Source organism: Lotus japonicus, chromosome 1 (genome assembly GCF_012489685.1).
Source record: "Lotus japonicus ecotype B-129 chromosome 1, LjGifu_v1.2".
NCBI lineage: Eukaryota > Viridiplantae > Streptophyta > Magnoliopsida > Fabales > Fabaceae > Lotus > Lotus japonicus.
The window spans coordinates 21,300,203-21,432,699 of NC_080041.1; the positions used below are offsets into that span (position 1 = coordinate 21,300,203).

Consider the following 132,497-nt stretch of genomic DNA (forward strand, 5'->3'; position numbering starts at 1 on the left):
CGTTAGGTAGGTCGTCAGGAAGGTACACTTGCTTTTGTACTTGGATAGCGACTTGACCTTTTAACCTAGGAGACTTCTGATCAGGGGAATACTTCATATTGGAACTTGTGAAGCCGGTTGATCAGAGTCAGAGGGAAAGCACAGATCCTCTGACCATTGTATCTTCTGATTCTGAACTCAGAGGGAAGAACATGGCCTTCAGAGTTTCTTGCTTCTGGACTTCAGAGTTTCCACTATTCAGCTTCTGGATCTTCAGAGTCTTCTGCACCATCAGAACATCTGAACCTTCAGTGTTTCTTGGTTATCAGAACTTCTGGATCTTCAGAGCTTCTAGCGACTGAGTCCACATCAGAGTTTGTATAGCTTCAGAACTTCTGAAGCTTTTCCACTGTTCATACTGAACATGGTGAATGCGAAAGCGTTGCTTGGGTTACCCTTTATACACAGTGCTTCTGATTTGTGTGAGATTGAGTTGAGGTCAGAGCCTGTAAATAGCACACTCAGAAAAACACGTTAGAGTACCACAATTGTTCATATCAAAAGGTTAACTTGTAATCATCAAAACATAGAGTTGTACTACTAGATCAAAACTTGATCTTACATTATTGCTTTCCTTATTTAAAAATCACAAAAACAAGCTTTCTTCAATTATCTATCCGCTTGAGTCGATATTTAACTAGTGGAACTAATGTTCACACAATCCCTGAGGACGATAAACCCGTATCTACTTTACTACGATTGAATCATAAGGGTTTGGTTCCAAAGCAGTACAAACAATTAGGAAAAAACATTTATCAGCCAGCGTTCCCTAATCCACATAAATGTGGGTTGATGCTAAACGAGTTGGCCCGTCATTTTTTTTATGTTTGAGTTTACTACTTTTTACATTATAATAGTTAATTTATTTTATTTTTTATTTTAAACTATTTAAATGGGTCAACTCGCTCTTTCACCTATCATTCGTTTTCTTGAGAATAATTATTCATAATTCGTATTTTTTATATTCTTTTTTAGCAGGTTACCTATCAGGTCACTTAAATACATTATCCAACTAAGGGATGACATTAGTGGTGAATGTGTATTTTCTTAAGGGATTTTGCCTAGGCTTCTGGGCTGGGTTCGATCCCCACTGAGGTAAAAAATAATACCTATGTGCGCAGGGACATCACTACCGTATCTCGAGCCAGATTAATCACGTGAGACACTTTTCCCATGGAGACTGATGGTCAAAGAAACAAAAAAAAAATACATTATCCAACTTATTTCTCAAATGCGGGACAAGATGGGTGGCATGTTCTAACGGGTTGGCAACATGGCGGCCGGTTGGCCGGCCAACCCTAAAGAAAAGGATTGGCAAAGCTACATCATGCAGATTTTGTGCAAACACGTGGGTATTGGGATTTATTGGGGGTGTTTAAACTAATTAATGTGGGGTGGCTGAGTTTTAAAACATTCATGATTGTGTTGGTGTTGAAGAGAAAGCAAAACAAGGACTAGTAGTTTCAAAGAGAAAGCAAAACAAAGAGAGGCTGCCAAATTAACCGATTAATATTTCCACTGCCTTCCCCACAAAGTACTATCTAGTGGCCGCGGGTTTGAAATATCCATTACAAAAGACATTTGACTATTTCCATTTTTGTTGTGGTTTTGACTACCTCAATTGGTATATTGTATCGGATTGCCACTTTTCGAAGCATAAACACACGAGTCATGATTCATTTCACATTGAAAATGATCGACTAATTAACAATTAGTGGTAGAGAAAGAAAAAGTGAGGAAAAACAAATGCAAGAAGCTTATGAACACCAATCAATGTCATACAAAGATAGTGAGATCAAACAATTCATATCATAAAGCAAAACAATATCATACATAGCGTTCACATTTCACTATAAGTGAAAAAGAAATGGAAGGGAAAAAAAAGATAAGAAAAAATGAGAGAAATAATAAAAGATGTAATTATTGATATGATTGAAAGAAAATGAAGAGATAGATAGAAAATGAAGTGAGAAATAAGTAGAGATGTGAATGAATTATAACTCTATTAAAGCATTATGACTAATTTGTTCTCGTGAGCCAAATGATTATAAAGCGTATGTTTTTTATATCACCACACGGGACTCATAGTCAAGTGAAGTCTGCGTTACGTTGATTCGTTAGGACTTAGGATGATGAAATAGATACTCTCTGTCGTCCAACAATTAACCGAACAAAAGCAGATCTAACGCAATCAATGACTTGAAGACTGACCAAATGTAGCTATTATACCCAAAATAATTCACGTCACTGTTCAATTATTGCAGTTCATATACAACTTTATAAATAGTGTGGTCATTTAATTGCATAAGTATAACAGTTCATTTTTTTTCTTCTTAATATCTTAGTTCTCTCTTTCTTTAATTTTAAACTAACTTGAGTATCATAGTGTTTTTTAGCATTAATGTTATTTTGTTGGGCTCCGTCGTGGACATTGACCAGCTCACCCTTGTGAGCATTAGCCTGAGACTACCTGATGGTGATCAAAGGAATCTAAGCTTGATTTCTGGTACAACATTAATATCTAGGGCAGCTATCATTCGTTTTAGTGAGTGGGGCTTGCGAAGGCAACATCAACATGGAAATTTTCTATGAGCAATTAATTCACTTCAAAGTACCAGATACACGTGTGAATATTGATATGATAGTGGAGACTCTACAGTCAAACCAATAATGCTTATATGTTCAAAAACGCTAACAAGAACAATGACATTTCAGATAGAAGGTACAAACCCTAGTCAAAACCACAGCATCGAATTGGCTTTTGGGTCTTGTCCTGTTCGTCCCATATGAGCATTTATCATGTCCTAGCAATTTGTGATACGTAAGCACGAGCATCAGCATGCTCCTCAAGTTCCAGTGGTATTTCAACAAATTCACAATTCAAGTTTGAATGGTAAGACTCATCACTCATCAAGGAGCAAAGATATGTTATAAGGTTATCTTGATAAGATTTCAAGAGAAGAAAAATAGCTGACATAGAAAATGAAAATGTTTGGTGTATACAATTGGACGACATATTACCGACACATATATTAGGAGTAATTTTTATAGGTCGCCCAAAACTAAGAGCTTCGTCATAGAAAAATATTTGCACGAATGATTTTTTTGCCTTTCTAACAGTTGGTTCAACTAGTTGGGAGAGATTTTTTTGCCTTTCTAATAGTTGGTTCAACTAGTTGTGATCTCCCGTGAGATTATCTTATGTTTATGTTTTGAGAATTGGAAAATTCTCGTGGGAATACTCGTTAAAAGTGTTTGGTAGAGAAGCTTATTTCAGTAGTTTAAAGCTTTTTTAATAAGCTACGTGAGGTAGTCTATAGCTTAAAATTTATTAAATTTATTCAATTTTTTATCCTTTTCATTTTTTTGTGTAAGACAGGTGTCCTCATTTGGAGACAATCATGTTCGAGCCGAGAATATCTACAACATGGTGGAGCTAACTCTCCCAGCAAAAAAGTTTTTTCATATCCTTATCATTTTAATAAAATTCAGTCATTGCCCTTTATATATTTTTAAAAACACTAAGCTCTAATTATTTTTATTCTGAAATAATTATTATTCAATTGTTAATATAAAATTTCAAAAAAAATATTTTGTTAATTTAGATAAATATAAACTTACTTTATCAATTTGTTTTATTCGATTTAAATTAATAAAAAATGAAAAATAAATATAATATTTTTTAGATGATAAATAATTTGAACTAAATTAAATTATTTAAAGTAGTAATTATTTTAATACCATATATGTATTGATGTATAAATAAAGTAATGTTAAATGTTAAATTAATTATACAAGTGTTTCCTTTTATGTCATTTTACAATTATATTTCAGCTTGTTTAACAGGTAGTTTTACTAAACACTTATTTTCAATGAGGTAGTTTTTCAGCTATCCGCTTTCAATTTTCAGCTAACTTATCAGTTTTCAGCTTTTAACTAGTTTATAAACTTTCAACTAGCTTATCAGCTAGTCATGTCAAACAAACCCTGTGAATATGCTCGGCTCAAGATTGACTCCCGTGAAACATGAAAGGAAAGAAAAAAATTAAAAAGTGTAATGCATTCTGACTTGGATTTTGGGCTGAGTTATGTGGTGCATGAGCATATCTATTTTGTTCATGGTAATGAGTAATACGGAAGCAATATTGCTTTGGTCAGAGATTAACACCGTGTCCTTCGCCCTCCTGGGGGCGTGTCAACTATTCCAACATGAGCCTTACAAGCCAAGATACACATTATGGAGCAAGACAATATGTTAGACTATCGGGACTAATTGATTAAAAAAAAGCTGAGGCATGTTATCCTTTTTATGAGATATATAAACTTCTTTACGGTTAAAATTCCGCTTTAATTATAATAAATCAACATGTAGGTATATTAGTGTCGGTCAAACCGACACAAGAACTAGAAAAAGCGTGCTTTAGTTTAGCATCAACACAACAAATGCTACCTTGTGTCGCTAACACTTTTTTTCGCTTTTTTTAACCTGTACATATTTTTTTAACCTGTACATATTTTTTTAAAAATGAACATTTACTAGAATAAAAGAGATCTTGAAAACACACTCTCTCAAGTGAGTTTTAGCATCAAAGGAAAATACATAGCAAAGCAGCAAGAAAATAGAATAGACATTGAATAACTAACAATTCTAACTAGTACTGAAACTAACTAGTAAAGACAAGTGCAAAAAATAGTCAACATATCAGTAGAGGCGTGCAAGCCAGCATGAGGTTAACAATAGAGAAATAGACCAGCAAAGATGGAAGAAAACAATCTGCTACAAGTTAACTATTCTAATGGCTTGATAAAGAATGTGTTAATCAACACAATACACACACACATCACAGCAATCGTTCAGCAAAAACAACACCAATTCAGCAAATTAATGCTCCAAGCATGAAAGCCACCAGCACCATAATCATAAATCAGGAGAGCACCAGAGACGAGCAATTTTGAATCCTGCAAAAGTAAGTCCATAAATACAGAGATCAGCAAACTACAATATAATGTATTTGAGAAATATTTGCTAATTTAGACAGTTTAGACACAATCTTTAAATACATACCAGATAAATTCTAAGGTTTAAGCAAGTCAAGAAAACAAGTTGCCCAAATGTTTCGCAAATCATACAACTCTTGTTCTGTTAATGGCGTTGGATCATTGAATACCTACCATTTGCACAAAGGTTAAAATACATGTTTTGAGACATTTTGATGAAGATCTCAAATAGTGAGACAAATAGGAAGACAAACATTTAACTTATAAAATTAAAATACCTCCATCCAAGACTTGGTAATATTAGCAGAGACAATGTCAAGCATATTCTTAACCACATAATATCCACAATCATTCCCATTAGGTTGCAACCTTGCCTACAAATGAATAAATTTTTATATATACACAGAATATATATCAAAACAGTACATATTTTAGCCAGTGACAAGAAGCATAAACAACGACAACAAGACACAATCATAATCTACACTACACTTACATTGGGACGAAGCCATGTAGGAATTTTTCTATTACCGTTGGCCACTTGATAAACCTGCATAGCTCTATATCAAAAAAATTAAAAACAATCATCAAAGTAAGTTAGACATTTTAGTGTAATAGGACATAATAATATATAGCAAAAGCGACATAAAATTTACACTTTGTAACAATATCCTTCATTGCTAAATATGGAGCATTGCCTAATGAACAAAGGAGAACTAAAGTATTGTCTTTAGGACAAATGATTATTAATTGTCAATGCCCTCTGTACGCGTGGAATAACAATTAGTGTGTTAAGTAAGATACATTTAGATTCAAAATAAATAAGAGAAAACACGAATTTACATATACTTACTCAGCAAGATATGGTGCTAAGTAACACACTTTGTCCAGATCACGTAACTTTTCTTGTATGTATACTTGAACTTTCTTTTTAGACTTTGGGGAACTTGGATTAAAACCCATGATTACTGGGTCCAAAATTCCAAACACACCTGATTTGTTACTTTCGATACATATACGATGGATATACCTGAATAAATTTGTAATTAATATTGAATATTACAATCATAAAAGATAATAGTAAAAATGAAAGTGTACTTTCGTGCACCAAACTTGTAGAATATAATAGTCAAGTCAAGCCTCGCCCACCAACAACTCTTTAATACACTTTGGTGAAATCCAATAGTTTTCTACACCAAGATCATGTTGTAATTGTAAACGAACATGTTGTTGCTCTTTCAAAAACATGAGTAACACTCTCTGAACATTGTCACCCCATTTAGCTTTCACATCGCTTATTGTATCAATCGATGTAAAAAATGTTTACTAATTATTTTTCACATCAGACATATTCCCAACTGATGTGAAAACTCTCATAAAAGTTTACTATAATTTCAATATTGCCACCGCGTTATCTTTCACATCGGGTATTTCATCCACCGTTGTGAAAACCCTGATGTAGAAAATACTTTTTCTAGTAGTGTAAGTAGCCCTTAGCACCGGTTTAGGTAGACACTAACATTATTAACCAATGTAGCGTTCGCTCAGAAGACAAAAAGTGGCGGTTATTGACTAACATTACATTTATCTGCAAACTGAGCATTAGCTTTAACTGACGTTGATTCCACGTAGATGTTGAAAGATTTTTTACCACTCTACGTTTGAATCTCTCAAGACTCAATTGTAGTATAATAAAGGGTTTTGTCGTATCCACAAGGAGGTGTAATACTTATGCCGTTCAATAGCTAACAAACTCAAATGATGGTTAACAGAGATATTAGGGGTTTGTTTAAGAACATGAAAATATAAAGAAAGCAGATAAAGTAATTGGATTCACCAAGGTAGATAGTTTTGCTGGGATTAGAGTTTCGTTGTTTGATCTCTATGTATTCTATTGATTCACATACAAATATCGTTCTATGCAATTGATTCCTCCCACAATTTCTTATCTTACTACCCAGTCCCCCGGTGTAGAAGATTATCAACTCCCTATATTAACCTTTAATCTCTTGATTGATTAACAATAGTGAGTAGCATTAAGCATGGATGTTTGAATAGACTAATGATTTAACCCTATTCCTAGACCTTAGAATCATTAGATGATTTTACCTAATTCAGATTTAAATAGTTAGTTCCCACCATCCTATTAAATCTAAATTCATGTTCTAAGTGATCAATCCAAAACAAGCATGAAGCACAAGGTAAAAATCATTGAATCATGGAAAAGAAACATATGATTAACTCTAGTTCAGACTCAATATCGTGCGAGTTCCCTACACAAGTTTGAATGAATCAAAATACCCAAGGGGATCAACCTAAGATATAGCTTGAAGCATAAGAGAAAGCCATTGATTCTTTAACATAGAAACATGAAATTTGCATGATAGGAAATCAAATAGATTACATGAGCATCAAAACAACTAGTTCTAATCCGAACAAATGAGAAATTAGCTATCCATTTCCATGGATAGCTTTACAATGATAAAAGAGAAGAAGAGCGATGAAAAACCGACTCGTGACGGTTCCCCGACGATGAAATCAGCTCCAAAGCTTTCTCTCTAGTCTCCTAAGTCTCCCTTGATGATCTCCTTTGAGTTCTCCCTTTCTCCAAGTGATAGGTTTGTGTATTTATCTCTGATTTTCGTGAACCCCTTGTTCTATGACTGAATTTCAGTTTTATAGAGTTTTCAGATCTGGACAGGGTGCTTAGCACCCCATTTTAGGTGCTTAGTGCCCTGTTTCTTCATGCTCAAGGAGTCTCCACCGCCAGAGGATCTTAGCACCCTATTTTGGACGCTTAGCACCTTGTTTCTTCATGCTGAAGGAGTCTCCACTGCCAGAGGATGCTTAGCACCCTAGAACACATGCTAAGCATGATTGGAACAACAAGGTAGATTTCTTGATATTTCAAAGTTCTTAAGTGGGATTCTTCAAGGCTAAGTGGATTTCTTCATTTACAAGCTTTCTTTCATCCAAATCATGCATTTTCTCTAATACTCTTCAACCTACAACTCAAATTGAGATTGAAATCATTTTCTACATAATCTACATAAAAGAGAGTTAACTTATAAGAAATTTCTCATAATAACAATAGATAAGTGCCTAAAATATGATGGAAAACATGGTGAATTTGACATTTACCAGTAGATGCAACTCTTTCATGGACTAAAACTTTAGCATCGGCATGGCTAACGTTAAAAACTATCAATTTCTCCGCACATGCTTCATTATAAACCTCACTTCCCAAAAACGTAACTTTCACTCTTTCACCTTCACTCGCCCTTCTCCCTGCTCTCTCGCCGCCCCTTTCCCTGCTCTGCCGCATCTCCCCTCACACTCCTATGTCGCCCATTGCCCTGTCGCCCATTGCCCTTCGGCGCCCCTCACCCTCTCACATTCTTCCGCTGCCCTTTACTCGTTAACCGTTCGCTAGCCACTCTTCGTCCATTATCCCTGATTCGCCGCCCCGCCCCCTCACCTTCCTCAAGCGCCCCTCACCCTCCTTTTCTGCCCTGCCTCTCCCTCTCACCGTCCTCCAACACTAAGGTCCTTAGCCTCTCTTTGGCAAAGCTACTTGTATCACCCTCATCCTTCTCCTCTTCCACCTTCTCCCTCGAACACCAGATTAACCACTGGCACCCTCTTCCTTGGCCTTTTCCTCTCCCACTGTCTCATTGTTGCGTCGTCGTCGTCATCATCGTCGCCCCACTCCCAGTGTCGGGCAACGCCCAATTGCAGCAAGCTGCCTCATTTTCGCGTTGTTACTGAATTCTCTACCTTCCGCTGAATCTGGTGGTATGCTAATCTGATTTTTTAATAAGTATCTTAAATGGTTAACCTTAATTAATAAAATTTGTGTTTTTTATTTGCTAATGATGATAAATATTTGCTGATGAGGACAAACCATGTGTGTTTTATTTTGCTTTTTTGACTTGTATGATTTTATTTTTCTAGGTTGTGTTTGTATGTGATTGATGTATTAAATAAAATATATTATGAATTTACTTACCAAAGTATAATTCAGGATCAAGGGCGATGACAAGGGCTACTTGGCACAAGTGCATAAGGTATTTTGAACTAATTTGAGGGTTTTAGTTTGCTAAACATGTTTTGAATGCTGATTTGTGAGTTATATTTTGCTAGGTTGTGTCTATTTGTTATGAATTAGTTTGCCAAAGTGGAATGGAAGACATAATCTATCCTTGGACAACAAGACAACGAACACAAAGAGAAATGTACATGCACTCAATGGAAAGCTAGGGACGTTCGAGATCTACATGAAAATGGTCACCATCCAATATAGGGTAAAGGACAAATCTCAAAGCTCAAAGACACATAAAGACTAATAAAACTGGTAAGCAATGCTTTTTTTTTATGAGCAAAGAAATATATTGATATGAAGTACAAGGGGCCGGGTACTTCAACCCAATACAAAGAGAGAAAATGAAAAGTAGCAAGCAAAGCTAAATACATTACAAAGCTACAACTCAAGCAAAACTCTAAGAGAAACCCCTTTGAAGGGAGACTAAAGAAAGAAATGCCTCATTAAAACCTTAATGGTAAGCAATGTGCTCATATACTGTTTTGGTCAGGATGCATCATTTGTTTGTAAAATTGGAAGCAATATATAGGAATTATAGGAATAATTTAATATTTTGATCGATTGTATGAAAAGTGGGAAACAATATGCAGGAATTATATATAGAGATGTTTTAGTTTGATGTTGAATGCCTATTGTAAGCATGTGATATGATTAAAAGAATTACCAAATAATATGACAATAATAATTTGAAAAATTTTACGAATTGATCTTGTGGTATAGAATAAGGGAAAAGACTTCTCAAAATGGTAAATGCATTTGCAAGGAAAACAAAACTTGACACCCGCATGAGGGCTTTTAAGGTTTGTGTTCCCCAGCACATGCATTTGAGACTTCCTGAGAGTCTTCTTCCTATTTCCATATTTGTAGATCCTTTTGTTAGGTTTTCAATTTATGAGTTTTATATTATGTTGAGTGGTTATTTTATTCTTTTATCTATTTTTTCCTAATTAGCTTCGGCTAGGGCCGATGTTACATCATAAAGTTTAGAGTCGGTCTGTTCCGGTCTAGAACTCCGGTCAGGACTAAGCAATTAGAGAACAGAAGTAAAATATGACAAAGTAGCAAATGAGTAAAAAAGTGTTGGATCCCCCACCGCTTGGGCGATGTCCTCTTTATATATTATGAGGTTTTGACCCGTTCGAGTCATGGGTCGCCTGGCCCAATAGTACAAAATTGGTAAGCCCACTAACTTACAAAGACCGTAAGCCCAATAACAGTACACAAGCCCACAAGACACCTAATCTTAAAAGCCTCTTTAAGATGTAGCGTGTCTTTTAAATGAGCTCACAATACAATACTCAACGCCCTATAAGATACAAGAATAGCAACGCCTAATCTAAACAATCTTATTAGCCTTATCATAGTGATTTGGTAACTGTTACATGATTCTTATGGCAAGCAAAAAAAAAAGAAATAACTCATAGGAAGCCAAGGAAGCTTTGCCCGTGGCCTCATTGTTACGCCCTTGTCAATCGCTGAGGTTACTTTGCTTGCTTTCTTTTCCCAGATTTTGACCAGAATCCTTATCTGTCGCTTCACTATCATGTCCCTGTCATAATCATAAACAAGATATGCAAATATTTTGAAACTTGAAACTATCAACTTCATCACGTGATGAAGCAAAGCCTGACCATTCCCAAAGCTCACTTCCACTCAGCATTTAAAGTTCACTGACACCACTTTATCAAACGGTACAAAAATTAATAATTACCTAACTTAAGCTCTAAATACACACACCCACTCGCTTCCAAGAAACGTTTCAATGGTTAAAATTAATGGTTCCCCAAGAGACACGTCTTCAAACTTATCATCTCCGCCAAAAGGTGAACCGACGCGTCTATTCTCAACTGATGGTATAAAAACGCTATCAGAATCCTCTTTCTTACCATCCTTAACTTCTTCAACTCTCCAGTAATTTCTCTAAAACTCTAAAGGTCATTCGTTTCTTATTTCCGAGTGCTTGAAGAACTTCTGGGATATTTACAAGGAGCACTCTTCATTTCCTTCAAGGCTCTGCCATCTCCATTCCTGGTAATCTCCATCTCTTTCCCCTCAAATATTTGCTTATTACTTCTATTTTTCGCACTCCATCTACCCACACTTCCTCTCGTCATCTTAAGATCACCCCAGTACTTTTCTGAAGATAAAAATATACCCAGAATTTACTCAGTTGCCTAACACACCACACTATGCATGCCACAAACAAATTATTCATAGAAATCTCCGACCTCATAACTTGATGACCCGGGTTTATATGATGTTTTTAGGGTTTTTCCTTGTAGGTTTTGAGTCTTTTTCTTGTGTCTCATGTAGTGTTTCATGCATTCTCATGCATTTTTACTTTTATTTGTGCATTTGCATTAGTTTAGTAATTTTGTAGTTTTATAAGGGCTTTAGTTGCATTTGATTAGAGTTTAAGAGTCATAGGCAATTTCCACTTGTTTTGGAGCCTTTGTGCAAAACTAACCTCTGAATTTCTAGATATTTTCCTAGCTTTGTCATCAAGTTTTCAGGTTGTAACAGCTGAAGATGGAGTGTCTAGAGGTTTGGAGAATTGAATGGAGGCTTAAAGAGGAGTAAAGAGGAGTTAAAATGAAGATCAAAAGCCTTTTCAGCGCTTTGAGCGCCTAGGCGCTGGGAATTGGCGCCTAGGCGCTAGTTGTTTTTTTGCCAAGCTTTCTGAATTGGCGCCTAGGCGCTCTGAATTGGCGCCTAGGCGCCAATTACCTTCCAGGGGCCATATTTTCAGCATGAATTGGCGCTCAGGCGCTCTGAATTGGCGCCTGAGCGCCCGGAACAGCCCAAACTCGTGATTTTTGCCTATAAATAGGATTTTAGTCATTTTCTTTTGTAATCTTGGATATCTTTTCATACTTTGTAAAATTCAGAGGTAGAGGATCATCTAGGATAGTGAGAGAAGGCTTCCAAGCTTGTGTTCAAGGTTCTTAGCCAAGCATGGCAAGAGCCATGCTTGGCTAATCTCTCTTCTTTTACTTTGGTTTTCTTGTAAGACTTTTCCTTTTAAGTTATAATCTTAAGTTCTTTCCCACATGTTCTTCTTATTTCCTTGAATCCCATATCCATGCTTTATGTTTCAAGTTAGAACATGTGCTAGCTTTATGCTTTTCTATAATAAAACGGAAGTTTGTTATAGATTAGGGACTTGTTATGGGATTACCTCTTCTATACTTGCTACTAGGAATAGAGGAAGGGTTGGGGTTTGCTGGCCTGAACTTATATAATCTTTATGCTTCAAACAAATGTTTAAGTACGCAAGGAATTGGGCTTATCTTTTGGTTTGAAAGAATTATCTATGCGAGGCATCGATAGGTAGTTGCTTAGGCTATAACATCAAAGAGAGATTCGTGAGAACATGTGCTTAGAATGATGTGCTTGAATTGATTAGTTGAGCAAGAACCCAAAGTAAATCACTCTTTCTTTTCATTCTCTGTTTCATTTCTGAATTTATATTTTCTTTTTCCTTATTACTACTTCGACATATGTTTGCCTCAATAAAATAAACCTTCAAACTCAAAGCTTGAACCGAATCTATTCACTCACAATCCCTGTGGTTCAATATTTAAAACCGGGTGGATTCCGTACATTTGCGGATTTACCAACATAACTCCTATCTCTTTTTAATTTCAAGGAGGTTTGGTCTCGAAATGGTTGCAAAAAACCCTCATAAAGCACCTAAGAACCGTAAGTATTCCCCGGCTGCCGACTCCTTATGGATATCGCCAAAAATCGCCACCAGATACAGCGATTTCCGTACTACCCCTAAAGTGATGGATTTGCTAACTAAATATACCTTTAGGGCTGATGGCAATGACGCACATCTAGACATAATTGCATGTGCCCCTGACGAGCCCTGTTGCTTTGGAAAGCTCGATTCTAGTGGTAGAAATCACACCTACTTCTTCAAAACCATGTTCCATGACCTTGAATACAAACTCCCCCTTTCTGACTTTACTTGCTCTAGTTTAGCTCTGATGAACATCGCCCCTACCCATCTCTCTGCCAATGGTTGGGCTTACCTTAGAGCATTTGAGTTATTATGCATTTGCTTAGACATAATTCCCACCTGCAAAAAGTTTTTCTCCTTTTTTGAAACTATTGGGATGAAAGTGAAGGGCGAGTATATTTCTCTGTCTTCCGCTAGGGGAAGTAGTTTATTCACCCTCTTTAGGAGCAACTATAAACATTGGAAAGCAAAATTTTTCAAACCAAGAGAATCTGAAAAAAGTAAAGACATTTTCTACTTTGATGATGGTACCCCCCGATTTCCTTTTTACTGGACTGATAAGCCTGAACTCATATACAAAATTCCTGAATCCTCTCTAACAATTGATGAGAAATTTGAAGTTGATTTTCTGTCAACAATTCATCTAAACCTCTATGATTTCTTTGAAGCGTTCCGTGAAAGAAACTTAGCCAAATTTGTTGGTAAGAAATGCCTCTTTAAACTTCTTTTGATCATTTCCTTGCACAAAATTCTAACTTTTTGCCCCTTTCTTTATGCATGTTTCAGCCAAGATGTCTCGCCTTTCTGAAGATGACATTCTCCGTTTTCGCCGCGAACAGCGGGCGTTGAAGAACAAGCAATCACCTGCCAAGACTTTGATTGAACCTGAGGGGAGCCACTCTGAAACCGACAAGAACCCCACCCAGAAAAGAAGAAGAAAGAAACAAGACCCCGAAAAGCCCACAGAGAAGACTGTTGTTCAGTCCTCGATGGAAAAGTTTATGGCAAAGGGCGCAAATCAATATGGTTCCTCCAGTGCTCCGCCTCCTTCCTGGAAATACGAACTGAAAGAATTTGAGGACATGACTTCAGAAGAAGTCACCTCTTTGTGGGACTCCAGAATCAACTTCAACAACTTGGTGGACACAAACCTTGTTTTTGAAGCCGACAGAGAAAAAATAAGGAAAATTGGGCTTCAAGAAGCATGTCAAGCTGTTATGACCAAGAGCTTAGAAATTGCAGTAATTTCCAAAATGATAGAACTTGAGTCCAATGGCTTTGACGGGCTTTCTACTGCTAAGAAGCTTGAAGATAAAGAGAAGGAGAATGCCAAACTGAAATTCACTATGAAATTGCTGGAGAAATCCAACAAGGCTAACGAGAAAAAAGCCGCGGACCTGGCTTTGGAACTCGAGAAGTCAAAGAAGACACTGGAAGAGCATGAAGCCTTGGTGAAGGCAAAAGAAGAGGGAAACCAAAAAGTGAAAGAAGAGGCGAACCTTTTGGCCTCGGAGAACGAAAATCTGAAGAAGACTGTCGCTGACCTTTCCGCTGATACCACCTCCTTGAAGACCTCCATTCTGTCCCAACTTGAAGCTGGTTTTTACAAAGCCAAAGAACAAATCTTATTCCTCAATCCTGATGTGCCTATCAAGACTGAAGGCATTGATACTTACTCTAGGATCATTGAAGGAAAATTGATCACGCCCAACTTTGAGGAAGAAGAAGAAGAAAAAGAAGAGGAAGAAGTAGAGGAAGAAGAAGGAGAAAGAAATGATGACAAAGGTGCCGATGGCAACAACAAGGAGGGCGATGGAGAAAACCATTTATCCCTTCGCCAGAAAAGTAAAAGATGACATTTTGTTTCCCCTTGGTCTTATACCAAGTTGTTGATTTGGTTTCTTGCTTTCCTGCTTTCTGAACGTCCCGCTTTACTTAAACTGTACCACCCCCTTTTAATATTAATGCAAGCGTGATTATGTTGAAAATATCATTGCTATTGCTAAGTCATGAATCAACATCATTCTTCCTCACCTAGATTCTTCACTTTCCTTTTGTGATAATGATAACATAAAAATCCAACTTAAAAGCTATTTTGCTTTCTTAAACTTCAAGTAATATATCAACAATACGAGAAAATGAAAATAATTCACTGCAAAGGTACCTTTAATCTGGATTCTTTTAATCACAAAGCGCTAGACTTATCAAGCTTTTCACGCAAAGAAAACTTTGATGAACTCCTTTAATCACGAAGCACTGGGCTTATCAAACTTTTCACGAAAAGGAAAACTTTGATGTTTCTTTAACAACTATTCTTTGAATTCATAAGGCCTTTGCATTTTTGAATTGAATCAAAAAGAAAAAGATCAGAAGTGCAATTTATTCTGATACAGAAGTTTGCCCGCTTGGAGACTTTGTGCTTAATTTGGACAAGCTTAATCCAAATTAAGGATGTGCTTATGAATTCGTGGTCAAATGCTCTAGTTTTAAGAGACTTACTCTTTCTCAATTGCCTAGCGTCGCCCAATTGATAGACCTAAGTTGAAAATTAACTTAAATGCTAAGAAAGCACTCAAGAAACTTTTTTAAAGGTTATGCCTCATTAAAAACTCTCCCGCCTAGGGTAGAGAAAAGAGTTCATACCTGTTTATTCATTAAAATATAATGTCATGCCTCGTTAAAAACTCTCCCTACTGGGTAGAGAAAAGAGTGCATGCTACTAAGTCTTAACAGACAAACCACATAGTCTTGACACTTGAAGCAAATACAGAAATCACAAAGCAAACAAACACAACGTAGTCTTTGAACAGAACAAACTAACTGAAATGAAACAAGCAGAACACAACTTCAAAATAGAGCAAGTGTTGCGCGTTCCATGCTCTGGGAATCCTACGCCCAGAGAGCTTCTCCAAGTGGTAAGCCCCATGTCCCATGTAACGCCCTGAATTTCGGGTGTCACTTTAGTAACCTATCAAAGTAAATATGCAATATTTTCCAAACGAATGTATAAACACGAGTATTATTTTTTTCCTTTTCGAAGTGTATTTCCAAAACATGTCATGCATACTCCTAACTACAAAGCCTAACCAATAGAAACAACTCAACAAAACTATTATGCAATGACACCATGAATCCGACATACTCCCTACGATCTCCACATCGGGGAACCGCAGGAAAGCAATGCATCGGAACTTACCCGAAACCTCAAATATTAATTCGTAAAATCTTTATGCAAGCTTAAACCAATAACGGTAAGCTCTCTAACCCAAGGCTCTAGCCTTAAACCAGACTCTACTCGTCGAGTACTCCACTATCCTTCAAGTCCTCATCTCTACTTGCACAAAGGTTAAGCTCCTTCGAAGATTCTCCATCGCCTAATAGCGTTAAGCGCCCAAACAACAAATAACAAACAGAAAGGGTTAACTCCATGCAATTACCACGTAGAAAAGAGAAAAACATGTTATTCAAATTTAAGTGCATATCATGGCACATAAACTAGCAACTTATTTCAAGATAAATGACAACATATATCCAACAACATGAAATCAAATCATATATCAGCAAAATCAACGATATGAATTTAACTCAGATATCAACAACTTAGCAACATAGATACCACAAACAGATAAGCTAACAATATAATCAAAGATAGATATCAATAGAAGCAGCAACATAGAATTAAACCAGATATAAACAACCTCAACAACATAGAATAAACTCATATGACAATAACCTCAAATCAGATATCAACAACCTTAAAAATATACATAAAATCAGATATCAACAATCCTCAACAATATAACATCAAATCAGCTATCAACCAAAACATCAGAAGCAAATATTATTGCCCTATAATGCAACTATATGCTGCAACCAAAATGGATCGATCAATAATGTCTCGCAAGACGGGATAGAGCGAGGAACGGACTCCCCTGAACTATCACCAAATATCGCCCATGAAAGACGGGACAGACGGAGAACGAACTCCCCTGAATGCCACTTAATAACGCCCATGAAAGACGGGACAGTCATGTGAAAATATCCACTCCACTGCCACTTAATAACGCTCATGAAAGACGGGACAGACGGAGAACGGACTCCCCTGAATGTCACTTTATAACGCCTCGAAAGACGGGACAATCCCGTGGGACAAACCCACCTCATCGCCACTTCAAGCAAACCAAAACATCTCATCCAACTCAGTAGTCACTCAAACAACAATCCCAAATTCCATAATCAAATCAAGATAATCACATGTTATTCATATTATCGACAAACATAAATCAATTCAATGCATACCAGATCAGTTCAATGATAGAAACCAGTAAACGGCCGAAGCCTCTCAGAAAACGGAGACCAACGTCTCAATAAGTTCACTCGGCCGAAGCCTTCAGAAAACATTTGGCACAAGCCTCAGAAACAGTCAACATAAGCAAGCATACAACATTGCAAGCATACCAACATTTTAATCAATTGTCAATCAAGTTTAAACAGCTTCATCTCAAACGCAAGCAGTGCGATAAAAGCAGGCAAGACTCAAAGACACTCTAAAACTGAGTTACCCTTACCTTAGCCAATTTCTCCATCCAAGCTCAACATCCCAGTCCAATCCAAAATAAAGCTCCCGAACCCAGCAAGTTCCCCAGGCGTCCTCCTCAGTTGTGAAACCTCACCAATTGCTCCAAAATCTCTTTCCTCAGCTCAACTCGTTCCAAACCTCTGTGCCTACGCGTAGCTTCTGAAATCAGGACGATCGGGCAAGAATCGGAAAAAGCTCTGCACCCCTCTCTTTCTCTCTCTAACTCTCGGCCACTTTGGGAAGAAATGGGATATTTTCTCATTTTTTCTCTTTTTATAGGAGAGGGGAAAATCCGAAAAATCGATATTTTGCGGTTCCGGTCGTTTTGGTACTTTCGTCTGCTGATAAAAATTTAGTATTCGGAGACAGAATGTCGAAACTCAAATCAAGGTTCATTTAATTGAGGAAAACGTCTCAAAGACGGTGTGAGTCGATTTATGCCGAAAAACTACTTTTTACAGTCGACGTCGGATGAGGAAACTTCCTTCAGGAAAAAGATCACAAACGTCGATAGAAATGAGGCAACGCGGATGGAAACTTCGTTAGAAGCTCCGAATAGAAAAACTCTTCATTCAGGGTCTTAGTTAAAGTCCCCGAGAAGTTAAAGTCTGGCTTCGGCGGACTTCCGGGAAGCGAAACCTAACAAGCGTAAAGTCCGGGGTTTCGTATCGGAAAGCTGGTCATGGGAAAAATACTCAGAGGTTCTTATTCTCTCTTTAATTCTAAAATTCTCTTAAAAAATGCTCTAGGAGCGGATATAGCCTTTGTCGGACACTCTCGACCTTAGTCGGGTGCGAATATGACTCGTGCTATCAATCAAAATGACTAAAGTGTCATCCTTAAACAACTGCGAATTTTCGTCTTCATAACGCTAATCCAAACATTAAACACGAGTCAAGTTCCTCTCACGCTGACACAAAATCCTATGCGTGAGTTGGGAATTAATTATTTATTTAATTCTAAAATCCTGGGTCTTACATCCCAAGTCACGCAAAATTATGTATGGCCCCTCCCAATTTGGTGTTAGCTTTGAATCAGTTGGACCCTTCGCCTTTCTGCGTAATACCAAATCGCCCACTTGCATATTTCTAGGCACCACTCGAGTATTGTAACGCCTTTCTGACCTTTGCTTAACTGCAGCTTCCCTTAAACGAACCTCTGTCTTCATTTCCTCTGCCAAATTCAAATCCACCAAAACATTTTCTCGATTCTGTTTCTCTTCATACGTTGCCACTCGAAAAGTCATGTCTTGAATTTCCACTGGAATCATTGCATCCACTCCATAAGCAAGCTTGAAAGGTGTTTCTCCCGTAGTGGATTGAGGTGTTGTGTTGTAAGCCCAAACCACTGTTATCAAATCATCAGCCCATAAACCTTTTGCTTCGCCCAGCCTCTTCTTTACACCATTTAAGATTATCTTATTTGCTGCTTCAACCTGCCCATTAGACTACAGGTGCTCCACCGAGGCAAACCTCATTTCAATCCTCATCTCTTCACAAAAATCTCTGACCTTCTTACTTGTGAACTGTGTTCCATTGTCAGAAACAATTGTTGCTGGCACTCCGAACCTGCAAATTATTTTCCTCCAATAAAACTTCTTAACCTTCTCCGCCGTAATCTTCGCCATGGACTCTGCTTCAATCCACTTTGTAAAATAATCCACTGCCACCAAAACGAACCTGACTTGAGCCCCAGCTGGAGTGAATGGTCCCAAAATTTCAACGCCCCACATCGCAAATGGCCATGAAGAACTCATTGAACTTAGGACTTCAAGATATGCCCTATGTAGATCAGCAAAAACTTGACACTTCTCACATCTTTTCACATACTCCATACAATCGCCCTTTAAAGTTGGCCAATAAAAGCCTGCTCTCAACACTTTTGATGCCAAAGACCTTCCTCCCACGTGACTTGCACACACTCCCTCATGTACTTCAAACATAATTCTTTCTGCATCTTCTTTATCGACGCATCTCAATAAAGGAACGCCAACGCCCCTTCTGTAGAGTTGTCCTCCCATAATTGTGTAGTGACTCGCTTCCCGAATCTGATCTTTTGAAAACAAAGCTAAATCTTTCCCGTTCGCCTCCAAACACGTTTGAATTCGTTCCATCCAATCCAAAGCTGCTCCGCCTGTCACCATCACAGTACCATCTTCATTCACACTTGGACCCTTCAAAGTTTCTTGAATCGCTGACTTGTTGTTACCTGGCTTTTTTGTGCTCGCAAGTTTAGATAAGATGTCAACCCTGGTGTTTTCCTCCCTTGGCACATGATTAACCTGAACCTTGTCCATCTGTTTCAACAATTCTTGAACCTTTACCAAATACTTAGCCAACTTGACATCCTTCGCCTGATATTCTCCCTTTATCTGATTTGCCACAAGCTGAGAATCAGTTTTGATTAGAAGATAACGTACATTCATCTCAATGGAAAGCCGCACTCCTGCTATGATTACTTCATATTCTTCTTGGTTATTACTTGTCTTAAAATCAAACTTGAGGGATTTCTCAATAGTTACTCCACCTGGACCTTCCAAAACTATGCCAGCTCCACTTCCTTTTAAATTTGATGAACCGTCAACAGACAAAACCCATTCCACTTCTTCTGATACTCTCTCCTCTGGAGACATTTCATTCACAAAATCTATTAAGCCATGCGCCTTTATCTGTCCCTTCTTCTCAAACACTATACCAAATTTTGACAATTCGACAACCCAAGAAACCATACGCCCTGCTAAATCAGGCTTTTGCAGTACTTGGCGTAGAGGGAAGTCAGTTTTGACTTTGATTTGAAAACCTTGAAAATAAGGTCTCAACTTTCGGGCGGTGACAATCAAAGCTAGCGCAGCTTTTTTCTATTTTTTGATACCTTGACTCAGCCCCTTGTAAAGCATGGCTCACAAAGTATAGAATTCTCAACTCATCCTTACATTCTTGCAATAAGACAGAACTCACAGCATTATCTGATATGGAAATGAAAATTGATAACGGAATACCTGGAATTGGTTTTGACAGTATGGGAGGCTTAGCCAGATGCTCCTTTAGTTTTTGGAAAGCCTGCTCACATTCATCTGTCCATTGGAAAGCTTTGTTCTTCCTCAAACACTAAAAGAATGGAGCTGCCTTACTCCTTGAGCATGGTAAAAATCGTGACAAAGCTGCAATTCTTCCTGTTAGCTTCTGCACCTCTTTCACTGATGTTGGGCTTTGCATTTCCAGAATTGCCTTGCATTTATCTGGGTTGACTTCAATTCCTCTTCTAATAATCATAAAGCCCAAAAATTTTCCACTTTGAATTCCAAAAGAGCATTTTTCTGGATTTAAGCGCATGTTATGCTTTCTGATTACCCCAAAAGCTTCAGCTAAGTCTAAACAGTGACCGCCCATTTCCTCTGATTTGACCACCATATCATCCACGTAAATTTTCATGTTGCGCCCTACCTGCTTTTCAAAAACCCGATCCATCAACCTTTGATAAGTAGCCCCTGCATTCTTAAGCCCAAATGGCATAGTTTGATAGCAATAATTTGCTTGATTTGTCATGAATGCAGTTTTCTCCTCATCAGGCGCATACATTCGAATTTGGTGATACCCAGAGTACGCGTCCATCAAACTCAGCATTCCAAATCCTTAAGCCCTGTCGGAATAGCATTTCCTGGCAACCACTTGATCAGCTTTCAAAGTTCCAACTCAACCCTTATCTAACGGATACTTAACTGTTAAGTGTCTTGTCAAAATGATCGCCCCAAGTTTGTTCAGTGATGGTCTTCCAATAAGCACATTATACGGTGATGTACACTTTACACAAGAAACTTAATGGCAAAGGCTTTCTCATTTTTTCCTTCTCCAAACACGGTATTCAGCTCCACATACCCCCTAACAAATACTTTCTCCCCTGAAAAACCAACTAACGCCCCCTCGTATGGCAATAAATCAGCTTCTGTAAGCCCTAGTTTTTCAAATGCATCGCCATATATCAAATCTGCTGAACTCCCTTGATCCAATAGTACCCTCTCAATCTCATAATCAGCAATTTTTAACATCACCACAATGGGATCATCCTCATGAGGTTGAACTCCCTCAAAATCTCGGATAGTAAATGTAATATCGGGCTGGTTGATTCCCCAGCTTCCCCAATCATTAGCATATACAGCATTTATGGAATGAACATACCTCTTTCTGGAAGAATTAGTCATGCCTCCTCCACGAAATCCTTCGAATATGGAGTGAATACGCCCTTTAGTTTCACCTCCCGCTTGTTTCTTTGGTTCTGTCTCTTCAATCTCCTTTCCTGTTTCATCACGCTTCGTTGAAGTTCCAGCTCCATCTGATTCCTTTCGCCCTTCCAGTTGACGCATGTAACCTGCCTTTATCAAAGCCTCGATCTCTTTCTTTAAAGTGAAACAGTCATCAGTATTATGTCCCGCAATTCTATGGTACTCGCACCACTTATTTCTGTCCACGTTGCTCGGTGGGCGTTTCGGTTGCTTTGGGAAACGAATCGTGTTAGCCTCTAAGCACATGTGCAAAGCTTTCGTTAAATTAATTGTAAGTGGGGTCGACCTGTCTTGTTGGTTTCTGGTCCACGTCATCGATTGCCCATAACCACGATTTCCGTAAGGCTGAGCACGATTTCGAAAATTGGAGCGGTTATCAAAACGACTTGAATTGTTGTAACTTCTCTCTCCTTTTGTAACCGCTCCGCCCGAGCGCTGATCATTAACCGTCGCCTTTTTTGAATCCAATTAATGTTGTTGGCCGGTAACCGCTGCATTCTTGCGGTTTCTCTTTATGCGATCACTTTGCTCTTCCCGAATAAAACCTTGCACCCTGCTTCGCAATTCCGCCATTGTTTGTACGGGCTTACGGCTTAAACTGCTGTTCAAACTTCCTGACTGAAGACCCAATTCAAAAGCCACTATACAAATTTCTGGCATCTTGTCTTCCAAATGCACCGATAGTTGATTGAAACGCCCCATAAAGGATTGTAGACTTTCATTGGGCCTTTGCTGCACATTGAATAAAGCCGCTGGAGTTACCTTCTGGGCGCGACTGGTTGAGAATTGCGACAAGAATTTCGCAGATAAATCCATGAATCCAGCAATTGAACGCGGTGGCAGCGTTGTAAACCAAGTCATTGCTGACTTCTTGAGAGTTGAAGGAAGCCTTTTACACTTCAAAGCATCTGAAGCACCCACGATAACCATCTTGGTGTTGAAGTACATCAAATGATCCTTTGGTTCAGAATCTCCAAAATATGAATCAAGAACCAGAGTTTTCAAATTATCTGGGACGGTGGTATTCGCAATGTCATCTGTGAATGGTTGGAAATCTACCACCATCTCTGTCATTCTACGATCGCCCTCATGCAAGCCCCGATCTTGATTGATTTCAGCAAGTTGAGTTTGCAGTTGTTGATTGTGTTGGCGGAGATCAGTTAGATCCGCCATGATCTGTTGCAAAATGTCAGGTGGAACGTGATCATGATTATCCCTTCCATTCGCCCCAGATCGATTCACCATTTTTAGTGAATTTGAAGCCTATGATTGAATTCCTCGGCCCCACGGTGGGCGCCAATGTTCCGGTCTAGAACTCCGGTCAGGGCTAAGCAATTAGAGAACAGAAGTAAAATATGACAAAGTAGCAAATTATTAAAAAAGTGTTGGATCCCCCACCGCTTGGGCGGTGTCCTCTTTATATATTATGAGGTTTTGACCCGTTCGAGTCATGGGTTGCCTGACCCAATAGTACAAAATTGGTAAGCCCACTAACTTACAAAGACCGTAAGCCCAATAACAGTACACGGTCTATACAAATGACGCTTAATAATACAGTACATTAGCGTTGGCCACCATGACACATGTGTGACGTCGGCCTAGAGTGGACTAAACCGACACTAAAAGTTTATATCGACCTCATAGCTAACGTCAAAAGTTAACTTCGACTCTTTTAACATTCACCTCAACGCTAAATTAATTGTAGCGTTCGTTTTTTTACCTCATTAGCAATGACTTTTGGTCGACACTAATCATCACTTCTTTTGTAGTGTTTTGATTGAGATCGAGCAGTGGGAACCCATTTACCATGCCAAATATGAACCTGATCTCTCGAACCATTCCTCCAAATAATACCCTATCAGTGATACACCTAGCCTTCAAGATCCTAGCTAGGCTAAAATACCAACCTTTCTTCTCCATAGACAACAAGAATATGGTGTAAAAGTACTCTCCACCATTGTTTTGCTAATAAAGCTAAATTACTAAATACACACTACATAGAATATCATTATTGATCTGTTCCAATATGTTGTATCATGTTTGGTTAATTACCCAACATTACTCAAAACAATTGAAGTATCCTACCTGAAAATAAACCCATTAAAATTTGTTGGTTTAAATAATCGAACTTTTTTGCTTAGTTATAGCTCTCTTTTCTTTCTGTATTTTTCTCGGTGTAGGTAGAATTGGGGGGGTGAATAAAAACTTATTACTGCAGTTGAAAGGTGGGAAGAATGTTGGGTCTGCTTTAGTTAATTTGCAGCCTAAATGCTTCATCTAATACAGCTCAAGTGAAAGAGTATAGTGACACAAGTTTCATAGGTGGAGAATTTTATTTTCCACATTTTTTGGCAGATTATATTAATTAACACTTGAAACTTCAATTTCAATCTGCAGGCTCTATATAAAGAAAAAAAAAAGAAAACCCACCAATCAAATAAAAATGATATTATAGAGACGGACAGCCCACCCAAACTTAACATGCCAGTTTTTGTCAAGACCCAATATCCACTAAACAAGTCAAGATAGGCCAACTAAATTGAGCTGACTTAAAATTATTGTGAGGCCCAAAAGACTTACTTAAGTTTATACGTTCATTGATCATATTGATAAAAAGAAATACGTTCATTGATCATAAAATTGACCATAAAAAACATTCATCCGATTAAACTTCAAAGTTAAACTTAGTTGTAGTCAAAAAGAGAAAAAAAAATTGTAGTAGTACACTATAAATTACTGAATGTTATCCTGCTTAAATTTCGTTTGAATAGACCTTCAAATTCATCAATGAAACATACTACGTAGGGCAAATCGATCCTCGAAAAAAGAAATACCTTCTGAAGTTCTGGAGTGTGTCAGTTACTAATAATCATGTTAGTCTCTTGATCAGTTTTGGTAAACTAATGTTTAGGGTCTTCTGAAGTGTCCAAGGGATTAACGTGACTAACAGTTGACACGGTCAAGGACCTCTGAAAGTATTTCCTTCTTCCGGTGACAATCTTACTTGACGTTATGACAATTTGATGAAAATAATGAATGATGAAAATGATGGGAGATGACAAGTAATTAAGTATTTTATTGTAGTCCATCTAAATCCATGTTGGAAATAAAAATTAATACATATGAAATAAGAAATAACATATCATTTAAAATGATCATCCAAAGTGTCCACTAATTCCTCACTATAATGTGTGGAGACAATGACAACTCTAAAAATTTGAAGTTGTGAGAACAATATGTAGATGTAATGTTTTCTAAACACACATAAATTTGTAACTATATGACCTCCAAAATGACATTTAATGTGGTTTATTTGTATTTCTAATTAAATCAAATTACAATTACAAAACTCTAGAGAATAAGAAGAAGAATAACCACACACACACAATAAAGGACAAAACTAGAGAATGGAGAAATTTTTTGGGATAAAAAAGTTATATCACCAAGGAACCATATTTTCCTCTATTAGTTGTTATCCAACAATATGTAACAATATACTTGAAAAACACAATATACAAAAATATATTGATTAAATCTGTGAGGATGAAGCACATGAGTTACATATTTTATTTGGGGTTAGTAGTCAAATTAGTCTTAAGTTTGTAAGCGAGTTTGATTTTAGTTTCTCTGAGGAAAAATGAAGTTCAGTGGAAATCATTTATACAATTACTGGCGGGTTATAAATGACCTCAACTGAACATCATTTTTCCTTAAAAAGACTAAAACTAAACTCACTTACAAACTCAAGGACTAATTAGACCCCTAACCCTTTTATTTGTTACACTTTGTTAACCTTTGCATCCCATCACAAAATGAAAAAGTAGTACTCTCTTTTGTGACATTTGATTTGGACGAGGAGTCTAGTTCTACTTTTCACTTCTTTTTTCAACTTTTTAAATTTATTTTCCTTAAATCCAATCGTATTGGCATGGAGAACGGCTCAAGTAGTAATAAAAACAAATTGATGTAAGGATTTTGTTATAGTTACATCCACATTCTTTATTATCCCATTTCCTCATCTTATTTTCTACCTTTTTTTTTTATCACATCACATATTATGCCTCTCATTTATCTCTCTATTATTCTAACATCTCTTTATTAAGTGAGTGTATTTTTTTTTTGACGGAAAATTTAACTTATATTAATTTGTCCTATGTAAAACATCCGAAGCAATAAAAGATTGAATACAAGGAGGAGTACACCCTAACAAAATTTCATCTTGAGATACAAGTGCATGCTTAGCTAAGCAATGACCAACATTATTAGCCTCCCTAAATATATGAGAAAACAAAATTTGAAGAAAATAGAGGCATCATGCACTACAACTCCTGAACAAGCAAATCAATATACGCTCCACATACTCTTTTCGCCTGCACCTTTAATTTAGAATTGCAGATTGACAATCAGGTTCTGTATGAAGAGACCAAAAACCATTGTAACGAGCCAGTTTCACTCCCAACGCCAAACCCGCCATTTCAGCCATCTCCGGAGACCATACGCGACCTTCCCGTCGACAGCAAGCTGCCACCACGTTTCCTCCCGCCGTCTCTAAACACAACCCTCAAGCTCCAAACGCTATTAGATCCAGTCGCATCGACATTGAGCTTGTAAAAACCCATCGGTGGAGGACTCCAAACTCGTGGTGAAGTAGGCGAAGTAGTAGTTCGATCACCTCCTCTCAACTGCAAAATCTAGCACTTGTACTCATTAAGCTTCTGGGTAGCTCACGACGCGACATCTAATGCATTACTACTCTTATTATGATAGCACAATCGGTTTCTGGCTCTCCAAGTTGCATACGCCACAGCACACACACACTCTCTACAACATCATGAGGTGCTCTCTCAAGTAACTTATGAAACCAACAAATAAACGACTCATATGGATTATTCTCCCACGCAATACCCAGAACTGAGCTAAACCACACCTCTCTAACCCAGGGACAATCTCGGAGAGCATGATCCAAAGTTTCCTCCACACCAATGCATCTTGGACAGAAATGCGGGCATCCAACCCCTTTACTCCACAATCCTTTCCGTGTTGACACTATGTTACGTAGAACCCTCCACATGAAATGTCTCGGTCTCGGTAACACATGTAAATGTCATAGCTTTTTCCATCCTCGGTCCATAACTGCTTCAGAAACTCCCTCTGCTTCAAGCCTCTCCCAAGAGCGAATGCAATGGTAGGCAGACCGAACCGAAAATTGGTCATTCACCATTTCAGCCCAGATCAACTTATCTTCCCCTTGTGGATTGAGCACTGGTATATGCAGCACTTGATGCACTTCAAAAGGGATAAGACAGCTTGCTACTAGATCTCTGTTCCATTCGTTCAAGGACATGTCGATCAAATCATATACATGTGTGACCACACATTCATGAGGTTTTGGAGACCAAACTTTATGACCATCCTGCAAGGGGAGCCAATCATCATCTCATATATTCACCTCACTACCACTACCCACTCTGCAGAAAGAACCTCTCTTAACAATCCATCCAGCCTGGTGAATACTCCGCAAAGTAAAACTAGGACAATGACCAAGGGAAGCATGCGTGAAGTGTTGTCGCGGGTAGTACCTTGCTTTTAAAACTCTAGCCATAAGAGAGTTTGGAAATTGACATAACCTCCACCCCTGTTTAGCAAGCAAAGCATCATTAAAAGCTTTGAAAGAACGAAAGCCCATACCACCCTCCTTTTTTGAATCGCACAAGGAGTCTCATCTCACCCAATGAATACGCTTCTCCCCATTCTTGCTTCCCCCCCCAAAATTTCGCAATCATGTTCTCTATATGTGTACACAAACCCAACGAAAGGGAGAAGCAACTCATGATGAGCGTGAAGAAATCTTTATTTATTAATATACGACTATATGGGGTACCTGTTATTTAGTGAGAGCGAAATAATACTTAATATGTTATTAATTAAGTACATTATTGGTACGCTTTATCAAAACCTTTTAGGGGCAATTGCCCCCTCTACTTGTAGATTCGTCCCTAGATGGAGAAACTAAAATCCGTCTAGTTCCGTAATTTAGGAATTTACTTCTAAAAATTATGTAGGGACTTATATCCATGATTGTCAATCTCTAGAGATTACCTAATCTCGTGGAGGGGAGGTAATCTCGTAACGTAATCTCGTAAGAGATTACCTCGTGCAAAAATAATACTTTTAAAACTATAATAATGATTAAGTCACACTGATAATACTAAATATTATCCAAATTATCCAACAATGACAATTGAAATCATGCATAAAATTACCAAATATCCAAACCTAAGGTACATAAGTCATAACAAGTTAACAAAACATCAATACAAGTTAGGATAAACTTAAAACAAGATCAAATAAGTCACTAGTCATCCAAATTTAAAATCCTACTACAACATCGAATTTAGAACAACTAGAATCATCATCTCCATCATCACCATCAAGTTCTTCCTCAAATGAGATAGACTTAGACCCTCCAACATTAGGATCAAGAACCAAATTTTCAATGTTGCCTTGAACTAATTCAATGATATCCACAATATCATCATGACCAACAATATCATTTTCTTCTACATCTACCTCTTTAGTTATCCATTCACCATCAAATTGGATTTCATCAAAAGGAGGATGAAGCCGCGTCGGAGGAGGAGGAAGTTGCGTTGGTGGTCGCGCGAAAGGATGAGTGAAGGCTGCGCACGCAAAGATGAGAGAAGAAGTGGAAAGAACGACATAGTTGAGTGGCAAGAACGACAGAGATAAGTTAAAACCCTAAAATTTGTGGGTTAAATGACTGAAATAGCCTTAGACAAAACATTTTTTTGACATTTTTAACAACAAGCTAATCTCGTAACCTCGTGGTAATCTCGCGATATTACAAGAGATTAAGAGATATCTCCCGAGATTTGAAAAAACATTTATTACCCCCCTGCTAGTCTCTTTTTTGGTACGTGATATCGTAATCTCGTAAAAGATTAAGAGATATCTCTAGAGATTGACAACAATAAGTCGCTTAAGTATAATGACAAAAAACATACGACTAACACATCTTAGAATCATTTTTCAAGAACTACGTATATCTCTTTTTTTGGTTAAGGACAATCTTAAAAGGCAGATCAGTTAGTTTCTTTTGGGTCAAATTCAACTTTGATTGAAATTATTTGCTTATAATTGATATAATTTAAAACTAAGGCCCTGTTTGAGAAAACGACTTAGGCCTCGTTTGGAAACACAACTTGATTAAGTGCTTATGGTCATAAGCACTTATTTATAAGTTATTTAAAATTTTTTATTGAAATAAATTGAAAATAAGTTATATATAAGCATAAACTCTTTTTCACAAGCTATCCTGAATAGCTTATGAAAATAAGCTCAAAACAGCTTATGGTAGGCCATAAGCTGTTTGCATAAGCTCTCTCAAACACTGGCATAAGAGCTTATGCTATCAGATAAACTCAAATAAGCTCTTCCAAATAGGGCCTTAATTAAGCGCTTGTGGTCATAAGCGACGATAAACACTTATGACATAAGCGTTTATTCAAAAACTATTTAATTTTTTTTAAAATAAGTTGAAAATAAGCTATATATAAGTATAAGCTCTTTTTCATAAACTATCATGAGTAACTTATGAAAATAAGCTCAAAACAGTTTATGGTAGGTCATAAGTTGTTTGTATAAGCTCTTCCAAACACTTGCACAAACGCTTATACTATCAGATAAGGTCAATTAAGTTGTCCCAATCGGAGCCAAATATACAAATTATTTCCTAAACACAACCCTACAAACCCAAACCCGGGGCCCTGAAAAATCAATTCTGGAATGTAAGTGCAGCCATAGGCCACGACTTTCTCAGTTCTCACAAAAATTGTGGCTAGCACATACCCTGAAATCTTATAAAGCAATATCCACCACACATGCAGGTTCCCATCTCTTTTCAACTTATCTTTTCTCATTCCATTCCTATCTCTCAGATTTTCTCCCAATGATTATTCATGTTCCTTTGCATTCACCAATAGCTCATGGATACTATGCTAATAACCACATGAACACCGCCCATATGAACTATTGATAATTTTCTGCTAGTTGATTGAATCCTAACTAACATGTAATTTTGATATTGGGTTACATTTCACGTCGATGTCAAAAATAGTCTTATATTACAATGTAACTTTTTTTCAATTTTCCGGCGTTTGATAATAACATTTTACATTTTAAATAACAACATTTTCACCGTTTTGCACAACCAAAAAGACAAAACTTATGATTTGTGAGACGAGGAGAGAACATCAAATATAATAGACCTCTGATTTTCTCATCTAATTTTTATGCACATCTACCCGTACTTTTTATGAGATAATAAAAGGATGAAATGAAAAAATAATCTCTCAGTTTTCCCTTATATATGCAAGATGGATCTGAAATTTAAAGAGATTTTTTTTTAAATGAAAATAATAGAAAAGACAGGAATCAATATCATATTAAACCAAATGAATAATCGTAAAAATTACCACGCATAATAAACAAGTTTTCACTATAAGTTAAATTGAGTCAATATTTAGGTAATGGAAATTACTACACAATTTTGTGAATAAAAGTATGATAGGGTCGGCGTCCATCAAGGAACAAGGACTAAGAATGGTTAGATGTAGGAATTAAGGAATATTCTTCAAATTGGTGGTTATGACTTATGATTGAATTATTGTATGGTATAAATGTAATATCTCTTCTACGCATGGGCATGAGGCTAGATTCAAACTCTGTCGCAGCTAAATCTCCACCGTTTTTTGAGTGAAGAAGCCGACTTTTGTACAGATAAATAGCACTTTTAAATGTTATTTACGGTTTTGGTGTAGCTATTTTTTTTCATTTACGAATTTGGGGCAAATCGCCACTTTCATTGACGATTTTACTTTCTTTTTCTTTTTAAATCGCACATTGCAATGGCAATTTCACTTTTTTCTTAATTTTTTTTTTAAATTGCACCTGCAGTGGTGATTTCAATTTTTTTTTTATTTTTCCTGTCTCATTTATCGACGGAAAAAAATCCGTCACAACATCCGTCGCAAAATGTTCAGTGCTAAGCAAATTCCCTTTTAATGTTCTGTCGCTAACTCTGGTTTAATTATTCACTAAGAATTTGTGACTGAATGAGTTTCCGTCACAAATAATATTCTGTCCCTAATTACTTTGTGATGGAAGAGTTATTTCTCCTTGTTTTGTCGCTAATTCTTTTTCTTTTATTCACTAGGACTTTATGACGGATCCCGTTTCCGTCGCTAGATTAGACAGGAAAAAATGTGAAATCGCCACTGGGAGGTGCGATTTAAAAAAAAAAGTGAAATCGCCACTGGGAAGTGCGATTTAAAAAAAAAGTGAAATCGCCAATGAAAAGTGGCGATTTACCCCAAATCCGTAAATAAAAAAAAAGTTACACCAAAACCGTAAAAAACATCTAAAAGTGCTCTATATATGTAGAAAAGTCGAAGAAGCCCTCCTTGTTGGTAGCACGCGCCTCCAACCATGTTCGTGTGTGAATATCCTTTGTTGACTTCGACCTCGACATAACCACTTTGCCTTCTCCACTGAACCCCCTAACATCATCGATTCACAAGCGGATATTGGTTCCGGTGAATGTCATCACCGCGAGATCTGAAATTGTCGTCATTGCCCGGGTCATCCACCTCCCCCCCTTGCCACTGTTGGGAGTAAGCGATGGCCTCCCCTTCTCCTTGATGATGAGCATATTCCGCCAGCGATGATCATTAGAGATGGCCTGAATGCGATCACAGTTAGATGGTGACGACGTTGGAGTTGTACTTGGAAACAATGTCATTTTCCTTGGGGATACCGAATTGGGGGAGAAATATGTTGAGTTTGTTGTTGCCTCCCACCTCAATCTTCTTAATCTGGAGTTCGGACTAGGAGTCCATCGTGACGAATTAGAAGAAAGAGATGTGGAAGTCGATATTAGAGTGTGTCGATAGCATGTGAGGCACCTAAAGATATCTTAGGAAATAAAGGTCCATTGCGGGATCTTCTAGGAGTAACCCATGCACATCTTGTTATAGAGTTCATATTTGAGATCTTGGAGGCGACCTAACTCTGCTATGATGACATGATCTAATGATGGATCTTGATTGGGTGGATTGGTATTTGTGTGTGATCTTGGAAGAGAAAATAGGAAAGGGAATCGCGATCGTCGAGGCTAGGATTCGAATGGCGGTTCGAGGCTGCGGAGATCAGGGAGGTCGTTAAGGAGGATGCCGTTGGAGGAGAAGGAAAAGGGGTGGCGGTGGTGATGCTCGGTTTGGATGGGACAAAGTAGGGTAAGGAGGAGGGAGTGAGAGCTAATTGTCCAAAATACGTTGGAGTGCAACGGTTGACTAAAACACCCTAAAACGACCCTAAAATTATTACTCAAGTAAATACAAGTCCACAAACATTTTTTTTAGACGAATATTAAAATAAGATACTATAATAATATCCTTATGAGATCTTACCCGTTGCAATCCCATAGAGTGAATGGAGTGTGGATAAAACGTGTGCTCCATCACCCAATCAGAACTCACAGAAATCACACTCTCAAATCCATCCAAACACACCTCCACACGCCACATCCCTTGCACTATTTCCACAAACAAAAGTGGCTCAAAACCAATCCAACGGACACAAAAAAGAAGGTTTTTTTAACTCCAACTAACTCCACCTAGCACCCCATCTTCTTCTCTAACTACTACCATAAGCTTGTGTCTGTGTTGATCAACAATGGCTGTTTCAACCTGTTTCTCAGGTGCAAAGTTGGAGGCTTTGCTCCTCAAATGTTGTTCCAATGCAACTACCACCACAACCCATTTGTCATTTTTTGGCAAAAACAGAAAGACCCTGAACCTCATTCATACTCAGAGAGGTTCAATTCGCTGTGAGGCTTCTTCTGATGTCTTGGTTGAACCTGTTAATAATGCAACTAATATCTCTGCTCTTGAACAGCTTAAGACTTCTGCAGCAGACAGTAAGTTCACTTCTTATCACTTTTTCACTTAATCATTTCATTGCATTATTTGGTTAAATGGGTGGCTCCCTCTTGCCCGTTCATATAATTGTACTAAAGATTGTTTTGCATTCAAAATGAGGAATTAAATACAATGATAATCACAACGGGGTTGGAACAAAATGGTACATGTTTGATTCCTAGTTAAGCAAGGTCTCAGGTAGGTCCGACATATGTGGATGTTTGCAGCTCAAACACGATTACCTGATGTGGTGAAAACATGTATAAGATTCAAAAAACACAATGATAAACATCAAGTCATCAACACTAAAGTGGTGAGGACTATGATTTTAAATTAATGTGCATGTTTGGCACAATCTATTAAAGGCAAAAAACTACATATTGTAGATTCATGAAGAAGTGATTTTGGATTCAATTAGGACTGAATCTAAACACAAAGTGTTTTGCGACTGTGATTGCGGCTGCGATATCATGATTTTATATGTCTCTGCTACCACTTCGCGACTGCAATTTATGACTACATTAAGAGTATTTCTTTGTAATTTTTCACAATTCTAAAACAGCTATGTGACTGCTACCATGACCCTAGTTTAAAACATTGCTAATGACTAGTAGCGAAATAGGAGACGCTTCAATAATATTTGTTTTGAGCCGTAGCTCTGAGAATGCTTTGAATGAAATCAACAGCATCATATCTTTGATTTAATGTAATGTAAGAACTAGGACATGTTTATTATTCCAATACCAAGATAAATTAATCAATAAGCAACATAAAAGACAGCAGGGTTGTGATCTACATACCTTTGATTGGCTTATTCTTTCTGGCTAGTTATGTGAAATTGCTACTTTTTGATTTGATTAAATAGTGTATTTAATCAACTTGCTTTTGATTCATTTGTAAAATTAACTTTGAACAGGGTATACAAAGGAAAGGAGCAGCATTGTGGTTATTGGGCTAAGTGTGCATACTACACCAGTAGAAATGCGTGAAAAGCTTGCCATACCAGAAGCTGAATGGCCAAGAGCCATTGGGGAGCTTTGCAGTCTGAATCATATTGAAGAAGCAGCTGTTCTGAGCACCTGCAACCGAATGGAGATATATGTTGTAGCTCTCTCCCAGCACCGTGGTGTCAAAGAAGTCACTGAATGGATGTCAAAAGTATGTCCTGTCTCAAGTTTATGTCCCATTCATTTTTTGAACAGTTCTTGTTTATCTACAATCATGGTTTCAAATCACGGTTGCGATCTTCGAAATCGCGGAATATTGCAGACAATTGCAGCTGATGTAACTGAGATTCCAGTAGAAATCTGGTTGCTAGGAGCCTAGGACTTGAAAAACCTTGATTATGCTGCTGCAACAGCAGTTGCTGACCTCAATTTAAAATTATCACTACAATACAACCAATCGAAAGGTTGATACATATTAAAACACTAATAAGAAGAGTATGTGGTGAATTTATTTTTATTTTAATTTTAAGCTTCTGATTGGTGTGCCTAGTTAATACTATGCTTATGCAAGAATTTTTGTTCTTTATTTTCTTGTTCCTTGATAGATATTGGATGTTCATGTTCTGTTTTTGTTTGCAGACAAGTGGGCTACCTGTGCAAGATCTTTGCCAGCATAGGTTTTTGCTTTACAACAAAGATGCAACACAGCACATTTTTGAAGTATCAGCAGGTCTTGACTCTCTTGTAATGGGAGAAGGCCAGATCCTTGCACAGGTCAAGCAAGTTGTCAAAGCTGGACAAGGAGTTAACGGCTTCGGGAGAAACATCAGTGGTCTATTCAAGCATGCAATCACTGTCGGAAAGAGGGTGAGAACCGAGACCAACATTGCTGCCGGTGCGGTTTCTGTGAGCTCAGCTGCTGTTGAATTGGCCCTGATGAAACTGCCTCAAGCCTCGCACGCCAACGTGAGGATGTTGATTATTGGAGCTGGCAAGATGGGAAAGCTTGTGATCAAGCATTTGGTGGCAAAAGGGAGTAAGAAGATGGTGGTTGTGAATAGAACTGAGGAGAAAGTTGCAGCGATCCGGGAAGAGCTGAAGGATATTGAGATAATCTACAAACCTCTTTCGGAAATGCTCACATGTGTTGGTGAAGCAGATGTGGTTTTCACCTGTACAGCATCAGACACCCCATTGTTCTTCAAAGATCATGTCAAGGACCTTCCTTCGGCAACTGAGGAAGTTGGAGGCCATCGCCTCTTCATTGATATATCTGTTCCTAGGAATGTCGGTTCATGTGTCTCGGATCTCGAGTCTGCGAGAGTTTACAATGTCGATGACCTCAAAGAAGTTGTGGCTGCTAACAAAGAGGATAGACTGCGAAAAGCAATGGAAGCTCAGGCAATCATTGATGAGGAGTCAAAACAGTTTGAAGCTTGGAGGGACTCGCTCGAAACTGTTCCTACCATTAAAAAGTTGAGGGCTTATGCTGAGAGAATCAGGGCTGCTGAGCTTGAGAAATGCCTAGGGAAGATGGGTGATGATATCTCAAAGAAAACACAGAGAGCAGTGGATGATCTTAGCAGGGGGATAGTGAACAAGATGCTGCATGGCCCAATGCAACACTTGAGGTGTGATGGGAGTGACAGCAGGACTCTGAGTGAGACCCTTGAGAACATGCATGCATTGAATAGAATGTTCAGCCTTGAGACTGAGATATCTGTTTTGGAGCAGAAGATTCGAGCAAAGGTGGAGCAAAAACCATAGTTTGATTGATTACACTCTCATTTGTTTGTTCTATTCAGAAAAGAGGATTGAGACTCATGTAATCTTAAGTTGCATGATTGAAACAGTAGTAGTCTTGCTGCAATTGATTTGTCATGTTTCATGGTCTACTTGGCTCAACTCTCATATTTGGGCTTTTTATCCCAATTGTTGGCTCTGTAGTTTGTATTATACAATATAGAGGAGTTAAGGCAAGCTTTGTATTTATCACAAATAATGTATGTCTAAAAGTTGTCCCTTGTCAATAATTTACTGTGTTACTATTCAAAACTGAGGTCGGCTTTAGTTGTCTTCCTTAATGCTAGTTCTTCATAGCTTTGGTTGATCTAATTTTAATGTTTCTCTAAATGAAGGACAACCTGGTGCACAAAGCTCCTGCATGCGCCTAGGTTTTCACAAGAGATTGCTTCTAGAACTTGAATGCGTGACCCAGTCACATGGCAACAACTTTTTATTGCTGTGCCAAGGCTCTTCTTCTTTCTCTAGATGAAGCCCAAATAACAAACACTAATGAGCACATGATAGTCCATAAGAAAAGTAAGTAAAAAACTAATTCTTCGTGGTGATCTTGTTTTGCTTCCCAGCCAAGCCATGGGTAGTATTAGTGTACTTCTCTAACATTGTTTCTTTTAAACCTGAAAGAATCTTGTTCTTGGGCAAATAATCAAGTCTCTTTTTGCTAATGTTATTAAACTTCTTGTGCATAACTCAGATAAGCAATCACATTAAGTTGCATTTACAGAACAAGATAAATTGAAGCTTCTGTCCAGTACAGATCAGAACTTTTCAATCCACATGCCCTCAAACCAAAGAACCCTTAATCAGTTTCCAATGTTCATCTTCAAAGGTACTGATCATGATCATCATCAGGTACTTAATTTGTCACAATAGTTGCATTCAATATTTTTATGCTTGGTCTTTGATGTGTTTCTACTATGGCATCCTCTTTTGCTGCTACACTGTCCTCAATATCTGTCTTTATTTCTCCCTCACTGTCAAGATCTCCAACTACGGAATGAATGTGTGAGGAGTTCTCTTGCAAAATTCCTCGTTCAAAATAGCAATTTTCACATTATACAATGTTACATTAACACCGCCAAGAGAAGAACTAATCAAATAAACTTTTTTGTTTTTCCAAGATTCAGCAGCCAAACCATAAACAGAAAACATTATCATTAAATCTAACATTCATGCTAAACAATTAGTCAAAACAATATTGAAGTTTACTTAAGTGGTCAGTCAGGAATGGAAGCAACTCAAGTTCATGCCTGCTTCATATAAAAGAATTTGTTGCTACCACATTGAAAGGAATACACGCTAATGTTTCTCCTAAAGTGCTTTAGCATGCGAATCAATAACAACTACATCAGGGGAAGACTAGAGGTTACTGTGTGGTACTGTAGACAACAGATTTTATGAGGTGTTACGCAGGTCCACCATAAGGTTGTGATCTTACGTGATAAAAATAGATTTATATCTTTGTCTGATGTACAGGTTATGTTTTGACCCTTCCAAACTTTTTCAGAGGAAGTGTGTTGCACTGGTCTGTTTTCCTCATCAGACTAGACTATTTTCTTCTTTATCTTTCCAATCGAAGTCATTTGTTTATGGAGGAAGTGAGGACGATGATGAAGGAGGTGAGGTCGGTGATACTCTATGCGATTATGAGAGTGATGTTGGAAGGAACTGCGAAGCCCATTTTGATGGAGCTTCAAGAGGAAAGGAGAAAAGGTTCCACATGGTTGTGTCTAGGTGTGTGCCTCTGTTTTTCTATACTGGCTAGCTCTCCCTACTTTTATGATTCTGATTCTCTTATTTTCTCTCTTATTGTTGGCTCTATCTCTTCCTAATGAGTGTTCTAAACTCTATATTAGTGTATAAAGGAAAGGAGAAAAGGGTCCAGAACAGAGGGAAAAAACAAAAGTCTTAAATGGGAGCTATCATTAAGATTTTGGTCTTCATTTTGTATATTTGTTTTAACTTGCCTGGGTTGTTGATGATATATTTGTCAAATTGATTCAAGAACACGTCAATAACAGCATATTACAACATATTTGTTCAACCAAATAAAACTAAATGAGAAGGAAATTGAATGTTACTTGGTTAGAATAAGATTCCTCTTCTCTTTATATCTCTTTGGTGTGTTCTCAGCTTGAAATTTTTTTTGTTTGGGTTCCAGCTTTCAGATAAGATAAAAGTGACGATTGAGGATTTAAGAGGGAAAACACTGGTCACTAAGCGGAAGCAGAGGTGGAGTTGAAGGAGGCAGTTCTAGCACAGCTTCCATTGGCGCAATTCGTGATGGGGCTTTTCAGGGAGAGGAGCTAATGGAGCTTTTTGTAAGAAGTGACTCATTGAGAAATGCGGGTAACATAAAGGCGAAAGGGATAATTCTGGCTTCCGGTGGCAAAATCCATTGTAGGGCTTTTGTTTCTCCATGTTTCATTTGCCATTCAATCCATGGTAGGAAGGTACTTCTGGTGGAGAGTGGAGGTACTTCTTTTACATTATTTAAAGAATAAAATCAACTTCATTGATTATGCATTGTCTGCAATTTGTTTTTCAGTTGTTCAAGATATTGTTTAAAAATTCATGTTATTGGTGGTTTGTTGAAATCAAAAGCTACTGTTTTTCATTCCAATCCAGGAATCAAGATATCTACTGTTTTATTTCTTTTTCCTGGATGGATTTATGTTAAATTAATAAGTTTTATCAACAATTATGAGTGCTCATATATCTAAATGTTATGTTGCTTTATGCTGCCCAATGCCCATCGCTAACAGTTATATAATGTGGCTCATGAGTAGTGCAATGTTGACATCTATCTTGAGTCTACTTCCTTTTTTCAATTTTTTTCCAAATGAGTAATGTTTTTTCTTATGCTTTTATTTGAATAGACTAATGTAGTTGCATTTCCATGTTATATAGCTTGCTTGAGGACAAAGAATGAATAAAAAAAAGTTCATAGTCTTTGTGATGTTAGTAACCCAATAATTCGTACTATTCTAATAATAATATGGAACAACAATGCTAAGGAGGAAACATTTGGTCTATTTAAAGTAAATAAAAATAAAATATTTGCTTAATGTGTTCACTTATTCTACTTCATATGATCAATTTGGACGTCGTGACAGATATAAGAAGTGCGCAAAGAAGGGAAGTCACTCTAATTATTTTCCCAGGCGAACTGTGCTTATCTGAAAATCAATCTTTAGTGATTGTGGCAATTTCCATTATGAGAGTGATATTAATCTAAATAAGCTCTTTTGTTTATCTAATCTTTTAATGAAGGGAGCAAGTGTCAATATGTTTATATAGTTCTATTGCGTAGAAAATGTTCAACGATTTTTCATCCATGTTCATTTTTATGAGTTTGGCTTTAATCCTTTATACGAACCTACACTATAATTTAGAATTTTATATGCTTCACAAGATATTAATTGGTAAGCTTTGTGATTGTTTTGCGCACAAACCACTTTGGGAGGTATATTTTTGGCTTTTAAATTTATTTTTAATCACTTGCTTTTGTAATTGATATATCTCCTTTTTGCATCCTCTGCAGGAGAAGTTCTACACTGATGATTGCATCTATCTCATTTTCCCTTTTAAAGGTACTTCTTGATGCAAGTCTTTTTTAGTTTATTTCAATCAGTTTCCTAATAATGAGGCTTTTCCAATGTACTTCTTTATGTTTTTTATGCAATTGTTTTGTTCATAATTGATAGCAAGCAATTTCTTTGAAGCAGTGTATTTTCTCTTTTCCTGCATGAAATTTTTCCAAGCACAGTCTAGAGAGAAACACTTACACCAGCATGAATTTCTTCAATAATCAGCATTGTATTCTTCCCCGAGGTATACTATCTTGGACTGCCTATCATAAGTTCGACTTATCAGTATCAATTGCTGGAAATTGTCATGAATCAAGTGAAAATACTCTTTTTATAGATGCAAAGTTGTGATTCTCTGGTTTCTCTAGCTGATATTAGGGAGTCTGTTTGGTTCAAAATCATTGAAAGATGATATTGAGGCATTAGGTGGTTGTAGTTCAGTTAGGGAGAAAACACTGGATGATTCTTTGGTGCTGCGAATCAGTGAAAGGAAGATCCTTCAATCGGAAATTATGCTTCAGTCATAAATCTAAGATCACTATTCATAGGCCTGCAAGGATGTTTTTGAAAAGGACAACAAAGAGAGTTGATTATCTTTTATTCCATTCTTCTTTAATTGGCCACATGTTGTAATGTTAATTTTCTTTACATATGTATATTTTCATAGTAATATTGCAAAGGACAAGAAAAATATGTCAATTTACCAGATAATTTGCACATATAATTAAATATCCGTTGTTACTCATTTATTTATATCATCTACACTTAACTTTATCTAATTTCACCAATAATGAACAATTATAATTCTAATTAATTTATAATTCTAATTAAGTAAATGTCAATTTCTTTTTTAATCAATGTATGAAAAAACAATTTAGTTTACATATTCTATTACTATTGCATATTTGTAATCTATTAATAAATTACAACCATATTTCATAAAAATAATTAATTACAGCTTCATTTGTTATTAAAACTCAAATTTCAAGATATAATTATAACAATAAAAACTAATACTATTATCTTATATGTTGCAACATATTAAATTAAATTAAAATTTAAATTTAAAGGGACCCGTGCATCGCACGGGATTTCATCCTAGTAATTAACAATGTGAATCAAAATATTGCCATCTATTCACTGCCGAATGAAGTCGGTAACTTATGCTCAAACCTCATTCTTCATCAGTTTTATCTCATAATGTTTTATGGTTAATGGTCAAATTAGTCCCAAATTTTGTAAGTGAATTTGATTTGGGAATTGTTATTCAGACCCCCCCCCCACAGCTATCCAGACCCATCAAAATTGGTGAGTTGTCCAAAATGCCCCTGTTTAAAAAAAAACTTCTCACTTTCCCCACTAACTCCCCCCCCCCCCATCCCCCAAACACATTAAAATCTTCCTCATTCAAAATCTCTCTCCCTCTCTCACGCATCCTCCTCCATCAATTCTGCCTGCCACCGTCATCGGTTCCGCCAGCGACACCACAACCGAGTGGAGTCGCCGCCACCCCCATCGCCACCTTCTGTTGCCAACCACACAAGATTCTTCCCGATACCCAGGTTCGTTACGCGACCCGACTCATTCTGTTATGGTTTTTATCGCACTTTGTAGATGCGTCTATGTCGCAGCTTGAAGGTGTGTGTTCAGAATACACGCACCTTAAGGGTGCGCTTGATATGCACCTTAAAGGTGCGACAAAGACGCACCCTGAGAGTGCGTCTTAGACCCTTATCTGTCAAAGCTTCAATGCCTTTATGTTTTTGTTCAGTTTTGAGTCTTATGTTTCCAATGTTAGTTCAGATATGGCAAGAACAAAGAATTTGAATTTGCCCCCGGCCAACCATTCTAGCCATGGTGGTAGAATCCCCCCCACGACATCGGTACGTAAGGAGCGTGAAGCCGCCGCCCTACGAAAGAAAGAAGAAGCACATAAAAGGCGTGACGAGGTAACCCGTAAAAGGCGTGCAGGTAGTGCAACGACTGCTACCCGTGCAATACAGGAGCCTGAGCCTGAACCTGAACCAATATATGAGCAGGAGCTTGAAGATGATGATATGGTTGATGTAGAGTAGGGTTCTGGTGAAGGAGAGGAGGAGGAGGAGGAGGAGGAGGAAGAGGAGGAGGAAGAGGACGAAGAGGACGAAGGTGATGATACACAAGCGGATCAAGGTGAGGAAGATGATGATGATGACATATTCTTTCCTGGGGGGCCTTATGACAATACCTTGTTGAAGAGCTTCAAGCAACATATATCACTGGAGGCGTGGAAGCATTACAAGAAACCTGCTGAAGTGCTTGATAGGGGTGTCTTGGAAACCTACCACCATGGGAATGCTATGCTTTGGAAGGATAAGGAGAAACATAAAGATGTGTTAAAATTCTTTTCGACTTATGTAAAGGGAAGGGTTGTGGCTGCTGGTCTATTGCCTTTGTTGACATGCAACCTTCCCTCTGTTGACAAGACCATGCTAACGGCGTTTGTGGAGAGATGGCAGCTGATGACCCGAGATTTAAGGCTATTTTCCTGGTTTATTTGCATGTAGTTTAATATAGTTTTTAGGATATTTCGGTCATTTTAGGACACTTTCGGCTTAGTTCATGCATTTTAATGTTTTCATTTAGTTTTAGTATTTTTCTATATTTTTCATGTTATTTTTATAGATTTCATTAGGATTTAATCAAGTTATTTGAATTCGGTATCTTACTCTATCTTCTAGTTAATCTCTATTATTGGTTTTTAATTATTTTCCTTTATTATTATTGTTATTTTAGGAGAAGATGTTGAATCAAGGAGCAAATCAAGGGAGAGAGCCAAGAATCTCGAAGTCTGGAGCAATCTGGATTTCTTTGTCAAAGTTGAAGCTTGTGTGGCATTTGACTGGTGGAAAAGTTTTAACATCTTCAATTTAGTCCCTGAATCTGAAAAAAAATTCTCTCTACCCCATCTTCCTGTACCTCTCCCCACCACCATCACCCTTTCTCCATGTCCATCTTCTTCATCCTTCTTCTTCCCACCCTCATCCCCTCCCTCTCATGCTCTCCCTCGCCCCAACCCTTTTTCCCTTCCAAAAACCAAAATCCTCCACCCCCAAAGTTAAAACAAATTTTAGAAGAACTTGAAATTAACAAGTTCGGTTTAATAATAGCAGACTAAAATTTCTTGTCAAAACAAATGAAATGGTGAAGCCTTCACCATTTAGAAAGCAAATTGATAATTATTCACCAAAAAAGCACATATCTATTCCTCATCAGTGGGATAAACTTAACAACTATCTACAATCAGAATAACATCGATCATCTCCCTTCCACTAGAATCAAGTATGATAGTCTCGCCCTAAAACTTAATTCTACTACAGAGATGGTTTCATGTCATAATAATGCAGTTACTTTTCATACCCATCACACATTTGATTTGAATTTTTCAAACCCAAAAAATAACATCTTCAACTTCACCCAAAATTCATCACGCTCCCAACCCCAAACCCATCATCAACAAATTTTCATTATCTTCACACAGCAGCAAAATTCTTGAATCCGGAAACCCTCCCCACCCCAGCAAACAGAGCCACCACAAAACCCAGAAACCCAACCCCACCACCACCAAGCCCAACTACTCAGAAACCCCCACCCCCACCCTTTGAACCAACCCACCACAACAGAAGAAAGTAGATCTGGAACTCCCTGCCATTCGCACCACATAGATCTGAATAGATGAGAGAAAGTCCAACCCCCAGACCATCAAATGATCTGGATCATAGAACTAAACCTCCACCTGAAAACCCAGCGTTCCAAGACCGTCGAGAGAGTCCTCGCCAAGCCATTGCAATGCGTCGACCCCTTTTGCTGCTCGCACCACCATGAAATTAAGGTTCTTTAAGGTTTTGATTTTGTTGGAGATCTTGATTTGCAAGAAATGGTTTGATCTTCAGATAGTTTTGGTTTTGTGGCTTTTGGGTTGTGGCTTTGCTGAAACAGCAACCCATTTGGATTTGGAAGCAGAATGGAAGGAGGGTGTGGTGCTGATGTGATGGTGAAGACGGTGGTGAGATGATGAAGACTAATTTAGGGTTAGAGTTTTTTTCATCTATTGAAGTTGTTTTCTTATTTATTTTATTATTTTGGTTCACATGCCACTTAAGCTCTGGCTTTAGAAAAAAAAGGCCATGTCACACTTCCGTTAACGACCATGAGCGTTTTTTAACCCAAGGACTGCTGTTGAGAGAGATTTGCCACATCCAGGGACCACGAGCGTCATTTTAAAAGTTTATGGACGAAGTTGAAGTCGGTGGACACATTCAGAGACCAAGTTGGCTATTTACCCTGTAAGACCAAGGTATATTAAGTATTTAATTAACTAGTTATTTATCGGCTTAAGGACGATAAGCGCTATTAAGCCTAAGTTGATGTGTTCTTCGTACCTTGTGTACTTATATAGAAATGATTGTATTATTAATATTTTCTTCCTGAATAAAAAAAAAGAGAAAAAGAAAAATGAATGGTAGTTAAAGATGGGAAAAGAAATGAAAGAAAATTAAATAAAAGTTGCAACATTGTCACGTAAGTGACTTAGAAGATGTTTATATATATATAGTAAACACTTGTTTCTTGATCACTTAAACTTGCTCAAACTGATATTAAATTGTATTATAGAGTTGCTCATAATTTTTAGGATATTAATTCATCTTCCTAATATTTTTCTCTTAACTTTTTGAGTTAAATCCTACACTACCTAAACCTAACCTATTTATATATATACATAGATTAAGTTTCAAAGGGCCTAAATAGACAAGAAACAGAAACGGAACAAGGAAAATTTAATAAAATGAATTGAAGCATGATGAGGATTGAACTAAATGTACGTGTATATGGAAGAGAATTCAGCTGGCCAAGCTACAAGTCTATAGCAGGAGGTGGCGGTCTGAAACATGAGGAAGAATGACAATGATTATAAAAAACATACGTGTAGATTTAAGAGGAAGTTTGCTGGCAAAGCTATGAAAACTAGGAGCATGAGGTGGTGATTTTTCAGATCAAAGATTTAACTATAAAAGGGAGCAATGTGGATGGCATTAGAATGAAACACACAAAGCTTGTTCTCATATATTACTCATAATAACACTAATTGTGAGTCAGTTAGTTTTTTGTGAAAATTCTTGAGTTTTGGAGCGGAAGCTAGGATTTTGAAGCTTAGCATTTACGAAAGCGATACATTTTCTAAGGTAAGGGCATTCGGTCTAGACTTGTCTGCATGTGATTGTGCCATATGATGCTTGTTTATATGATTTTTTGTTGGTTTAAACTTGATGATGCAAGTATTTCTATATGATGTATTAAACTTGAAATCATGTTATTATGCTTTGGCGTATGAATTGAATATTGTGATTTATGATAAATTTGAGATGTGAGCGTTGGCAAAATATGGTTTTGCTGGTGGTTAACCGGATACTCAATAAGGAGTTATTTTTTTATATGTTCGGACTATGAGGATGACAGTTCCGATGTTGTGTTGACTAATCGCATGACATTATGCATGTTTTGTTGTGGTTCGGAACCGGTTAGGTTGAACCACGACATGAAACTCTGTCATGGTATAACGACATTTTCGAAGAAGTGACAAAATAAAAGTGACGGTGCGTTATTAAGATTAACCCCAATTGTGGAGTCGTGCGAGTGATTCGACGACGGTGCGTTAGTGTTGACTAACCCCAATTATGGAGTCGTATTTTGTCTCGTCTTCTTTTAAGTCGTTGCTGACATTAAAATTAGCATATGCATGAGCATGTAGTCTAACAGGACTCTAGGTGGACTTGTTTATTCTTTTGGCTTTATTACTCTATATGTTAGTCGTTTACCTATATAACATGAGCCTGAGATTGCAAATGATGTATTAGAATTGATGACCTTATTAATGTGATGTTATGTCAATCTTGTTACATGTTATATGTGTTGTTTGGGAGTTGACCCTTACTTATTTGACTGTGTGCTGCATGGGCGCCTAACGCCAGAGAATGATAGACCGTGCCGAGAAAGTACTATATGATTGAGGAAGTGTTCAAGGGACGATCTTCTTCAGTCTTTTGTAGAAGGCATATTGTACCTGTTGATTAACATAGTTTCTTGTGATCTCCTTAGGAAAAAAACTTTGCTAAGTACAGCATGAGCAGACCTTAGTTTCTCTAGCAAGTTGCTTGTATTTGCGGCGGTTTGTTCCCCTGACTCTTTCCAAATGCAGATATAGGTAGAGCCCCTGGATTTCCATCCCTTTGAGTATCGTTAGCAATTCTTGAGTTCCACATTCAAGGCGGCTGCAACATCTTGCATGATGAAAGTCGTGATGACATTGTTTACCCTGGTGGTGATGGTTATACTCTTCTCCATCCTTGCACAGTTAAGGAATTCCTTTACAAAAGGAACATGCACTTTCCTCTAGGCAACAGTGTAAACTGTTTCTCAGACTTGGAACAAAAAATCTTAAATTTTGGAGAGTTTAACATGGATGTAGAGTTCCAGGTTAATGTATCGAGGTGAGACTAGGCCTGTCCAAAATTTTTTGAACCGACCGAACCCGACCGGCCCGTTACAAAAAAAGGCCTCCTCGGTTCGGGCGGGTCGGGTGGCGGGTTGAGGATTAAAAAAAACCGGCTCTGGTTGGTTTGGTTCGGTCGGTTACGGTTTGGAGCCTAGTCCGACCGAACCGACCGAACCTAATATAAAAAAAAAAATTCAGCCGGCCCAAAAAAATTCAGCCCAACCGCAAAGCCCCAAACCCAAACCCTAGTATTAACCCGGCTCCTCTCTCTTTCACTCTCCATTCTTCACTTCTTCATTTCTTCTTCTTCCCTTACCCTAGTTCTCCCCGCCGCCACCACCTTTCTCCTCTTCTTCTTCTCTCCAAACCCTACCTTCTCGCCGCTCCTCTGCTCCGCCACCACCCTTCTCCCCATGACCTCATCATCTGCACCGCCACCACCCTTCTCCTCATCCTCTGCGCCGCCATCCACTGCGCCGCCACCACGCTTCTCCTCATCCTCCCGCCACCACCCTTCTCCTCCTCCTCCTCTCTGCCGCCACTTCGACATCTCCATCACACATCTCAGAATCTCCTCACATATCTCAAACCCTAGCCACTCCACCACCACAGTGCACCTGCATGCTTCATCCTCCATGCTTCTCTGATCCGAAATAGTCTGTTCATCTTCGTTACCATCGATTCTGATGTGAAATCGCAAGGACGAAGTGAACAATCTATTTCGCATGAGGAAAGCAATGGAATCGTTCTCTCCGGATCTGATCTGACATCGATTTTGTTCTTGGTTTGGTTTATGTTCATCTTACTGAAAAATTAGGGTTCTATGTTCATCTTACTGAAAAATTAGGGTTCTGACTATGTTCATCTTACTGAAATTAGGGTTCTATGTTCATGAAATTAGGGTCTCTGCAAAACCCGGTGTAACCGACCCGACCCGCCCGTTACCCGACCAACCCGAAACCGATCCAAACCGACACATCTCATGGTCGGTTACGGGCCCAGTTTTATGCCATGCGGGTTCGGTCGGTGGAGCTTTTTGGGCCCGAAACCGACCGAACCCGACCGGTGGACACCCCTAGGTGAGACGATTGAACAGTATCCTAGTTTGAACAGTTTCCTCAAAGCCAACCTCAAGACACAAAATTGAGGGCGAAAAGCCTATTTGAATAAAGAACGAGGGACTTCAATTATCATCTAGTGATTTTTCATATACAGATTCTTGGCCTCAAGTCGAATTTCCTAGGAACGAAAGGAATGACATATACTAAGATGCCGACAGGAATGGATTCTTGAGCCCCTAATTTACTAGGCATCAACCTAATAAATACTAAATGCTTAGGTCACCCAATAGAGGCCTACAAGGCATTACGATAGAAAAAGCTCCTACGTTGTGGGTAAAGACCAGAGAGCTATAGGTACACCTGGGGTAAGAGAACACTCAGGCGAGGTCGGGGCAAGGGCAGCACTTCACGTCACAAATTGGGTGAAGGAGAAGCTGAAACTTATGCAGGGAGTTGCATGGGCTTTATGGAGTTAGAGAAATTTGATGTTGTTCCAGGACATACAACGATATTGTGGATGTGGCGAACAAAGCAATCAACTTCTTCGAGTAGTAATTGAAGAAGAAGCTAAAAATGGTGCAAACACCTATTGGCAAGCCCCACCCTATGGTGTTTATAAGATTAAGATTGATGGTGCTATTTTTAACCAGCAGGGGATTGGTTGCTTGCTTCATCCCGCCCTTCCTTCACTCACCTGTCCGACATGCTCCTTGATGTCGAAAATCCTAGGGATAAACGTGAAAACTGTCCCTGAACTTTGAGCAAGATTTGATTTTCGTCCCTCACCGAAAATTCTTCCTATGGACGTCCTTGCAGTCGAAGAAGCTCTGGCCGCCGTGACCAAGTGTCACTTTGGAGCTGACGTGGAAAAAATGAATAAATAAATTACAATTAATTTATAATTAACCCCCTAAATCCTTCTAATTCAATTTCTAACCCCTAAACTAAAACTAACACTAAATCAAAACCACATCCATCATCGTCCTCCTTCAGACCCAACCCATAAATTAGGGCTATTCATCTCTCTTGTTCATCTTCATCTTCTTCTTCTCTCTTGGCCTCCTCTCACCTCTCATCTCCTTCGGTTTCTTCTTTTCTTTCCCTTCCATCCCTTCCATCGAATTCAGCTTGGACCCAATTCGCGTTAATCAGCAATCCAAATGGGTAATTTTAAGAAACACGTGGTGGGCTATATAGATACAGAGCAAAAAAACACCTAGATGGAGGAAGATATTGGAAGTGAACAACGTAGGATTAGAAAGATGTTGGAAGTGGTGGTTGTTGATGATGGCTCCTCTTTTTCTTCTTCTTCTTCCATTTTCAACTATAAACTCGCAACAGTTGCATGTCCCATTAACTCTATTTTCCTGATATGCTTTCCTTTTCTTCCCAATCGAGTGAATGAAGAGAAGAAGAAATTGAAGGAGAGGAGAGGAGAGGATGAATTTGATGGAAGGGAAAGAATGGAAGAAGAAATCGAGGGAGAAGAGTTGATGGATTCAATGGAGAAGAAGGGAAGAAGGGAAGAAGGGAGAAGACGAAGAAGATGAAGAACCCTAATTTATGGGTTTCTTAAAATTGGGGGTTTTGATCTGAAGAGGAAGGGGTAGAAGTTAAGTTAGTGTTGATTATTAGTTTTAGGGTTAGAAATTAAAGTAGTTAAGATTTTGGAAACTTAATTAAAATAAAATTATTTAGTTTTTTTTTTTAAATATTTACACATTATTATCCTATGTTCTGAGTGACCGTGAACACAACTTGAGACCCTTCTTTTCTTGTGAATAGGTACGATAGAAATCCTTTAATGGCCCAGAGAATATGCTCATAAATAAGTTTTGTTGTTTACATAAGAGAATTAATAGAGAATTTTGAAGTTTACCTCTTTCCTTCGTCATTTCTTATCTCATAGGGTTAATAGAGTAGAATCAAAGGGTGAAAAACCACTACCTACCAGAGGGAGATATGAAGAGAATTGAGGTACAAGAGTTTAAAAGCCCAGAACAAAATTAACTTCCATATTTTAAAACCTGGTGCATGTTGTGTTTAGATTCCAATTTTTAAAGCCCAGAATTTTATTTACGACAAATTTCATGTTTTGGGTTTTAAAACCCGGAACTTCAATTCAATTTGGGAATATAAAACCAGGTACTATTGTTTCTTGGGAAAACATTCTAGCTTTTAAACGCCATAATAGATTTCCCTATCCCTGGATCTTAATCTTCAAACACTAAAATGCACAATACTCTGAAACCGTATTCGCAAGGTATGTCACAGACATGGCTATGTTTAAGGAAGTAAATATGATTCCAAATGATAAACAAACAGAGCTTTGACATTGATAGCAAATCTGCAATTGTACAAATTTGCCCGAAGCAACCCAATATTCAATGATTTCACATTGAAAGGACGAAAAATAAAAAGTAGACTATTGGTCGATTCAATGAGTGCATAAAATAAAACGAAAGCGATTTATCTTGTTGGTAGAAACAATAGAGAAGATGCATTGGAGATTTGACTTCATTAACTATCTTGTGCTACCCACTCTAATTATATATGATCTCAGTTTCATTCATCTCTGGTGTGTTGCCTAATTATTCACTCGCTATTTACTTGGTCTAGAAAATCTTCCAATTAACTAGTGATAGCTAATTCCTTACTACCTAATTCTAGTTAATCAAAGATAAGAAACAATTTCTAATTCAGGCCACAAGTAATCACTACCCTAATCCCTAAGGTATAGAAATTTCCTTATTCAATCTTTCCCAAAGGTATAAAGTTCAATAAACAAATTGTAAAGTCAAAATGCAACTTTGACTTGAAAAGAACAAAACTTATAAAACTAATTAACATATAGAGATGCTAAGTTTAATTACAATTGACTGCATATAAGTAAGTAATAATTATCCGAAAAGATAAAACATCTGACTAGCCCCAAATTTGGAGTCCATATCAGCCATGCCATGCCTTTTTACAAAGATAAAAGCAGCCACTCTTGTGGCCTGTGTTGTGATGTAATTTGTTACTTCAGCACTGCTTGTGCTATTTTGATATATTCTTTTTTGCTTACCAAAAAAAAAGATAAAAGCAGCCACGAGGAGCTAAAATGGGATGGGAGGACTATCAGATAAAGGTACTTCACTTTCCTGCATTTGCATTGTTTTTGACCTGTAATGCAATGTTGTTGGTCTCCTGTAACATCAATTAAATTAAAATCATCACAAGTGTCTATTTAAACAAAACAAAAAAAACCAGAGTGACTACAAAATGCAAAAATAAACCACAATGCAAGGGAAGGGTTTGGCAATCTTAGCATAGCAGGCTTTTAATAGTTATATTAGAATATTAGAATTACCTTAAAATAAGGTTTCAATACTATCATAGCTGCCTTAAATTTTTCTAAAATATCCCAATAAAATATCCAGACAATTATAATTGACCGAAAGTAGAAGTATGATATCAATAATTCAATAGTTTCATCAGCAAGGATGGTGATTAATGTAGTTTCGTTAAGAAAGAAACCTATATCATTCATCAAGCTATATTTGGATATTTAATGGAGAATGGAATGTAATGCATCTTATCCTACTATAATCAATCCAAGTAATACAATCATTATTTCCATTCCACTACATTTGACCCGGATAACCAATCCAGACATAGCCTCAATTTCAGTATTATTTTAGATATCGAAGAATTATTAGAAGAGTAATGTACTAGATGAACATTGTAACGCCCCGATTTCTCGGACGTCACGAAAAACCAAAAATCATGATTTTCACAAAGAATTTTCGCCGTCCATTTATTAATCTTCATTAAATGACAAAGATCCAATTATTACGAAAGTTCTCAGCGTTAAATATAAATCAAATAAACAAACGTGCGAGTAAGGAAAACGAACGATTGATATAAATCCAATAACTGAAATAATGTACGGTGGCCACACCCATGTGTGTAAACAAAACCACCCTAGTAATCTGACAAAATGGTTTACATTTGAAAATCAACTACAAGTACTTCAAAGTAAAATAAAAGCTCCAAAAATAAAACAGCGCTCTCAACCCAATCAAGGCCACTCGTTGCAGTCTGCATCTTCTCTGGCCCACATGTTGGAAGGCTCCGGCGTCTCCTCTCCTGGCTTCGGAAGCTCAACTTTCATGTCCAGGTTCCACTGCCTCAATGCCTCCAAGCTCCACCCAAACCCTAATGGTACGGGATCCATGAGTCCCTGATTCAGCTCTTGCTCGGGTGGTGCAATGGGGCTCACCGGCTCCTCCTTCGGCACCAAAAGTCCCTCTGTCGGACTCCGGTACTCGGAAGTCACTGAAGGCTCGCTCCCCTCGCCTGACTCGTAGCCTGGCCCCTCACTAGGGTCCGACTCCGAACCGCTGAGAAAATCCATCCCTAAGGGGAGTCCAAAACGGAAGGGTGCGTGAGGAAACCGAATCTTCCCTCTGATAGGCTGAGTCTCAACAATCTGCCCAGCTTGGTCTCTTTTGAAGATGGTCGCGCCGCCGACGTACACGTTCTTCTCCTGGCGGTAGTCGACACCCCAGGCCGTGTCCTCATCAAAACTATGGAGATAAATCTCCCAGTCCTGATCCACTAGCTCCTTCCGGATCACCATCTGTTGGCGTTAAGCGCCCAAACAACAAATAGCAAATAGAGAGGGTCAACTTCTGACTCTCAAATATCTCTAGTCTCTAGCATGTTATAGACAATATAATATCATCATTAATCAACAGAACATAACTAAAAGGTTAATCACATAGCCTAAGTTTCAGTTAGTCTATGCGTCCTCACTTTTCACACAACCACCTTTCACCTTGGATCCAACACCATTCGTCCAGCAGACGAACAACACCATGAGCAAAGCTCACAACATCATGGCGTTCCTTGGAACGACCACAGCACACCATGGGTCAGACACCCACAAGTCATAACATCACGGTTCAAACCGCATTCACCCTCGCGTGCAAGTTATCCGTTTTGTCTCTAACGGAACCACTGTTCTCATGGTTCATAGTCCTAACCAGACCTATGTTCCACTAATCATAATTTACTTGCATGCGAGTAAACATCATAAAATCCTAGTCTCATGTTACTACTTCAAGTAAATAGACAGGCATTTTATCTCATGTTATTGAAATTAAATAACATCATGCATAATTTCACTTAGCAAATAAGGCATACTTGAACTAGCATACATCAACTAACTAGTTCTATAGCATACTAAGAATTTATCATATTAACTTAGTAATAAATCATACATCATATCATCACTTAGCATAATATTGAATACTAATACTAAGCATGTTATCAACCACACTCGCATACAACTTCACATGCAGGAAAGCAGTAAGACTTCTCTAGACGGAAGTGCCCTCACCTTGGCTACGCTTTCCACGCGAGATCGAGGTCATGAAGAATCGTCGAGGGAACCGACAGGAAAGTGGAGGGCCAATCAGGTCTGGTCAGAAACAAGCTGGGAAGACTGAAAAGGGTAGGGCTGGTCAGAAGAAGCCTTATCAGAATGCAACTGGTAGGACATCATCTACCAAAGTCGGAGCAAAAACTCCGAGAGAAGATGTTACTTGTTTCAAGTGTAATGAGAAAGGGCACTATGCCAATGAATGTGGGAAAGAGATTACTTGCTGGAAGTGCCAGAAGACGGGGCACATCTCGACAAACTGTCCTGATGCGCCAAAAGCTGAACCTGTGTTGAATACGGCAAGGGGGAGACGTCCAGTTGCTAAGGGACGTGTCTTTGCTGTTACTGGCAAGCAAGCTGAGGGTGTTGAAGATCTTATTCAGGGTACGTGTACTATTGTGGTATCAGAGCCAACCTCTCCCAGTACGGTGTGGTTCGGGGACGAACCAAGGCGAAGTTGGTGGGCCTGTGACACCCGGGGCCGACGAGGGCGGGGAGTGATCGCCGGTGCAGTGAGGCACGGCCAAGGAGCGGCTCCTAGCAGGCTTCTAGGCGGAGGGGCACATGAATGAACCGATCTCACACCCGAACAAGAGGTATTCCGAGACTGTGAGGGATGGACTATACAGTTGAGGAGGGCATAAAAGATTTGATTGGTACTACTCATGACAACAAGTTGCAACTTCTTTTCGGGAGCCCAACTCATAAGAACTTCATGGTTAAGTGTGCTAGCCTTGGAGCAATATTATGATGGGTGACCTCCTGGGAAGTTTTCCCGGGAAGTGCGCGAGTGAGGACAAAGCGCACTGAAAAGACTCGTGTTGTTACCGTGACGCCAGTCGTCAAGTCGGGACGTTACATTGTGGTATCAGAGCTCCGGTTGAGAAACCAGAGCACTAAGGGTTTTGGGCTTACGAGTTTCCGAACTCGTGGTGTTTTGTTTGATAAATGTGTTTTCAAAACTTCGCGGTGAGATTGGGTAGACTTGTTTGCTAAGATGTTTGAAGTGTGATCTTATTTGGAGTGGAGTATCAATGCCATGATGCTTTGGTTGAAAGTTTTTACTGTTAGATGATCTCTCTGACTGAGGAACTAACGTTTGGTTGTGGTTTTATCAACAAGCAGGTTTGACATCATGCCTCCTAGACAGGACCCAACTAACGCTCAGCTCGCTCAGACCATGGCTCAATTGGCCCAAGTGGTGGCTCAGCAGGCCAATGCTAGTGTTACGATGGCCGCTGCCCAAGCTCAGAGAGAGGCTGAAGAACATGCCAGAAGGGCGCAGAGGTTGGAACGGGAGCTGAACCAGGATCAGGTCAGGATGAGAACTGATTTCAATCGGCAGAACCCGCCAAAGTTTGAAGGGGAAGTTGAACCCGAGAAAGCGGATCTTTGGATCCAAGAGCTGGAAAAGATTTTTGAAGCTTTGCACACAACTGATGGAGAGAAGGTGAATCTCGCTACCTTCATGCTGAAAGGGGATGCAGAGTACTGGTGGAGGAGCACCAGGCTGTTGATGACGACTAACCAGGTGGCTATTACCTGGGATTCATTCAAAACAGCTTTTCTGAACAAGTACTTTCCAGAGACTGCAAGAGATGATATGGAGAACCGTTTCCTCAGACTGAAACAAGGAAGCATGACTGTTGGGGAATATGCAGCCAAGCTGGAGAGTCTGTCGAAGTACTTTCGCTTCTTCCGAGAACAAGTTGATGAAGGGTATCTCTGCAACCGTTTCATGATTGGTTTGAGGGATGAAATTGAGGAGTCCGTCAGACCTTTGGGAGTCAGAGTCTTTCAACAACTGGTTGAGAAGTCTCGCGAGGTTGAGGTCATGAAGAATCGTCGAGGGAACCGACAGGAAAGTGGAGGGCCAATCAGGTCTGGTCAGAAACAAGCTGGGAAGACTGAAAAGGGTAGGGCTGGTCAGAAGAAGCCTTATCAGAATGCAACTGGTAGGACATCATCTACCAAAGTCGGAGCAAAAACTCCGAGAGAAGATGTTACTTGTTTCAAGTGTAATGAGAAAGGGCACTATGCCAATGAATGTGGGAAAGAGATTACTTGCTGGAAGTGCCAGAAGACGGGGCACATCTCGACAAACTGTCCTGATGCGCCAAAAGCTGAACCTGTGTTGAATACGGCAAGGGGGAGACGTCCAGTTGCTAAGGGACGTGTCTTTGCTGTTACTGGCAAGCAAGCTGAGGGTGTTGAAGATCTTATTAAGGGTACGTGTACTATTGTGGTATCAGAGCCAACCTCTCCCAGTACGGTGTGGTTCGGGAACGAACCAAGGCGAAGTTGGTGGGCCTGTGACACCCGGGGCCGACGAGGGCGGGGAGTGATCGCCGGTGCAGTGAGGCACGGCCAAGGAGCGACTCCTGGCAGGCTTCTAGGCGGAGGGGCACATGAATGAACCGATCTCACACCCGAACAAGAGGTATTCCGAGACTGTGTAGGGATGGACTATACAGTTGAGGAGGGCATAAAAGATTTGATTGGTACTACTCATGACAACAAGTTGCAACTTCTTTTCGGGAGCCCAACTCATAAGAACTTCATGGTTAAGTGTGCTAGCCTTGGAGCAATATTATGATGGGTGACCTCCTGGGAAGTTTTCCCGGGAAGTGCGCGAGTGAGGACAAAGCGCACTGAAAAAGACTCGTGTTGTTACCGTGACGCCAGTCGTCAAGTCGGGACGTTACATTGTAAGACCCGGGGATTTATTTATGTTTTGTATTATTGAAGAATAATATAAAGTACGATGTTTTATTTTCAGTAAGGAGAAAATACTGATTAATTGTTACTATAACGCTTGTATAGTAATTTATTACGTAATTAATTATTACGTAAAGCGCGAGTAGTCGATATGCGTGCATGCACATGCATAATTTTGGGTAGTGCATAAAATATGCAAAAAGGGAATTTTCGAGACTCATATCTATTATATTGGAGGAGGAGTTTTATTTATTTATTAAATAAATATAAAGTGTTATGGGAATTTATTTAAATCAGATTTTTATTTTGAATTAATTTATTTTGAGAAGATAGGATTTGAAAATTGGAGATATACCTTTTTTTTATGTTGGCCGAAAATTTGGTTTAAAAGGGCAAAGATATTGGAGATATTTTATAATGAAATAAATGCTTTGGGTCATCTTTATTTTAAAAAAAAAAAAAAATTCAGATTTTATTTAAACTAATATGGAAGGTTTTTAATTTTTGAAAATTGGTTAAGGAGAGAGAGAGTGGCCGAAAACTCTAGTTGCTAGGGTTTAGGGCTTTATTTTGAAATTTAAACCAATTTTCCTTGATTTGAGGGTTTAATTGAAGAGAAAATCAGAAAAATATCCTAACTACCTAGATGAGGGGGGCGGCCAAGGCATCTTGGAGGGGATCTTGGGATATTTTGATTTTTCTTGGTGATTAAGTAATTAATTTGAATTAAAGTTTATTAAAATTATATTTTAACCCTGGGCTTGGGCTGAAAATAAGGGTTTTATTGTATTTTCACCTCCACACCCTCCACTATAAATAGGAGTCTCTAGTGAAGGGAAAATCACAACTCAGAGCTCTCCAAATTTTTGTGAGTCTCTATCTCTCCCTCTCCAGAGTTCTTCTTGACCTCTATAGGAAATAATTCCTATAGTAACTAAGCTCTGCTTCCTTCGGGAAGTAGTGAACTCAAGTATTTTTTCTTCTTGTTTACAAGAAGAAGATGGAATATTGTTTGGTTTTAGGGGATGGGGTTCGAATATTTGAAGGGGGGAAATGATGCTCCTTTTTCCTTCAAATTCTAACCCTAGTTTGTTGGTCCGTGCAGGTTCGCGCACGGAAAGGTTAGATCGAACGTACTCGATCTCGCGTGGAAAGCGTAGCCAAGGTGAGGGCACTTCCGTCTAGAGAAGTCTTACTGCTTTCCTGCATGTGAAGTTGTATGCGAGTGTGGTTGATAACATGCTTAGTATTAGTATTCAATATTATGCTAAGTGATGATATGATGTATGATTTATTACTAAGTTAATATGATAAATTCTTAGTATGCTATAGAACTAGTTAGTTGATGTATGCTAGTTCAAGTATGCCTTATTTGCTAAGTGAAATTATGCATGATGTTATTTAATTTCAATAACATGAGATAAAATGCCTGTCTATTTACTTGAAGTAGTAACATGAGACTAGGATTTTATGATGTTTACTCGCATGCAAGTAAATTATGATTAGTGGAACATAGGTCTGGTTAGGACTATGAACCATGAGAACAGTGGTTCCGTTAGAGACAAAACGGATAACTTGCACGCGAGGGTGAATGCGGTTTGAACCGTGATGTTATGACTTGTGGGTGTCTGACCCATGGTGTGCTGTGGTCGTTCCAAGGAACGTCATGATGTTGTGAGCTTTGCTCATGGTGTTGTTCGTCTGCTGGACGAATGGTGTTGGATCCAAGGTGAAAGGTGGTTGTGTGAAAAGTGAGGACGCATAGACTAACTGAAACTTAGGCTATGTGATTAACCTTTTAGTTATGTTCTGTTGATTAATGATGATATTATATTGTCTATAACATGCTAGAGACTAGAGATATTTGAGAGTCAGAAGTTGACCCTCTCTATTTGCTATTTGTTGTTTGGGCGCTTAACGCCAACAGATGGTGATCCGGAAGGAGCTAGTGGATCAGGACTGGGAGATTTATCTCCATAGTTTTGATGAGGACACGGCCTGGGGTGTCGACTACCGCCAGGAGAAGAACGTGTACGTCGGCGGCGCGACCATCTTCAAAAGAGACCAAGCTGGGCAGATTGTTGAGACTCAGCCTATCAGAGGGAAGATTCGGTTTCCTCACGCACCCTTCCGTTTTGGACTCCCCTTAGGGATGGATTTTCTCAGCGGTTCGGAGTCGGACCCTAGTGAGGGGCCAGGCTACGAGTCAGGCGAGGGGAGCGAGCCTTCAGTGACTTCCGAGTACCGGAGTCCGACAGAGGGACTTTTGGTGCCGAAGGAGGAGCCGGTGAGCCCCATTGCACCACCCGAGCAAGAGCTGAATCAGGGACTCATGGATCCCGTACCATTAGGGTTTGGGTGGAGCTTGGAGGCATTGAGGCAGTGGAACCTGGACATGAAAGTTGAGCTTCCGAAGCCAGGAGAGGAGACACCGGAGCCTTCCAACATGTGGGCCAGAGAAGATGCAGGCTGCAACGAGTGGCCTTGATTGGGTTGAGAGCGCTGTTTTATTTTTGGAGCTTTTATTTTACTTTGAAGTACTTGTAGTTGATTTTCAAATGTAAACAATTTTGTCAGATTACTAGGGTGGTTTTGTTTACACACATGGGTGTGGCCACCGTACATTATTTCAGTTATTGGATTTATATCAATCGTTCGTTTTCCTTACTCGCACGTTTGTTTATTTGATTTATATTTAACGCTGAGAACTTTCGTAATAGTTGGATCTTTGTCATTTAATGAAGATTAATAAATGGACGGCGAAAATTCTTTGTGAAAATCATGATTTTTGGTTTTTCGTGACGTCCGAGAAATCGGGGCGTTACATTGTGGTATCAGAGCTCCGGTTGAGAAACCAGAGCACTAAGGGTTTTGGGCTTACGAGTTTCCGAACTCGTGGTGTTTTGTTTGATAAATGTGTTTTCAAAACTTCGCGGTGAGATTGGGTAGACTTGTTTGCTAAGATGTTTGAAGTGTGATCTTATTTGGAGTGGAGTATCAATGCCATGATGCTTTGGTTGAAAGTTTTTACTGTTAGATGATCTCTCTGACTGAGGAACTGACGTTTGGTTGTGGTTTTATCAACAAGCAGGTTTGACATCATGCCTCCTAGACAGGACTCAACTAACGCTCAGCTCGCTCAGACCATGGCTCAATTGGCCCAAGTGGTGGCTCAGCAGGCCAATGCTAGTGTTACGATGGCCGCTGCCCAAGCTCAGAGAGAGGCTGAAGAACATGCCAGAAGGGCGCAGAGGTTGGAACGGGAGCTGAACCAGGATCAGGTCAGGATGAGAACTGATTTCAATCGGCAGAACCCGCCAAAGTTTGAAGGGGAAGTTGAACCCGAGAAAGCGGATCTTTGGATCCAAGAGCTGGAAAAGATTTTTGAAGCTTTGCACACAACTGATGGAGAGAAGGTGAATCTCGCTACCTTCATGCTGAAAGGGGATGCAGAGTACTGGTGGAGGAGCACCAGGCTGTTGATGACGACTAACCAGGTGGCTATTACCTGGGATTCATTCAAAACAGCTTTTCTGAACAAGTACTTTCCAGAGACTGCAAGAGATGATATGGAGAACCGTTTCCTCAGACTGAAACAAGGAAGCATGACTGTTGGGGAATATGCAGCCAAGCTGGAGAGTCTGTCGAAGTACTTTCGCTTCTTCCGAGAACAAGTTGATGAAGGGTATCTCTGCAACCGTTTCATGATTGGTTTGAGGGATGAAATTGAGGAGTCCGTCAGACCTTTGGGAGTCAGAGTCTTTCAACAACTGGTTGAGAAGTCTCGCGAGGTTGAGGTCATGAAGAATCGTCGAGGGAACCGACAGGAAAGTGGAGGGCCAATCAGGTCTGGTCAGAAACAAGCTGGGAAGACTGAAAAGGGTAGGGCTGGTCAGAAGAAGCCTTATCAGAATGCAACTGGTAGGACATCATCTACCAAAGTCGGAGCAAAAACTCCGAGAGAAGATGTTACTTGTTTCAAGTGTAATGAGAAAGGGCACTATGCCAATGAATGTGGGAAAGAGATTACTTGCTGGAAGTGCCAGAAGACGGGGCACATCTCGACAAACTGTCCTGATGCGCCAAAAGCTGAACCTGTGTTGAATACGGCAAGGGGGAGACGTCCAGTTGCTAAGGGACGTGTCTTTGCTGTTACTGGCAAGCAAGCTGAGGGTGTTGAAGATCTTATTCAGGGTACGTGTACTATTGCTGGTATCTCCTTGATGGTTTTGTTTGATTCGGGTGCTACGCACTCGTTTATATCTGATGAGTGTGCGAAGAAAATAGGGTTGCTAACCTCAGAGTTACTTTTCGATATGGTGGTGACAACCCCTGCTGCCGATCGCTTAGTTACTCGCACGGCATGCTTGAAATGTCCGTTGGTTTACGAGGATCGGAAGTTCCTTGCAAACCTTATATGTTTAGGGCTTAAAGAGCTCGATGTGATTCTGGGGATGGACTGGTTGGCGCAATATCATGTTCTTTTGGATTGTGCTAACAAGGCCGTGGTATTTCCGGATTCAGGCATTACGGATTATTTGAATTCGTACCATTTGAAGAAGGGTTCACCGGCGTTCGTGAACTCTATCGTGGCGGAAGCAAGAAACGATAGTGATGTACGGAACATCATCATGATTTTTGGTTTTTCGTGACGTCCGAGAAATCGGGGCGTTACATTGACATCATGCCCGGCACGGGACCGATATCGATGGCGCCGTATCGGATGATACCAGCGGAATTGATGGAATTGGCAAAACAGTTGGATGATCTCTCTTCAAAGGGATTTATTCGACCGAGTGTGTCTCCTTGGGGAGCGCCAGTGTTGTTGGTAAAGAAGAAGGACGGGAGGTCCAGGTTGTGTGTAGATTACCGACAACTAAACAAGGTGACAGTGAAGAATCGTTATCCGATGCCTCGGATAAACGACTTGATGGACCAACTTCGGGGAGCAGTTGTTTTCTCGAAGATTGATCTGAAATCAGGGTATCACCAGATTCGGGTGTGGTGCGTCCCTCCACAAAGAAGGCGATCAATCCTCGCCCTTCTCAGCTCAGGGCGTCACAGGCCCACCAACTTCCGCTTGGTTCGTCCTCGAACCACACCGTACTGGGAGAGGTCGGCTCTGATACCAATTGTAACATCCCGATCTGACGACTGGCCTCACGGTAACGACACGAGTCTTTTCAGTGCGCTTTGTCCTCACTCGCGCACTTCCCGGGAAAACTTCCCAAGAGGTCACCCATCACGATATTGCTCCAAGGCAAGCACACTTAACCATGGAGTTCTTATCAGTTGGGCTCCCGAAAAGAAGTTGCAACTTGTTGTTATGAGTAGTACTAATCAAATCTCTTATGTTCTCCTCAACTGTATAGTCAATCCCTATACACTTTAAGAATACCTCTTGTTCGGGTGTGGTGCGTCCCTCCACCAAGAAGGCGATCAATCCTCGCCCTTCTCAGCTCAGGGCGTCACAAACATGATGAAAAGAATACAGCACAACATTTCTTTAATCACTCTGCAAGACAAGAAATCCCGTGAAAACCCCTTTCGCAGGCAGGAACCCATGGGGTAGAAAAAGATATTGCTGTAAAAAAACAACATACCCACACGCCCATTGAGAGACATTTTCCACAGCATTTCGGCTTGATAGAACATTTATGTACCAATCTGTCCATTCATTATTGCCCTGAAAATTTAAATTTAAAATGAGCTTCAAGATTATGGACTTAACTTTAAAGACTCATTATATTCAATATAATATCAAAACAGAAGGCAATTAGTAACTGGGAAGAGAAAAAATTGATCAAGAATACCAAATAGTATAGCAATGTACAAATTTAAACAATCGAAAACCGAAAACAGAAATTGATGGAGACAAAGTAACAGGCCTGCAAATGTTCCTGAATCACACTGTTGTTATTTCCTAACTGGATAAGTTTGTTAGAAACACGTGTTAAGTGTCCAATGCTTCCTATCCTGCGTGACGCTTTACCCGCAGCAGGTATTGTTGGCTGCATGAATATTTTGCAAAGACAATTACCAAATTAAAAATATGAAATATCCATTTATCAAATAAAATCTATAAAAGTTGTGAATCAAAATACAAACAAATAAATATTGATTCATCCGCAAGCCGTTTTTTTTTATCGGAGAGCTTTTTTTTTATTCGGAAGGGGGGGGGGGGGGACAGAAGATCATGTACCTAGTTTGTATCCGCTTCAAGATTAACACACTTTTCTGCTTGGATAATTTTCCCTACTAAATCACAATCATGGAGAATATGTTCCCAAAGAGAAGAATTCTTGCTCTCTAAGCATGATATTATAACATTTTCTACATGGTGATGCAGAAAGTTGTTGTATGGGTACCTACGCCATTCAACAAGTGTATCAAGGCATGAGAAAAAATGACTTTAGCAGCTAGCACAAGATAACAGAATAGCTAAACTTACTCAAAGAACAAGTGTATTATTCTTTGTACTGCTCCAAGATCAATAAATTTCTTCTTAGTGGCTTCACTACTAACAGTTATTAATACTGATATAAACTCTACAATCTGAAAGAGCAAATTTTAAGTTAATATTATGCAAAGATGAAAATTCAAGAATAATGAGACAGTAAATGTCCAAAATTCAACTGCCTTTTACCAAAGTCAAATAGTCAAAAGCAATATGACCAATAGTCTGTTTACCTTTAAACGATGTCTTCCAAGCGGTGGTTGTAACTTGCCAAAAGAAGTTAGCATGATATTTTCAGCAGAAGAAAAATCTAGAAGCTTGAGCAGATCACCTGTAGGATAAAAGGCAGATTAGCATTTCTTTTCTCCAGTAGAAATAGTCACATTATAACTACAAAAATACAGAACAAGCATGCAATTGCAGACACACATAGCATCAAGGTACAATGCTAACATAAATATAGATTTAGCTCGATGGACTCTAGAAGTATTAGGGGTATGGACTAACCTAATTGAAACCCATGAACTTCACTTTGTGCTTGGGGAGGGTGGAATAAAGCAATAGGGGGATGAAAAAAATAATCGTATAAGATGCATATGAAAATGCAAGTTAAATAGCATTTTGTTCATGTATTTAAACTGCTCTTAGAATATAGTTGGAACTACCCCACAAAACTACAAAGTAGCCCTAAACAGCGGTGGGCTGGGCGGGCCTGCCTTAACCAAATGCCCGCCCAGATACTCAAACAGCAGGGCGGGATTGATCTTGTTCAGCACCTGGCGACCCCAGGGCAGTGAAGAGACGCTCGCCTGATATGTGGTCCCAGGCCAACTGTCCTATTCTATCCCCTTTTGTCTTATTTGCATAGAGATTTGGGCCTCGTTTGTGAGGCCCAAACATAAGAATATTCTAGATAAAGACTACACCCACTATAAAAGGGGTCCCCTCATTGTACTAGACACCTTTTGATAATTAATGAGAGAATTTCCTTATTTGACATCACCTATCCATTTATGCTCTGCTAGGGTTTACTAGTATATTCCTTTATTCCTCAAGTAGACCTTGGTACAAAACAAGCGGTGTCCACATTTAGCCCTCAACTTGGCAGCACAATGTTATCAAATATCCGCCATCGCAGTGCCATGGCAGTTTTTGGCTTTCAGCCATGGCCAATAACCCACCATATGACCATCATTTCCACCATATTCTGCTATATTCCACCATTGTTTGTCATGTATGGCGGGATTTTGGCTTCCCTCCATGACCGACCATCCACAATTAACAACACTGGCAGCATATCATCATCCCCCCATAAGTCATGACCATTGTGGCCAGCTGGCCACCATGAGGCATGAGGAAACCTCCACTATGGCATTTTTATGCCATTTGGGATGAAATCTGGCAGCACTATTGCCATGGTGGTTATTTAAGAATGCTATATAGAGTTCACACCTAATAATCAGGCTTGTTAATAGCGCGCTATAGCGGCGCAATAACGCTATAGCGTAGCGCTCTGGGGGTTCACCGCTACTCCATTATTCACCGCTATTTGCCGCTATAGAGACGCAATAGCGCTCGAAATAGCGTTTTTTCGGCTTGCCGCTACACTACGCTATCCGCCATTAACAACCCTGCTAATAATACAAACAAAATAATAAAAGTCCATATAAGTTACACTAAGATAAATGCCTCACTATTTTTGTTTTATATTGGAGTAATTTACAATATCATGGATTATATCTTAGTAATGGTTTCCAATTTCTATATACTTCATTACTTGTGGATTTGGATCCTCTCCTTCCAGGTTCCCTCCACCCTCTCTCCATCCAAATCTGAGCCATTGATTTTGAAATTTAAAGGCTTGGATCAATTTAAGAAGAGAGAAAAAAAAGGGAATTGTATTTAAAGGCTTGGATCAATTTAAGATAGAGAAAACATGAATTAATCCTCACCTTTAAAATTCAAAATCAATGGCTCAAATTTTGGATGGAGAGGGGATGGAAAGAAGCTGGATGGAGAGGATCCAAATCCATTACTTGTTTCCTTATTTAATTAGAATTAAAAGTATAGAAATTATCATGATTAGTTATCCTTATTTAGCTATGATTAGGAGTATCAGTCTAGTATTAGCATTAGAAATATAATATAAAACCATCATGTGTCTTCAACAACTTAAGCTTTTGAGATAGTGGGTTTATGACATAGTGGTTTATGATATAGTATTAGAGCCTCTATGACCAAAAGGTCTAAATTTAATCCTTGCTGCCCCATTATTCTCATTAAAAAGTTGAACTTCAGACCAACGTAGGTGGGCATGTGCATTGTCCATGCTTCAAACCTAACGGGATAGTGCATGAATGGACGTGTTAGAAATATGATTTATAATCATTTATAAGTCTTCACCCAAAAGCTTAAAGTGTGTTTTTCAGTTTGGGTTTTCAAAAGCACTTTTGGGTTGTTTGTAACTTTGTGCCATTTTGTTTATCAAATTCTGAACGCACTTTCACTCAACCACCTTTCACTCAACTCACCCAAGTCAATACTTCCATGATCCGGGGGTCAGTTGAAGAATTAATTAGGAATTTAAAATCATCAGCTAATATTCGTTGACAATAACTGCCCTTCCTTATCTGCAGCCTTAAATCACGATATATTGTTCAGTTTCTTTCTTCCTCCTTGTTCCCTCACCGTTATGTGAGAGCCCTAACCAAGTTCCTTCACCCTGCTGCATTTTATTAGTTTTAAGTTTACAGATTTCAAATAATTGCATTTTTTTATTTACTTCTACAATTTCATATTAACTAAAAAAGTTAATATTAGGGTACACTGTATGAATGTGTACAAAGTTACACTTTAGTAAGTTGCTGACTGTACTAACAGTCAGCACTAGGGTTGTTCTGATGAGCTGGCTTTTCAGTTAGGCTAAGCGGTTATGCCTAGCTGTCAAACTGAATCAGTTAGAGTTTGTTAAGCTTGTTGTGCAAGCTTCATAGTTCTATATAAGGTGTAATCAAACACTTGTTTCATTAGCTTTTCAATAATCAATGAGAAACAGTTTTTACAATTCTGAGTTTCTCTAACATGGTATCCAGAGCACTGAACGATCCTTGGGATTTATCTCTCTGATTTTTTCTTCTTCTTCTTCATCGCCATGGCTGATGAAGCTTTTGCAACTCCAGTAGCCTCTGCAACTGCAGGCGCTGCAACTCAAATTCCAACTCCAACTCCGATTGCGGTTGCTCAACCACAGTTGAGCTTCTCTACGCTGGTACACAAGCTCACGCTGAAGCTTGATGACTCCAATTTCCTCTCATGGAAGCAACATGTTGAAGGAATCGCCAGAACACATCGATTGCAGAGTTTTCTTTCTCGTCCTGAGATTCCACCACGATTTCTCAATTAAGAAGATCGTGTGAATGCAGTTGAGAATCCTGCATATCAAATCTGGGAGCAACAGGATTCTGCACTGTTTACGTGGCTTCTCTCCTCGCTTTCATCCTCTGTTCTTCCGACTGTGGTGAATTGCACACAATTGTGGCAAGTATGGGAAGCGGTGCTCGATTTCTTTCATGCACAGTCGCTGGCGCAGTCACCTCAACTCAGATCTGAGTTGCGCACCATCACCAAAGGATCGAAGAGCACCTCTGAGCTCTTGAAGCGTATCAAGTCGATCGTGAATGCTTTGGTCACGATCAGAGATCCAATCTCCTATCGTGAACATCTCGAGGCGATTTTTGATGGATTACCTGATGAGTATAGTCATCTCATGACGATTGTACAAAATCATGATGAGCCTTGCTCGATTTCGCACATTGACGCAATGATCATCGTGCACGAAGCGCGTCTGGATCGCTCGCGTACGCGCCAGATGCAGGCTTCTCCGCCAGCTGTGTTTCTGGCTCAAGCGACTGCACCACCGCCGTCTACTCAGAGCTCTCCGTCGTCAGCGACACCTGCACCGCCGCCATCGACACCGGTTGCGCCGCCCTTGTCAGTCAACACAGAAGTCAATTACGCTGCGAGCACTGTTGACAGTACCTCTAGCTCCGATGATCGTCGATCTGGCGATTCGCATGGCCACAATGATCGCGGTGGCTATAACAACTATGGCGGTCGTGGAGGCAGATCCAATCGTGGTGGTCGTGGTGGCGATCGCACAGACTGGTGTTCCACCACAAGCAGCTTTGTCTTCTCTTCTTGGAATCAATTCCTCTTTTGGAATGTTTCCACAGTTTGGCTATTCTGATTTTCGTGGAATGGCACTTTTGGTTCTCCTGCTCAGTTTGGAGCTTCATTTGCTGAAGCTGGCTATGGTCCAGGACTCAGTTATCCTTTACCTACAATGATGCAGCCTTCTGCTTTTGGCTATGGTCCTGCTCAACCTTCACCTTTTGGCATGTTTCCCAGAGCTCTTGTTTCTCAGCCAAGGGTACCTCAGGCTATGCACACTGGACCACCATCTTCAGGACAGTCCACAAACTTGAGCACTTGGTTCCCAGACTCTGGAGCAACTCATCATGTTACTCATGATGCTTCAGCTCTTTCTGATAGTGTGTCCCTAGCAGGATCAGATCAAATACTCATGGGGAATGGTCAAGGTTTGGCTATTAAGTCTATTGGTTCTGCTTTCTTTCCCTCTCCTTATAATTCAAACCCTACTCTTGCTCTTAAAAACTTGTTGCTAGTTCCTGATATAACTAAAAATCTTGTTAGTGTTAGCAAGTTTACTCAGTCCACTTCTAATGTACCTAATACTAGTGCATCTTCTTCTAGTATTGTAGTTAGTCATAGTCCTTATGACTTATGGCATAATAGACTAGGGCACCCTCATCATGAGGCTCTGTAAACTTCTCTTTCCACTTGTAAAATTCCAGTACCTAATAAAGCAAAGTTTCATGTTTGTCATTTTTGTTGTGTTGCTAAATCACATAGGTTACCACCTCATCTTCTAGTATTGTTTATGATACACCTTTGCAATTAATCTTTGCTGATCTATGGGGCCCTGCTTCTGTTGAATCATCTAGTGGCTACGTTTGCAATTAATCTTTGCAGGCTAAACAAGGCCTTATATGGGCTCAAGCAGGCCCCTAGGGCCTGGTTTGAAAAGCTTAGGGCTGCTTTGGTTAAGTATGGCTTTAAACCAAGCTGTTGTGATCCCTCTCTTTTTACCTTTCATACATCAACTAACTGCATTTATATTCTGGTCTATGTTGATGATATAATCATCACTGGAAACTCTCTTCCTCTGGTTCAGAAGGTTGTGACTCAACTTAACTCAGAATTTGCTTTGAAGCAGCTGGGAAAGTTGGATTATTTTCTTGGTGTGCAAGTTCACCATCTCCAGGACAGGTCTCTTCTTTTAACTCAGTCTAAGTACATTGGTGATTTGCTGGAAAGAGCAGAAATGGCTGATGCTAAGGGCATCTACACCTATGGTCAGTGGTGCTAAATTGAGCAAGTTTGGAGATGATTACTTTGATAATCCTACTCTATATAGGTCTATAGTAGGGGCATTGCAGTATGCCACCTTGACTAGACCAGAAATAAGCTACTCAGTTAACAAGGTTTGCCAGTTTCTTAGTCAGCCTTTAGAAGAGCATTGGAAGGCAGTCAAGCGGATTCTTAGGTATCTCAAAGGCACTATTCATCATGGTTTACACATCAGGCCTTGTTCCTTGACAAAACTAGTCCCTTTGGAGGCCTTTTGTGATGCTGATTGGGGGTCAGATCCTGATGATAGGAGGTCCACTTCAGGGTCTTGTATTTTCTTTGGGCCTAACCTGGTCTCATGGGCTTCAAAGAAGCAAACTTTGGCTGCTCGTTCTAGTACTGAAGCAGAGTATAGGAGTCTGGCAAATACTTCTGCAGAATTGCTTTGGATTCAATCCCTCCTTCATGAACTTCAAGTCCCCTTCTCCACTCCCAGAATTTTTTGTGATAATATGGGGGCTGTAGCTTTAACTCATAATCCTGTGTTGCACACTCGAACCAAGCATATGGAGCTTGATATTTTCTTTGTTAGGGAGTAGGTCCTCAACAACTCTCTTCATGTGCAACATGTGCCCTCCATTGATCAACTTGCAGATATATTTACGAAGACTCTCTCCTACACGTTTTGAGACTCTTAGAACCAAACTCAATGTAACTGAGAAATTAATTTCTCACCCAACTTGAGTTTGCGGGAGGATATTAGGGTACACTGTATGAATGTGTACAGAGTTACACTTCAGTAAGTCGCTGACTGTACTAACAGTCAGCACTAGGGTTGTTATGATGAGCTGGCTTTTCAGTTAGGCTAAGCGGTTATGCTTAGCTGTCAAACTGAATCAGTTAGAATTTGTTAAGCTTGTTGTGCAAGCTTCATAGTTCTATATAAGGTGTAATCAAACACTTGTATCATTAGCTTTTCAATAATCAATGAAACAGTTTTTACAATTCTGAGTTTCTCTAACAGTTAAAAAATTATTATTGCTAAAAATAATAAAATCAAAATGTAGTTAGAAAATAATGAATGAAACTTTTATCCAATATTAATTCTATTATGAAAATAATACCCTTTTATACAACTTAAAAGTGGCTTGAACTAATATTATCCAAACATGATTCACACTATCAAACTGTCGAAATAAAAGTATCCAAACATATGGGTAGCTTACATGATTTAGCTAAGGGTAATTGCAGGTGAAGGGCCAGGGTTCGAATCCTAAGGAGGGATAGTTTGTAGTAATTTACAAACAACTAACATTTTCCTATCAAAAAAAAACATGACAACCAACCCACTTTTTCACCCAAACTCTGTTTTGCAAACACTCAGGCTTTTGGGACAGTTGGTTTATGACAAGAATAAATAAGATTCTATGCTTACTATTATATACAAACCACAATCACATTTCTAAGTCTTTATTCTTTCTCTTCCATCCTTCCTTATCTAAAATATATAATTTCAACAATATCTAACTTCGAGAGTTGAGACCTACAAATAACAGGTTATATGAAGGTCACAAGTGATGGAGGAAGGTTTACCTAGGCTTTCTAGCATGACTTCAACAATCTCAGGATTTGCAGTTACAGTAGATCCATTAGTTATTTGGCAGTTACATGAATGAACAGCTCCAAATGCAAGTCGCTTAGGGTCTAGCAAAGATATGCATACAGACAAAGAGTTAAGAAGAACAGATTTTGGCCGAGCGTCTTCCAGAGCATGTCGGAATAATCTTCCTATAAAGCTGCAAATAGTAGAGGATATCAGATATTACACATAGAAAAGGATGGATCAACTTCAAGTTATGAAAAAATGATATAGATTTGCATTTCTAACAAAGAAAAAAAATATCTAAAAATCTACCTTGGGCTAGATATTTTGACAGTAAGCCCCGCTGGAGCAAATCGGGTAAAGGCACAAACTGTTTTTGCTGCATTAGCATGCACTTCAGGAGAATTCTGTACACATCAAAGGAATGTACACTCAGAGAATGAATTTTCTGGCCTTCTTAATGTACACTCAAGCTTTCATAGCTGAGTTTGGTGCTTTCATATGTCAAGCTTTCATCACTTGATTTCTAATAGTTCTTCATTCACACTTGGTTCAACTTTTTTATGAAATTCTGATATTCCTCGGACAGAATGGTTATAAATAGAAATTTAACCACACAAAGAAATATACATCAAATGAAGAAAAACATTATGAGGGCATAACAGGATCATTCCATAATAGAAAATTATGTACACTATTCTATTTAAAAATGGCAGTGGCAGTCAGCATTGAAATTGTATAGCATCAATGCATATTAAATATTCACATAAACAATCTACTTATGCACTCCATATCAATATCAAAATATATCCATCCGAATCCTGTAACAATCTTTATATTTACAAATAAATCAAGATCCTCCAACACAGATTTTGAAAAATTGACAATACTTACTGAAGAGATGAACTTGTCCACAATCATTTCAAGCACATCAGTGGCTTCAATCCACTGCATTGCATCCGCATGATTTAAAGACACATGCTCATCCGCACCAATCAAGCGATTCAAAACCTGGTCAGTGGAAGAGAGCAATTACCGCTAGAATTACAAACACACAAAAATATAAATTGAGCTATTTATTTTTGTTATTCACAAGGGTTTTTAATCCTAGGAATGTTTCTTGGGTATAGTTTCTGTAGCAGTGCACTTTAGTATTTAAAGATAAGTCTAGGTAAAAAATAACGTGATTTTTGTAGTATGCATAGTTGAGTGCACCTATTGTATAGGATACTAGCTTAGATGGCAGTTGGAGTTTGTTATTGACCGTTGTCAATCAAATAGTTCTGTTAGTGTCAATTAGACCTACCCATAGCTGAAGCATACTATAAATGTCTTTGTATCACACTCGCTCAATCAATAATAGAATAATCATTCAAATCAACCACCCTTACTCTCTTATTTTCTATTCCGGCACCAAGAGCCTAATGTTCACTGGAAACTAATCCAAAATCCCCAACCATGAAAGGTCCAGTCGCCATTTGCCGCTGGTGAGCACAATGCCACCTGCCACAGCTTCGTCAGAAATCTTCTTACCCACAAATAATTTGATCACCTTCACTCAAATTGTATTCAACATATTTGATGACAAACTTCCTTTTCTGGAAGCAACTGGTCAAACAAGTCATCTGATAGGTAATCGGGGTTAGCTAGTCAGCAGTTAAGCGGGGTCAGTAGTTTGTTAGTTATAGGGTTTAAGAGGCAAGTTGCCTATAAATAAGAGTAATTAGAGAGCATGAGGTTATCTTTGTATTCAATTTGGAATAAAGGTTTAGAGAGCGTTGGGCCTCTCTGGTTCTAGGGAGGGTGTTTGGATCCCTTTCCTTGTATCTTTTCCCCAATTCCTATTTGGCAATTAGGGCTTTACCATTGAATAATATCAGATTTGGCTGGGTCCTAACATCATCACTGGTCATGGATAGCATACTTTCCTTATGAATCCAAAGATTCCAGTAAAGCTCAATTCAAATCTGATCAGAGGCCTAGATATTATTAATGATACCAATCTTGCTTGGAAGCAGCAGGATGCTCTTCTTACATGGCCACAACCTTCAGTTAAGACCTCAACGCTAACAAAGATTATTGGTTGCAAGCATGCGTACCAACCTTGGGATAAGCTTCACCCACACTTCCATTCTCAAACAGAAGCTAACGCACAGCAATTATGCACCAAACTGAGGAACACTAGACTGGCTAACAAATCATTTGTAGGGTTCTTGCTAAAGACCAAAACAATTTCAGATTTGCTTTGTGCTATTGGAGACCCGGTTACAATCTAGAGAAGTATAAATCCCTAGTTAATCTGGTCAACATGAGAAGTAAACTTCAGCCGCATAAAAATGATGAAAAGCCTTGATTTTAGCTCAAAAGGTTATAGTTGAGAAAATAGGGAAAGTTTCAACGGTCTCTGTGACAATGTTATGGAACACGTTTATTCGGAAGATTTGATTTGAGATTATTTGTCGTTGTTTGTCATTTAGTCATCTTAGAATACTAGAATAAGAACTTGGCTTTATTTGGGTCATAAATGGACGTTCAATAGACACTTTATTATTATTATACGATTTTCAGTTTTCTTCATTCGGAGAGCAGGTTATACTAGAGTCAAAATAGCACTCTGCCCAGTAGGAACATTCTACGTTTATCAGAAGAATAAGAGGAGTACTTGGGGATATACTTGCATCACACAAACCCACATTTGGGAATAGAATATGTTAACAGAAACAGAAAGAGGGAAAAAGAAGTTGCTAACTGAATATCTTGTATTCATAATTGGTGAAGATTACAGCAGTGTATCACCCTTATGAAGAGGGGATAGCTTGCAAGGCAAGCTCTGTTAGATCCTAACAGAATTGACAGCTAAGCTAACAGACTAACAACCTGTGTCGAGCTGGCACAGTTACAAGCTTCTGCGATATTTAACATATCACTAATGTTATATACACTTATAGAATAGAAAAGAGATATCAAGTAGGTCGACAATGTAAGTAAATGACTATTGATTCCATCACACATGTATCAGCAAGATAATATACAGCAAAGCAAAGAATGAAATTTAGCCAAAAGCCAACCTCCATCATAGATGTAATGCCAATCAAGTCAACTAGTTTCTTCAGAATTTCTTGGTGAGCCTGGATAAACGTATTTAACAAATTAATAACAGCAAGACATTGGAAAGTTCACACAAAATGGAAATAAGCAGACAAACAGTCCATAACAATGTAACCCGCTAAGAAAAATTCTTGAAATCTTCAACTTCCTTCAATATTGAAGCTTTAACACATTCATTAAACCTTCAGCTTTAGATGTGTTATTAATTTACTATCAAAGCCACATGAGAGGAAAACAAGTAGTGTATTTTTCAAATCCACACAAAACATATATGATACTTTTTGCTTTAGCAATTGTGCATCTTGAAAGCCAGGATAAGAGTGAGGAAAATCTGCGGGTTGTTTTTCAAATTCACAAGCTTAACATCTATTCTGAACCTGAACAAGGTATACATAAACACTCCAACAAGAAGCACTAACAATTTTCCAGTACAAACGAATGAAAAAGTGCACAATTATTGCTTCCCATAAACCTTTTATGGATTTCTTTGAAGTAATATTCAGAGGCGTTATTTAGTCTGGAGCCTTCTTTACAAGGTTTAAGCTGAATATAAATCCATAGAAGTTAAGATTCTATAGCAGCTTTTAACTGTACTACTCTTGACTTTAAGTAAAGTTTTAACATTGCCGGTAGTAGCAAATCATATTCAATAGGTTTTACCATTGATTAAAGAAAACATAAAGAGAATGTTTCAGAAGTTAGGTGTTCTATGCACCGGAGCAGAGGACAAACTACAAAATTGTGCTGATTCATTATCACTCATCTAGATACGTTGGCCACTTTAAACAAACCACCACATACCAACAACTTCCATTTGCAAGGTCACATAACCCCTACTAATACTAGTATTACACTCCTAATCCTAATCAAATAACACAAATCAGGGAATATAATGAAATATGGAAACAACTCCAAAAAGATCATCCAAGATGCTTTAACATAAGGTTAAGATATGATGATAATATGGTATTATGAGGTCTTCCTGGATAGATAATCTAACAATTTTACCTATATATAAAAAGGAATATTATGCAGAACTATAACACAGTAAAGGACATCATGTATCATGAAATGCAAAAGTTCGGGGCAATTTCTTTGGTACCCTAATAACAATAACAAATACTAAATAATTTTTATTTGAGGGATCAGGGGACAATAAAAAATAAACATTTTTTAATGGATCAGGGGACAATAACAAATAAACATTTTTTTTCAGACCAATTGGTTAGCATTACTCAAAAGAAAATGAATCTAGTCTTGAAAAAATCATTTGCACACTACAATTCAACGAGATAAAAACATGCCATGGACAGAAAAAAAAATCCAAGCGAGTAAAATTAAGATGTTGTGGACTTACTTGAACATATTGCATGAAAGGAACTGTCTTGCGTAGCGACAGGCATACAACTACCTAGAAGCATAATAAATTAATAAGAACAAGGGCAAGGATTATTTGTAAAAAGAACTTAAAAATGAAAAAAAAAAATGTTGGGAAGAAAATTAAACAGACTACCAACTATGATTTCTTGTCAGGATTTGAAAAATCCTAACAGCCAAATGGTAGAAAAAAGAGGAAATAGTAATATTTTTTGGTATTTTTTTATATTAAAAACTGAATAAAGAAGATATCAGAACCAAGTGGCTGGTTCCTCTCCAATAGAGTTGGTTCTGTTAGGATCGAAAAAATCCTAACTAAACGGTAGAGAAAAGAGGATAAAGGGGTATCTTTTTTGGTATTTTTATTATATAAACAGGAATATAAAAGATAAATTAGAACCAGGAGGCTGGATCCTCTCCAATAGGTATGATTCCCTTACAACTCAATAATTCAATCCCATGACTCTAACCTCATGAGGGATCCTCCTATCTATAATAAACTGACTCTGAAAGATAATATCTTAAAAGATATAATCCTAATAAAATATAATATCTTAAATAAAAGATGCTCTCAAAAATAAAATATGAACTCCTAAAATAAAAGACCACAAATCTGTGACAACAAAAAAAACCCAGATCTAGATAGAGGAGAACGGGCCGAGCACAACGTTGCTAGCGGCGGACTAAACTGCGACGCGCGGCTTTACGAGCAGGTAGTGGAGCGGCCAGTGTTGTTAATCGCGGATCGCGGACTATAGCGGTAAGCCAAAAATCCGCTATTTCCAGCCTCTTAAAGGGGAGAAAGTGGCAAATAGCGGGTAAGAGCGGAGTAGCGGTGTGCCAAACAAGCGCTACTCTATAGTACCACTATACCGCTATTTGACAACACTGGGACCGATGGGAGGGGCTGAATTGGGGGTGGCGATTCGGATGGTGGGTTCGGTAGTGATATTCGGTGAGTGGTGGAGTCGACAGTGGTTGGGCAGCGGTGGTAGTTGGAGGCTGGGAGGGGGTGGGTGGTGTGGTAGATGCAAAGGATAGGAGGGCAGGTCAAACCAATTGTTAGGATTTTATCGATCCTAACAAGACCACTTACAACTCAATAATTCAATCAATAGTATTAGGGTACAGAGTATGAATGTGTACAGAGTTACACTTTAGTAAGTTGCTGACTGTACTAACAGTCAGCACTAGGGTTGTTATGATGAGCTGGCTTTTCAGTTAGGCTAAGCGGTTATGCTTAGCTGTCAAACTGAATCATTAGAGTTTGTTAAGCTTGTTGGGCAAGCTTCATAGTTCTATATAAGGTGTAACTAAACACTTGTATCATTAGCTTTTCAATAATCAATGAGAAACAGTTTTTACAATTCTGAGTTTCTCTAACAAATAGCTCTAAGCCTCTAACATATTTATAATAACAAATGCTAATAACAATGAACTTAACCCCTAAGAAATAAAGGAGATATACTAGTTGAATAAAAGATAACCTCCTCATATAAAAGATAATCTAAATATAAAAAATAACCCAACCCCAATTTAAAAGATCTCCTAAGATGGGCTCCCAAAAAAAAAACTAAATCCCCAATAATTAGATCCTAACAATTTCAAAGGACTGGCCAACTAAACCAGGAATGGTTGAAGGCAAATGATCTTGGAGACATAAAGCATAAGTAACTCTTGAGTTAAAAGGTTTATTTCTGAGCAAGCTCAATTCTGCCCACCACACAAAAATCAATTCTACAGCATAACCAAACATGCGGTGAACTTCAAATTTCAATAAATCAGTACCTTGCTAAAATATCCAGCTAGTAGGTTATTATGGGAGTGTTTTGAGTCCAAAAAGGAGAACAACAAATTCATCAACTGCCAAGAAGGAAAGCAATTAGTTCTTCTAAAAATTACTGCCTACTTAAAAGGTATAAAAGTTCTGATGCCTTACTTCCTCCTCTTCTACAAGAGTTTTAAGAATGATATCAACCTCACAAGTAAATATCTCACAAGCAATAAAAGGAAACCTGTTACAAAACAACAGCAATCTGATGTATCACAGCAAATATCCAACAAAACAGAAACTTCAATCAATCTCCAATTTGAGCAACCTACTTGAAAGTTCGTTTCTTTTCAGTATCCTCAGGAGCTTCTTCGACAATGTATCGAATCAATTGTTCAATCTGTGCTCTTCCAGATAAACTGCAATAGAGAATATAAACATCACACTTCCTTAGTTACAATTAATAAAGACTAGTATAATTACTAAAACTGCAGTACGAATACATAATATACATATACATCTTATATTATATTAATAAGTTAAAATATTGGAACAAAAACAATTTTCTAATAACATTGCACTTGAAATCATAAGCTTCAATAGTTTTTTTCTTTTGCAATTGATAGGTTTAAAATGGTCAGAGCCTAATGCTCTAAGCCACCCTTTATCATATTAGTATGGGACCATGGCCACGAGAGTACGTGTTAGGAACCCAATTGCAAGGTATGGGACTTGAGACCTTACAACTCAACAACATGGAAACACAAACCTATACTTTGTTTCCTAATCTAACAAATTAAGATGTAGCAGTAAAGCCAAGTTGACAAAAGAAGGGTTCGCTTTAGTGATTTCAAGCAAGTATATCGATAATCTCATTCTTAATGATACTATTAAGTCAAAAGTAACTATCCACATTCAACATGTTAGTTTATAGAGTACTCTGCTGATTAACATTATAATTCACTTCATAGAAATAATTTCTTCATGGCAAAAACAGACCAGGAAAGCAACTAAAAAATACACCACGCAAATTTTATTTCTAATAAGAAACACAACTATGATAGTGGAAAAAGAAGACCATTACAAATTCATAAGGCGACGGTTAAGATTTTTGCATCCATGGATAATTGCATCACCATCTAGTAGTTCCTCCAAAGTAAAAGTCTCCCTATCCGAAATAGTCTCCAACTAATACACCAAATAAACAACAAAATCACTCAACCAATAGGTATACAAAATTCATATAAAAAGCAAAATCTTATAAATATAACATGACTCTATCCCCCCAAAGAAACAAGTAATAAATATCATCTGAAATTATACCCTAGAATTTATAGCTGTAAATTCAAGTTTTAACGGGGAAAAAAAAACAAATCCTACACACACATAGTATTTATCTTTTCCCAACTAATAGTCCTCCCATCTTAGCTCCTCGTGGCTTCTATCGTCAAAAACAGGCATGGCTGATAAGGACTCTAATTTTCCGGCTTGTTCAGAGGGATCCGTATCTGCTTCAGTTGTTGCTGAGTAATTAGCTACTCTACTTCCACCGCACTGACCTACAATACCAGTACTTCCAAAAGCTGAAGTTAGAGCCTTGGATCATGCCAAAGAAAAAGACGCAATGGGCATTTTCAATTACAATGAGCATTATTTCTCAAAGACCCTTGTATCTCGAAAATAGATATATCACAAAGTAGTCAAAATTCTAAAAGCTCAAAAACTCTCAGAATGCAAAAAAAAAAGCACCTTTAACTCCCAACATATAGTCCTCCAATCTCAGCTCCTCATGGCATTTATATTTGTAAACAGGCATGGCTGATATGGACTCTAATTTTGCGGCCTGTCTAAAGGTTCTATTTGCTTCAAATGTTGATGAGTAAATACATACTCTACTCCCACCCTGTTGACCTCCAAAACATAATTGCCAAATATGAGGACGTCCAGTAGCCGAAGGTGGAGCCTCGGATCCTGCCAAAGAAAAAGATGTAGTGGTCATTTTCAATTACAATGAGCATTATTTCTTAAGGACCCTTGTATCTTGAAAATAGATGTATCACAAAGTAGGCAAAATTCTAAAGCTCAAAAATTCACCAAAGACAAAAACAAGAAAAGTACCTTTATCTCCCAACATATAGTCCTCCAATCTTAGCTCCTTGTGGCTCTTATCTTTGAAAACAGGCATGGCTGATATGGACTCTAATTTTGCGGCCTCTCCAGAGGTATCACTATTTTCTTCGGATATTGATGAGTAACTAGCTACTCGACTTCCACCCCGTTCACCTCCAAAACCAAACTGCCCAGAACAAGTACGTCCAACAGCCGAAGTTGGAGCCTCAGATCCTGCCCATGAAAAAGATGTAGTGGTCATTTTCAATTACAATGAGCATTATTTCTTAAAGAACCCCCTTGTATCTCGAAAATAGATATTTCACAAAGTAGGCAAAATTCTAAAGCTCAAAAATTCACCAAATGCAAAAACAAGAAAAAGTACCTTTATCTCCCAACATATAGTCCTCCAATCTTAGCTCCTCGTGGCTCTTATCTTTGTAAACAGGCACGGCTGATATGGACTCTAATTTTGCGGCCTCTCCAGAGGTATCACTATTTTCTTCGGATATTGATGAGTAACTAGCTACTCGACTTCCACCCCGTTCACCTCCAAAACCAAACTGCCCAGAACAAGTACGTCCAACAGCCGAAGTTGGAGCCTCAGATCCTGCCCATGAAAAAGATGTAGTGGTCATTTTCAATTACAATGAGCATTATTTCTTAAAGAACCCCCTTGTATCTCGAAAATAGATATATCACAAAGTAGGCAAGATTCTAAAGCTCAAAAACTCACCAAATACAAAAACAAGAAAAGTACCTTTATCTCCCAACATATAGTCCTCCAATCTTAGCTCCTTGTGGTTCTTATCTTTGAAAACAGGCACGGCTGATATGGACTCTAATTTTGCGGCCTCTCCAGAGGTATCACTATTTTCTTCGGATATTGATGAGTAACTAGCTACTCAACTTCCACCCCGTTCACCTCCAAAACCAAACTGCCCAGAACAAGTACGTCCAACAGCCGAAGTTGGAGCCTCAGATCCTGCCCATGAAAAAGACGTAGTGGTCATTTTCAATTACAATGAGCATTATTTCTTAAAGAACCCCCTTGTATCTCGAAAATAGATATTTCACAAAGTAGGCAAAATTCTAAAGCTCAAAAATTCACCAAATGCAAAAACAAGAAAAAGTACCTTTATCTCCCAACATATAGTCCTCCAATCTTAGCTCCTCGTGGCTCTTATCTTTGTAAACAGGCATGGCTGATATGGACTCTAATTTTGCGGCCTGTCCAGAGGTACCATTATTTTCTTGCGATGTTGATGAGTAACTAGCTACTCTACTTCCACCTCGTTGACCTCCAAAAGCCGAAGTTGGAGCCTCAGATCCTGCCCAAGAAAAAGATGTAATGGTCATTTTCAATTACAGTGAGAATTATTTCTTAAAGACCCTTGTATCTCAAAAATAGATATATCACAAAGTAGTCACAAATTTCAAAGGCTGGAAAACTCACCAAATGCAGAACTCTGAACTCTAAAGGGTGAGGTAGTACTTCCAAATGGGCTTTTACTATCAAATGCAGAACTAGACTGACCAAAAGCCTGACTGGAGCCAAAACTAAAAGCAGGGGTAGTAGAAGCACCAAAAGCAAGGATACTAGAAGCACCACAAGCAGGAGTACTAGAGGCCCCAAATGGAGTCCTTGAAGAGCCAAATTCAGACATACTAAATGAACCAAGCATAGGGTTACTTGAATCCCCAAATGCTACCCCACCGCCGAACGCAGGAACACTTGACACACCAAATGCACTCCCTGTGTTGCCAAAAGTTGGGCTTGAGCTCATTGCAGCAAATGCTGGAGTACTCATAGCACCAAATGCAGGAGTCCCCATAGAGCCAATTGCTGGCTGAGATGATGCGCCAAAAGGTGTTGAGGAACCAGATATGCTACTTCCAAATGTTGGTTGTGATGGTTGAGTATGAGTAGAGACAGAACCTCCAAAAGCAGGCTTCTGACCAAATACGGATGATCCTAGGAAGAAAATGAGTTGGTTCTCAGAATTAACTATAAAATCATCAGATAAAAGAACAAAACGGCAGAAAGCATGACAACAGATACGAATGATTACCATCTTTAAATATACAGAATTCAGGGATGCCATAAACTATCTAACATAAATCTCAGTTGTTATGTTAGGTAATCTTCAAGACTTTGAAGTGATCTATAAACCAGCATCAAATATAGAGTATCTACATCAGATAATGCTCTTGTTCTTAAGTTTATCATATGGGATTTTGCATTATCAAGTGTTTCCAATGATTTCAATGTACTAACATGTAAATAGAAACAACTAATGGGGTGAAGGTGGGGAAGACGAAGGAATAAACAAGCCAGCAGAATACAAGATATCATGTGAAATGAAATCCAAAAATGCAAAACAGCAAAGGTTGCAGTTGTCGTGTAAATCCACCATAAAAATACCGAAGATGATCTTAGCAAGCTAGTGAGTTGGTTCTCATATTTAATTAAAAAATGATCGCAGAAAAAAATAAAAACAAAGAAAGCATGACAACAGATACTAATGATTACCATCTTTCAATGTACAGAACTTAAGGACGCCATATACTAACATGAATATCTCCAAGTCTTTGAAGTAATATACATTAGAGATGAATGTCATCTCTTTATAATGCTCGTGTTCTTATGTGTTTCACATAGGATTTTGCATTATCATGTGTTTCCAATGATATCAATGAAGGTGGGGAACAGAGGAATAAACAAGTCAGCAGAATACAAGATATTATGTGAAATGAAATCCAAAAATGCAAAACTAGTAAATTCGGAGTAAGCAAAGCTCAGAGTTGTCATGTAAATCCACCATAAAAATAACCCCATAAGAGAGGGCTTTATCTCATAAAGAGGAAACAAAAAGTATTTATTTATCAATATGGGTATTTCAGTTAAATAAAATATTGTGGTTCTCATACATTGCACACCAATAGCCCAATACAAATAAACTGGTCTTCAAAGGCTCCAGTCAGTGAAAAGTGAAGACACTATGCTGACAGCAATACAACACAAAAAAGTTTCCATAGGCACACTTACCACCAAATGATGATGGACAACTGAACGTCGGAGTTGAAGATGACTCAAAAGCAGGCGCTGAACTACCGAAGACAGGTAAAGATGAAGCACTGAAAGCCGTAGTAGAAGAGACGGGAGAAGAGGATTGAGCTGCACCAAAAACTATATATCATATAACAAATTAACAGCAACAATGATAACAACAACAAATGATACTACTATACTATATCTGATATAACAAGTTAACAAACATTGTCAAATAAACTATTTCTCTACTCTATTTTTCTGCTCTAATTAGGGATGACGGTACATGGGAATATGAAGAGCAGAATTTGAAAAATATGCTAGTGGAATTTTTAGAAGTCTTTATTCAGATGACCATGCGGTGAATCATGAATGGTATTCTCCTTACCTCCAGTAATTTCCCTAACTTTCTAGATTGGAGAATGAAGAAATTGGTAGACCAATCACACCTCAAGAAATCAAGGAAGCTCGGTTTAATGTTGACACTGCCTGACTCTCTATCAGAATTCCTCAGAGATGAATAAATTAACTAAAGAAAAAATAAATTATTTCTCTAAACAATATGCATCCCATTCATCAAAGACAGTGAAAAGTAACATTAAAGACAAGTAGACAACAATACTTCAACAAACATGCAATTATTTTCCCTCATGAGAAGCATGGAAAGAGAGCAAATTAAAACTTACGGTTTTGTGAAACTAACATCCTTGTAAGTTGTAATTTCCCAAATACAGTGATAGCTGGTTTGATGTTCCCTAACTGCAATTGGAGTCCAACACACATCAAATCATTAAGATTTCCATTACATTTTTTCCACAATACGGAGAAAAGAAATATGCAATAGATTTATCACCGACATGACAAATCTATAATCATGTAAATCAGTTGAAATGTGTCCTCTGATTCTTGAAGGTGTAAAAATTGAAAACAGGAAAACACCGACGTTCAAAGACATAAAAAGTTGAATTAATTAAGCGTAAAAAAAACACACCAAAAAATAAAAAACTCTTACAGTCGAATTGCGAGACAGATCTGCGGTTCACAATTAGAGAGAGAAAGCAAACGGATATCCGTTTTCTTGTTTATATAACTAAGGGTGTGATTGGTTCAAAGGAGGGTGGGGAGGGAGTTTAAGAGTGTGTTTGGTTCAAAGGAGGGGAGGGGAGGGATATTAATGGAGGGGAGGGAGGGGAGCGATTTTAATACTTAGTATGTTTGGTGCATAGGAGGGGAGGGGAAGGGAAATAACTATTTTTGTTTGGTTCACGAGGGGAGGGGGTTTATAATTAAATTACTTTTGTACCCTTTATATATTTACTTGTATTTAGCAACAAATAATAAGATATTGTGTTATTTTTTCTCCAAAAGAAAAAGTCACATTGCTTGCAATTTGTAAGTCACCATATTCATCATTTCTTTTTCCTTTCTTACAATATTTTTTTTAATTGAACTTTATCCTTATCCATGAAGTAGAGACAAATGCAATGCAATTAAAAATAGACATTGTAGTGGAGCAAGTATGTTTGAAATTGTGAACTTAAAAGTTTCAATTCTTCTCCTGATCAAAAGTGTCAAGGCAAAAATAGTCCCATAAAAACCAGGTTGCATTTATTCTAAAATTAGGGGGAAAGACCAAACTGATGGAGAATAAATTTCAATCAACACTCGGTCACGAAACTCGTCCAAGAACATAGCATCAACAAAGACATACAACAACAGCAGCAACAAAAACTTCAACTTGCACTCAGTCACATATTCAAAGCTGCAGAATAACTAAAACAAAATAGTCCCATAAAAACCAGGTTGCATTTATTCAATAACTAGGGGGAAACAACCGAATTGATGGAGAAAAAATTTCAATCAACACTCAATCACGAAACTAATCCAAGAAAACAGCATCAACAAAGACATACTACAACAGCAGCAACAAAAAAATTAAACATCCACTCTGTCACATATTCAAAGCTGCTGCAGAAAAGCTAAAAAAATACTGCAGCAAAGATCAATAAAAATACCAACAGAAACTATTAAATACTGCAACAAAGACTATTATAAATCTTCAGAAAGACCAATACATATTGTAGAGCAAAATACCACATAGTACTAAGTAAGCTCAAGTCTCAAACTCCATAAGCAACATCATAAAGAGCTAAAACTTCTCAAGTACAAAGAATTGAACAAAATATTTAGAAATGTTCTTAGCACCAATCCATTATGAGAAACAAGTAATATGGAAAATTTACTAAAAAAGCAAAAATTGAAAATCTGGTCTTTTATAGACATGACCTAATTCTACCAAATTTTACCTAAAATGTTAAATCTTATGGATTAAAATCAACACCTTTGCACTAACAATTCTATAGAAAATATAGGAGAACCAACCAACCACAAGATAATACAAATAAACAACTGCAATTACCCCTTTCAATCGGTATCTTCGCATAGAAAAACACAATAAAAGGTGCACAAAATATACAGAGAGGGACCCAAACCAACACCTAGCTCATCGTAGAAAGATAAGATAGAGAACATACCCGCACCTTGGAAGAGGAACTGGGACAAGAGGAAGATTAGGGTTTTGCAAAGGAAGATAAACTGAAACAAGAGGACTTTGAGGGGTATCGGTGAAGGATGCAGATACTGCAACAAGAGGAAGAAAAGTTTTGATTTATTACCTTGAGAACACAAGAACAATGAGTCATGTGATTGCAAAGGAAGAAGAGGGATGGCAACGGGGCGGGTAGTCTGCCCGTACCCGTTCCGTGCCAAACAGGCACCCGTTTAACGGGTTTTGAACAGGTTTGGATACCCACAGATATCTGTATGTTTTTTTTTAATGACACTGCAAATTAACTTCTCTTTTGTGGGAAATTTGAACTGATTTCAGATCTTAGAAAGCACTCACGTATAAACCCAATTAAACTTGTAAATACTTCTGGGAAGTAAATGTGGCTAAAAGAAGATAACAACTGAATTAACAGAAACTAACAGATTTCTAACAAGCAACATTGACCATTTCATGGATAGGAATACCCGAATAAAATAATTTTAGTGCAAAGAGGTACTACCGTGTTCATTCCTCATGAAGAAGGCCAAAGTGGTGCTACACATAAGCAGCCAGAAAGAAAAAGAGCCATGTCTAGTAGTCTATAAGCAAATATTAAGACATGTGTCAAATATTCTTTTATGCTATTAAAACATATAAAGCCTGGACAGCCATGACTTAGTTAAAATTTTGCTTTTCACACACCATGAAAACTTGAGCACAAATCAGTTTGCTATCTGAAAACTTGTGCAAATACAAAAGCAATCAAGAAGCCACAATCTGGAGACCCCGCTTGCAAAAACCAACTGAAGACAAACAGAAAATTCAAAGCAAGCACAGCACAAAAAGTATGCTTAATGGGCTCGAAACAAAATACAACATCACACAATACATCATGCCACAAAAACACAGAAACTAATTTGAAAAGGAAAAATTGAGTTGAAAGAAGAAAACCTAGATGAAAACTAACCTTAATTTTTGCAGAAAATATAACACGAGAAAGAAGAGTAGCAGACTCGCAAGTAGAGGTGATCACCGAACGTAGGTCGCCGGACGGTGGAAAGAACCGTGAGCGTGAATAGGAAGACGGAGGCACAGGCGCAGCGGAGGCAAAGGCGCGAAATTGTGAACAAACAAGAAAATAGTGGCCTTGGGTCTTGTAGGCTACCGACCTAGAATTGACATTTAAATTACGAGTTTACCCTTTGAATTACATAATTTACATTCTGCTATTGTGAGTAGATTACAAAATTACCCCTTTGCTTAAGTATAGTTTAGATCCTAATCTTAATCTTAATCTATATATATATATATATATATATATATATATATATATATATATATATATATAATATACTAAAGGAAGGTTTTGCCACATGTCACCCCTATATTATTCTAATAAAAAATATACAAATTTTGTTTTTCAATATTAAATCTGCATGTTTTTCAATATTAAATCTGTATTAAAAAAACAAATATTTTTAAACTTCTCATCTCTTTAATTATAGTAATTTAAGATAAAATCTTTTAAATTTGACCATTAGTTCTTAATTTTTTTTAAATATAGATAATAGATGAGCATGATTTTGTATCAAAATAAACTTCTCATCTCTTTAATTATAGTAGTTTAAGATAAAATCTTTTAAATTTGACCATTAGTTCTTAATTTTTTTTAGATATAGATAATAGATGAGCATGATTTTGTATCAAAATAAATTTCTCATCTCTTTATTATAGTAATTTAAGATAAAATCTTTTAAATTGATCATGAGTTCTTAATTTTTTATTATTATGATGCTATAAGTTGTGTACATATAATATATTTATAGAAATTTAAGACAATTTTTTTATAGATTGACCACGATATCAATTTTTTTATAAGAGTGCTATAAATTTTGTCAAGCACATAAGTGTGCAATACACAATGTGATGAAGGAAAAAAAAAGGGTCATACCAAAAGAGGGAAAGGAGACTTAGGTGTTTATCTTCTATTGAGAAAAAATTTTCAACAGATGACCGTCTATCACCCTATTTAATACATGATGTTATCTTCGTTGCTCATATTTTCCCATTCACATGCAATGACCAAAGGTTTGTTCCTTATATACCTTCATCTTGACAATTGAGATTTTTTCTCTTCTTTTTTCTAATACACAATGTTCTATACCTTTTTTTTTAATCAATCTTCTTAAAAAATGTCTTTGGTTCAAAGGTTTGTTATCTCTGATCGTATACAACATGCAACGGTATAGTTAGAGTTGTTTGGTTGATTTGTTTTTTATCAATGTTGATTTGACTATATATGATCCTATTTTGCGTTTATTGTCTTTCAATTCGCTCTTTTTTCCACGTATGTTATTCTTTACATATATTTTGAATCATAAAATTAATATATTCACAATTAATATTGATTAAAATTCACAATTAATATTGATTTAAAATATATCTAAAATTACAAGAAATAATAGCAAATTCGAAATATAAAAAAAATTAAATTTTAAATCACTTTTAGTTTAATTATAAGTATATTAAATGCATAAAATACATTTTGATTTCTTTTCCAAAAAAAATCTAATCAAATAAATATTTCATACAGAGATTATTCTTCAACAGCATCCTCAGATCATCAGGGCTGATGAGGTTCCTTTGTCAAAGGGTGTTCCTATTACCCTGGATCAACGATTGTTTATGGAGTCACATGTCATAGACATTGCTGTGCCATTTAGCAGGACTTCTGCCCCTGCTCCTGTGAGTGAATCTAGCACTAAGGTTATTATTGCTGAATTAATGGTTGTTTCTAAGGCCCTACAGGAGACTATTAGGATCAGCACTGCAAGGAAGCTAAAGGTTGATGCTTTGCTTCTCAAGCTTCAAGAGGAAGAAGGTCAAGAGGGTGAGCCAAGTGGTGGTGCTGCTGCTCCTCAGGATGCCAGCACTGAAGAAGAGGGAGAATCTGAAGAGAATATAGAAGACACTGAAGGCGACTCCAGTTCTGATGATTAGTTTGTGGTTCTTGTTTTTTTTTTTGCTGTAGTTTGTGTACTCTTTGCCAAATTTGTGCTAAAAAGGGGGAGTAGATCTAGATCTGTGTAGCTGTGCAAACTATGTGTTTTGTTTGTTGTGTTGATGGCTTTGGTCTGTAACAATTTGAAGACAAGTTCAAGACAGAGGCAAGTAATTGACTGGTTGTTTAGCTACTGTTGGTTCTTGATGCATTTGATGATTAGCTTCTGTTCACACTGCTTCTGGTGTGTTGATTAGCACTTGTTGGATAGTTAGTACTGTGCTTTATGAAGTGTGCTGGTTGTTAGTAAGATGCATCATTTGAGGGGGAGTCTGCTACTAAGGGGGAGCTTTGGTTCTCTTTGTTTACTCTCTCTGTTCAGTAAGTTGTTTTAGACAAAATTTGACAAAGGGGGAGATTGTTGTTACTTTGTTGTCTTGCATTTTGTCAAAAACAACTGGATGTCGAAGCTGATGCTGTGGCATCTGCCTTTGTGTTGCTAGGACATCAGTCCTATGCTTGGAACGTTAACTGTGGGCCCTTGTAGATTTTATGACTATATATTTTTATAGTTACTTGAGGAACAAGTAGCTGTACAGGAAGGGTTTGATTTGTTGGTTGTTATTTGTTGAAACAATCTTTGATAAAAGATTGAGTTTCTATCTTCACGTTTGAATTTTGCAACAATATCTTGGAGATTCAGTTTTGATTTGTTGCTGATATTTGTTACTTCAGCAAAGCAAACCCTATTGCTCAAGCCACCGCTGCTGAAGACTATAAAAGAACAAAGACCTAAAGCTTGAAGACCACGGAAGCTAATAGAGAGATCGAGTGTTTTAGGATTGTGATTGTTCTTTGTTCTTTGTTAATTGTGATCATATTTTGCTCACTAGTTCTATAAAGCAAGGTTATGATCTGTGTTGGTTGCATCTGCAAAATCTGATTGTTGATTGTTTATTAACAATCACTGTGGCAGTGATTGAGAGAAAGTGATAGGGGCTCTCATACTTAGGTTGAGGTTCTAAGTAGAAATACACTTGGTAGATTAGGAAGTGAACTATGAACTGTTGTGTTCATGAGTGTCTGTAATTCCTAAATCTTGAGATAGTGGATTTCCTTTCTTTGGGTGAAAACCCTTTAGACGTAGGTGAAATTTTTCACTGAACTGGGTTACCAATTCTTGTGACTTGTTTACTTGTGTTTTTGTTTATTGTTGTTATTGTTAGTCAATTGTCGAACTTGTTGTCCCAGCATCGTGTAGGACATTTGTCCTGTGAGAGAACCAGAATTTCACAGTTTTTCATGAGTCTTCTCATGATTCTACCTATTCAATAATATGTTTTGCTTCCAAAATAGAACACCAAATAGAATGAGATAGATTGCGTACCTGACAAATCATGAACGGGATAAGGATTTTACTTTGATCATGTGACAGTCAAGTGACTGAAAGTGACTGGGGCTTCCTATGTATCTGACACTCCCTTTCACAGCTATCAATGGGGAAAATTATGGAGCCAGATTAGATTGGTGATTACAGAGGGGACCTAGCCAACATATATTTGATCCTAGTCCCTTCCCATCATGGACCTATAGGTTAAGGTCTACACTATAGTCAGGGACGGATTTATGTTGCTCAAGGGTGGGTCAAATGCCCCCACTAAATTTTCATAAAATGTGGTAATAATAGTATAGTATTGAGATTAAAAGAATTTTATTGCCCCCAATATATAAGAAATGCCCCCACACAATCAGACACCTATACATTTTCAATAAGTTTGAACTTTTTTCAATGAGTGCCCAACCAATGTTCACACAACTTGTCATGTTTTTAATTTACTAAAATTAATTAGTGCAATTAGATCATTAGATTGAATTTTGATAATAATCTGTTATATTGATATAATCGTATATACTATTTCATGAAATTGACCAATGTTTTAATCTTTAATAGTGATATTTTTTATAATTTATATGCTACAAATTTTTGTGAAAAACAATATGTATATATCGCCCCCACAACATAAAATTTCTGGATCCGTCACTGACTGTAGTCGACACTAATCAATACAGATATCCAAGCCCAAATAAATAGATCACGTAACTGATTAAGTTGGCTTACATATGCACTTCTTTGGATCATGAATTAGCCCGTTTTTATTAAAACAAAAACTGCAATTGATTGAAGCCCACAAGAATTGATAAATAATTCTTACAGCTACTACTTTTTGTCTCCTTAATCCAAAATCTGTTGTGTTTTTGGACTCTGAGACTTGCTGTTCGATCTGGAACATTTGTGCACTTGATCTATATTTTCAAATAAATTGATTTAGATTCATACAGATGTTTCCTCGACAAGCTCTTTCTTTCTTAGGTTATTGGTTCAACTCCACCCTTCTCACATTTATGCCTTTTCTTTTTTTCCCCCTTTAACTTTCAAATTTATCTCCTATCCATTTCCCATGGTCAACCTAAGTTACCATTATCTATTAACAAACTTTTATCTTCATGTACACTGATTTATTCATTTACTGAAATAACCTGAGGCTGCATGGTTGCTGCTTCACATCTTTGGGAATTAAATTTGATCTAAGATATTGGGATTTGGCATGACATCTTGAAAGAAATAAATAAAACTCCCCTTTCTGAAACTTTAAGTTGCCTCCAACTCCAATATCAAAAGAAAGAAGAAAATAGGCAAACAAACACAAATTAATGTGTTTGATATCTTTGCATGTCTAATGTATATTTACTCTATATATATAAATTATTTACGGTTTTTTTTTTTACTTTTCACCAATTGGAAAGGTTAACTTTTGTAGGATTCTGAATTTTCCCCATTTTCTCTAAGGGGTTTGGGTCACAAACTCTTCACAGGTTCACCATGGTTCATCTTGATCCGACCCTTTCTGGAGTTCTGTATATTTGGTTCGGATAATTTGCCTCGAACACTACTGATATTTTTACTCATGTGAAATTATCACAGGAAGGATTCTTTCACTCAGTCATTGGCAATACACAATTAGGAAATTGTTAGTTTTATCGGAACAAGGCCTTATTCTCTTCCCTTCTTACAGTTCTCATCTTCTTCTGCTACCATTTCATGTACTATTTCAGTTTTTCTTCTTCATTGAATTCTTCTTTCTGGCCACGGTAAGTTCGAGGCTTATAATTACATATATCTTTAAGAATTAAGAAAATCATATTTTTTTCCTCTTCTTCTGTAAAAAATTGTATTGATATTTAATCATTGCGGCTTCTGTTTTGATTACTAAATTTAACCACTTAAACGAGAGTTACGGTTAGAAATAAAGTCACTTCTAATCAGAAAATGAAGGTTTCACAGTTACAAAAATGAAATGAATGGTCATGAGTTATTATGCATTAAGGAACCAAGTTTGATGAAAGCAAGCTTGGAGTAGAGCCTTATGCAATTCAAGAGTTAGTTTTGAAGACCTTAAGATCAGTTGAAGGTGACATAATAGCAACATCAAGTGTACATATTATTTTAGGTCTTAGTCAGTCAAGGGCCATTATTCTAGGTAAGCTCTTCTTTACTATTATTGATCAAATTCTCTTTGCATGTAGGACATTGTGTAAGAAGCGGAAGAGGGAAGACAAACCTGCCTTGGTGAAAAAGTATAGGAGATTGAAGCTGCTAGGAAGAAAAGAGAGTTGAGATTCGTAAGATGATCTACAACAGTACTAAGTAATGCGTGAAGGAGTGCAATGAGCAGGAAAGGGAATTGATTCGATTGAAATGTGAGGCAAAGATGAAAGGTTGATTTATGTTGATCCTAATCCTAAGCTCTCTCTTATATATTATTCGCATCCTTGGCATTAATGACATGCATCCTAAGACAATGGAGGCTTGTACAACTATTGATATGGAGACAAAAAATTTAATGGTTTTTTTTCTTAAAGTTAACAAATCAACAATGAAAAAGCTGCATAATGCATAGTTGAGCCCGAATATGAAAAGTTTAGGTATGCAAGCAGAGAATTGCTCTGACTGATAACTCTGTTATGGGGGGGGGGGCGCTAGGTAAGTATGGCAATTTGAGACCTTATCCATGAGATCATGATTGGTGGGCCTCATTTTAAGGAGGGAAACAACCTTCCTTTGGCCATTTTAGCTCAAGGCTCCTTTGGGGCGCTTGAAGAAGAAAAAGGAACCACTATGTTGAAGGAGGTGATACAGAATCAGGGAGAATAAATCTTTTGTAGGCTTTAGAACAAGATCAAACAATTACGAATTAAAATATAAAACAAAAGCAAAAGTTATGAAAATGTTATTAAAATTAGTCAAAAAACTTCATATTATTTTTCCCTATTTATTTTCTTTTATATCAACAAAATCATTAGGTCAATCATTTATTCTCACTTTTATTCTGAATGTTCTAAGTAAGGAAAAAGTCCCAAATAAAAAATTGTGCTTCTACGAAATAAAAACAAACACATTTATGAGGGAAAAATACTTACAAAGACTTTATCATTTGATTCTTAGATCACATATTTAAAAATAATAAAAAAAACCCCCACAAAACTTTAAAAAGAATATCTCGTGCATCGCACGGGTCAAAAATATATACTAGTAGTTGTATAACTGTTTATGCAAATATTTAAAAGAGTTTATGTAAATAGCTTATGACATATATCTACAATTTATTTAGGCTTAAATAAATTTTGATCCCTGCAAAATACATCATTTTTATTTTTGGTCCCTAGAAAATATTTTTCTTGTTTAACATCCTCCCAAAATTGCACGTTTTGTTTTCAGTCCTTACCGTCACATTTTTCATCAAAACTAAATGGAATTACACGTGGTATGGGTTAAATGGTTATTATGTTAAACAATTATTGTATTTATTAATTTATGCTCTAGTATTTATTGTGTTTATTCTGTTTAAGTTTGATGAAAAATGGGGAGGAAATGACTAAAATTTGGGAGGATGTTAAATAAGAAAAATATTTTCTAGGGACTAAAAACAAAAATAGTGCATTTTAATGGTTTGATGAGTAACTTTGACCCTAACTATAAAGTAAGTCATCACATTATAATTAAGTTGTTCTAAAGAGTTTTTAAATTATGTTTAAAAAAAAGAGTTTTTAAATTAAATAATACAATTAATGGTTTGATGAGTAACTTTGACCCTACTCACTTTAAATCTTCAAATGAGACAAATTCTAACATAAGCTAACAACGAATTAAGGTGTGTTTGGGTGAAAGTATGTTGAAAATAGTTAACATACTTCTCCATGCATATTTTTTAATGCTTTAAAAGGATATTAATCATCACTTCGTGGATAATGAGAAAAATAATTTTTTTTACTGCTTTTAATTGGTTAAGGCGGTATACAATTGTGGTGAATCAAATGTATTATTTGGTTGCCACAACAGAAGTAAAATGATTACTTGTGAATCAAAGTAAAATGCAAAGAAGAATGGCACAAACTTTATTACAAACATGATGAATTCTTTTATCAAAATTTTAACTAGTAAAGATTAAGTAAAAAAGTTATTTATTTGGGGTTTTTAAATGGTTAATGCAATTTGCTCTCATGGTTAATCAAATGTATTATTTAGTTACTACTACAACATAAGTAAAGTGATTAGTAGCTAGTCAAAGGAAAAAGCAGGTAAAAAAAATCCAATGTCTTTTTTTATTGCACTATTAATGCTTTTAATAGGATATTAATTATCACTTGGTAGAAATTGGGAAAAATAGTAATTTATTTTACTGCTTTTAATTGGTTGATGCTGTGGAAGAGGAAGAAGAAGGTGAGTGAGTGAGTTGCTAAAATTCTTCCCAGATGGGGCTTGGGTGGCTCGTGTTTCGCTGTCTGCTGTTTTTTGGTTTCTGTAATTCTTCTCTGTTAGCCATCGGCTTGGTTTCCAAGCTATTGGAGCCATAGCCTGAGGTGCTTTCGTTTTCCCCTTCTATTATTTTTGTACACAGGGTTGGGATACCCCAAGTATCTCATATATATATATATATATATATATATATATATATATATATATATATATACATTTTTGCTTATCCAAACAAAAATTCTTCCCAAATATGAAAACCCCTCATCGCTATTTTCCTCACAAATCTACAAGTCACGCTCCTAGTCCCTCTTTGGGTTGCGACCTAGGTTGGTTTCTTTATTCTCTCGCTTGGTGGAAATGAAGAATCTTGGGAGATGAGAGGTTGTGGTTGAGGGTTGATGGGTTCTGGGTTTTCTTTGATATGTTGTAGGGATTAATGTTTCAATAAGTACAACTTCCACTAGATTTTTTTTATAACATATTAGGTAAAATAAAAGGCTTAATTACATTTTTGGTCCCTGATGTAACACGATTGTGCAAACCTGATCCCCTTTGTTTAAAACGAGAGCTTTTAGTCCTACTTGTTATTAACATGAGCGGTTTTCATCATTCTGTCAATATGCCGTTAAAAACTGACGAAAATCGCTGATATGGACTCATTAATTGATGTGGCAAGTCATGTCAGCATGCCACTTAGATAATTGATAATAAAATAAAATAAAGGGTACACATTAAAAAATATAATTAAATAACAAAAAATTGAAAAAAAAAAATATAAATCTCTTCCTTCTTCATCTTAATTTTAGATTCCCAAAATTACATAAATTTCCAAATCTCCATGGCAATCTTCCATCTTCTTCAACCAAACCCAGAAAATTCATTTTCCTTCTTCATCGAAAAAACCCAAAAATCCAAAACTCATCCCCAGAAAATTTAACTCATTAGAGAACTCAACAAAAACACCAACTCTTGCATTCAGCTTCAGCCCATCAAAAACATGGTCAGATCCAACTTCTGGGCATCTCCTCCAGCTTCAGGTCCACCGTCATGGTCCTGAAACCCAATCAACAAACCTAAAAATAACTCAATCAAGAATTAAAATCCAAACATGAATGAAAAGCACACATGTTGGGAACGGGGTTGCCCCAAAACTATATAGGAAGAGAAATCTCAAGAAAATGAGAACCCTTTTGGGGGAAAATCACTGGGTGGCTTGGAAGTGAGACAATGGATGGAAAAATCGAAAGAAGAAACAAAATAAGACCTTGGAGTTGAGACGGTGGTAAAGAAGTGTGGTTGATAGAATTAAAAGGGGAAAGAATCAAAAGTCTAGGGCTTTTTCCTTTTGGGTTTGATTGGAATTGTAACGAAGAATTTGCGGGATTAGAAGATTTGTTAGATTTGCAAGGAGCATGGCACCCAGAAGCAAAAACCGAACACGAAAGCCAACAAATCGAATTTTGCAGAAAAAAGTAAGCTAAGTCCCCTCGATCTGCTCGTTCACCAAGAGGGTTTCACTCCATCTGTTTGGATATGCACCTTTTCTTCGATCTACTCGTTCTGGGTTGAGGAGTGGTTACGGTGGAAGGGGGTAAAGGATTCTGGGGTAGGGGTGGTTGCGCAACATTTATTCACAGGTCTGATGCAATTAAGCCAAAAAAAATATATCAACTCGAATGAGTACATTGAGTTTCTTAAAAAGGAAAAAACTATAGTAACAAAAATATTTTCCATTTCATCTCATTTATTGCGTTTTACCCCACTTGTGTATGAGATTTAATGTTGGTCGAACCGACGTTAGTATTTTTTAAAAAATTAATGATTTTAACGTCGGTTCCGACCGGCGCTGGTCATAAAATAAATTTAATTTTAAATATATTATAAATTTAGCGGTGGTTAAAACTGGCGCTAGTCATAAAAAAACCGTCACAAAGTTATTTTTCTTTAGCGGCGCCTGTTGTAACTGACGACAAGGTTTCTTCACGCGAGCGAAGAAGATGTGGCTTCTGGGCGAAGTTGTGGGTTTGGTGTAAGAAGGGAGCGACATGGATGCTATACAAGGTCTTGAAAAGGCTCTTGAGGAACATTTCATGCCATGATCTGTTCTCTTAGATAGGCTGGTTTTGTGCATCTTTAGTGTTTCATATTTTTGGCTTTTGATCTTGTTTTGTATAGCTCTGCTCATTGCCTGTGGGGTTGTTTTTTGGGTTCCCTGCGAGGGTTGTTCCTTCTTTTTTGGGGTATTTTCTTTCGAGCGGTTTGTGCTTTACCTTTTTTCTGGTGGTTTTCCTCGCTCATCTTCCGACCTTGGGGGTTCTGTCCTCAAGGTCTTTTATGTGGATAAAAATCCAGGCTTGCTCAGCGCCGCTGTTGTTCCCGGAGACCGTCTCCTCTTACAGGGGTGACGGGCTCGAGTTGGCTGATGGCGTGAGGGGAAACCCCATTGAGTTTCTGTTTCCTGAAGTGGTGGTAAGTCTTGTTGGGTCTGTTTCTGGTGTTTGGTTGGGGTTGTCCAGGCCTTCTTCCTCTCCTGTTAGCGTGGATGCTTACGCCGGTTTTATGGCATGTGAGGTGGGTGTGCTGACGGAACGACGTCGAAGAGGGCGACCAAGGAAGACCAATACTCCAGGGCTGCAGCTTCAAGCAGGAGTTCCAATCCAGGAGATCGCGGAAAATCAGAGGGTTGTGGATTCGTTGGTCTAGAGCTCTCCTCTAGTTCTCCCTCAGGCCCGAGGTTACGACCGTGGTTTGACAAGAGCTCGCAGAGATTACTTCATTGTCAAACAACTTGGAGTCGTCCCGGAAGGTTCTGATGAGGAAGCAATCCTTAGCCTTGCTAATCACCTCGTTGCTAACCATCCGAGGCTTTACGGAGGTTCCTAGTGATGCGTTTTCGGGTCCTGTCTCTTGTTAAGTTTTGTTTAGGGTGCTCTTGGTTGTTTCTTTGCTGGTTGTGTAGGTGTGTAGGCTTTTTAGCGTTTTTTTGGTGATAGATTTTCTCTTTTGGGGTTTTTGGTGGGTTCTTGGTTGTTCGGGGTTTCTTTTTTCACCTTGGGGCGTTAGCGGTTTTTCTCCGCTTGAGAGTGTAACTCTCCATTTTCAATGAGGTTCATTTAAAGTTTAAAATGCTTATCTAAAAAAAATTTAAAGTTTAAAATAAAATATAGAAAAGTAAACATCATGACTATTAATAATAGTTGTGGTATGGCCCATAATATCTAGATCCCGCAAATTCTTCGTTACAATTCCAAAACCAAAACCCAGACCTTGACCTTCCAGTAACTAAGACTCCATCAAATAAGTTACAATTAAGTAAGTGAGCATCATCATCAATCTAACAATTAGACTCCCACATGCTGTAAGCAATAACAGAGCAGAATCCAGTAGCAAAAATAGCATTAATCACACTCCGCCCTTCCTTGGCAAATATGCAGAGAAAGTGCAACTAGTTCTTGTTTTCCTTCTTTAAACCTAAACCCTAAAAAGTTACTTTATAATATGAGCCATGCTGATCTCCGACTAGGACCGTTGTATTTTGAGTTATGTAGACCCAGGTTCGGGTCCATAAGCAACGAAAATTGCCCTATGAAAAACTTTCACAAGCTCCTGTAGTTTCCCTTTATTATTAATTGAGGCAGTGATCAGACATAACTCATAAATATTCAGGTTGTGCTAGGAGTGCTATATATATGAAATAAAAGCTGAAGAGGCTGCAAAATGCAATCCATGTAATGCAGATTGTTGGGATGTCATCTGAGGAGAGTATTGTGAATGAATTGAATAACTGGACTTGTTTGTTGAAAACTAACTCCGGGTTGTCTTTTTCATTACTTGTGTTCATAATAATTTTCTACCCTGTAGTATAAACCATCTTCACTTGCAATTTCAGTGACTAACTCACACACAGTCAGGTGATGAGCTTATTGACTACTGAAGCACATTTAAGCTCAGTTATGAACATCTCCACCAAGAAACATTTGTGTTGTCAATCATGACTAAAGAAGGAAAACAAAAACTAGCTGGAACCATTGCTATTTTCACAAGTAGTGCTATGGTGCACTTGAACTTCCATTGATTTATTTTTTATTAGGACATGATTCCCATCCGAATTACAACGCGTTAGTGAGACACCAAAATATTTTGTTTTTAACTATTTTTAATGTTTTATTGGTCTGTAATTATATCATATTGAGGAATGCTAGCATTACTCACTCCAATGCTCTTTTATAATATTCTTATTTTATTGGTTGAAATTCATTTGAGTCATATAAAATTGAAAAAATTGAAAGTGAGACCAAATTGTTTAATAGTCCTCAAATGAATTTTGAGAAAATCATGAAAAGAGTGTTAAATTCAGCCATTTAGGATCTACTTCTCCATTTAGGCATTTAGTTATGGCACCAACTGAAAGTGTAAAAATAACACGAGAGTTGAAAATTATTATATTTTGAAAAAAACTTTTTCATTTTTTTTTTGTATTTTTTGGATGACACTTGATTCAAAACCCGCCCCTTTGGATGAGTAGCAGCAAGAATATAAGAAAGATAGAAAAACACAAACAATTTATCTCGGTTTACCTTGTACAACAGCTACCTCCAGTCCCCAAACAATCTCTTGCAATTTCTCACAATCTTTCTCCAAAGATTATAACCGGATATTATTTCCACACCTAGTCTTCCTATACGTACTCAACCAGATATTCATCTTTGCCTTCCCAAGCTGAGAACTATTCTTCTTCGCCTTCCAAGCCCTCCTGAATAATATTCTTTGACAACAATCCTTCCTAGGTTGACACCTCAAAATATTTTGCGTAGCCTTCTCAGGTCTTTCCCCACTAACTTATAATATAATAAGAAGTGTTTGACCTATCATGAGTCTTAAATGTTCGGGTAATTAAGAGATATATGAATGAACAAATTTCATTTTGTTGTATAACAATTTCAAATTGAAGGAATTGTATTCCATGAATATTATTGATGAGCAAGCACTTTATTTATATAATTACATAGTTGACTAATAATAAAAGCTAAACAAATCTAAACATGATTCCGAGTGTCTGACCCCGATTGAAGATGGTGTGGTCCCTCGTCACCAGCTCCTTGATGTGTCAGTTGGTTTGGTTGCACCGTCTTTGGTACCTTTGGCTTCTCTTCCTCGTAGGAGAGGACGCCCTAAAAAGGTCAAGAGAGGTCGCAAACCCCGTCAGGAGCCTCCGGAGGGTTGTGTGGGTTTGGCTGCGGTTGATGGTGGAGGTCCTTCCTTGAGTGTTGTCTTGCCCTCGGTTTGTCCTACTCCACTGGTTTCAGGGAGCACTCCTCGTGGTCGTTATTGGACGCGGGCCACGAAGGCGTGGATGCTTGGTAAACTTGTGGGTTGTACGTTTGACGGTGGGGACGAGGCGGCTATCCGCGGTCTGGCTGAAGAAATGGAGGAGTGGTGGCCTCCTTGAGCGATGATATTGACTTTTGGATCTGGTTTACGACTTCGCTTTTGCGTCCGTTAGATCTTTTTTTCTTTTTGTTCAGGGAGGGTCTTGTTGTTTATATCTTTTAGGGATGGTTAAGTGATTGTGTATTCTTGTGGATGATTGAGGACTTTTGTTTTTGTATTCCTCTTTGTCCTATTCTCGATCTTAACCGCTCTTTTCTCTATTATTATTAATATATTTGAATTTTCAAAAAAAAAATGATTACATGCCTAATTACATGGCTAAATAGATAAAGAATATTGTACCATAATATTCTATTATATTCTAACAATCCCCCGCAGTCGAAGCTGGAGGTTCGTCGATGTTGAGACTGGAGCGAAAATCATCAAAAAGAGAACACGAGGTAGGTCTGTCGTGAAAATAAATTACCCTTCAAACGCGAGAGCGGCCGGAGAAAACTCTAGGTGACTTGAAGAGGAGGAATCATTGTTGGCGTAAGGAACAACCGTTGGCGTCGGAGAGCCGGGATCGAAGTGTGATCTGCCATATAACGGATAAGAAAAAATATATATTTAAAAAACTTTTTTTTTTGGATTGCTGCTGAACCGGTCTGGAGAGCGGTTCAGGGTTTTCTGATTGAACCGGGCGTGGTCGGGTTGAACCGGTCTGGAGAAGGGTCCATGGTTTTTTTTTGGGGGGGCTAGGGTTTGGAACGCGGGTCAAGCCTTGGATTGGCTACGACCCGGATCTTGAAGAAGAAAGGGACGCCGGGTCCGCTTAGGCGGCGCGCGAGGCGGCCGGGCTCGCGACAAGGAAGGCCGGCGCGGGCAGGGGACGGTTGTTTGGATGAGGGCGCGAGCCAAGGAGACCGGGGCTCGGCTGGTGCAGACCCGATTCCTTATGCAGTGCGGGCGAAGCTCTCGTGGGACAGAGGCTTGCGGCGGAGCGGGCGCTTGACGGAAGAGCGGCGGCTGAGGGAGGATGCGACGGCGGCGGGGCTAAGAGCAGCAACGACAGTGGCTTTTGCAAAGGAAGGAGAAGGGAACGGATCTGTTGTAGGGCCCTGTTGCAGATCCGGTGCTTTTTGTTTTTTTTTTGTTTTTATTGAAGCAGGAAGAAGAGAAGAAGAAGGTGAGGGAGAAACTAAAAATAAATAAAATAAAAAGGCGGCGGCGACGCTCTACTCTAAGAGAAGAGGGCGGCGGCCCAATCACGGCAAGGATTGCAAGTGAGAGCGAGCGGCGGCGGCGACGCTCTAAGGGTAGAGGGCGGCGACGCTCTAAGAGTAGAGTGCGTAGGAAGGGGGCTCAATCACGGCGAGGGTCGCGCACGTGAGAGCAGCGGCGGTGGCAGCGCTCTAAGGATAGAGGGCGGCGACGACAGCTTTAGCGCGCGGCGGCAACACGTTCAGGAGAAGGTGCGGCGGTGGCTGCCAAAAGAAAAAGAAAAATAACAAAAAAACAAAAGAAAAATAAAAACTAGGTTATAGGATCGGAACCAGCTTCTGATACCATGAAGGAATTGTATTCCATGAATATTGTTGATGAGCAAGCACTCTATTTATACAATTACATAGTTGACTAGTAATAAAAGTTAAACAAATCTAAACATGATTACATGCCTAATTACATGCTAAATAAATAAAGAATATTCTACCATAATATTCTAACACAAATGAGTTTTAATACAAAACAAAGAGGAATGAAGAAGATGAACTCGAATGCTCTTGAGTGTTTTATGCTTATGATGGAATTTTTATATCCTTCAAATCTCCACACTCTTGTATATACCTTCAGGTCTTGTGTAAATATTTGTTGGGATGTATCAGTTGAGAGCATTTATTATTTATATTCGCTTTTATCTTATTCTCATTTTATTTTGGATAAGCGAATCATTGTATTCAAAGAGGTGCAAACCTATGGCAGCCTGTGCTAATGAAAATGAGGAAGAAACTGACTTCGTGGAAGCAAAAGTCCCTTTCATTTGGAGGAAGAATATGTCTCTTGAACAGCGTTTTGTCTGTCTTACCACTGTTTGTCTTTTCCTTTTTCCGTATACCGAAAGGTGTCTTGAAAGAAGCTAGGAAGATTATGAGGAACTTCCTATGGGGAGGGTCGGAAGAGAACTCGAAGATTGCTTGGGTTAAGTGGGAACAAGTGTGCAAACCGAAGAAGTATGGTGGATTAGGAGTCAAGGATTGGTCAATTTTCAATACAAGTCTCTTGGGGAAGTGGAGATGGAAGCTAATGCAAGGAAACAGGGACACTTGCAGCAGGGTTTTAAGAATCAGATATGGAAATAGGACGCAAAACGGAACCTTTGATGCTAGAGCCCGAGACTCGGTTTGGTGGAAAGATTTATTCAAGACTTGCTTTGAACCTACAGAGACAATTTGCTGGTTTGATGCAGGTTTGTCTCTAAAGTTGGGCTATGGAGGATCTATCAGATTTTGGAGAGACTTATGGTGCGGAGGGACACTGCTGAAAACTCAATTTCAGAAGCTTTTCCATTTATCTCTACAGAAAAATGCAACAGTACATGAGATGGGGGAATGGGAAAATGGGAAAAAGACTTGGCGTTTCAAATGGAGAAGGGTTCTGAGTTCTAGAGAACAAAGGATTTGGGAAGAGATGTGTGGGATTATTGAACAGGTACAGCTAGTGGAAGGGACAGCTAACTCTTGGACTTGGAATACAGAGGCAGGGGGGAACTACTCTGTTAACTCGGCATACAAATTATTACAAAGACCTTCTCTGAGGGATGCAGAACCAATTTTCCACCTCATTTGGACTTTAAAGGCACCTTCAAACATTTGTGCCTTCATTTGGAGGACTATGCTATATAGACTACCAACTCATGATAACCTGCTGCATAGAAGGGTAATTATATCTGCCCTTGAAGCTTGCTGCCCCTTTTGTTCTCAGGTTGTGGAATCAGCAGATCATCTTCTGGTAGATTGCCCAATCGCTGTCACAACCTGGATGAGACTTTACCGATGTTTGGGAGTGTATACTGCACTACCAATTACTTGCAGAGCACACTTACTGCAGCACAACCTCAACTGCCTAAATGCAAATCAGAATGGAGTGCTTCGAATGGTATGGTTCGCTGTAGCTTGGTCCTTGTGGTTCAATCGAAATAAGTTGATTTTCAAAGGAAACATTTTGAGGGAAGAAACAATTCTGGAAGGGGCTTTATTGAGGGTCTGGCATTGGATGTCGGCAAGGGTGAAAGACTTTCACTTTTCGGTTTATGAATGGTTACTACAACCATTAATCTGCATCAGATCATTAACTTAACAGGTGAGGCAGCAATTGAAGAAATATCAAGACTCATTTAATTGAAGAAAATGATTTAAACGCAGTCTGCAGCGCAAAATATGCCGCAGAACTACTTTTTCCAATCGATGTCGGATGGAGAAACTTACTTCACAGAAAAGATCCCTAGCGTCGAAAGAAATGAGGTGGCGCGAATGGAAACTTCGTCAGAAGCTCCGAATAGAAAAAATCTTTGTTCAGGGTCTTATCCAAAGTCCCTATGAAGATAAAGTCTAACTTTATCAGGCTTCCGGAAAGTGAAAACTATCATGTGTACAGTTCATAGTTCCGTATTGCGAACACTCGTCATCAAAAAAATACTCTAATGGTCTTATTTTCTTGCCGCCGCCGAACTATGTCTTAAACGAAGTTCTAGTGGCGGAAATAGCTTTTTTCGGACACTCTCAACCTTAGGCGGGTGCGAATATGGCTATCACTCAAAATGACTCTAGTATCATCTTTAGTCATATTCTGAATTTTCTCCTTCATTACACATGTCAAACCAACAAACTCTCGTTCAGGTTCCTCTCACGCTTACACAACATCCTATGTGTGGGTCGGAATTTAATTAATTATACTTATTCTAAAAGTGGGTATTACATCAGTAATATTAGTAAATTAATCCTCCTCAAGGTTCGAACCCTGGTCCCTACCCTTTATCTCACTCAACCCTCCCTAGCTAGCTCTTACTACTTGAACTATCCTTTCGGGATAGAAGTGTGATTATTGATTAAATGTATAATGAGATAGGTTAAAATTGGAGGTGGTGGGTAAATAGTATAATATTAAATGACGAAACAGAAGGAATAAAAGTAAGAAAAATGTACACCCTCCGATCACTATTATTAGAAAAAAAATCAGCTTTTTAGATTCATTGAATAAATAATGTATGTGGTCATTATTACATCATTTATTTAATGAATTTAAAAAGTCGATTTTTGCTTATAATTGTGACCAAAGAGTGTATATATATTTTTTCTCTTGGTCAAAGTTCATTCCCCAAAGAAATGAGAAAAGGGCTAAAGCCGGTACAACCAACCTCCCATTAAGGGTAATACAGATACAAACACAAAAGCCTCAGAGCAACTCCAATGCCTTGGGCTCTTATCTGGGCTCTTATACACTATTCAGCACTATTCTACATTATTCATGTGCCACGTTAGACTTAAGAGCCTGCTAAGAGCCTGAAGCAGATTTTGCTCCAATGCATGGGCTCTTAAATTACTATTACAAGGGTCCCACTGTGTCTCACCATACAACATTAAATAATGATATTTATTTTCACCCAATTTAGATTTAAAATTTAATACTAAATCAATACTATAATTAAATTTAATTATTTCCTTTTAATTTCCTTAATACTATAATTAAATATTAATGTTTGGGTTGAAAGTAAAAAAAAATATTGGGCTGATCAAGGAGTCCAAAGATGATTTAAAAAAAATAGTCCAAAGATAAAAAACTGTCCAGGCCGGTCAAACCAGCCCAAACGGGCAAAAAACCGGCTCCAGCCGGTCAAAACCGGTCTGGAACCGGTCCACAACGGCTGGATGACCTGCTCAGCAGGTCACCCCCTATATAATGATTTTTTCCTCTCTTCCTCACCCAAAACCCTAGCCGCTCCTACTCTCTCCTTCTCTCTGAAAACACGTCTTCTTCCTCCTCTCTTCATTTCTTCTTCTCTCTTCCTCTAAGCCTCTCCCTTTCTTCCTCCTTTCTTCTCCCCTCTTCTTCACCGCCACCAAAACCCACCAAATCGAGTGACCACCACCAAACACCCACCACTGCAACCTAACCGCCACCAAACACCCACCACCGCAACCAAAAACCCACCTCACCGCCACTGACCCACCACAAAACAACCCTCACCGCCACCAATTTTTCGCACATGCAAAGCAATAGCAGTCTAGATCAATGTTTCAAGCTCTAGATCGGTAATTCCAGTAGCAGATCGGTGACATGCAAGAACAGACCTCAGATCGGAGCTATATTGTTTTTTTTTTCATTGTAAAAATTTAATCTTTGAGAAATTTTCTTCCTTTATCTAATGAAAATGAAATGTTGATTTTTTGTTTGTAATGGATGAATTTCTGGTAAAACTTGTGTCTCTTTTCATCTTCTTTTCTCATTCTGTTATTGTTCCCTCGTTTTCTTGTTGATGGATGTGAGATAAAATAATAATTTTTTAATGTAAGAGCCCATAAAGCAGGGGCTCTTGCACAAGAGCCTCTGCACTGTAGCTAAGAGCTTGAAGGCTCTCTCCAACGCACAGAAAAAATAAGAGCCGGCTCTTAAAACCTCCAGCTGGGCTAAGAGCCCAGCGTTGGAGTTGCTCTCAGGTTGAAGTCTTTTTTTTTAACATAGGAATATCAGTGGAGGTTGAAAAAAAAAATGAATATCACTTGTGAGGTTTTTTTCTTTAATAATTATTTTGTTACATTGGAATAAAAAAAATTAAATAATATAAATAATTTTAACAATAAAAAGTTCTTTTAAAAAAACATTAAAAAGTTAAAGAATTAGGAGTTGTTTAAATGATCCATGTGGGTTACTAACAACAACTAAGTGAATAAAAACGTTGATTACAATTTTATCAAAAATTATGGTGTATGTTTTTATAGTAGGTATACAAATTAACTAACATTTTTTAACAAAAAGATTGTATTAATTTAAATCATTAAATAAGGGCTTAAATATGTTTTTTTTCTTCTAAATTTAGAGTTTTTTTTGTTTAGGCCCCTCTAATTTTTTTTTTGGAAAACACCCTAAATAGAAAATAATACTAAGGTTTCAGCCTCTGTCATCACCTTCTGTCAATTATCTACCGAATCACACAACGGACGCTGGCGTGTCATGATTTTAGAGCGACCTAAACCAACGAACCATAATTTTAGAGGATCTAAATCAAATAACCATGATTTTAGAGAGACATAAAACCCAATTTTTATCATGGTTTTAGGCCCCTCTGAAATCATGGTTCTTTGGTTTAGGTCCTTCTAAAGGACGGGACGGAATGTAATGGCAAGGGTTGAAACCTCGGTATTATTTTTCATTTAGGGGTGTTTCTCAAAAGAAAATTAAAGGGGCCTAAACCAAAGAACCATAATTTTAGAGTGACCAAAAACATATTTAAGCCTAAAAAAAGTGAATAAGTGTGTAATTTTAAAATATCATAAGAAAAATAATATAATAATAGTAATATAGGAATTAAACTAGCTTGATTCTAATGATAAACATTGGAATAATCAGTTTAATAAAACATTAGAATAATATAGTGACGCAGGAGAGGGATTAATTCGTGTGGGGCCCTGACCATAGAAAACCCACCCCCATGTTGTTCATTCTCGTCGGCAATGTCATTAAAGTCACCCACCATAGCCCAAGGACCATCGATACCCGTTGCGACTTGTTGAAGGTGGTTCCACAGAATCTGCCTAGCTATTGGTATAAGGGAAGCATAAACACCAGTGCAAGTCCAGCTTGCAGAAGAAGAGCTAAAGCAGAGAGAGACCGCCTGAGAGTGCGAATCCACCACCTCTACTGTTAGCGGGAGAGAGACGAGACCCATCGCCCAGATACCACCTGAGTGACCCTGTGCTTCCTCCACTGCCAATGCTCCGTACCCTTGTCGGGCCCAAAACGCATGGAGTCTGCTAGACGGGACATGGGTCTCGAAGATAAAGCAGACATCATGTCTATATTACCTCACTACTTCCTTGAGATTACGCTTACATGATGCATTAGCCGCACCCCGCACATTCCAGGCTAGAATACTAATATTAGTTGTATTCGTCATAAAAACCAATATCAAAATATTCTAGCAGTTGCTCCTCTCTTACATGTTAGGAGGTTTGACATGGAACACCCCTCCCTCCTTCTGGAAGTTGACCTGATACTTAGTGTGCATCTCCATAAACTGAGGTGAGCCAATGGCGTGAACAACTGCTTCCCCAGATCAGCCCTAGCACTTAGGCCCACACCAACATTAAAATCTCCAACCTTTTGGTAGGTAAAGACCACGTGTGCCGCCGCCTTCCCTGACTGTTGAGTACGATGGTTGTTGGGAGTATTCTTCCCATGATTGGCTCCCGATCCTGAGACTGTAGCCGGGCCCCGCTGCTTTTTCTTTTTGTGTTTGACTACCATCCACTCACAAGCTACCTCGAGGTCAGCTGGGTCCACAACACTAACTCCACCTTTACGAGATTCCTGGGAATCCTCAATAACAACAATTGATGGGTCAATTCCCGCCGGTATTTAGGGGGTTTCCGTTACAACCTCCTGAGGCTGAGTTGGCACTAGGGTTTCACTGGAGCTTGGTGTCGGCGTAACTGGCTGTGACGGCGCTCTTGCGTCGGCTCTGAAGATTCTGTCGCAGATGTGCACTCCCTTCCTCTATGGCCATAGCAGCTAAACTTAGGGCAGATGATGTGCAATCCTTCATATTCCACCTTATACCAGTACCCCTCAAACCAGAATTTGCCCACCACTGGTTGAGTCAAGTCAATTTCCACACAAATTCGAGCAAACTTGCCTCGTTCAGCCTTGAGGGTGTTGCGATCCACCTTAATTGGCTTGCCTATAAGCCTTGCCAGAGAGAGCAAGAAACTCTCGTCGTAGAAGGTAACATTCAGACCAGGGATGCGAATCCAAGCAAGCGTGGAGGAGACCTTAGCCGCAGGGCAGATGAACTCCCTACTCCACATAGCAACCGCCAAATAATGGTCAAAAATCATCCACAGACCACCATCCATGACCCGTTTTTGTCGTCTTCTAGGTCAAACTTAACCAGGAAAAACTCATTATCTACATCCAAGAGATCAAAATCCACTGTAAGCTTCCACAAAGTGCTCAGTTTGAGTTTGATAGTACGAAAACCAAGCTTCTTTGCCAATAAGCACACCACCAACGACTCCTTCCATGGGGAGCACATACCATCAATCACTGACTTGTCCACATAGAGTTTAGGCAACTGTCTATTTCCATTGATAAACACTACCTTCATCTTCCCTGTTTGCCAGAGGTCCTCCACAACTTTGGGCTGAGTTTGCGGTCCCCTGCCCATGAGCATGTTCCGGAAGGATGGGGTTCCCTCGCCTGGTGACGGTGGTGGAGGTCCACTGTCGTTGATTGGAAAGCCATCAGTTCCAAAGAGAGAGCTTTTCTCAATATCCATCGCCATCTGATCTAAGAAACATTAATAGGAAGCGTTTAAAAATCTACTTTATAAACAATGTACTTCTAAATCTTTTTTTTTTTGAAAGTAATGTACTTCTAAATCACTTTAGGCTATGCTTGGATTGGGGCAGGGGATGGAATGAAGTGAAATGACGTGGAGGGAGGAAGAAGTCCATTTTTCTTTATTTGGATTTTTGTTTGACGGAATGTGAAAGCATATTCACTCAATCTATACATACATTCCGTTAGTTGAACCTGTAATATTGAAAATTAAGATTTTGAATTACGAGTTACCAAATGTTATTTTGAACTGAAAACCAAACATGCGTTGAAGAAACACAATGAAACTCAGAAATTCACCTTTCAATAACATGTCACTCATTTTCCTCACTTTTGTGTTTTTAACTGTGGTTAATGTTTACGGCAGTTAGGAATCATAGTTAAAATGTATAACTATCGAATGTCCCTTTGAAATTGATATTCCTATGCATCATTTCTCTTTATGGTCCATGCTCCATAAACCCCAAAAAAATTGAGAGAACAGGATATCCCTAATTTACGCAAGAATTTTCTCCTCTCGAGAGCTCTAACTGTTTCATAAAAACAGGAGCTATAATGAAAATTCAGCAGCATCGATCATGATGCCATTGCTGTGCCTTAGTTTAATAATCAAGCAGGAAGATTCATGAACTGCACTGCAACCAACCCAATGATCACACACCTTCACATGCTACACTTCTAGACAACCCGACAACCATATCCAACAGTGTCACAATATCTCATTAGTTTATGCCAAAGGTTCCAACCACACCAAGCACAAAGTTCTTTTAATCTTTTTCTTACAATTAATATATAATCACCATATATTATATTCAGAAACATTACAAACTGGGACCATATCATTAAAATAACTCCTAGCTATATAAAAAAAAAATTGTACCCAGAATTCACGGGTTCGCCGTGACCGTTTGATCTAAATAGGTTGGTTTTAAGTGCACAATAACATCTTATAATCGGAGCCGTCAGATTACAATCAGACGGTCACGGATCCTCGACTTCAATAAATGTAGAATCCCTTAACTGTAGCAAATCCGAATTCGAAGTTCTACCTTTTTTGTGTGTGTGTCAGTTCTTGGCCAACTCAAAACTAGAACATGCAGGTGCTGCTTTTAAACAGGTGAATGACATTGACAGGTAACATAGTTGTAAAAAGGCAACAGAAACTGTAAAAAGGTGCACTCCATTTAACTTGGTTTTTTTTTAATCACACAAAATGACACAAAGACACACCCATATATAATGGATGATTGATTCAATTCACTACAAATCCACCACAACAGCAACAGGAACATTAACATCAAGACAACAGGAAACAGATTGAGACAGTAAATAATGGCCTTTGGTTAATGGCATCCATGCTCTTTATTTGCTTGATTTGCTCCCTCACATAACCCAGAAGCTTTTTAACCCTCTAGACACTAGATGGACAGTGTGTGATGATTGAAGCTGCCTAGCTCCTGCTTTTACTTTTCTCAACAGCTCTGGGTGCTGCAAGAAGGCCCAAAATGTTAAAACTTGAATCACATATGGTAAGATACAAGTAAAATGAATTGGTAGAACAAAATAGCTTAATAGCATGTTTGGATAAACGTCTCTTCTATCCGAATCAGTAATGAAACCCGAAGCTATTCATAAAAGCTTCTCCTCAGAATTGATTTTGACAATCAATTGTAGAAGAAACATGCAGGCACTAAGTAGGCTTATGTCATTCCTCCCATTACAGATTTTTAAGTTGCAAAATCTTAGGTACTCTTGGATGACATGTTATCTATTTTCTAACTTTACCATGTAGCGACGACGGCAAGGAAACATGCAACAGGCTATTACTATAAATTTTTGGTTTTTACACTATTTAACCCTGCCACTTATTAACACCAAAAAATTACATTAATTTCTTTTCGGATCAAATTCACTAAAATCTCTTTCGATAATAAGCTATAGGTTTTAAGATCAATAGTATTGAACAGAATACTGACCTAAACCAATGGCATCAGAGCTCTTCATGATCCTTAGCCTTCTGCAAGTATCAATAAACATCCTGCAAAGAGTTGGGATATCGGATTCGAATTAATTTGCAGGCATACCCAACAGTAACAATCAAACAGAAATTGTTCAACTACATTTTCATGAACAATTTAAAGCAGAATGAAATACAATAATGCGTGTTTGACACTCATTCCAGTGACATCACAATTATACCATTTGTAAGTGTTAGTGTGATAAGAAGAAAAGAAAGTGATAGAACATGTGATGGAAAACGAGGTGTGAAATAGGTGCCAAGAAAAGTATGGTAAAAAAATCCACTCTTCAAATAAATCTGATATTACAACACAAACTTGTTCTAAATCAGGAAACTGTAACCACAAGTTCCTAAGGTTGTTTTGCCATTTCTATTATATTTTTTAGCAGGCTATTCAATAAACAGAAAATTTATAGCTACCCTACATATAACAAGGTTATGATACATCTTCACACTACCATAGGGATACACTCACAAGCACTATAGGCACCATGGTTTATATTCATTATCCAAGCCTTTCCTAGATTTTTACGATCTATCAAGTGCCAGTTTTTACCATCTATCAACATTCCTTACATGGATCAGCTAATTTAAATTAAACCCACAACGTTGCAACTAGTGCGTTCTTTCACTTCTTTGAATATTTTCAAAGAATTCATACTTATAAAAGAAATACCAGTAAAAAAAACCAAGTACATAAATGTGCCAAAACTTACTTCCAGGGAACATCACCCACAAGCATCCAATCTCCATCTTTATCCTCATATGTAAGAACATTTTCTGATCCATGAATCAGATCCTTCAGCTTAGTTTCATTCATTATTTCCCTGCCCATATTTCCATGAGATCCACACTGACCTGAAATCACATCAGTATAAGCAGTAACTGGATCCATGCAAACTGGCCTTAAATCATTGAATTGCTATTCTTTTTTCAAACAAAACTAATTTCTTCTTACCTATGGTAAAACAGCTAAACATCTTCTCCAAAGCAGAGGATAGTTCTGCATATGTAGAGTAATTCTTCAGGTCTACTTTTCTTAAATAAGGAGCACCATCCATACTGACCTTCACAAACATTGCACCAGACCCCAGTTTGCCCTCCACTTCTTCAACATTCTTTGAAGCAGTAGTCAATGAATTTTTCCTAAATGATCTTATAGGAGGCCAACCCACAACCTGTGCCCTGCAACACAAGGATCATCATTCAGTGGTGAATTTCATGGTTAAGCCCAAAATTAATGTCAATTCCCACCACCCACTTAGAGTGTGTTGGGAAACACCACAATCAATTCCGGTAGAGTAAAATCAATTATGGATGAAAATATTGATGTTTGGGAGTCATTTTGGAGAATTGATTTCAAACTCAATCAATTTTGGTAAAAGCTAGAGAGAGTAGATTTTGCGTTGAACATAATCGTGAGATTTTAAAACTGCATTTCACAACATCACCCAATAAAATTCACTTTTTCATAAATGTATACAAACATAAATTACTTCATTTTCAACTCACTTTTACTATAATCAATTTTATAAAAATCAATGGTGACAAACATTAATCCAAACACGCACTTACTTGGCAGCTGGTGCACTAGCATTACTATTATTTGCAGAACCATCAAGACTTGGTCCGCTTTCATTGACACCTTGAGGCTTTTCAAGACCAACCTTGGCTGTTGCTATTTCTTTGCCTTTGGCTGGCTGAGCCCCAACATTCTCAAGCAAGGAGCCAGGCTTCAATTTCCCCTGCATGAGAAATTGGGGATTTTGTATATTTAGTTTCAGGTTCCAGCATTATAAAAATGTCATGAACCAACTATACAAAAAACTTAAACAGTTGCGTGAAGAAGACACATGAATGATTTTATACTAATTTTTAACATGCCCCCTCATCCAAGAGTCCATTGGGATTGAAACATGGACAATGCATAGGTCCTCCACCTACCATGTTCTGAAATCAATTTTTTATTAACATAATGGACACAACAAGGATGGAACTCTAGACCACTTAGCCATAGAGGCTCTAATATCATGTCAAGAACCACTTATCCGAAAGCTTAAGCAGTGGGGTAAAGACACATGAATGATTTTATATTATATTTCCGACAAAGTAGATCCCCTTGGATGCAATTGTTAACTTACCTCTGAGAATCCATTCATGGCATCTGAGAACCCTCTTTTGCTGCCCAAAACAGCAGGCTTTGATGACGAATGGTGATCATCTGTCACCGGATGCAAAGGAAACAAGGGCTTCTCATCAAACTGAGCTGAACCCCTCAAGCAAAGATTTGAATCTCTTTCAGGAGACTGTGATCCTGGAAGCCCCAATCTGAGTTCAGTGGCTTTGAGGTTCAGATTGCTCTTGCTCTCATCTGAGAAGCTTGGAAGTGGAGCTGAGCTATCCACTGATGAACAATCAGATGACAACCCCATATAGTTGAACTCTTTCAGTTTTGAACCATTCAGGCACACACTTTCCCCTGTGGCTGAGGAAGAAACAAGCAAACTGACATTGCTTTCACCTTCCTCATCACCTACCCCAAGCCGCGGCAGAGACATCACAAATCAAACCAAAAAGCTCCCAGTTTTGAATACCCTATCAAACAATAGAACCTTCAAACACAAACACAAAACAAGAGCAAATGAAAAACTCATGAGCCAAACCTTTAACTAAATTCAAAATCACTTTCCCTTTACAACTTCAGTAGAGAGACTAAAACAAACAAATGAAAAAACACAAAGACACATAAAGATTGCTACTTGTGTTCATGGGCTGAGAGAATTTCTAGAAAGGTTAAAACTAAAAACATTGATTCAAAGTTTCATTTTTGTACATGTTTTGGCATCCCATTACAGAGAAAGATAGAAGCATACCAAACTTGAAGCCATGACAGGAAAAATGAAAAAAAAAAAAAAAAGTTTGCAGACTTTGGTGTCACACCAATTCCATGGTTGAACCAATAGCAAGAGGAAACAAAGAGTGTTAGTGAAACATGGAAGATGAAGATGACAATGTTTTTACCTGAAGAATCTGCAGATCAAAAGCGTGAAGAAGAAGAACAAGAAGAACAAGAGTGAGTTGAGAGCACAAAGAGAAGCTAGGAGCAGAAACAGAACTAGGGACCCTCCATTTGTCACAAAGTAACATAAGCTTGGCAACATGCATTAAGAAATGTGACTTTAATATAAAGATAGCTTGTCAAGAAAAAAAACACTACCCTTTATACAAATTTTCATTATTTTTATGTAATTCCTTTTTGTTTTGTCTAAGTTTAATAAATCCAACTGAAATCCATTTACTGTCACATTTGTAATTATTTTAATAATGTTAATGCCGCCGAACAACATGAGCAAATGCGCCTGAAAAGCTTGGCTTTTCTGGTGATTGATAGCACACCGTTGATTTATACTTCTCTAAGAATTGACGGATGAGAGGCCTCTATATGCAAAAAAAAAAGGTTATCTTTTAATGATAAACATATAAACACAAAAATATCCCCCATTTATTCCATCATAGATAACTTTAAAGATTTGGTACGAATATTAAGAAGGCATTTGTTCCTGGGAGAAGGTTGAGTTTGAGAGTGAACATTCACACATTTGTTATCAGATTAACAATTGAGATTTTTTTTGGTATTATTCATTTTTCAAAATAAAATAACCATCAACATTCTTTTTATTTTATTTCTTTTTTTTTTGTTGAAAGGAGGGACTAAGCCCAAAAAGAGAAACTACAACCGAGTAGAACGTGGGAAAGCCACACCCGAAACATAAAAAAGAAGCAAGTTAGACGACCTGGGGGAGGGCGATCCAAGACATGAGTGTCTAGCTCTAAGTCATGAGCTAAGTTAGCTAGCTTGTCCGCAACCTGGTTTGCTTCCCGACAAATGTGCACAACCCTCAGGTCCCAATCTCTAGCTTTCCAGCCACAAATCTGCTGAACTAACCCAGAATAAGGATGATGAACATTACAACCCCCATTGATGAGACGCACAACCACATTGGAGTCGCTTTCGATGATGATTCTACGACAACCTTTCTGCCAAGCCAAGGGAATAATTATGAAAATACCCCACAACTCAGCCCAAAGAACATTAGAAGATCCCAGGTTCCTGCAAAACCCAAACACCCACCGACCAAGCTCATCTCGACAGACCCCACCACAAGAAGCCAAACTCAAAGATCCTCTCACTAAACCATCGGTATTACACTTGAACCAGGAACGAGGAGGCGGAGACCACCCCACTTGAACATAGTGGTATCCATGACGGTTTGGCAGCGCGAGATTACAAAGAGTGGAACAGTTGTGAGCGTGATCAATTGCAGCCGCAAAGAAGATGTCAAAACACGCTGGAGATCAAAGCTCTCACTCTGGAACACAAGTCTAGCTCTCACTGTCCAAACAGACCACAATAGCATGCCAAAGTCTAGAACAACACCACTGCCCATGGCTGCCAGAGAACTCCACGACAGTTCATGAAGCACCCATGAACGTAAGTCAGAAGCAAAGAAAGCAGGTTGGAGGTGAGGAGTAACGAGATGCTGCCAGAGTGGTTTTACACAACGACAATCTCAAATTAAATGAAGAACACTCTCCTCCTCATCCCGACAGAGTGGGCACAAAGGATCGTTCGTCATCCCAGCTTGCTGCCTACGAAAATTAACCCAAATTCCATTGTTAAGAGCCCTCCACATAAAGTTCGACACTTTATATGGACCATCCCATTTCCAAACACGATGCCATTGAACTCCAGACGTACTACCCTCGAGCCTTGGACGCGCATCATATGCTGATTTAGAAGTAAAAACACCATCATTTGTAAGGCACATCATAGACTTATTTTATTTCCTGTAAAATGAGTTGTGAATCTTGCATTCCCATGAAAAATGAGTTATTTCGAATATAACTTCTCACTTTTATCAAATTCTATCATATATATCTATTTTGTAATTTTATAAATTAAGTATAATTCAAACACATTTTTATGAATACTAAAACTTTACCCAACATATAAGTATAAAATTTACATGGGAATAACGCTCACACGGTAATCATATTCCTTGTCATATTATTCACTAGAATGTAATCCCAAACCTTATAATAAACTCTCACCAATATAATATTTTTTTTATTAAAATTATTATCTAATACTTAAATATACTTTTTTGAGTTCCTATACATAGACTCTTGTACCATGTGAATGTGATGACTATTCACGATTTAGTGATCAAGAGAGGCAACTAAGCCGAAACCTAAGCGGAAGTAGGATCCATAATAACTTAGTTGACTTAGTGTATAAAATGTCCCCAACTCTATTACCCTAAATCTTAACCCTAGATGGACGCCAAGGCCTCATTGGCTCAAGAGCCCTTACAAGCTTTTACCTAAGTCAAATTCGCTCTAATAAGATTAGGCCTTAAGCTAAGAGGTCGCCCCTCTAGGCGTGTGAGGGGTAATGCCTTTGCCAATGTCCATCGAAGGGCGGTCACAAGATCTGAATATCGATAGCTCACCCTTGTGCCTGTCTAGTGGATTGTGCTCGCCACAACCCTGTGCCATCTTGAGGGGAATCACCCTCTACAAGCATGTATTGGTCGGACCCTATTGTTGAGGGGGTACCCGCCTAGTCCACAAGACATTGTGCGTGAAACATGAAGACTAAGTATGTCTTTAATGACTCGCTGCATGACTTCGCGCTTCATCTTCGGGGGCAGTCAATTGACTAGTCAATGAGAGAAGGACCACCCCTTAAAGGATTCTTCACTCGCCACATTCATGGACCATCTCAAGGGGGATTTTCCTTTATAAGCATGTATTGAGAGGGCCCTATTGCTAAGGAGGTACCCGCCTAGTCCAATGACTGATTTTCATACGCTTTAGCGGTAGTTTTCTATCCCCGCCAAAATATAGAGTAATAAAAAAAGTTTAGCGCCGCTAATAAACACACCAATTCCAAGGCGGATAGTGTAGAGTTCCTAAACTGTTTGATTTTTTTTTTAAATTTTCTACATGACAGTAAAAAACAACCATAACCCGCATATGTCGATTAGTGGTCGTAATTTTCCGTATCTCTAACAAACATTACCGTACTTTTTATCCTTTTTATTACTTTTTAACTCGTCAATTTTTCTAGAAGAAGTGTGTTAAGCAAAAGATAATTGTTAAAATATAATTAATGCTCTTTTAAAATATGAAAAATGATTAATAAATAAGAATACAAAAAATTAAAATAGTACGTGAAGGATATAAAGGAACGAAGAAAATCCATATAAAAAAAAATAGTTTAAATTTTCTTTATTGATGAAATGAATTTTAGCACCGAAGCTCAAAGAGTGGAGTTCGACTCATAAAACCATGTCTTCTTATATTTTTTTAGGGGTTATCTAGATTCAACCCATTCAAAATAACCATTAAAAGTTAAAAAAAGTTGGTAAGAAATTTTAGAAATTTTTATTTATTTGTCATAAATGATTTTATTGGTCTATATATTATGGTGGAGGGAAATCACCTTCATGAGTGATTTAGATAATTTTTTTATTTAATTGAATATTTGTTGAGAGGTATTAGGGTGAAAAAGCCTATGACTAGATTGTCAAAAAAACGGCTAAGTTTTTTTTTTTTTTTTGAAACCTATGTTGTTTTAAAGAGCACTCATATGTGTGCTATTTCCTTTTCTGCTTTGGTTAAATTATCTAATTAGTACTACTACGGTCCAAAAAAACAATAAAATGATGCGTGATTATACCCTTAGTTAAAGTTTTTTTTTTTTTTTTTTGAACAGACCCTTAGTTAAAGTGAAGTATATCTCAATTGTTCCATTGGGTAATTAAGTACATGCCAATGCGTATTTGATGCAGTAGGGCACGGACACTCTCAAAATGTTTCACACAATTGAATTCAATGTGTGCCTCAAAGTTGGAGCAGCCTAATGTACACAAACAATAAAATTATCCAACTTTGCACAAGACTTGTTTATCCACTATAGGGCTTAGCCGGTTTTTATCATTTTTTGAATAACAAAGCTAATGTTTTGTTTTTAGTTTTGGCCCTAATCTATCTCAAATTTTATTAGGAACCCACCTCTATTAATTCCATCACCTCTTCCTTCCCATCCATCTCCAACCCTGTCCCTCCCCTCAACTTTCATGTCCTCCATCTCAACCACGACCACCATCTAGACCTTCTCCTCCCCACCACCCCACCGATCACTTATATTTTGACCCACCCCCACCTCCTTTCTCCAACAACACCATATATGCACGAGCAACGCAAGATCCTCAATGAATTGAATCCGGTTGTTGGAGAGATCAAGACCCACCTGAACCAAGAACTCGAGCCCGCTAGCGATGCGGTTGTCGAAGAGGTTCAACTTCTGGACATTCTAGAACCTTGGGAACCGTCAATGTTTTCTATAGAAAAGTGTTGAAGGTTCACGCGAGGTCATTCACGCGTCCCTTTTCATCACAGTATGAAGATGAGTTTCGAGAGGTTGGTCTGTTTACCTTGAAAGCGACACAATGGTAGGTTATGAAATACATTCAAATGGATGAATACTTTGATTCCTGCCTCATTAGCATCCCTGATTCGATTGCCTTCCAGACTCAATCTTTTGACGGGATCTTCTTTAGCTGAACCTGAGTTCGATTAAAGCTGACCTCTCTCATTGACCTTGGCTAGGTTTTGATGAAGACAACACCATAAAAAAAAGAAAATGTTTGAAGACATGAAGATTGAAAAGCACAAAGTTTCAAGATTATATAGATAAGTTTTATATTTCCTCCATTCCTATTTATCTGTCCAGGAAGAGAAGGTTCACACAAATTAAGGAAAACAATTAATTACGGTGATTTTCATACAAGTATTATTTGTTTTCCTATATCACCCTTTAGAATGTATTTTATCTTTTTTCATTTATTGTTTCTGTAAGGGCATTTCTTGGAAAAATATCAATTAATGCTCTCTTGAAACTCTAAGTGGACAGATATATAAGAACACATTTTTTTCCAAAGTGGACAGTTAATTAATAAGGAACGGAGGGAGTAGCTTTGTAGTTATAGGTATTTGTCTTTGATACTTCAATTCAAGTTTAATATCACCTAAGGCTCATTAAAATATGGGTATAATGTTTTCCAATTTAAAAGAGGTAGAAACCACTAAAGTAAGATTTAATAATGAATTTACAAGTGGTTTATTTAGTGCGTGTTTTGAAAATCCAAATGGATCCACATCTAGGTGTGATCCATATCTAGAGAAGCAACAAATAGTTGATTTTGGAAAAACGAATCCACATCTAAAGAAGTGCTAGAATCGAAACCAAACATACACTTAGTGGAGATTAAATTTTGTGTAACAGGTTATCAGATATGTATAATAGTTTACCATAGGTTACCAAAGGAAGCATGTAATCGATTACATAATTCTTGTAATCGGTTACACGTGACTATAGATGCATTTTTTTATGTTTAAACTCGACCAATGTGTCTTCAAACGTTATGCAACTATTCCCTTGAACCATTGTGACTTCCTACACTTTATGTATACTTAGTTTAAGCTTTGAATTCGTGTTACAACTTTCATATATCACATAGTTTTTGAGAGAATCTTTCAAGTTTTTCATAGAGGGTAAACTTTGTAAAATGTTCAGAAAACAAAAAATTAAAAGCCTTATGTGATATTGTACTTGAAAGTGACATTGACAAGGATTCTATCTTCTTAATTGAATATAGATTCCTGGGTCATTGAATTTTTTTTATTCTTCTCTTGAATCGGTGTGATTCTTGTGCATATATCTTGATCAATCTTATATTTTATTATGATGTTAGGTCTATTTAAAAAAAAAATCAGCTATGTCTTTAATTAATTAGTATTATGCTCTTTCTCATTAGTCATTACTCTGACGGGGAAGAAGTAAAAGAGAGAAAAAGACTCCATCAATGCAATAGAGGAACATTGTGATTATGAGGACAAAGAAAAACATGGCATTCTCAGCTGGATACTGAAAGTTATATCAACAATTTCACTAATCCACTCATTACTCTTTTTATTCTAACAAAGGTGGCAAGATTCCCTTCTCCATGTCCACATCCCCACCACCTCTGTATTATACCAAAACACTGATAATAATTTAATACCATATCTACCCCCACAAGTTCACCTGATTGGCCTCTATGTGGATCCCACATACTACTTTCACATGTTATTGGTCACTGCCCCAGGCCCCAATTCAATTGCATGGGCCAATTCGACAAACACATCAAATATTGCTTTGTAGATATATATGTGCTTCTATTGGTGTAGCACAATACACTACAAGCATGTTTCAAAGAAGGACATATTTGTTTCTTTAAATTTTGGTAAATAAGAAATTCACGAGCACTTGGAGAATTAGATTAAATTTTTTTAGTTCTTTTTATTGAAAACTTTTAGATGTTTTATATGAACTTAATGAAGAATATAATAAATGTTCTTGAAAATATCAGTAAAAGAAACAATTTTAGGACGAAAAAGACAGGGATTAAGAAAACAAACAGAAAAGTAAATTTAAATTGGTAAATAAAATTATAAGAAAAAAAACTTGTAATTTAAAAAAAAAATAATTAAAAGTTAACTTATATTTATTTTCTAACCCCTCAATAATTTTTTTCCTACTCAACTCTTCATTTATTATTTTCCTCCCCCAACCAAAGTGCAATTATTAATTTTTTATTTAACACAAAAATTATTATTTTTAAATAGAATATTATTAAAGAAGACCACATCATCAAAATGTTAAATTTTGGATGGAAAACCGACGGAAAACCAAAAGTGCAACCGGGTGTAAATTTTAGGGATGTTTTTTGCTAATTCTTTAGTTGGGGGACGGTTTTCGCAGAATGGCCAGAGTTGGGGCCAAAAGTGCAAAAAAGCCAAAAATGAATTGATAACCTACTATAACCGGTTAAAGTAAGTGGTGTAAAATTGCACTACTCTTAGAGTGGTGCATATTAGGTAGAACCCTTTAATTATGTAAATTTCGTATTAGTTTTTTTATATCTTAAAGTTTCATAGTTTAGTACAGAGAGATGAAGTAACATATATGAACTTACAATTGACGCTGAGAAATTCTTTATTAAGGTTAGTGGTTTATATATTAAAGTTTCATAGTTTCATCCTTTCCACAGTTCATACTGAGTAGAGGATGTTCCTGCTCTAATAGTAACTCTGTTATGAATATAGCATGCAGTATTCATAGCTTCAGCCCAAAACTAATAAGGAATATTTTTGGCATGCAACATAACTCTGACTAATTCCTGCAGAGTTCTATTCTTTCTTTCAACAACTCCAATATATTGAGGTGTGATAGGAGCTGAAACTCATGACTGGTTCCTTCTGATCCACAGAATTCAGAGAATTTAGAATTCTCAAACTCCTTACCATGATCACTCTTAATTCTTACAATGACACAACTCTTCTCATTTTGAAGTTTCAAACAGAGGTTCTTGAAGATTTTAAAAGTATATGAATTTTCTCTAATGAAATCCACCCAAGTATACCTGGAAAAATCATCAACACAAACAAACACGTACCTTTTTCCTCCCAGACTTTCCACTTGCATGGGACTAGAGCTGGGTAAGCGGGTTGAAGTCCGCGGGCCGGCCCGTGAGACCGTGGGCTAGTGCGGGCTATAGCCCGGAAAATAGAGGACCGCTAAAATGCGGGCCAGCGCGGGGCGGGTCAATGCGGGGCGGGCCTACGAGGGCAAAAAAGGGGGTGAGAGAGGCCAAAGCCCGCAGATCGGCCCGCGAAACCGCGGACTAGTGCGGGCTATAGCCCAGAAAATAGAGGACCGCTAAAATGCGGGCCTACGCGGGGTGAGCCACCCGCGTACCCAGCTCTACATGGGACTCATGAGATCCATGTGCAACAGTTCAAGGACCTTTGTTGTGGTCTGATGTTGGAGCATCTTGTGGGACATCATGTTTGTTTGCCAATCTGACATTCTACACACATTCTTCCTTCACCTATCTTCAACTTAGGCAGACCTCTTATGACTTCTTCAGTGATGATCTTCTACATACTCTTGAGATTGAGATGACCCAGTTTTTGATGCCACAGATTTATCTCATCTTCTTTAGAAATTAAGCATCTTGAGATGTGAGACTTCTCCTGTGAGATCCACATATAGAAATTATCCTTTGATCTGACTCCTCTCATTAGCACTTCTTGGTCATCTGTAGTAACAACACATTATGTTTTCCTGAACTTCACATCAAGCCCTTGATCACAAAGTTGACTTATGCTGATTAGATTGATAGTTAACCCTTTAACAAGTAATACATCAGTCAAATCAGGAGATCCAGAACCTACAAGTCTTCCAATTCCCTTGATCTTCCCTTTGGCTCCATCTCTAAAAGTGGCATAGTTGCTTGAGTGACCCTTGATATTTTCCAGATAGCTCTTGTCTCCTATCTTGTGTCTTGAACATCCACTGTCAAAATACCAGTCTTCCCTTGATGAAGCTCTGAAGGATGTGTGAGCAACGAGACTTGAGAATTCACCTTTGGGTTTCCATTTCTTCTTCATCTGGGTGCTCTCTCTGAGCTTCTTGACTGATTAGGTATCTGAGGATAACCATATAGCTTGAAACAGTAAGGCCTTATGTGACCATTTCTCCCACAATAGTGACATATCCATGAGGCACTTCTGACACTTTTGTACTGAGGAGTCATATGTTGAGGCACATGCTGGGACATCTGTCCTGACAACAGGTTGTTGCTTGGTTTCTTGAATTCAGATTGTTTTGTAGCACCTACAAATTCTTTTGATACCTTATGACCTTCCTTGTTTATAGTCCTGTAGTCAAAACCAATACCCTTCAAACTTCTCCTATGTTTGCTTTTTTCTTTAAGAATCACATCTAGCATGTCAGAACCATTATTCAACATTCGAAGGGACTTGTGTATGGTTTCAAGCTTGTTCTTTAGAGATGTTACTTCCTCCTGTAACCCTGCATTAACACCCATCAACTTTACCTTTTCAACAGTATCAATGTCTTTCAACTTTGATTTTCAGTCATCAAGCTCTTCTTTCAGCTTAGTACTAATTTCATACAACTTTTCTTTTTGAGAAGTTAGCTGTTCTATTTCACTTTCATGCTCTCTCACACGTTTACATGCTTCCTTTCACTTGTTATGCAATAACCTATATGTCTCATCTCGTTCTTCATCAATTATATCCTCATCACTAGTGTGATGTTCATCAATCATTCCGGAGAAAGGAGTAACCTTGTTAGCAGAGACCTCATCTTCCTCATAGGTGTCTTCATCTGACCAGGTCACCACCATGATTTTCTTCTGCATTTTAAGGTAGGTAGCACACTCAGTTCTAATGTGGTCATATCTTCACATTCATGACACTGCACTCCTCTATTCTGACCAGATTTATCTTCCTCTTTGGTCTTTCGCTGAAAGTTAGAGATTTAGAGTTGTCGAACTTCATGTCCTGGACATTAAACTTGGTTCTCCTGTCAATCTTTCTCAAGACTCTATTAAACTTTCTGCCAAGAAGAGCTAGAGCTTCAGAGAGGTTTTCACTTTTACAATCAATATCATCAGTGTTTGACACAAAAGCATTGCTCTTATTTTTCTTCTCAGTCTTGTCACCAAAATTTAACTCAAACGTTTGCAGAGATCCAATGAGTTCATCAACCTTCATGCTACCAATGTCTTGCGCTTCCTCAATTGCAGTGACTTTCATAGAAAACTTCTTGGGTAGGGATCTCAAGATTTTCCTCATAAGTTTCTCATCTAACATAGGTTCTCCCAAGACAAAAGATGAATTAGCCAAATCACGCACACGCATATGAAATTCTGAGATTTTTTCCTCTTCAGTCATCCTCATGTTCTCAAACTGAGTAATAAGCATTTGAAGTCCTGACATTCTCACTCTAGTTGTTCCTTCACGTGCAGTCTTCAGAATATCCCAGGCTACCTTAGCATCAATACAGGTATTGATAAGTCTAAACATATTTTTGTCGACACCATTGAAGATGGCATTCAAAGCTTTAGAGTTTCCCAGAGCAGCTTCATGTTCTTCTTTTGTCCATTCTTCCTCAGGTTTTTCAGTTGTCGCGATTGAACTTCTTTCAGTTTGTTCCCTGGTGGGATGTTTCCAATCTTTGGCAATTGCTTTCCAAGTCTTACTGTCAATTGACTTGAGAAAGACTGTCATGCGTACTTTCCAGTAGTCATAGTTAGCATCATCCAGAATGGGCGACCTGTTGACTGATCCTCCCTCCTTATCACCCATGAGAACTGAATCTATCTTCCCTGTAGCTCACCCAACCAGAACAGGGTACCTGCTATGATGTCAATTGAAATTCTAGTTACCTTACAGTTGATGTTCTACGCGATGCTGGAACAATAGACTCGACAATGGATCAACAATGAATAAAAACAAAAACTTAAAAGCATAAGAACACAACACAAGAGTAGTTAACCCAGTTCGGTGAAACTTCACCTACGTCTGGAGGGTTTTCACCCAAAGAAAGGAAATCCACTATCTCAAGATGTAGGAACTACAGACACTCATGAACACCACAACTCATAGTTCTCTTCCTAATCTACCCAGTGTATTTCTACTTAGTATTCCCCCTAAGTATGAGAGTCCCTCTCACTTTCTCTCAATAACTACCATAGTGATTGATAAGAACAACAACAATCAGAGTTTTAACACTCAACGAACACAGAACACAACCTTGCCTTATAGAACCAACGAGTAAGGTTTGCTCACAAAGAAAAAAGGACTAAAAGAACAACCCTAAAACACTTGATCTTCTCTCTCAAAGTTTTAGTAGTCTTCACCATTTAGGTCTTCATATTTATATGCTTCAGCAGCCGCACTAGGGTTTCCAGAGACTAAAGCAAGTAGTCCAACAGCAGCAAATCAAAACACAATCTTCAGGATCATGATTGCGTTACAAAAAAATCAACCATTAAAAATAGTAGAGACAAATCTTCAATCAAAGATTGTCTCAACAAATAAACCAGCCCACAATAAATGAAACCTCGATACAGCTACTTAAACCGCAAGTAACCACAAAAAAATCTTCTCAAGATTTTCCAGGGCACACACAAGCACTCCAAATAAGGGACTAATGTCCTGTGCTACTCATAGGCAGATGGCACAACATCTGCTCCGACATCAGATTGTTTTTGACAAAATGCAAGACAACCACAATAACAACATCATGTAATAACAACAACTGTCTAAAACAAACCTTCTGCACCCTATATCCTCTAAATCAATTGTAGAGCCAAGCCAGCAATGAGAAAGCACCACCACTCGCCCACACAGATCAAACACCTCCAAAATAAAAGTCTTTTAAACATTGGATTGGATTGGAAACCCATTCATATAAGGAGTGTTGAAAGTCTTTACTTTTTTCAATAAGCCACTGCCAGGATCTGATTTGGACCAATTCCACAACTCTGTCTACCTCCACTGCAACATTCTGGAAAAGTAAATTATTCCTCCCCAACCACAAAGACCAGATCACCGCAAGCCACACCGCAACTCATAATTGATTTTGTTTCTCATTCGAACATGGCAGATTATGTTGCAGCAAATTACCACGACATGTCCTATGAAAGGCAATATGAATTCCCACCCACTCATAGCATCTGCACCAAATCTGCGACGCAAACTGACAGTTAAAGAACAAATGTTCTACAGTTTCCTCCGCCTCATTGCATAGCAGACATCGAATATCACCATCAAGGGGAATGACCTTCCTACTAATTTGCAGGTTCACTCTAGAGGGGATCCTATCTAACACCACCCTCCACGCAAAAGCACAGACATTAGAAGGAACAACTTTTGACCAAACCATATGTTATAAACCTCCTGATCCTCAGGATGATCGAAAAGTATTGCTTGACTTATGGATGCTCCGGTGGCAATGATTAGTACATACCTCTTGCTGGATTTCTTTTCCTGTGTAGTGAAAAACTATTTGTTAGTTTTATTTCATATGGATTGTGGATCATGTTCCAATTATATCTAATCTAAGATTGATGGGAATATTTATTGTTCGAACTTCATTTTTAGCTGAATGTGTGATGCAAATGATACTGAGTTAAATCTATTATCTATATCTAAATTGCCTCAGATTTTTATGATGTCTCATAAATTTTTATTTCTTCTTCAAATGTTGTCTCTTTATATATAATCCCCCAATTTCTCAATATACTTGACCCATTTATATAGCTAGCTTTTTTCATAGTTGCATGAAACCAAATTAGAATGTATTATATGAAAATCATACATATCATTCTACCACTGAATTTTTATTTATCTTTACGTGAACACATTAAAACAAGTTTCAAGAAAATGGAGACGTATATCAATCAATGCATGTTGCGAATAGAGCTACACAGTGATCAAAGTGTAATCTAACAAAAATGAATATTTCTTCAAATTGTTTTGCATGCATTATATTGCGACTAGAGATAAAAAAAAATGCTCATATTCACTTGAATAGCTCTAGCTAACACCATTAAGTGTTTCCAACTGGTTATCATTGTATCTTCTACTACATACTTAACTATTTTTAAATTTGTTGTTCTCAAGATTCGCTAGGGTTATCCAATAACACTACCTTCCGATGAAATACATGGGCTATTCGGTTTTAGCTTTCGTTTGACACTCTTTGTTGTAGTGTAATATTTGATAAAAAAAAAAGTTAACCTTTGAGGAACTATCAACTGCAATATTAGAAAAATATTCTATGTAAAAATATTAAGACAATGTCGCCTTTGAAGATAAGTGTTGCATTTTAATTCAATTAACATAAGTGGTATCTAATCAGAGGGGAGCATTGTAATGTCACCTCTCACAAATTGATTATAACATAATCAATATATTTGAATATGTACTGAAAATGACACAAAAAAATATCTATCTATCTATCTATCTATCTATCTATCTATCTATCTATCTATCTATCTATCTATCTATCTATCTATCTATACTATATATAAAGGGAGAGTTTTTGCAATCTTGAGGGCAACTTTGTCATTCAATAATTATTACACTATAATCTAATTATTTACATGGGTATTTAAGTAAAAATACACATTATTTACTAAAAATGCAATCACAGTCGTCCATTCCATTGCAACCTCTCATCTTCCGTCAATTTCTTCTATGCCTTGAGAACACTTTATGACTTAACAATGTATTGATCTTTCACTATTCTAATTGTTACAACTTTTCTAATTTAATGATTTTATGACTTTTCATTTTCCAAAACTCCTCTTCATAATTTCAATTTATTCTAAAATGAAAAATATTCAATAATTGGATTGAGGAAGAGAATTGTTGAAACTTTTCACATTTTTCATGGTTTATTCTCCATGTATAAATACTCTTCATCTGTTTGATTTATCTGCATCCTTTCAACTTCATCCAGCAATGACTACATATCAGAACTCAACTAGCTTATGTTTTAGGTTTCAAGTTTTGTAAATCCCTGCACAAAACATCAAAGGAGTTTCCACTTAATGTTTATGTTCTGTTTTGTTATTTATTTTTTTCTTTAGATTTTTTGTAAGGATGTAAGATGTCAGGATTTCATGAACAACGACTTGAATTTGGTTGAAACCTTGATATTTTTAATGTTTTGAGCCTATAAAATAAGGGAAACTCAAGTTTATCAATTTCATTTTTATATGATTTACTTTTTTATATCTGTTCTTCTTGGTTCAAAACCAATTCAAGAGGTATGTATTGAGTGACCAAATTTTGAGTCTTTCTTTTCTTTAAATTGTATCTTTTTATCTGAGGTCAATTGTTGTTGCAGATCCACTCTATAATGCATTAGTGCGGATATATTCATTTCCTCTTAATTTTTCTTGAAGAATTTAGTATATGGCTAAGAGAAGCTTTTGTAAACATCCTCAAGGGGCTGGTCACACCTGACAAATTGGTTTCTAGCGGCCCAATTATTCATTCATATCACTATTTAACATTTGAATTGTCATTGGATAATTTCTAACAGGTATTTTTTGTAAGGTGGCATCCATTTCTTTTTCTTGCTTTCTTTGTTCAATTGTGAAGAAATTTTGTTTCCTTGGGTGTCATCCATATGTCTTATGTCAATTTTTTGCATTCTTTGTCCAATTGAGAATGATTGTTTCTCAACTTATTTCTTCTAAATGAATGAAAGTATTTGCTTTCGGAAAAAAAGATCCATATAGATTTTAGACCTATATATCATGAAGGCATTTTTGTATAAAAAATGGATGAAGGGACAAAAATTAAAATTCTCTATTTTAGAGGGACTAAAATCAATGAAAAATTGAATGGGGACCAAATTCAATAATTGACTATTTTAGGGGACAAAAACCATATTTAACCCTAAAATAAAAATAAAAATTTAAAATAAAAATAAAAATAAAATAAAATAAAACATAAAATAAGTTTTAAAACTTCATATTGGTTATATATCTATTAATTAACATATTTAAAGATAAAAATTTAAACATCAAATTATTTTTTATATATTATACATTAAATCGTTTTAGTTATACAAAAGTTAGAAAATTAAAAACCTTAAAGATTTATTTTAAATCACACTTTAAAGTTTCTAATTATGTGACAAAATTCTTTTCATTTCTACAATCTCAATCAGATGTGGATGCGGTTACTATCATATAGAAGTTATAAAATAAAATTACTATCCTTTTATTTTTTAGAAAGGAAAAAATGTATTAATCACAGCTTTGAGAACAAAGCTTAAGTGGATACAAAATATGCATTTTTAACTTGGTACTTCACTTTCTTTATAAATTAGTTTAGATTTAGACTTGTTGAAATATTAATCAACTCATAATTAATATTAATAAAAAAACCATAAACGTTAAAGATCATTCAACAAAAAAACTCTCTAACTCTTCCTCTTGATCTTCCTTCATCAATGTCATTATATGAACTTATACTATTAACTACAACATTAATATCAAAAAAAAAACTACAACATTATTTTAAATAAATTTAATATTATTTATTTCATATGAGTTATGAAACTTAAAAATACAAACTTAATATTAAATAAGATCTTTAAAAAAAATACCACTTCTATCTATAAAGTACAATAAATTGTTATATCAAAAGCATCAATTATATAAACAAAGACAAACGACACAAAAAAAATACACTCATAAAAAACCTACGATAAAAAATATACAATCAAAAACATAAATTAACACTTCGATAAAAAAATCTAATTATCAAAAAAATATTGTTTATACTCATTTTTCATACGAATAAATAATTTAAAAAAAATCATAAGGAGCACAATACAAAATTTAAAAAAATCCCCCGTGCAACGCACGGGTAAAAAATACTAATATTACATGAGAAAGGAGAATATCCAAGAAGGCGATAGCAAGAATAAAATAAAATAAAGTTAAAGTTAATTGATTTTTAAGTTCTTACAAATGAGTGAACAAAGAAAAATAAATGTCATTTACACTGTATCCTCCCATTTATAGTAACACTAGTACTTTTTACCCGTGCGATGTACGGGGGATATTCATTTTTGTTTGTCGTCTGTAATTTTTAAAAAACTTGTGTTAATTTTATTTTGTTTATTCAAATAATTATAAAAGGCACTATCAAGTGTGAGTAAGTCTAACATACAAATAAAATGACAATTTTGAGCTGTTTATAAGTAAGATGATTCATACACCTAATGTTTTAAGATTTTGGGTGAAAAATGAGGTGTTCAACACACTTGTGTTTGCTGTTTACCCAATGTGATGATGTGATGATCCCTCATAGTTTTAAACATATTTTGTGCCCTAACGCCACCATGATATTAATGTTGTCAGCTCAAACAATATTGTGTCCAATGAGAGTATTTGAAATCAACGAAAAAATATATGAATAGTAAGTTGAGTAATATCTCATTTACGATCTGAATATTTGATTATTGTCAAAATGAACCTCATCAATATTTGTATACCACAACAAAACACAACAATGTGAATCTCCTATGTAAAGGGTTTGGCACGAAGCAGATTTAAAAAAAAGAAGAAGAAGAAATTGGGACATTTATAAGATATGAGGCAAATAGAGTAGGATATAAGTTACAAAGATAACTCTTTTATTAGATATTTATGACTCCATATAATCATGATACTGTTTTGATCACACTAATTAAATTGGGGTGATTTACAACATAAAATCATCTTATTTTTCATGTTTTTTATGTCTTTCATATAATTAATTCACTTAACGTTTGAAAATGTGAAGAGTTTCAAAAAAGAAAATGTGAAGTTTTTTTATAATATGCGAAGTGATTAACATTTAAGGAAAGAAACTGAGTCTCTAATGATAGCTCAAGTGGTAAGAGCTGAGGGGCATATGGGTAGGGGAGAGGAAAGTCTAGAGATCAATCCCGAGAGGGTGTAATTTATCTTTCCGATGTACCAAAAAGAAAGGAAAGAATCCGAATAAAAAAGAATGGTGTACATAAAAACAATATAGTCCACTATTGGACACCTACATTTGTGATGGTTTTAGAACACCGAAAAGTGTATAAAAGGTTCAGAATCCAAAAAGAACAAAAGCATATAAAAATTGCAAAAAAAGAAAATTCTTAGTGAAACACATACAAATCAATGAACCAACAAATCTATGAAATTATATACGAAAACCGGCAAAAAAGTATGGACAAATAGGTATTTATACCTATAATTTAAGCTTTACAGAAGATTGAAGGTTTAAAAAAACTGAAGAATATTGAAGGTTTGAAAAAACTGAAGAATATTGAAGGTCTTTTCAAAGGTTTTTAGGACCCCTATGTGAATGCATTGATTTTTATATTTAAGTTTAGTGAATAGGTTTGGAATGCAAAAGGGCAATGAGATTGTTATGAAACGAACGGTCTTGATTGAATATAGAAGAATAATTTGCATTTTTACCAAAATAATTATAGTCAAATTTTCAATGTAGTATAATAAATTGTTAAATTATTAGTTTACCATCAAAGTTGCGAAAACTTCTTCTTTATTATATCTAAAGAATGACCAAAATTCATTAAAAATTCAATTTAGATCTAATATTAGTTAACAGGTAAAAAATTTCTTTAATTTGTTAATGTATCAAAACTATTTTGTAGATATGTTTTTGACCCGTGTCTTTCTGTGTATTAGCATGAAATTTTTAAAATTTATATTATTTTCGTTATGATTATTAAAATAGAGTTTCTAAATTAACATAATAAAATTAATTTTACTTAAGTATAAGAAAATATAAATTTGAATTTTTTTTAGTTTTGCAATAAATGCGTTTGACTTTTTTAAGAAGCGTAATATTTATATTTCTTTGTGGTTGTTTTCTAAATATTGAATGATTAATTTCGTTTTTATATAAGTATTTAACGTTTTTTTGCTTTGTTTTGTGATGTCCTAACAAAACTTAACAACCTTCATGAGTTTTAGAATGGAAAAATCAAATGAACACTACATGTTCTCCAAAAATCATCAAATTTAAATTTATCATAAAGGTAGAAGAATTAAAAAAAATAAGAATAAAGAATACTTGGAACTATTCTTAGAAACTGAACCCTTGTCTATTGTTGTTTTTCCTTCCAAAGTTCCAGTGGGGTGCAGAGGAAAGAAGTCCAACACTTCTTGTTTACTACATTGAATGTTATGATATGAGATCCTCTGTTGCAGCATCATATACCATTTGGCCATTATAGAGACTTGACATGGGTACAACCTTCTCAGCATGACTCCTACAACCTACAGGTAGAAGCACCACCGTGTCTGAGGTATACAATATGGGTCATTGAGGGCTGGGGGATAACCTTTCATGGAATTCTATGTTTTTTAACAGGATGAACAAACAAACCAAAATAACTCATTATGGTTTTCTGTGGGTACATAAATAAAGGAAATGATAAATGAAAAGAAGAACACATGTACCAAAACAAACAACATCCATTCAAGGGCTATAGCAAAATATCCAAAGAAAAATAAGTAGAAGTTGTTGTCATTAAAAAGATCAACCTTATAATTTTTCAATTGAGCAAAGAGAAGTGCCTGCTTTCATTAACACAATCTTCCCTAGGTTTTGAAATAGAACTTGGAAGATTGGATTGGTCAAAATAACTAACTTAAAAAAAAAGAGTTCATTCTGATATAGAATGATTGTATCAGTCCAAAATAGTTAGAATAGACACATTCAAAACATGATATTCATAACTGGAACCTATGAGCTAACAGACAAAAACAAAAACTGATGAGGTGATATTAAAAGTGTATCTTTCATCATCATCATCATCCTTTTTTGGCACATATTTGCTTGGTTTATAAACTTTATAAAATACTATATCATGGAATTCTAAATGAGGTAAACTTTTATAGCAACATAATGAGTTATTATTATTATTATTATTATTATTATTATTATTATTATTATTATTATTATTATTATTATTATTATTATTCCATTTTTTAATTAAATTAAATATACTTGAACAAATATGTCAGTTTGTGAAAGTAACGTTTTTTTGGTAAAATAAATATCGATATAAATTATATGAAAAATGCATTGAAATAAATTAACATAAGTGCATCACCTGATGAGCTATCATGGTCTACATCTTCGTCTTCATCAGATAAAACATGATCGTGGTCGAAATTTTGTGAAGCTGCTTAGCAATTTATAAGGGGAGTTTATTAAAAATATGCTATAATTTAAATTTTCGTGTCAGTGGAAAGTCAAGACACTTGAAGAATCAATATCCTAACCGAGATCTAAAAGATGCATGGAATGTCCCCCGCCCCTTTTTTAACAATGCAATTGAGTTTCATCTTCGCTGATATCATTTTGAGTTAGACCACCTATTGAATTATGTGTACTCTTTTTCCTACCATAGATTTTTATCCCATTTGGGTTTTTCCTAGGAAGGTTTTAATGAGACACAACGCTAAATGTAATTTCCTTGCTTCGGTTGGTATTTTGAAATGACTTATCTATGAGAGGATTGTTCTCATGAAACATTTCTTATTAATAATATTCCATTTTGTTGTAAAAATAAAGCAATAATAAAAAACCTAGATTAAATTAAATGGCAGATACTTACTTCTTATATCATTGACATGACTTCTCCAAACCTGTGAATTTCGGTTTCATGTCGAGGCCTTTACATGGGAGATACATATTGTTATGCATTGATTTGCTGCATTGTTTTGTTCAAATATTTCCATTTAAAATATTTTTTAGGGAATATATAAAAGCAATTTAGATAATCAAGCAACGACACAAAATAACTGAATTTTTTATTTATTTTTTTTGTTTTGGAAACATACCACTTGAAATGTTAAGTTGTTGAATACTTGCAGAAGTTCCTTCGTCGTTGACATGGTTTCTCTGAACCGTAAATTTATGCTTCGTGCCAAACCCTTTACATGGGAGATTCACAATGTTGTGTTTTTTTGTGGTATACAAATATTTACATTGATAATATTTTTTAGAGAATATATAAAAATAATTTAATAAACAAACCACCAACAAATAAAAGTTATTTTACGATTAGAAATGTTAGATTGTTGAAACCTCACAGTAGTTCCTTGGCTCGATTGATTTGATTCTATGTTAGAATTAGGCATTATATGATAATGGTGGATTCATGAATGTTAAACTTATAGAAAAATTGGATAAGAAAAAAGAAAGAATTAAAAAATTGATATGTACGAAACTTACTTGTGTCGTTGGTCGAAGATCCATAATTTGATGAATTATGCTTGTGATCTTCATCATTCAGCCTTATTTAGAGGGCGATAAACAATGGTTCTTTTGCAAACCAAGTTATCTATTTTTGAGACTGAGGCATATGCAACAACGCGAAAGGGTGAGAAATCGTTTCAGAGATAAAGATTTTTGAGTGGGAAATTGTGTGTTGAGATGAAGACTTTTTTGTTATTTATATAGTAAGCAAATGGGAATGGAGTTATAGAAGTGGAATGGTTTTTTCTCTTAAATTTAATTATTTATTTATGTGTCATGATTAGATACTTTCATGTAGGATTTTAAACCAATTTTGAAGGTTACAAATTTTTAAACTTCTTCTAAATTATTCTCTTAATTTATATGTAACTTCTAAATTACATTAATATTTTTGTAAAATTTTTTGTGCTTATAAAAATATGTAGCATATATGCACATTTAAGACATTTTTTATTTTCTATGCAATAATAGAAAGCATATGAGAATATGATTGTAGAATATGAATGGTTGTTGTAACATCATTAGGTAATTTAAAGTGGGATGCTAAAGGTTTATATTTTTAAACTTCTTATAAATTACTTTCTTAAATGTATGTAACTCCTAAATTGCCTTAATTTTTTTAACTTCTCATAATCCACTATTCGGCACTTTTTTTTTGCAAATCATTATTAGGCATTTTGGTAAATCAAATGCTTGTGAATCAACGGTTGAGATTCAATCCAAGTGAAATAAATTATTTTTTTACAAAAATACCCATGTCCAACTTTCATAGTTTTTAAAATTAATTGTTGAATGACTGGTTTGCCCCCAAAGCTGCTCAAACTCTCCCTTTATATAGTTTATAGATAGATAGATAGATAGATAGATAGATAGATAATATATGAATGTCAATTTTTAAAGCAATTGAATTTTTATGATTATAAAATTAGTTATTAAATTTGTAAGTGCATTATATAATAATGTAATTATATATAAAATAATTAAATTAGTTTAGAAAACATTGCCAAAATACATTGTATAAAATTGAGTGCATCGGTATATGCAAAATGGGCAGAGGAAAAAAATTAGCCCATCTTTTACAAACCCTAATCCTGAGCATTTTCTTCCTTTTAATACAAGCGCCGTGTGGTCTCCCTTGTCAATTTTCGATTTTTATATTCTCCTAATATATATGAGTTGTGCACTTTGTAAGATTGAACAGATCTGAGCATTGTGAGATGAGATCTAGATGGCGTGGCCATGAGACGATGGAAGGACTAGTGACCAATGACGACGTGGAGATGAAATTATACAGTGAAAAACTCACATACAACCTTCCTGCAAGCGCTGCAGTTGCACTCGCATTTGCACACGGAAAGCTCCGGTCATCCAACCGATCTACCATTTTTGTATGGTGAGACTACAATTTTGGGATTATGATTTTAATTAAATTGTTAATTTTGTAAAGTGTGTGAGAATTAAAATCACAGTACAGATCTTAAGTTTCAATGTGCAGAAGTGGTAGATCGGTGGGTGATTTGAGTTGTCCAAAGTGATTAGGTGAGTGCAATGCAGTGTTTGCAGGAAAGTTGTGTGATAGTTTTGATTATAAAATAATGGATTTTTTTTTTCTCCACCAGCGTGTAAGTTTGAAATAAGGGTGCCTTTTACGGGGAAAAAAAGAACAAGGTTGAAAATTCATTTGTAAATTAGTGCGCACAATCAATTTCTCGATGTTTAAGTGGCTTTTCTAATTGCTTTGCGTTGGAGCTATGCAAATTTGGTAGTGAATGATGGCAATGATGTTGTTGTTTTTCCTACAAGGGAAATTTACTTTAATTTTGAAAAGTTGTGGTGAGTTTTACTACATTTAACATCTCATATATCATATAATTGAAAGAAGGTTACTTCTGAGTATTGGTTCTAAAGCTTCTCTTCATGTGTGTGATCTGAATTTAAGATGACATGAGAATAAATGTGTTAATACTTTGAGTTATGTTCAGGTTTTGAAAATCAATTTTTTTTTACCAATAAAGATAATTGGATAAGGTACGACTCTATTGTTTTTCTGTTTTATTTTATGCTTTTTAGTTTTGACTGACAGTGTTCACTTATGTTTGCATAGCTTAAGTCACCTTAATGCAGGATCATTGCTTGGAAATTTGCTCCACAGTTTGATCACCTATTATGTTCACATCAACATCAATTACTGTTGTTGAAACTAGCTGTCATTTTTGTGTTATTTAAAATTGAACCAGCCTCTCCATTGGAGTTTCTAGCTATCATGCCAAAAGCTGCACCTGTATTCGTTGTCCATGAAGCATCAAAATTGAGTTTTATCGTTCTCCTCCATGTGACGCGCGATGTCTCCTCATGGGCTGGCGGAACATCTATAGGTGAATTAAATAATCAATCAGTTTAATGTATAAGAGTGAATTGATGGATAAGTCTATACAATACAATATGAGCACCAAACAATGAATAAGTCCATAATGTATTGTATATGCTGATACTATACTATCATACTTAATACAGTGTACCAAACAAGATCTAATCATCTAAAAGATGGATATCATTATTAACCTTTTGTGTTCTACTACAGGAGCTTAGTTATATTATTTTAGTGATCATCAGGTGTCACTTT

The 132,497-nt window shown here is 37.4% G+C and overlaps 5 protein-coding genes, 1 long non-coding RNA gene and 2 pseudogenes across 9 annotated transcripts; 3 read left to right on the top strand and 5 right to left on the bottom strand.

Moving 5' to 3' along the window:
* Nucleotides 1–21,265: 21,265 nt before the first annotated feature.
* On the bottom strand, nucleotides 21,266–22,057 carry LOC130729814 (uncharacterized). Its single transcript, XM_057581655.1, has one exon. It carries the CDS (start codon nucleotides 22,055–22,057, stop codon nucleotides 21,266–21,268), a length of 792 nt encoding a protein of 263 aa, XP_057437638.1.
* A 10,276-nt stretch (nucleotides 22,058–32,333) lies between these two features.
* LOC130734106 (glutamyl-tRNA reductase 1, chloroplastic-like) lies at nucleotides 32,334–35,741 on the top strand. Its single transcript, XM_057586412.1, has 3 exons — nucleotides 32,334–32,738; nucleotides 33,656–33,897; nucleotides 34,326–35,741. The coding sequence occupies exons 1-3, from the start codon at nucleotides 32,495–32,497 to the stop codon at nucleotides 35,451–35,453; spliced, it is 1,614 nt and encodes a 537-aa protein (XP_057442395.1). The 5' UTR covers nucleotides 32,334–32,494; the 3' UTR covers nucleotides 35,454–35,741.
* Nucleotides 35,742–36,778: 1,037 nt separating this feature from the next.
* LOC130734107 (uncharacterized) lies at nucleotides 36,779–39,814 on the top strand. 2 transcript variants are annotated; one of them, XR_009017760.1, is made up of 4 exons: nucleotides 36,779–36,914; nucleotides 36,997–37,223; nucleotides 37,651–37,964; nucleotides 39,034–39,814. It is a non-coding gene; the product is annotated as an uncharacterized LOC130734107 (long non-coding RNA). The 2 variants fall into 2 exon arrangements; XR_009017759.1 differs by having other exon boundaries at nucleotides 36,799–37,223.
* Nucleotides 39,815–49,487: 9,673 nt separating this feature from the next.
* Nucleotides 49,488–75,987, bottom strand: LOC130734108 (uncharacterized; annotated as a pseudogene).
* Nucleotides 75,988–77,439: 1,452 nt separating this feature from the next.
* Nucleotides 77,440–83,407, bottom strand: LOC130734109 (nuclear pore complex protein NUP98A-like). The gene is made up of 6 exons (XM_057586413.1): nucleotides 83,241–83,407; nucleotides 80,412–80,484; nucleotides 79,723–79,851; nucleotides 78,130–78,648; nucleotides 77,810–78,004; nucleotides 77,440–77,658 (listed from the first exon to the last, which is right to left on the bottom strand). The coding sequence occupies exons 2-6, from the start codon at nucleotides 80,428–80,430 to the stop codon at nucleotides 77,579–77,581; spliced, it is 942 nt and encodes a 313-aa protein (XP_057442396.1). The 5' UTR covers nucleotides 80,431–80,484; nucleotides 83,241–83,407; the 3' UTR covers nucleotides 77,440–77,578.
* A 4,748-nt stretch (nucleotides 83,408–88,155) lies between these two features.
* On the top strand, nucleotides 88,156–89,498 carry LOC130729823 (60S ribosomal protein L7-3-like; annotated as a pseudogene).
* A 16,738-nt stretch (nucleotides 89,499–106,236) lies between these two features.
* Nucleotides 106,237–110,271, bottom strand: LOC130734110 (auxin-responsive protein IAA9-like). Of its 3 annotated transcripts, none has more exons than XM_057586416.1 (7): nucleotides 110,114–110,271; nucleotides 109,234–109,704; nucleotides 108,668–108,837; nucleotides 108,051–108,277; nucleotides 107,809–107,872; nucleotides 107,049–107,110; nucleotides 106,237–106,560 (listed from the first exon to the last, which is right to left on the bottom strand). In XM_057586416.1, exons 2-7 carry the CDS (start codon nucleotides 109,648–109,650, stop codon nucleotides 106,523–106,525), a joined length of 978 nt encoding a protein of 325 aa, XP_057442399.1. In that variant the 5' UTR covers nucleotides 109,651–109,704; nucleotides 110,114–110,271; the 3' UTR covers nucleotides 106,237–106,522. The 3 variants fall into 3 exon arrangements, with proteins under 3 accessions (XP_057442399.1, XP_057442397.1, XP_057442398.1); XM_057586414.1 differs by having other exon boundaries at nucleotides 107,809–107,950; XM_057586415.1 differs by having other exon boundaries at nucleotides 107,809–107,950; nucleotides 109,234–109,687; nucleotides 110,114–110,268.
* An 8,982-nt stretch (nucleotides 110,272–119,253) lies between these two features.
* Nucleotides 119,254–120,379, bottom strand: LOC130729849 (uncharacterized). Its single transcript, XM_057581692.1, has 2 exons — nucleotides 119,507–120,379; nucleotides 119,254–119,424 (listed from the first exon to the last, which is right to left on the bottom strand). The coding sequence occupies exons 1-2, from the start codon at nucleotides 120,377–120,379 to the stop codon at nucleotides 119,254–119,256; spliced, it is 1,044 nt and encodes a 347-aa protein (XP_057437675.1).
* Between the last annotated feature and the right edge of the window lie 12,118 nt (nucleotides 120,380–132,497).

Coding starts and splice junctions, on each gene's coding strand:
- LOC130729814 (XM_057581655.1), bottom strand. CDS start 22,057: ATGACGTGGACCAGAAACCAACAAGACAGGTCGACCCCACTTACAATT.
- LOC130734106 (XM_057586412.1), top strand. CDS start 32,495: ATGGCTGTTTCAACCTGTTTCTCAGGTGCAAAGTTGGAGGCTTTGCTC. Junction 32,739..33,655: donor TAAGACTTCTGCAGCAGACA/GTAAGTTCACTT, acceptor AACTTTGAACAG/GGTATACAAAGGAAAGGAGC. Junction 33,898..34,325: donor TCACTGAATGGATGTCAAAA/GTATGTCCTGTC, acceptor TTTTGTTTGCAG/ACAAGTGGGCTACCTGTGCA.
- LOC130734109 (XM_057586413.1), bottom strand. Junction 78,649..79,722: donor TTGTCCATCATCATTTGGTG/GTAAGTGTGCCT, acceptor TTTTCTTCCTAG/GATCATCCGTATTTGGTCAG. Junction 78,005..78,129: donor AGTTCAGAGTTCTGCATTTG/GTGAGTTTTCCA, acceptor TTTCTTGGGCAG/GATCTGAGGCTCCAACTTCG.
- LOC130734110 (XM_057586414.1), bottom strand. CDS start 109,650: ATGTCTCTGCCGCGGCTTGGGGTAGGTGATGAGGAAGGTGAAAGCAAT. Junction 108,838..109,233: donor CCATGAATGGATTCTCAGAG/GTAAGTTAACAA, acceptor TTTCTCATGCAG/GGGAAATTGAAGCCTGGCTC. Junction 107,951..108,050: donor GTTTAGCTGTTTTACCATAG/GTAAGAAGAAAT, acceptor ATGTGATTTCAG/GTCAGTGTGGATCTCATGGA.
- LOC130729849 (XM_057581692.1), bottom strand. CDS start 120,379: ATGGGTGATAAGGAGGGAGGATCAGTCAACAGGTCGCCCATTCTGGAT. Junction 119,425..119,506: donor CAAAGAGGAAGATAAATCTG/GTCAGAATAGAG, acceptor CTTAAAATGCAG/AAGAAAATCATGGTGGTGAC.